The following is a 128,540-nucleotide window of genomic DNA, read 5'->3' as shown; positions in this document are numbered from 1 at the left end:
GGAACTGTCCCCAGCGAGAGATCACACCGTGGCCTAATTTGGTCTCCACTACTGATAGGTTTGGGTGAAGGTTGTGGCTGTAGCGGCGTGGTGAAGTGCGCCATCACGCCCTTACATTTGGCTCTAAATTACAAATACATGGCCGGATTTACTCCAAACTCTAAATGGTTGATCTTCGTCAACCTCCAATGCCCCTGGTAAGGTAAGGTAAGGTAAGGTGTAAGGTAAGGTAAGGTCAGGTCAGGTCAGGTCAGGTAAGGTAAGTTTATTTATAAAGCGCTTTTCAGTAACGAGACACTCAAAGCGCTGTACATACAATTACAATACAATCACAAAGAACACAGAAAAACAAATCAAATGCTAAGAAATCTAAAAATCTATGTATCCTTCTGAGAAATCTAAAAAAATCTCTGGTCAATATTACAATGATACAGATAACATTAATAATTCTTTGGGTTTTACTGGTAAGAGCTGGTTCTAAACCAATCTTTCTAAAGAGGTAATTATATCATTAAGTCCTCTATGTAGGGGAAAGCATCTTGTGCTCATCAAGTCTCATCATTCCACTGAATTCTAACTAGTGAAGCTGAGTCACTGGTACAAAACAGCTTTAATCCACATTTTCAGGTGCTAATAATATATTGCTTTTACTGGTGCTGAAGTTGAACTAAGTAATCTAATTGAGAAAGCTGGGTCATTGGTGTAAGCGCAGCTAAAGTCCAAGTTATTAATAATGTTTGGTTTTCACTGGTAAAATCTATGAAAAGTAATGAAATCACACATTTAGGTAAAGTGCTGGGGAAGAGCGTCGTGTTTATATAACATCCAGGAGATATTTTGTCGATAGCCAGTTAGCAGAAGTTGCCAAGGCCACATTGGGGAGCCAAATTTAGAAAAACAATAAATGTTGTGGTTCAGGCAGTTGTGAATTTCCAACCACCTTGAGAGTTTTACTGGTATGTCTCAATTGCGAATCCAAATAGCCAAATTTCTGGTATTTTCTGCAGATCTGGAGCGTACAACTTCTCCAAGATTATATCCTTTAACCTCTGAGTCCAACCGCTGCCAGGCTGTGATTCTGTTCAAGAATTGTGTCCAGCTTGCGATTCTGCTCTCTTAACATTTCAGTCTGAGTGTTGATCGCTCTACAGACTCCATCCAACATCTCATCGCAGATGAAGGTGGAGACCTCGACGACCAGATCTCCGGATGCTTAGGCTGGCTCTAGGGACGTGGAATGTGGCCTCGCTGGGGGGGAAGGAGCCTGAGCTTGTACGGGAGGTTGAGAGATATTGACTAGAAAGAGTCACTCACACTTCCACGTACAGCGTGGGCTCTGGAACCTAACTCCTTGAGAGAGGCTGGACTCTCTTCTACTCGGGACAGGCCTGCAGGGAGAGATGGCGGGCTGGGGTGGGTTTGCTTGTTTCCCCCCAGCTCAGCCGTCTCGTGTTGGGGTTCACCCGGTGGATGAGAGGGTCGCATCCTTGCGCCTTCGGGTTAGGGACAGGTCTTTGAATGTTGTTTCGGCCTACGGGCCAACCGGTAGTGCGGAGTACCCGGCCTTCTTGGCGTCCCTGTAGGGGGTTCTACATAGTGCCCCTCCCGGGGACTCCGTTATTCTGCTGGGGGACTTCAACGTCCACATGGGAAATGACAGTGACACCTAGAGAGGCGTGGTTGGGAGGAATGGCCTCTCCGATCTGAATCCGAGTGGTGTTTCATTATTGGATGTGTGTGCTAGTCACAGATTGTTCATAATGAACTTCATGTTTAAGTATAAGGGTGTTCATCAGTGCACTTGGCACCCGGACACCCTAGACAGGAGGTCGATGATCGACTTTATTGTCGTCTCTTCAGACTTTCGGCCGCATGTTTTGGACATTTGGATGAAAAGAGGGGCTGAGCTGTCCACTGATCACAACCTAGTGGTGAGCTGGATCCGCTGGAGGAGGAGAAAGCCGGACAGACTTGGCAGGCCTGAGTGTATAGTGAGGGTCTGCTGGGAATGTCTGGCAGAGCCCTCGGCCAGGGAAGTATTCAACTCCCACCTCTGGGAGAGTTTTGACCAGATTCTGGGGGAGGTTGGAGACATACAGTCAGAGTGGACTATGTTCTCTGCATCTATTGTCGATGCTGCTGCCCGTAGCTGTGGCTGTAAGGTCTGTGGTGGCAATCCCCGAACCCAGATGTGGACACCGGTAGTAAGATTGGCTTGTGGTTAACAAGGTACCGTGAGGCCAAGCATGCCGTGGCCTGGGCTGTTGCAGGGGCAAAAATCCAGGCCTAGGAGGAGTTTGGTGAGTCCATGTTGAAGGACTACTGGTTGGCCTGAAAGCGATTCTAAAAAAATATCTGGCGCCTCAGGAAGGTGAAGCAGTGCTTCGCCAACACTGTTTATAGTGGGGGTGGGGGGCTGCTGACCTCGACTGGGAACATTATCAGGGGGTGGAAGGAGTACTTCGAGGATCTCCTTAATCCTGCCGTCATGCATTCCCTGGTGAAGGTAGAGTGTGGGGACCCGGGGTTGGACTCTTTCATTATCCAGGCTAAAGTCACCAAGGTGGTTAAAAAGCTCCATGGTGGCAGGGCTTTGGGGGTGGATGAGATCCGCCCTGAGTACCTCAAGTCTCTGGATGTTGTGGGGCTGTCCTGGTTGACACTTCTCTTCAACATTGTGTGCTGGTCGGGGACAGTGCCTCTGGACTGGCAGACCGAGTCGGTGGTCCCCCTTCATAAGAAGGGTGACCATAGGGTGTGTTCCAACTATAGGGGGATCACATTCCTTAGCCTCTCTGGTTAGGCCTATGCCAGGGTATTGGAGAGGAGAGTCCGGCCAATAGTCGAACCTCGGCTTACCTTGGATTACCTTGGAATTTGGATCAGTGGTGCTCCAAAGGCTTTATCTCCCTCATACATCATCAGATCTACTTCAAATTTGGTTTGCATCATCATGGACAAACACTGAACATGTTGGCACAGTCAATTGATGACATCACTTTCACCACTAACAACCAAGTGAGTGCAGCTTTCATCAGGAAGGTCGTGTTTCGCACAAATTCTGAATACTTCTCGCTGGAGTGGAACTCACCATGACCAAAGATTATATGACTATTATATGATTATATGACTTGAGCCCAGGCTCATTGCTGCCGTGGAGGCGGCAATGCCTGCTCCCACAGTTGCTACACAGGCCAAGCGGCAGTGAGCTGCGAGGACCGCCCAATGCTGCTTGCAGCTTTATTTATTATTATTATTATTATTATTGTTAGTAGTAGTAGTAATAGTAGTTGTTGTTCATAGTAGTAATATGTATCTTTTTTCTTCAACTATTCAGTGTCTTCACTCTTCTACACCGTGTGCACAATTACTTGCCAAGGGAGTATTTTGACTATGTCTTAACTTTTAGGCTCCAAGTCTAAGCTGTTTAAACTTGAATAGAATTTAATAAGAATTTCAGATAATGTGTATTTGTTGATGGACCAGATGGATAGGCACGTGACAGGATCAAAGAGATCCACTTCGACTCACCTGCAAGGCAGAGGTGGGTTACTGGTATGGGCTTGTAGTCATAAAAATTTGCTAGTTGGAGCATTTTGGGCTGAGTTGACCGGAGTGATGAAATTGTTATGGTACACACTGTCACGTAGACCAGTTTGATTTCCTGCTGATGTTTGCTGGTTCTGTATTCCTGGAACTGCGATTGAGAATCAATGTTGTGAGTGCCAAAATGTGCGTAAGTGAAAGGGTACATCTGATTGGTCAAAAGGTCTCACATACAACACAATGATATGACTGTTATATATATATCTTGACTCATGAAAGGTATTTTGGTATTCTTTGGGATTTTGTATGAAGGTGTATTCAGAGATGTGTTCTGAATAAGGTCCCCCGTGTCGACTTTGAGAAGAAACCAGTTGTCTGTTGATCATCTTTGAATTAGGAAACTTTCTTCTCCCACAATAGTCACTGACCTCAGCCTAGCTTCCACTACTCTTTCCCATAACTTCATTGCCTATAAGCCCCTCATTGGCCTTAGCTACCTCTACCTTCAGTTTACGCTGTATCTCCCTGTGTTCCTCACAGTGTCCCACTTCTTCTTAGTTGATCTCTTTCTCCACAGTCACTCCTGTACTTCCTTATTCCACCACCAAGTCTCCTTATCAATTTTCCTTTCAGAAGGCATAGGCACACAAGTACTCTCCTACCTCTCTCCCACATGATATTAGCTGTTGATGTCCAGTCATCTGGATGCACCTTCTGACTACTCAGAGCCTGTCTCAACTGAAAGCCACACAACTGTCTTCCTTTTTCAGCTTCCACCACTGTGCCCATCACTTCCTCATTACCTCTGTTCCCTACACCAACATGTCCATTGAGATTTGCACCAATCACCACTCTGTCACCACCAGGAATATTTTGCATCACTTCATCTAATCATCTCATTTCTTCTCTGCTGACCAACAGTTGTTGACCAAGTTATTTCTGTGATCATTTTGGGTTTTTCTTTCATTACCCAAGGAGTACAAACAATTTTGTCTACGTGTGTATGTGTAGAAATAGGTGTTTTTGTTTTCAGATGGTGTGTGTGAGCATGGGTTTGAAACCTGGAAGTGTAAATTTATAAGTGTGGCGAGAATGGTAGATGGCCTGCAATCCATAGCAATTAAAAACAAAAAAGGGCAGGTAGACCCTGCTCCAGAAGGCAGCACCATTCCCAGGCAGCCAGACATAAAGCATCACCCCAGGTCAGAAATACACCCAGCACAGAAGTAGGCTGCCAGCAAGGCACAGGTGCAGCAGCCCCCAGGTCAAAGAGGCATAGAGCGAGATGCAAGGCACTGAGCCCCCCACACCAAACCACATTGCCACTCCCAGCCATGCAGGCCTAACCCGGGAGCCTGTCCTCCCAGCTGCCCAGGGGCTACACCAACCACCAGCAGCAAAACCTCCCAGCACCAAGCATGTGCGACACACACACACACACACAGTCCCAACATGTCAGGCAGGCACCAGCTCACCGCAGCAGTCAGAACCTGGAGGGACCATGTTAAGAGGGGCACATTGTTTTTCACTCTGGGGGGTCCCTAAGAGGTCTAGATGGAGGGATACCAACCAGAGCCTAGTACCATCCTGCCCTGTCTGTGGTATATTTATGATGCCCTTAAACTGGCATCACATCCCCGATAAACAGCACCAAGTTCTCCACCACAGTTGCAACATTTGAACTTAGCTGCATCATTACTTTTATCATATTCATAGTCTTCTGCACATTTTCCACATCCACGTCTTAACTGCCTCAACATACTTTTCCATATTTCAGACAACTGAAACAACTCATCATTAGAACATCATGAGGCCTGACTGTCAGGTGCTGGTTTGTTGTGTGGTGTGGGTGTTGTGCTTCTCTTTCTCCACCAGGGTGCAACAGGCAGGTGCAGCCGCACAGGTGTTTGTCTCACAAGTCAAAAAGGTCCTTCAGCGGTTGAAAGAAAACCGTCTCTACATCAAAGCAGAGAAATGTGAGTTTCATGCACTCACCATAACTTTTCTTGGTTTCATCCTAGATGGTGGACAGGTGGAGGCAGACCCCAGCAAGATCCAGGCAGTCATGGAGTGGCCTACTCCCAAAATCCGTGAGGAACTCCAATGATTTCTGGGCTTCGCCAAGCTTTATAGAAGGTTCATTAGAGACTTTAGTCATTTGGCCTTACCTCTGACAGCCCTCACATTAACCAAGACTGCGTTCTTCTGGACCCCTGAAGCTGACAAAGCAGTTCTGGCCCTTAAGGAGTGATTCTCTTCAGCTTCTATCGTGGTCCATCCTGATCCCCAAGCTCCAATTTGTTTTGGAGGTTGATGCCTCCAATACTGGAGCTGGAGCCGTCCTCTCTCAGAGGGCTGTCAAAGATAACAAGTTGCACCCCTGTTTCTTTTTCTCCAGATGCTTTATACCGCCTGAGAGAAATTATGATGTCGGAGACCAAGAACTTCTGGCCATTAAATTGGCTTTGGAGGAGTGGCATCATTGGTTGGAGGGTACTTCACTCCTTATAATAATTTGGACCGACCACAAAAACCTGACTTATCTTCGGTTGGCCAAACGCCTCAGCTCCCGTCAGGCCCGCTGGTCTTTGTTCTTTTCATGACCAAAGAAGATAACCCTGAACACGAATCCATCTTTCCACAATCCTGTGTTATCGGTTCTCTCACTTGGAGCATTGAGGGACGTGTTTGGCGAGCTCAGCAGGATGAACCAGACCCCGGAGGTGGACCCCCTGGTTGCCTCTATGTTCCCTTAGCAACCAGATCTCAGGTCAGTCACTGGGCTCATGCATCCCTCTTCTCTGGCCATCCTAGCACCAGCTGAACTATTGCGTTTGTACAGGTCCTTCTCAAAACATTAGCATATTGTGATAAAGTTCATTATTTTCCATAATGTATTGATGAAAATGTAACATTAATATATTTTAGATTCATTGCACACTAACTAAAATATTTCAGGTCTTTTATTGTCTTAATACAGATGATTGTGACATACAGCTCATGAAAACCCAAAATTCCTATTACACAAAATTAGCATATTTCATCCGACCAATAAAAGAAAAGTGTTTTTAATACAAAAAACGTCAACCTTCAAATAATCATGTACAGTTATGCACTCAATACTTGGTCGGGAATCCTTTGGCAGAAATGATTGTTTCAATGCGGCGTGGCATGGAGGCAATCAACCTGTGGCACTGCTGAGGTCTTATGGAGGCCCAGGATGCTTCGATAGCGGCCTTTAGCTCCTCCAGAGTGTTGGGTCTTGAGTCTCTCAACGTTCTCTTCACAATATCCCACAGATTCTCTATGGGGTTCAGGTCAGGAGAGTTGGCAGGCCAATTGAGCACAGTGATACCATGGTCAGTAAACCATTTACCAGTGGTTTTGGCACTGTGAACAGGTGCCAGGTCGTGCTGAAAAAGGAAATCTTCATCTCCATAAAGCTTTTCAGCAGATGGAAGCATGAAGTGCTCCAAAATCTCCTGATAGCTAGCTGCATTGACCCTGCCCTTGATAAAACACAGTGGACCAACACCAGCAGCTGACACGGCACCCCAGACCATCACTGACTGTGGGTACTTGACACTGGACTTCTGGCATTTTGGAATTTCCTTCTCCCCAGTCTTCCTCCAGACTCTGGCACCTTGATTTCCGAATGACATGCAGAATTTGCTTTCATCCGAAAAAAGTACTTTGGACCACTGAGCAACAGTCCAGTGCTGCTTCTCTGTAGCCCAGGTCAGGCGCTTCTGCCGCTGTTTCTGGTTCAAAAGTGGCTTGACCTGGGTAATGTGGCACCTGTAGCCCATTCCTGCACACGCCTGTGCACGGTGGCTCTGGATGTTTCTACTCCAGACTCAGTCCACTGCTTCCGCAGGTCCCCCAAGGTCTGGAATTGGCCCTTCTCCACAATCTTCCTCAGGGTCCGGTCACCTCTTCTCGTTGTGCAGCGTTTTCTGCCACACATTTTCCTTCCCACAGACTTCCCACTGAGGTGCCTTGATACAGCACTCTGGGAACAGCCTATTCGTTCAGAAATTTCTTTCTGTGTCTTACCCTCTTGCTTCAGGGTGTCAATAGTGGCCTTCTGGACAGCAGTCAGGTCGGCAGTCTTACCCATGATTGGGGTTTTGAGTGATGAACCAGGCTGGGAGTTTTAAAGGCCTCAGGAATCTTTTGCAGGTGTTTAGAGTTAACTCGTTGATTCAGATGATTAGGTTCATTGCTCGTTTAGAGACCCTTTTAATGATATGCTAATTTTGTGTGATAGGAATTTTGGGTTTTCATGAGCTGTATGCCAAAATCATCCGTATTAAGACAATAAAAGACCTGAAATATTTCAGTTAGTGTGCAATGAATCTAAAATATATGAATGTTAAATTTTCATCATTACATTATGGAAAATAATGAACTTTATGACAATATGCTAATATTTTGAGAAGGACCTGTATACGCAGATACTTCTGGTGGCCAACCTCAAATAAAGATGTGGTGGAATATATCAATGCTTGCTCCATATGCGCCCGCAATAAAAACTCCCACCAACCTCCAGCCAGTCTCCTCCAACCTCTGTTTATTCCCAGTTGACCCAGGTTCCACATCGCCCTGGATTTTGTAACAGGTTTGCCACCCTCACGTCACAAAACAGTCATTCTGTATGTAATAGCTCAATTCTCCATCTTGTTGCTCCCAATAAATTGCCAACTGTCACTGCCAAGAGCTTGATTGATCATGTTTTCAGGATTCACGGACTCCCAATGGAGATCATCTCTGACCGAGAACCCCAATTCATGTCCCAGGTATGGAAATATTTTTGCTCCATCCTTGGAGCCCAATCAAAGCTTTCTTCTGGTTTTCATCCTTGATTAACGGCCAACGTGAAAGACTAAATCAAGAGATGGAGAACACCCTGAGATGTCTCTGTACAAACAACCCTCGAACCTGGAGCGAAGCAGGTGTCTGTTGAGGGTGATGTCAGGCCATGGAGCTGAGTGCAGGTTTATTGTGTGGTGAGGGTGTTTTGCTTCTCTTTCTCCAACAGGGTGCGACAGGCAGGTGCAGCCGCATAGGTGTTCTGTATCTGGAGCAATCAAAGAGGAGCTTTAAATACTGCTGAGACCTTGGAGGAGGCATCAGATTGTTAACTCAATTCGAGTGGTAATCGGACCAGCTAACCCTGTCCTGCTTTTGTCTCTATCCTGACCTGTCAGCCAGCTAACCCTAGCTCTGTTTCCCTTTTAAGGTTTCTGTCAGCTGAGCCCTGTTCTGGATTACCTTCAAGGTTCTGTCTCGATTCCCACTGGCTCACTGCAAGCCCTCTTCCTGGATAACCTACCATGGTTCTGCCTGCTAACGAGTAGGTAAATACTTCAATTAATTGACTACAGCCCAAGGATCTCCGTGGATCCACTGGACCAGATCATAGATTAATTCCTCACTCTACATGCTCTGCCTGTCCACCCTCCAACGTCTTACGTCAACTAGAGAAACCTTCTCAGTCCACATGCCAACCTGCCAACCTCAGCCTCCATGGTTTGCTCACTCCTACCCAGCCTCAACATAATCACCAAAAAGTAAGCATTACTGCATTTTCACCATTCAAGATCATTTATGGGACATTAATCCTCCTCTCTCTCATAGTGAGCTGATTCCAGAAGTCTGAAGGCTTTGGAGTCCTGTTCCTGCCAGAAAACTCCATCGCAATGAACCTGTTAAAACCAATTCTGTTTCTGAGTTGTGCTGCACTAGAGTCTCCTGGTTCTGGGTTAAATATGACACTGACCTCATAACTCATTGACTACTTTGGATTGTAACTGACCTTCATCAAACTTAATCATAACAGACTGTCACACCTCTCTGTATTGTCTTTTTCTCAGGCGTCCCACATCTGACACATCCGCTCTCTTCAAGTTTCTTTGATTTGTTCAGCCGTCATAGCAGTAGGTAATCCTTTAATAACTCCCCTCACCATTTGTTTGTTCATAACAATCAAGGACGTAACTTTTCTTTGTGTATATTTTGATCAGTCTTATTGTTTTTCCCTGCTGAGTACTGTCTTTAAAGTGAACTAGTAATGATCACTGTTCTCAGTATTTTTGCCTTTGTCACATCACCTCACATCCTGTGCATAGTGTCTGTAAGTTGAATTGGATGCCATTGTCCAGATGGCAAACCTTAAGGAAATTTTATGATCACTTTAGATTTCTTTTTTCCATTATTAAATATTCTTGTTTAATATCTGTTTCTTCCTTATTTGATTAGTCCCCCTGTTGCTGTGTTTTTCTCCAACCTGTTTGATTTAAAGATATTGCAAACCTAGAATGCCCCCAGGTCTGAATGTATCCATACATGGCTATTTGTCTCTGTCTTGCTCTGATGTGGACTGTCAATCTGTCCAGGTTCTTCCCAACCACAAACCCCTGACTGAAGTAGATAGGTAACACCCCAACCAGCTGTACAACAACCAAAGGTACTGCTTATTTTTCGCAGCCATTTAAAATATCAGCTGATATAGTAACTAAATCAACTAAATTCAACAATTTTTACCTGCAGCTTAACTTTAATATTTTAGGAATATGGGTTTACAAACTATGCTGTCATCTTATACCTGACCAGACTTCCAAAAATATCATGGTGGTGTGTGTGTGTTAATGTTGGTGCTGTGCAGTGGCTGCACAATGATGTTGTTGGATGAGTCACCCTGTTTTCTCCACATGACATCATGACTCACTGCAGCTCTGTGTGGGCAAAGCTTCAAAAATGGTAACTGTATTGCTCTGTCATCTGGCGACTGTGGCTCAGTAGGAATAGTAGTTGTCTTGCAATCAGAAGGTTGTGGGTTCAATTCCAGCTTCCTCCTGCCAAATGTCGATGTGCCCTGGGGCAAGGCACTTAACCTAAAGTTGCCTACTGATGTGTATGATTGGGTGAATGTGACTCTAGTATAAAGTGCTTTGAGTGGTCTGCATGACTGGAAAAGCGCTAAATAAGTTCAATCCATTTATTTACCATTCATCTTGTTCTTTAATCATAAATAAAAAGGAACTTACCATTGGTGGTAGTGTTCTACACTAGTAGAACAAGGCATTCGACAAACGGTGGAACAGAGAATGAGGAGGCAGCTAAAGAAACCAGCAGTGAGTAAAGAAAACCAGAGAGCTTGCATTATCAGGTAAGAATCAGTTGAGAATGAGAAACTACTAAGGAGAGTGAAGGCAAGAGTATACTACCACATCCCTGTGAACATGTCAGGATCTTATCTTTCCTAATTTTCAATTAAACAATTCCACGTCTGGTCAATTCTATTGTACAGAGCCCAGCAAGTGTCAGCAGGTAAAAAAAAAAAACAAAGCCAGTGGAAAGCCATGCTCACGCTTTACAAAACTGTGCACTCAGTTTTGCGATCTGTGCGCACAGATTCCAAGACTGGGCTCTCAGTTTCTGCAATCCGTCTGCAAGGTTTAATAAACTGTGTGCGCCGTTTTACAATCTGTGCTCACAGATTACTCAGCGACATTTGTCGAAAGTTTGTAACCCACACCTGCGAGGTACGTTTAATGGATCTGTTGTCATTTAAAAACGTAAAGCACTGCCATGTTTTAATCACCACTCACCTCACAGGTGTGGGTCATGCATCCAAATATTTTTTTTTTACCTGCTGACACTTGCTGGGCTCCATACTAATGCCTGGCTCACACGGCAGGATTTCTATGCGGATTTTTGACCTGGTCTTCCCCTTGCGCCATGCTCCGATCATCGTGATGACTCTTAAGACAATCTTAAGAGATATTTCTGCTGTTTGTGGTGTGTTACAGTGATCGAGTCTGCTCGGAGGAACGTTAGGACCATGTTGGGGATATTCAACATTGTCTTGGACCAATATCCTATCGTTTGGAGCGTTCCCCGAGGACAAAGAAGCATGCTGCCTGTTGAATGGGACATGTAGCCAATTAGAAAGTGAGGTGCGGAAACACGGAGGGGTATTATGCTGCGTTCCATTAACCTCTGAAGAAAGAACTGGGAAGTCGGAGTTCCAGTTTTTGTTTGTTTTTGTTCGTGTTGCTAACAAGTGTAACAGCAGTCTTTAAACAATAACAAAGACAATAAACACTGTTCTATGTGGTATTTAGGCATATAAACAGCATTGAAACATCTCATCATCTTTGACTGACCACATGTTACATAGATAATATAGTCAAAGTAAAAACGTTTTACTACTATTGATGCGAGTAGCAACAATCTTGAATGTGGAACTCAGGTATGGTCGTGTTGATGCGGCTTTCCGACTCTTATGCTGCATTCCATTTGTACTCGGAAATCAAAATTTCTGACCTCTGAGTAAAATATTTCAACTGGAACGGCCGCAAAAGTTGGAATTACAAGTCATAAAGTCAAGGCAACACGACCATACCCAACTTCTGTATTCAAGATGGTTGCTACTCGCAACAATAGTAGTAAAATCAGAATCAGAATCAGAATCAGAAAAGTTTTATTGCCAAGTACGTTTTTCGACATACAAGGAATTTGTTTTGGCGTAGTCGGTGCAATACAATACAAATTAAAAAGTATAAACATATCTACAATATAATATAAATATATGTGCACAGTTTTAAGTGAGTGAGAGTAAGTATAGAGCAGTATAAGATGCAAGAGCAATACAACAGTGCAGATGATCATTGTGCAAGTATGGCAGTGCAAGTAAAATGTTTTTACTGTGACTGTTTTTAGCAATTCTTTATTATTTATGCAACATTTAGTCTGTGGCACTTTTATTAATTCTTGCAAGAATTGAGAACGGACAGAGGATACAACCAAACCAGTGTCATGGTCTGCCTGAGCTGGAAGAATAGATCTAGTCTGAACTGGACATTTCATAGACAACAAGCTGATTTAGGACACACATAGTAAAACAGATACAAAACATTTGAATTTTTCCTTTAACCTTTAACAAGGTAAGAATTGTACTTTTTTATTGAACTATTGGCCAGCACTACCTTCACAAGTTTTTTAATTTGTGGCTCCAGAGCCTCATGTGGCTCTTTGGGCCATTCTCAGCGGCCCCTGTAAAAACTTATATGTCTACTTATTTATATACATTTTTATTTTATGTATACTTATATGTATACATTTAATATAGAGCTATAATGAAACTAATTTTATCTGTACTGTTTTCCACAACAGAACCACACCACAAGTCATGGCTGCAAATGATATACATTACTTATTTTTTAAATTAATTTAATTATTTCTTCTCACTTCATTAGTATGGAAAAGACTCAAGTGGCCTCATTCTACTCAAAACATGTTTTGTTTTGTACTAAAACATAGAAATAATATTGTTCTTTAGTTTCACCAAAAAGATTTTTACACTTAATTTCATGAGCTACAGTATGTGTCTTCCAGAGGTCATTTAGGTTTTGTGGCTCTACACAAATTTCACCAGAGGTGCGAGCACAAAAATGGCTCTTTGGTTTGTATGCGTGGTTATGTCGAAAAGCAGCAGAGGCTGTTCATTGCTTTGTTCTGTTTGACGTCCAGATCAGATGACAGACCAGCATACAGTTAAAGCTCTATTACCTCTTTGTTAGTTCGGAGTATATTACTTTTCTACCAGATAGTTACTCTAGCTAAATACATTTAAAATGTTTCATTTTCCACTACATCATTTACCTGGAAGGTTGTTGGTAATGGACCTCAATTCTACCATAGTCTCTGGTGAAAATAACTACAGACCTCTTAGTGACAAAGGGTTAAGGTTTATAAAACCATGTTTACATAACCTAAAGAGTGGAGGTGCCTGAAAAGGGTACAGCCCACTTTAAAACATTTATTCCATTCTAAGTTGACTAAAAACCGGTTAAGATCTTTCAGAAGATCAATATAACCTTACGTCGTACCATCAATTTATATTTAAACAAACACCTTTGTTGACCTTTCAGTTTTGAACCAGACCCATCAGAGCTTAGTGTTTCAGGTTTTTTGTCTATTTGAACACTTCACTGCTGTACCTTTGATTTTGAATAATTCCAGACATCTGATCTGGGACTTGGCTGTCTTCTCCCAGATGTAAAAAAAAACTAAAAAACTTATGGGTCCACAAAGAAAAATCATTGTAACAAAATAATGGACTTTATTCATTTTTTCATGTGTAGCAAAAGTAGTCATGAACATGTGTATGTTTACATTCAGCAAATACACGTTTATTACGATGATTATAACAAGGTACAGTTAGAAAGTTTAACACTCCTGTACATATCTCATGGTTTTTTTTTCTTGTACTGAAGTTATTGTTTTTTTATTCTTTAGGATTTTTTTTTAACTTTTTTTAAATTGATGCACTTTTTAGATGCATTTATACAGAAACATGCAAACACTTTGCACTTTTTTGTAATGTGTGCAGTCTTAGCTCAGACCTTTTCACCAACATTCCCTATCTTACTTTCACAACAGACCAACAAATTATCAAAAATACATAAAACCTCTACGTTACTCTTCACAATTCTTCTAGCTTGGAAACAAATTCTCAGAATTATCACCAATAGCCACCAAGAACAAGGGAGATGTGCAGAGTTGTGGCAACTTCAGAGAAATAAGTTGATGAGTCATACAATGAAGTTATGGAAAAAGTAGTGGAAGCTAGACTGAGGTTAGAAGTGAGCATCTGTGAGCAGCAGTATGGTTTCATGCCAAGAAAAAAGTACTACAGATGCAATATTTGCTTTGAAGATGTACAGATTTACAGATGAAGTACAGAGAAGGTCAGAGGGAGATATGACAGGGTGCTGAGAGAGGAGCTGTGGTATTGAATGAGGAAGTCTGGACTAGCAGAGAAGTATGTTTAGAGTGGTGCAGGACATGTATGAGAGCTGTAAGTCAGTCATGAGGTGTGCTGTAGGTGTGAAAGAGTTCAAGGTGGAAGTGGGACCAGATCAAGGATTGGATCTGAGCCCCTTCTTGTTTGCTGTGATGAGGGACAGGTTAACAGATGAGGTTAGAGAGGAATCTCCATGGAGTAAGATGTTTGCAGATGGCATTGTGATCTGTGGTGAGAACAGGGAACAGGTGGAGGAAAATCTAGAGAGCAGAGGTTTGCCCTGGAAAGGAGAGGAATAAAGGTTAGCTGAACGAAGACAGAAAACGTGTGTGAATGAGAGGGACCCAAATGGAGCCATGAGGTTACAGGGTACAGAGGTAAAGAAAGTGGAGGATTTTAAAAGGAAAGGTGTACAAGACAGTGGTAAGACCAGCGATGTTGTATGGTTTAGAGACAGTGGCACTGAGGAAGAGACAGGAGGCAGAGCTGGAAGTAGCAGAAATGAAGATGTTGAGGTTCCCTTTGGGAGTGATAATGATGGATAGGGTCAGGAATTTGTACATCAGAGGGACAGCTCATGTTAGATGTGTTGTAAATAAAGGCGGGGAGGCCATGACAAGATTGTGTAGACATGTAAAGTGGAGGAGTAGTGAGTACATTGGTAGAAGGATGCTAAGATTGAAACTGCCAGGCAGGATACCTAGAAGAAGACCAAAGAGGAGATTTATGGATTGAGTAAAAGAGGACAGGAAGGTAGTCGGTTTGAGAGAAGAAGATGCAGAAGATTAGATGGAGACAGATGACTTGCTGTGTTAAGCCCTGAAAGGGAAGAATCAAAAGAAAAAGAAGAAGAAGACACCAACACCAACCAAACCAAACATCCATTTTAACCATACCTTCTTCAAAAATTGAGACTTACATTTAAATCATGTAAAAGATCAAATGTTTTTACTATTTGGTAATTTAGGTGACATTAATCACTCAATAAAAGCTTACTTTTACTTACTATAGCTTTTGCTATAAAAGATTCACATTTATGATGGTTTATCATAATGTCTTTTCCATGTACAGGGCCAAATACTCAAGAAATCCACAGATTTTGTGCAAGTCTGATGCCCCTGTAATGAGTCATTGAAAAGCAACTACTGGTTGTCTCTTGTGTAAAGTTAATTATGTGACTTATTTGACAATGACCACAATCCAGGCTGATACCAGCTACAGCTAAAGTATTCAAGCTGAAACCTCCTCTGAAGGCATCAGTTGTATAAGAATGTCACACAGACACATGCCAGGGTTTGACACCATAGCAACAATGTACTTTGACATATGTAAAAGGATGAGTCATCATGAGTACAAGCCATTTTGTGATGTTTGTTGGTCTCTGTATGAAATACTGTGTGCTCTGCAATGTTGTATACATATTTTGTTAATGAGAATATCATGAAAATGTCCTTTTCAGGTCAATTCATAAAGAAATAAAACAAAATGACAGTGTTTCAACGCGTCCATTTCAGAAGATAAGGTATAAGATGTTTTAGATTATATGGAAACAGTGTGTAGAATCTAACCAGTTAGTTATGCAATGGACATATCTCAGCAAGTTTGGCTCAAGTTATGGTTTGTTGGGTTGCCATGGTTAAGTCTCTTCTCTTTAAAAAATGATGCAGCATTGCTTAGGTTTTCAAATCTGCATTTGAACATTCAACAGCATTGTTCTTTAGTTTGAAACAGCCATAAGACATCTAAATCAAAAAAGAACAAGATAACTGGACAAAGAAAACTACAGATGGACATCCATACATTTAGAGAGAACATCGAACATATTAAACATCTTGTATCAACTGTCAAGCACAGTAGGGAGATTGATAACTTTTTTTGTAGCAACCCAAGACAGAGGAATTGCTGTTTCTAAGTTGACCAATAACTCTTCTGTTTGCCATGCGGAGGCATTACTGGGGCCAAGGCACACACATGTCAATGAACTCACACAGAAAGGGAGTGCTAAAACTCCTTCCCAACAATGATATATCAACTCCTCAGGTCACACAGATGATAGTTACCACAAATTACTGCTGCTAAAAGTAACACTACAACATCTTAAGCAAAAGCTAAAGTTTTTGGCCTTTGTTTAGGTTTTTATCAACAACAACAACAAAAAAACATTTTCAGTTATTTTTGTCCTTTAGAAGTTGTTTTACCTTATTTAAAGCCATGGTCATATCTTGTAATCTTCACACAATAAATCTGGGGTTTAGGTGAAACCATGTTTTTCTGAAGTAAATGCTTGATAAATGCAGCAATAGTCTAGTGTTTTCCTATAGGTTTATGGTTTGTAACAAAACAAAAAGCCAGTTCCATTAGACAACTTATTAGTTTTGAAAGAAGAGTCTTAGATTGAGAGGTCACAGCTTCAACATCAGCCTTTTAATGTGGTTAAGATGGTCACCACACAAGGCTCCACTACAATTTGAAAGGTTGAGCATCCTCCTTTAATGGCACAAATGCCAATATTAAGAAAGTTGTCAATCTGGATTTGTAGTGTGATCACAATATTCATTATGCTCCAATCAGCACCATCCAGAACATGGCAAGATCCTTACATCTTGACCAATTGAAACAGGAAAAAAATATAAATGGTAAAAATATTAAACAAACACTAAACAACGTCGTAAAGAAATATAGTTTTCTGGCTGTATGTTCAAATTAGCCATACTTCAGACTTATACTCTCAACTATTTGTTACATTTCAGTCTAACCTCTGTGTTCTGTTCATGAGAATCTGCTGAATGTATTTCCCCACATTGTCATGGATACTGCGGTCTGGCTGCTTTGCACTCTTATGACAATTATTGTTGTTTTTCGCTGGAGGTTCCGGAGCAGAGAATAAAAACTGCTTTTTCTGAGGAGCAATTTGAGGAGGGGAACAGGCTTGGGAAGTGGGTAATCGCTGAAATGGCTGGGAGTAAAGACGTGGATAGTATCTGGAGTACAAAGACTTATGTTGAAGGCTTAGAGGTGATTTCCTCAGCTGAGGCTGGAACCAGCTTTGATAATGCCTTTTTGGTGGGAAAATGTATGGATCTGCCATAGAATTACCAAAATAGTTGTTCAGTGTGAGAGCAGGTTTAGACATGTAGTAATGGGGTTTAGACCTTGGGATAGGAGGAAAATAGAAAGGATAGTAATCCAAGATGGGTTTCCTCTGGTGGTAGGAAAGGTATGAGTAGGGATACAAGGAGTAGCCAGTCCAAACAGACTTAGGTAATTTGGACCAGTGCTCTGGCTTCACTGAAAAAAGCTTCTCAGGCTTTGGTGAAAGATATGGTAGCAAAGGTTTAGAAAGTTGCTTTTGGGAAACATCTGGTTTTGGTGTATTTTGTTCTTGAAACCATGTTTTAAGGATCTTTACGGCTGGAGATAGTTGCTTAGAGACTGGAAGGCTATTTTGATTTGTTGAAACTTGCCAACCGGAATGAAGAGAAGTAGGCAGTGGAGATGAAGTATACTGCCAAAGTGATGCCATCTCAGATGGCAAATCTTTCTTCTTCTTCTTCTCAACATCAGTGATTATGTCCACAACATCATCCGCAGGGAGGTGTAACTTGCTGGAGATCTCAATCAACTTGTCAATGGTCTCAGGATCGATGTCGTCTTCCTCTGTCATCTCATGTTCCTCATCAGATCTCTTATCCTCTGCAGCATTCGACAGAGAAAAACTGTGCTTTTTGTCACCTTTATTTTGTTTAACCATGTAGCTCAGCAACATGTCTGAGGCAATATCAGCCAGTTTTTCCTCTTCCATCTTGGCTTTTTGTGCCTCTGCTGCTTGCCTCATCATCTCCTCCTGCTCCACTTTGGCTTGAGCTTCCTCCTCCTCTGGGCTGAGTATTTCATTTTCCTCCTCTGTGTCATCACCTTGCACCTCCTCGTGTTCAGTTGGAGATGGGGGCTGTGTTGTTTTGCTAATATAGTTGCTGTTCTCGAATTCTTCTACAGAATTGTCTGTGGTAAAAGTTGGAAAGTATATTGCTTTCTGTGTTTCTTCCTGCCATTTTAATTTTTTCTTGGTCAAGGCAAGGTTACTTCCTTTATGTACTGGAATGATGTCATTGTAGCTGCTATAACCTCTTGTGTTTCTCTGCTTGTGCTCTGAAACACCATCTCTTTTAATGTTAAGGCGTGGAAACTCTTTCATCATGGTCTCAAGACTCTTGAGCTCCTCTGGATTGAGCTGCTCCTCTTCTTCATAGCTGCTTTGCTCAGGGTTGGATGATACCTGCTGGCTAGCAGCACCACTCTTTGTTGTTCCATCAGAACTGCTGGGTTGCTGCTTTGTTTTAATTTGGATCTTCTGACTTGTGGTATGGCTTGTCACCTTCTCAGTTATCCTTTCCTCCTCTTCCAAAGTTTTTTTCTTCTCCTCTTCCCTCTCCTTTTCCTGTGAAGCAACATATAGCTCCAACTCGTTTTGCCCATCTCTTTCTCTGGCCACTCTCTCACTGTATATCTCTTCATTTTTATCTCTCTCAGCCTGTATCTTATCTTTCATGTTGTTGTACTTCTCTTTATCCCTCTCTCTTTCCACATATGTGTGATTCAGTGCCTCCAATAAAACAGTTGCTAATCTTTTAGGATCAACATCTTTAAAGAGATCCCCCTCTTCCTCATTTTGGTCTTTCGAGGCTAATTGCCCTCTCCTCTGCATTCCGTCCATATTTTTAGAAACTGGGAGCCTGGGAAGAACCTCCCTGGGTTGGTTGACATAGTCTTCGATAGTGGAAACCGGGTTGGATGTAGAAAGTTGAAGGAAGGACAAAGATGTAAAGAGGACCATGATCGTAAGAACATACGAGACATGGCAGTTTCTTGTCATGACTTGACAGAACAGGTCCTGAACTGGGCTTAGAGAGTGACCTTAAGCACCTAAAGGGAAAATAAGAACATGAAATCACATTTAACTATTTTCTGACAGCAGAAAACCATGCCAGGCACCAGGGGGCATAAAAGGTGGCATTTGGCATCACTAAGTTATAGACTACTGGTATATGAAGTATACTGCCACCCAGAAAAAATCATTTTTACATACACTTGCATATTTTGTGCAGACACATTGTATTGCTACCAAGACTTTTAAAAAGGCCTTTATCATGACACTAAAATTAGTGATCATCTGCCCAAGACTCAGAAAGTCAAATGTTTATTATCTATTGTGACAAAGTGTTCATTTAGTTACACAGTAAAGTATTTCTTTGAGTGAATGACCTTTTTCTGCTAGTTGAAGACTTGGTAAACTTGGTAAGGCAGATTATGTTTTCTCTGCTAAGCATGTTTCAGTGTATGTCTGAGACTTTGGCTTTTGCCTCCAATCAGTGATATCTTTATTTTAAAACTCTGTCCCTCTGAGAAATGAATAAAGGGTGGACAAAAACAGAAACATTGATTTTGCTAAACATTTCTCTCATGTAAATTCTTCTGGTGGTGTTGTGTGCTATGTGTGCTATGTAATGCTCTGTAAGATTAAAGATCCAGAGAGTCACAGTGGTTTGTAAAAGTATTCATACCCCGTAAATGTTTCCACATATTGTCACATCACAACCACAAACATACATATATTTCATTGGAATTTTATGTGAAAGACCAAAAAAAAGTGTTATATAATTGTGAAGTGGACAGAGAATTATACATGATTTAAAACATTTTATACAAATAAAAAACTGAAAAGTGTGGTGTGCAATAGTATTCAGTCCCCTTTTATTCTGAGTGCCACCAATTGCCTTCAGAAGTTGCCTGATGATTGCTAATGACTAAATAGAGTCCACCTGTGTGTAATCTAATCTCAGTACAAATACAGCTGCTCTGTAACGGCCTCAGAGGGTAGAACACACCAGACAGAACAGGGATAAAGTTGTAGAGAAGTTTAAAGCAGGCTTGGGCTATAAAAAAAAATTCCCAAGTTTTGAACATCTCAGGGAGCTCTGTTCAATCCATCATCTGGAAATGGAAAGAGTATGGCACAACTGTAAACCTACCAAGACAAGGCCGTCCACATAAACTTACAGGCCGAACAAGGAGAGCACTGATCAGAGATGCAGCCAAGAGGCCCATGGTGACTCTAGAAGAACTGCAGAGATCCACAGCTCAGGTGGGGGAATCTGCCCACAGGACAACTATTAGTTGTGCACTGCACAAATGTGGTTTTTATGGAAGAGTGGCAAGAAGAAAGCCATTGTTAAAGAAAACTATAAGAAGTCCCATTTGCAGTTTGCCAGAAGCCATGGTGGGAACACAGCAAACATGTGGAAGAAGGTGCTTTGGTCAGACGAGACAAAAACTGAACTTTTTGGCCAAAATGCAAACCGCCATGTGTGGTGGAGAACTAACACTGCACATCACTCTGAACACACCATCCCCACTGTCACATATGGTGGTGGCAGCATCATGCTCTGAGGGTGCTCGTCGGACAGGGAAGGTGGTCAGAGTTGATGGGAAGATGGATGGAGCCACATACAGGGCAATCCTGGAAGAAAACCGGTTGGAGTCTGCAAAAGACTTGAGACTGGGGGGAGGTTCATCTTCCAGCAGGACAACGGCCCTAAACATAAACCAGGGCTACATTGGAATGATTTGAAACAAAACATATTCGTGTGTTAGAATGGCCCAGTCAAAGTCCAGACCTAAACCGATTCAAGAATCTGTGGCAAGATCTGAAAACTGCTGTTCACAAACACTCTCCATCTAATCTGACTAAGCTGGAGCTGTTTTACAAAGAAGAATGGGCAAAAATCTCAGTCACTAGATGTGCAAAGCTGGTAGAGACATACCCTAAAAGACTTGCAGCTGTAATTGGAGCAAAAGGTGGTTCCACAAAGTACTGACTCAAGGGGGCTGAATACATTTGCACAACGCCATTTTCAGTTTTTTTGTTTGTAAAAAAAAGAAAAGAAATTATGTTTACAAAACTCTCCAGTATGAGAGTGTGTAAATGACACCATGTATTCATTAATTCCAACATCACTGTCATCACTCTGACATCTGTGCACCTCATAAATTAGATAACTGAACGAGAAGCCCAGCTGATCTTAATGCATGTCCACAATGTGACCAATTTAAACAGCATGTAGTCTGTGTCAGCACAGGCACATTGAATATGTCTGGGCTGACCTAAAGCAGTGTGACTGACTGTTGATATGACCTAAACCCTTTTGTGGCTGTTCTAGAAATGACTGCTCATTGTAAGTCAAATTATTTACATAGTCTGCATGTTTATTCTTTCTTCGTGCTTAACATTGTGCTTAATAGCTCTAAATGGCCAGGCTCCTAACTTTTGTGTCAGTTTTTAAAGACAACCACCCAGCCTCATGCAGACCCAGAATGTGATACTATCTAGTGTGGGGAAATTTGTATTACACATGTATTTTGTTTATCTGATAACATTCACTCAGTGTCTTTCGTGATTCCCAGTGTAGAGATTGATGATGTGTCCCTGAAGCTTACAAACAAAGTACAGGGTTCAGCAATTGAAGAAAATGGATAAGCCTCAAACATAGTGGGCCACTCTGTTTACATATTTACTAATCGAATCAATCTCATTAATGTGGAACACTTTATTTTTCCAAGCACTCCTAAAAATGATTTCTTTTCTTTTACTGAGGTGAGTTCTATTTCGAACATTGTAGAAAGGAATAAATGGAAATTAAATAAATATTTTGGATCCAGTCACTGGGAAAATCAGTAACTACTGTGTGCGTAATTAAGTACTGTTTATTTCAAACATGACAAAAACAATTAAATTAACATATCTTGTAAATTGGCACTATATAAATAAAACTGAACTGAACTGAACATGAAGTCTAACTGCTTACAGGGATATTCTGAAGTAAGTGAAAATAAATGCTCAGATTTTCTCTCTCTTTTCATCTGGCACAGACAATGGATTTCCATAATTCCTCTGTTTTGTTCTCAGAACCAAATCAGTAACCAAGCAAAGATGTAATCTTGCAATATAATCTGGGATCTGGTACATACTGCACGGGCGACAAATCAAAACATGCAAAGCTGTCTGGAAGACTAGATGATGAACAATAACAAAAGGTTGCAGTGGATAAAAAAGATCTCAGTGAAAGTTTAACCAAGTTTATCCAGATTTGACAATTTGATTGGGTATTCATACTGCTTGAACTTTTTCATGTATTGTCACATTACAACCACAAATTATTATGTTATTGACACAATATGAACAATTCATCATTATACTGTAACTGTAAATTACCATCCAACATATTGTTGGATGGTAATTTACAGAGAGTAACAAAATAAATTATTGTTTCACCCTCAAAACAGAATTGTTAAAATAAAGTTTCTCTTCACATTATACATAAAAATTAGACACACACAATTTCACCTCAACATAAGTGTTCTTAATGCCTTAGCAGCTAATATCACTGCAGCAAAATGAAAAAAAGGATCCAACGACCTACACCCACCCGCAGACTGCTGACAACCTTAGTGAATCCTCTAACTGCCCACCAGACCCTACAGCACAACGCCAAGAAAACCTGCAGATAAACTTGACTGAGTACTCAGATTGGAGCTATCATCTCTGGGTCCATTTGTTGCTAACATCACTAGTATTCCATTCATAACAAAGAACCATGGAGCAATGATAAAGATAAAGAGGAGGAGGAGCAGCAGGCGAAGGAGGAGGAAAGAGGGGGTGGTTAGAAGGATTTGATGGAGAAGGAGAGAAGAACAAGGCGAAGCACCCAACCGATAAGACCAGTACAGTGAGGGTCCAACGATGTGCAGTTAGTGCTGGGACTGCACACTAGTGATTGAATTCCAGCGATTACTGTCAAATTTCCCGGAGAAAAACTAACACTGATAGAGCTGCATGTGAGGGGCCAGAGGGAGCAAACCCTTCCCTGCTTTGACTGCGAAACTTCTGGTCCAACGCAGCAAGACAACCTGCTCTCTGCTTGGTATTTGTTGCTGCTGAAGCACACCTGAGCGCAGCTCCAACTCATTCTTAGACCCTTGTTTATGAATGGCCAGAATGCTGAGACCCTTTTCCCTTCGGGTGACAGGAGATAAACAAGGCGGATTTTTGATTTGTTGCCACTTACTTGCAGGTGAAAGGGAGCTTGGGGGATTCAAGATCCCGTTTTCTCTTCAGGCCTGGTGCTGCAAGCCCTGCGGTCATGCACACACCCAGCTTCAGACGACTTGTTTATATATGTCGCTACTGTTTTGTTGATGCATCCTTTCGAGGATCCTCTCCTGGAATGTCTGTTTTCAGAACTATGGACAGAGGATTTAGCTCTCTTAGCTCTCTCCGCCTTCCCGGCCCACGTGATGCATGCGTCAAGCGGTCCTTTTGACGTCATCAACTTGCATTTCATTCATAGTTTTTCGGCAGCAGCCGAAGACAAGACGTTTTGTGATCTTCACTAACATTTCTGGGTTAGATTAGTACACCTTCTCCCTTTAACTTTATTGTGCGGTAAGGAATACAAGATAATTATGTTGTATGTCACACTGATACACACTTCTAGTAATCAAACATATATCTTGCACATTATTTATAATGTAAGGTGATGCAATGCGAATTTTTGTTTTCTATACATAAACTTCTGCCTCGTATTTATGGAAGAATTCAATAACTGAAATGTTACAGAAACATTTATATTATCGTATCTTTAATCTTATTTTTTCATCAAATTTTTACCAGTTTATTTGTTGGTTTTAAACTCTTAGTGCAGTACCGATGGCAAGTTCTGAATTGCTAATTATAACGATTAAAACATCTAACTAAACATCTAATCAAAACTAGACTTTGTCATCATCTATAGTTTTAGTGGTACATTTTAGTGCATTACAAAAACTAATACACTAAAAGGAATCTGTATGCATTTTTCCAATGCACTAAATGAAATGCAGATAAATTCTTCTTATTCTGCATTCTGAACAAGCACTCGAGGACTGTGAAGAGGAAAGAGAGTTATTTGGCTTGGTTTTTTTTACTACCTGCCTTCCACATGTGGTTTACTTCTTATTTTGTGATTCTTTGCTCCATCCCTGTTCTTTTCTTCGTGTGTTGGTTTATGATCTGATTCTAACAATAACTAACCTCTGTAGTTAGAGTCCTTTTGTGTCCTGTTAGATCACTCCGTGTTTCTTTCTGTGTTAATCATCTGCTTAACTTCTTACCCAGCTATACTGCCTTCTCCCGCTTAATCTCCCCTTCAGTACTCAAAAGCCAATCATTTTTCATTTCCACCTATATTTTCTATTGACTGTAATGCCAGTCTCTTCTGTGCTACCATTCAACAATGGGTTTGTTGCTCTCATTGGACTATCTCCTTTTCCTCTTGTGCATGTTCCTCATAATAATACCCCTATTAATAATAATAACAAATGCAGATTTTTACGCTGTTTTGGAATGGAATAACCGCATGGATTTTATTACAACAAAATGACACTAAAAGTATCTGTAATATCTTTTTAAATTCATTTCCTTGTCATTTGGTTGGAAACTAACTACTTTTTTCTTTACATAATTTTCCACAAACTTACAACATCCCATAGAAGAAAATGTATTCATTCTGTTTTTGCTAAAGTTTTATGTTTGTCTTTATATTAAAACCTAAAAATAGAAATAAAATGCTGGTTCTTTAAAAATGACCACACATTTTCTATAGTTGTTTTTAAAAAACAATTCTAAACTGCTTTGGGCCAGAGGTACACACTTGACAAACAACCATGCTTACACATAAATATGTGCACCCGAGCGCACGCACACACACACACACCTGTGTTTTAATATCTTTATGAGGACTTTTTGGTTACTTCCATTGACTTCCATTCATTTTCCTTGATTTTTAGTGCCTAACGCTAACCCTAACCCTAACCAGTTAATACCTAACCCTAACCCTAACAATAACTCAATTCATACCCTAGTCCTAAACCTAACCCCTGTCCCAAGAACGGAATTTGAAAAAGTGAGGACCAGGAAAATGTCCTCACTTTGCGATAAAAATACGAAAAATGGTTCTCACTCAGCAACAAGTACAAGAACACACACACACACGTAATGTTCTCTTATCCTTACAGGGACTTTGCTTTGACTTCCATTCATTACTATAGCCTAACCCTTACCAGTATAAACCTTACCCTAAACCAGATTTAAACTCAATTCATACCTTTGTCCTAAACCTAACCATTAACTCACATAACCTATTTCCCCTTGTTGTGGACCAGGCAAAATGCCCACACAATGTTGGTATTGTCGAGGTAGGAAAACTTTTCTGGCCGTCCGTTAACTCTTACATTACTCCTCACCTCTCATCGACTCTTTATATTTGGCACCCCAAAGGACAATCCTCAGTCAGAGATCAGTTATACGTTTCCACAAGTTTATTAAAACCAATCTGAATTCAGAGGGGGAGACATCCCACTTACACTGGTACCTGGAAACGTCTGTGTGTTGTCTCACTGGGGGCTGTGTTACATTACATTTTATACCCCACGCTGCTATGCAGTACACATACACAATCATTCTGTCTGTGGATGTCTCCCCAGCAACAGTATCAGAGAAACAAATACATTTCATCATTTAATGAAAGAATTGTTTCCCACAGGAATCTTCAGGGAGAGGAGTACCATGCCTCCCCAATACACTGCCGGCTTCTCACGATACAGACAGAAAACACCTGCAAGCTTTAACCTTGAATAATAAACACTCATTGTGTAAAAACTGGACTCTATAATACTAGAGGCTACTGTTATGTTTTTTCTAACTATCATAACTAAAAAACTCCTAATAATAATCAATCTATAAGAAGCAAAGTCCCAAATATATCTTAGTCTTAGCTACTAATAATAATGCATTCATATTTCCACACTACTAATTATCAGGCATTTATATTTCCACAGTATCCAGTCAGAATGTTTTTATACATGCACACACATCCACACAATCCTCCCTTTCCATCTTCTGCTCTGCAAGTCCAAAGTTACTTGCATCCCTTTTGTAACATGAGTTGTAAACCTTGCAGGCTTCACTTCTACATGCATCATCCTCCCTTTGGAACCTTAGGATCTGTGTAGCTATATGGCTATCAGCTTTATTTATTAGAAAACAAGTGCACTTTTAACATCTTGGGAATCATAATCTACAGGTGCAATGCTATAGGATCAGGGTTTTAATTGGAAAATTCTAGATCTAACATATTCTTATATTTGTAATATTCCCCACAAAAGGTTATGCCAGTCAACCATCTGCACAAAAGTTATCTGAGAAGTTTCAACCAGGAAACAACTGAAGTAATAATGACATACTTTTTCCTTTTGGCCACAGAGTATTTTCCTCTTATGTTGGGTTTGGTCATGTGTCCCGATGGATTTTAGTTTGTTTGCTAAAAAAATGCCTTCCCCACAGATTGCAGTTCTAGTGCTTTCTGTGCTGCAATTATAGTCTTGTTTCCATTAGACCATAAATTGTGGCAGAATAACTGACATTACAGAAGGTAGCAACTAGAGCTCTAAAGGGAACAAGATCAAATATCAAATGCTATTTGAATTAGCCTATTATCAATTTCATAATCTACTTTAGTTTTGTGAAAAAAAAAAAAAACTTTTTCACTCTCCTGGGATATAAAGCTGTTTTGATATCTACCCCTAAATCACCTTCTCTCCCAGACCGCAGTTTTATCTGTGGGCTTTATAGACCCAACTTCCAGCCAATGTTTAGGTAGAATATAACCTTTTGTTTAGGCTGAGAAATTTACTTGTAAGGCTAAAGGATTATCTAGTTTTCCAGTTCTTTACTTCCTGGCAGAAGTGAAAAGAAACCTCATGGACAATTACAGAATCACCTTTATTGGCCATGTTTGTACACACAAACGTGGAATTTGACTTTACTTTCCATTGCTCACATCGTATTATCAACATCAGTTCAAACAATAAGCACATTGTGTAAAAACAAATAAATAAGGAAAAAGAACAGTATGTACAAATGTGTGCTCTTTTATGTATATAAAAGATGGAAGGCAGGTTCTGAGAGTGCTAATATGCTTATTTGTTTCCAGAGGAGTAGCTGACTGCTCAGGATGTGAGGTGTTCATTGTGTTCAACAGAGCTTGTTGGAAGAAACTTTCTCTGTGGCAGCTAATTTTTTGCCATTAGCGTACTGTAGTGCCGGCCTCAAGGTAAAAGGCTACACAGTTTGTGTCCAGCAGTTGTGGGGTCTGCAGAGATGTTAATGTAGAACATTGTACTTCTTGAGTTGCTGTAGAAAGTACAGTCTCAGCTGGGCCTTCTTCCAAACAGTTTCTATGTGGGAGGACTACCTCGGTTCTCAAGGAATGGTGGTTCCTAGGAACTGGAAGTTATCCACAGTAGACAGTGTTGTTGAGGAAGGTGAGGTAAGGCAATGTAGGAAGTGTTCTCCAGTAGTCCATTGTTATATCCACTTTCTTTAGCGGTTCTAGCTGCATGTGATTCTGAGAGCACCAGTGGACCAGTCGATCCCCCTCCTATCTGTATGAAATCTCGTTGCTGTCGTTGATCAGACCAATAACAGTGGTGTCATGTCAAGACAGGTCCACTGACGTGTAGTCATTTGACAGAATAGAAGTGGGGAGAGAACACACCCCTGGGGGCCACCTGAGCCCATGGTTCTTGAGTTGGAGAAGATGCTCCCTAGCCTCACCTGGTGCTGCCAGGCAGTCAGAAAGCTGATGATCCACTGACAGGTGGAGGCCGACACTGGGAGCTTGAAAAGCTTCTGCTGGAGGAGACACCCAGATGTCCCTCTCCCCAGACACCTCCTCCAGCTCCTCCGGGGGGAGCCCAAGGTGTTCCCAGGCCAGCCGAGAGACTTAGTCCCTCCAATGTGTCCTGGGCCGTCCCCTGGGCCTCCTCCCGGTGGGACATGCCTGGAACACCTCCCGAGGAAGGCGTCCAGGAGGCATCGGGTATAGATGCTCGAGCCATCTCAACGGCTCCTCTCGATGTGGAGGAGCAGCGGCTCTACTCCGAGCCCCTCGCGGAGCTTCTCACCCTATATCTAACGGAGTCCCCGGCCACTGTACGGAGGAAGCTCCTTTCAGCCGTTTGTATCCGGGACCTCGTTCTTTCAGTCATGACCCAAAGTTCATGGTCATAGGTGAGGGTAGGAACGTAGACCGACTGGTAAATCGAGAGCTTCGCTTTTCGGCTCAGCTCTCTCTTCACCACAACAGACCGGCACAGCGCCCTCATTACTGCGGCAGCCGCACCGATCCGTCTGTCGATCTCCCGCTCCATTCTTCCCTCACTCGTGAACAAGACCCCAAGATACTTGAACTCCTCCACTTGAGGCAGGAACTCCCCTCCAACCAGAAGAGGACAAGCCACCCTTTTCTAGTCAAGTACCATGGCCTCTGACTTGGAGGAGCTGATCTTCATCCCAGCCACTTCACACTCAGCTAGAGGGGGCCAGGAGGACCACGTCATCTGCAAAAAGAAGAGACAAAATCCACTGGTCCTCAAACCAGACCCCTTCCGGCCCTTGGCTGAGCCCAGAAATCCTGTCCATAAAATTTATGAACAGGACCGGTGACAAAGGGCAGCCCTGCCGGAGTCCAACATGCACCAGGAACAGGTCCGACTTAGTGCCGGCAATGCGGACCAAACTCCTGCTCCGCTTGTACAGGGACCGGATGGCCCCTAATAAAGGGCCCCCAATTCCATACTCCTGGAACACCCCCCACAGGGCCTCACGAGGGACACAGTCGAATGCTTTCTCCAGGTCCACAAAACACATGTGGACCGGTTGGGCAAACTCCCATGAACCCTCAAGCACCCCGTAGAGGGTATAGAGCTGGTCCAGTGTTCCACAGCCAGGACAAAAACCACACTGCTCCTCCTAAAGCCGAGGTTCGACTATCGGCCGGACTCTCCTCTCCAATACTCTGGCGTAGGCCTTACCAGGGAGGCTGAGGAGTGTGATCCCCCTGTAGTTGGAACACACCCTCCGGTCACCCTTCTTATGAAGGGGGACCACCACCCCAGTCTGCCAGTCCAGAGGCACTGTCCCCGATCGCCATGCAGTGTTGAAGAGGCGTGTCAACCCTGACAGCCCCACAATATCCAGAGATTTGAGGTACTCAGGGCGGATCTCATCCACCCCCGAAGCCCTGCCAATGCATAGCTTTTTAACCACCTCGATGACTTCAGCATGGGTGATGAAAGAGTCCAACCCCGAGTCCCCAGCCTCTGGTTCCACCAGGGAATGCGTGAAGGCAGGATTGAGGAGACCCTTGAATTACTCCTCCCACCGCCCGATAACATCCTCAGTCAAGGTCAGCAGCCTCCCACCCCCACTATAAACAGTGTTGGTGAAGCACTGCTTCCCCCTCCTGAGGCGCCGGACAGTTTACCAGAATCACTTCGAGCCCAACCGGTAGTCCTTCTCCATGGCCTCAACAAACTCCTCCCAGGCCCGTGTTTTTGCCACTACCACAACCCAGGCCGCGGTGCACTTGGCCTCACGGTACCCGTCAGTCGCCTCAGGAGTCCCACAAGCCAACCACAGCCCATAGGACTCCTTCAGCTTGACAGCCTCCCTCACTGCCGGTCAAGTTAAGTTAGTCTTGGAACTAACTTAGGCAATAATTGGTATACCTTCAAACAACCATTCACAATGAAAGATCAGATAAAACATTTTAATAAAATAACATTTTAAAGAAAGATTTGCAAAAAAAAAAAAAAAACCTTCTGACTGACTAATTCTCGACGGTGTTTAATTAGCTGTCTTTATTTTTTTTAAATAATATTTAAAAGGTAATATTATGGAAATGTTAAAATAATATTTGGAAAAAATATTTTGAATGAGGATCAAAATCTAGCTGAGTTTCTCAACACAAACAAAAACAAACATCATTAAATGAACATTATTTAGATTATTTAACTCTAATCTTCTCTGCCCAAACATTACTTCTTACGTGAACCATCCTGAGAAGTTGTCAAAACAAAATCTCTTTCCAACCATGAATAACACCTGGTTATAATGCAAAGATAAAATCTACTTTATTGTTTATTATGGCAAATTGATTTATGGATCATGCAGAACACATGAGATCCTACATAATCCCATCAGGCAGACATAGCATGTTTAAGTCATGAAAAGCATGCTAAAACAAATTCCAAAGGCAGAAATTACAACAAACGTTTTACAAAAGTTTATTCTAAAATAGAGAAAAAGTTGGTAAATCTGGTCACTTGCTGTTTGGCTAAATAAACACCCTGCACTCAAGTTTGGACTTTAACTGTTGCATTTTCATATGCCACACCTGTAAACCCCAATGACCCACATTCTAAAACTGCCTTATGAAACATATGTTTTGCCATAATTATACTGCTGAATGAAACACCTAAAAAGCTAATATTTGATGTAGCCCTGCTTAAAGATATTCAACATGCAAATGATTCTGAACTGAAATATAATTAAAGCTGCAAGCAGCATTGAAGGCCCTAACACCTCAGCGCAACTCCGCCTGTGGCAACATGTTCAGCATTGAATCCTGATGATGTATACAACATTTCAAGTGGATCCGATGATGTATGAGGGAGACAGAGCACTTGAAATGTCTTAGGGGGCGCTGTTGATCCAAATTCCAATGTAATGTAATAGAGCTGTTTAGGAGCTGACAAAGCTCAAGCATATTCAGTTTGGAGCCAATCGGACCATGCATATGTAATTTAGAGGCAAAATTATGGCCATGGCGTGACATCAGACTTCGCCACGGTGCCACGGCCACACCCTCTAGCCAAACCTGTCAGTACTGGAGACCAAGTTATACCATCATGTTATCTGTCATTGGAGACAGTTTCATGTTGATTAGGTGAAGGAGATGAAATATGCCCCACACTAAGTGAAACATTATACTTCCTATTGTCAGGGAGTGGGGCCTCAATGATGTCAGCAGTTGACCATTGAATATTGTTCCAGTCATCATATGGATCAATCCCAGAAGGTTTCATGTGTCTGTGACTTTCCTTGTAGAAACTATAAGTTTCGTATTTCATGGCGAGAAGTCAGATTTTGAGGCTTAGCCACGCCCACATACTTTCATGTAGCAAAAAGATTTTGGTAACTTTTAATCCCCAATGCCTTAAGATTGTACTCATTGATTTTGAAGTCTGTAAGTCAAAAGCTGTAGGAGGAGTTCGCTCAGATACGTGGGCTGGAAACAGCAAAAATGGGGTCAAAATTGCAACTTCTATCCAAAATGGGGTTAGATAGATAGATCTCTTTATTTATATATACGTCAAGCTTCAAACAGTTTTCTTTATTTCCATGACTTTGAATATTGTAGCTTCACACTGAAGGCATCAAAACTATGAATTAACACATGTGGAATTATATACTGAACAAAAAAGCGTGAAACAACTGAAAATATGTCTTATATTCTTGGTTCTTCAAAGTAGCCACCTTTTGCTTTGATTACTGCTCTACACACTCTTGGCATTCTGTTGATGAGCTTCAAGAGGTAGTCCCCTGAAATGGTTTTCCAACAGTCTTGAAGGAGTTCCAAGAGATGCTTAGCACTTGTTGGCCCTTTTGCCTTCACTCTGCGGTCCAGCTCACCCCAAACCATCTCGATTGGGTTCAGGTCCGGTGACTCCATCTAGCTGCTTTTTTCTTGCCATAATACAAATTCTAACAGTCTATTCAGTAGGACTATCAGCTGTGTACTGTATCCACCTCCTGCACAACACAACTGATGGTCCCAACCCCATTTATAAAGCTTGAAATCCCACTTATTAAACCTGACAGGGCACACCTGTGAAGTGAAAACTATTTCAGGTGACTACCTCTTGAAGCTCATCAACAGAATGCCAAGAGTGTGTGGAGCAGTAATCAAAGCAAATGGTGGCTACTTTGAAGAACCTAGAATATAAGATATTTTCAGTTGTTTCACACTTTTTTGTTCAGTATATAATTCCACATGTGTTAATTCATAGTTTTGATGCCTTTAGTGTGAAGCTACAATATTCATAGTCATGAAAATAAAGAAAACTGTTTGAAGTTTGACATATATATAAATAAAGAGATCTATCTATCTATCCATCTAGAGAGAGCGAGAGAGATATCTATATGTGCACACTTCACCTGCTCGCCATTGAGAACTTATGTTATAAATATATTTGGAAGTCCACAAGAGCAGGAATGATGTAGAAAAATGCTATAGAGTAATTTTCATTGTGTTAAAACCAAGAATACATTAAGCAAAAAATAAATTCAGAAAGTTATTTCAAATCACACGATATGAAAGCTGGAGAGGCATGATAAAATAAGACTTTGGTCCCACGGGTTAATAAAATAACATGACAAATCCGCAACCAGAAACAATGTCAGAAAATTGCCTTTTATTTGCTTATTTTATGCTTTTATTGCACTGACTCCCATTCAAATTGTATTAACTCTTTTCCCCCCAAAAGGGGGCATGAACGATGTGCAATGGGTGTTCAGATGTGTTCAACCTGTATATTCCAAATGTTCCAGTGAAAGTGCTAGAATAAAGTACTTATGAGAAGTCAGTAATATTACTCACCTTAGTAAAGCATGCTCGCAGTATTGAAATCAGGAAGGATTCCAACAGCGCTCGGTAACTGCTCTTCATAATCATACATACATCTAGTATCAGCTCTAGCTACAAATGTTTTGGTAGTTTAAGCTTATTCCATAGTGTGTAATCTTACAATGTATGTTAACTTTTTTTCAAAAACTATTTCTTAGCTGTAAAATTCTTCGTGTGGCAACATGGTTCAGTTCATGTAACTGATGCATAATACAGGTCCTTCTCAAAATATTAGCATATTGTGTTAAAGTTAATTATTTTCCATAATGTCATGATGAAAATTTAACATTCATATATTTTAGATTCATTGCACACTAACTGAAATATTTCAGGTCTTTTATTGTCTTAATACGGATGATTTTGGCATACAGCTCATGAAAACCCAAAATTCCTATCTCACAAAATTAGCATATCATTAAAAGGGTCTCTATACGAGCTATGAACCTAATCATCTGAATCAACGAGTTAACTCTAAACACCTGCAAAAGATTCCTGAGGCCTTTAAAACTCCCAGCCTGGTTCATCACTCAAAACCCCAATCATGGGTAAGACTGCCGACCTGACTGCTGTCCAGAAGGCCACTATTGACACCCTCAAGCAAGAGGGTGAGACACAGAAAGAAATTTCTGAACGAATAGGCTGTTCCCAGAGTGCTGTATCAAGGCACCTCAGTGGGAAGTCTGTGGGAAGGAAAAAGTGTGGCAGAAAACGCTGCACAACGAGAAGATGTGACCGGACCCTGAGGAAGATTGTGGAGAAGGGCCGATTCCAGACCTTGGGGGACCTGCGGAAGCAGTGGACTGAGTCTGGAGTAGAAACATCCAGAGCCACCGTGCACAGGCGTGTGCAGGAAATGGGCTACAGGTGCCGCATTCCCCAGGTCAAGCCACTTTTGAACCAGAAACAGCGGCAGAAGCACCTGACCTGGGCTACAGAGAAGCAGCACTGGACTGTTGCTCAGTGGTCCAAAGTACTTTTTTCGGATGAAAGCAAATTCTGCATGTCATTCGGAAATCAAGGTGCCAGAGTCTGGAGGAAGACTGGGGAGAAGGAAATGCCAAAATGCCAGAAGTCCAGTGTCAAGTACCCACAGTCAGTGATGGTCTGGGGTGCCGTGTCAGCTGCTGGTGTTGGTCCACTGTGTTTTATCAAGGGCAGGGTCAATGCAGCTAGCTATCAGGAGATTTTGGAGCACTTCATGCTTCCATCTGCTGAAAAGCTTTATGAAGATGAAGATTTCATTTTTCAGCACTGACCTGCTCACAGTGCCAACCACTGGTAAATGGTTTACTGACCATGGTATCACTGTGCTCAATTGGCCTGCCAACTCTCCTGACCTGAACCCCATAGAGAATCTGTGGGATATTGTGAAGAGAACGTTGAGAGACTCAAGACCCAACACTCTGGATGAGCTAAAGGCCGCTATCGAAGCATCCTGGGCCTCCATAAGACCTCAGCAGTGCCACAGGCTGATTGCCTCCATGCCACGCCGCATTGAAGCAGTCATTTCTGCAAAAGGATTCCCAACCAAGTATTGAGTGCATAACTGTACATGATTATTTGAAGGTTGACGTTTTTTGTATTAAAAACACTTTTCTTTTATTGGTCGGATGAAATATGCTAATTTTGTGAGATAGGAATTTTGGGTTTTCATGAGCTGTATGTCAAAATCATCCGTATTAAGACAATAAAAGACCTGAAATATTTCAGTTAGTGTGCAATGAATCTAAAATATATGAATGTAAAATTTTCATCATGACATTATGGAAAATAATTAACTTTATCACAATATGGTAATATTTTGAGAAGGACCTGTACATCCTGTTCTCTCTTCATGGTCCTGGTCTGAGCAGAGGCTACCTTGGTCCATACAGGAATCCCTGGAGTGTCCAACTGGGAGAACACCCACTGCGGTCAACAGCAGGTAAAAATGAAAGCTCATTAGTACTTTACACAGCCAATATTAGAGGAGGGTTCCATCTGTTGTTTCTCTTGTGTGGACAAAGCACCCAACATTGATTGCATTTAAGATTATGATTGCGATATTTTAACTAACTATGCTTTCCAAAAAAAATCAGGAAAAGAATTTAGCAGTCTAAATAATCTTGTCGCTCAGATGTCAAATAATATGTGATCTAAATCAAACAAAATATTAATTTTCCTTTACAAGTGCTCAAGAAATGGTCAATCCATCAAGTAACGTTTTTATTAAAAATAGGAATAAACAAGGGAACTTTAAAGTTGCACCCACCGCAATCCAGTTTGAATATTAAATAATCTAAAAACTCACAACTGCATTGCAGGCAGATTACTGGATTTATAACCCAGTTATTTTCCTTTAATAGCTTGCATCAATTTAGTAGCTGATGCTTCTTTGATATTTACTGGCATTTTCACTCAGTTCCACATTCAAAAGTCAAGTTCCACTTTCAGCAGCCAATGAGAAGGGACATAGCAACATGTTCACACCAAGTTACAGAGTCTGCTGCATCCCCAAAATGTCTCTTATCGTATTGCAAGTAAACCTGTACCGAAACCTCCACATGTGGAATATGTCTCCAGCTCACAGGTGAAGAGAAGAAAATGGATAATTGGGTCACTATAGCAGTTGTAACCAGACATACACGGCTTCTTGGATTATTGTGGGGGGAGTGCATCTGATGGTTTATGTTTAGATTGATGAAAGACTGTTGCAGCAAGTGGCATGCTTTGCCTGCAGCTGAGACAGTTTTAGTGAGCAGATCTAACTCAAGCCAGAAGACAACAGTGATGGACTGGAGTTGCTCTTCGGGGGTGGTGAGAGGAGCAGCAAACCTGATTAACTCAATTTAAAAACAGATAATACAGAGATTTTCTTCTTTGAAATTCTATTAATTTCCATATTCTGGCTTGAATATCGTTGTTCAATACTTCTGCTCCATAAAACCCAGAACCCATATCTAACAAAGATATGTGCCTCTGTTAAATTGCACATCTCTATTTCATTAGGCGCTGCAGTCAACTTAGAATATACACAAATGGCAACCTATGCTGCATGCCTTCCCCCTTTCCTGTCAGCTTACTGTCGGAAAAAGGAGACAAGATTTTGTGGCCACTAGTGCCACAAAAACATAAAAAAGTCTGGAGTTATTTAGCAATTCTAGATGGAGGAACAATTTGAATGAAGACAGAAAATTAGACAAAACAAAAAAGTCTACCCTCAATCCTGAGCTGATTTTGTGCATGTTTGATGTTATTAATCACTGGTAATAGCTGGAGGCAACATGGCTTTAACTCCAATACACGAAGAGTACTCAATCTTTACAATCAGCAAAACATTTGGATCACAATTTAGAATGATGATTTGTTATTAACTGCATTGCATGGATTAAAGCTAGTTCTAAACAAACTTGGAGAACCTGTGAGCTTTAGCAGTCGTATAGTATTCGGAGTTAGGGCCAAAGTTTCTGACCCAGTCATCCTTCACATTTAGTTGTGACAAACATTTTTGGCAGGCTTTGTTTATTTGACAAGCTCTTTAAATCAACCTGCAAACCTGCTTCAGTATGACGGAAAATTACAGCAAAGCTTCAAACCATGTCACGTCTGTAACAATCTGAACACACACTGCTCTTCAGGCACATAAAAGTTAAATATAGCCCATTACCATTATCCCACACTTAGATAAGGCAGACACACACACACGCACGCACAAACAAACAAACCAAAGGGCCAGTCCAATGCAAGCATCCATTGAGTCTTGTTCTGATAGAAAATGGTGCAATAGGATCCCAGAGAGAACGCTCTCAGTCCGAGCAGCTCTCATTCCAAACTGTCCTGCCACCTCCTGCCTTTAGCATCTCACATTTTCACTGTGGACTATGCCAAGCCCATCTCCTCCAATACACTCCTGGGAGACTCATCCTCCTGCAAACACAAAAACTCATTAAAACAGAACACTATCCCATTATCAACATAAGATACTCACAGATATAGATGCAAACATTTATTTAAATTTTTTTTTAGCCACAAGCATAAAAATAAGAATTAGAACAAGCAAACTCATTTTTGGTAAATCAGCTGTTGGGATGTTGTTTATATTGGAAAATTTTTGTAAAACTTAAAATAAACATCGTCAACCTTTATCAATACCCATAAAAAGGTTGATGCTACTAATGCAGCAGTAGCATCAACATTCGCCTCTTAGCCTGCTCAGACGCTTTTCTTCCCCGCTCCATGCTTGCTTGTATTCTTTTATTCTTAATTTTTTTTATTGCTTAGCCAAAATTACAGAAAGGTTGGACTAAAACTACTTCATACCAGTGACTCCTAACGACTATTATTATTTTTTCTAAAGGATTTCGAATCGAACCTGAAAGAAGGACAAGTCGACACCAGCTAACTGTGAAAAAAAAGACACCTTTTCAAGCAAGATGGTTTCTGCTTGAACAAGCCTGGAGCCAGACATTTCACATCTAATCTTTTCTATTCAATAAATAATTCGCCAGCAGCATCGCATGCAGCAGAGAACATGGAGTATCAACAACAATGATAAGGCTGCCACCAACATCTCCAGCAGAGATAGAGACAACCAGGAAATTGGCTGAGAGAGAGTTCATCACAAAAGGTCTCCCCACTGAATTCCACAGAAGTGGAGCCCTCCGTTTAAGTCCCCTCCCCCCAAACCCCGAACCAGACTGCACAAAACAGGAGCCCCACCACCTCCTAATCTATCACCTTCAAATCACTTCTCTTTGATACAGTCTGGGACCTGGTGGTAACAGTATCATAAATGATCATTTCCAGGAAGAACTTGGGCCCCTGATGGGAGATAGTTATAAAATCTCTGTGCTTATACGTGACAGAAAGAACAAAGTTAAAAGGATAAGAGACAGCAATAAACAATCAAACTTAAAAGCCATAAACTATCAGGTACAACCAGACGCAAAGTTAATATCAGCCACTAAGTCATATAAACTGGCTTTATTGAACATTAGATATGTCAGGAAAATTCTTTTTAATCAGTAGCTACGTTCAGATGCACAAAATTTTACGATCGGATTAAAATGTATTTGGATTAAAAAACAAAAAATCATCGGATTATACGGTTTATATGGACATAAGTAATGGGAATAAAACAGCTGATCGGACTAAAAATGTGTCATGTAAACATGTGATCTGAATATTCTGTTAGCATCTAGCCACTCAGAAATACATCACATTGACGCAGGTGCACATGCGCATTCAGGTCAGTTTGCCTCATTCAGAATAACTTGATCCAGTCAAGTGTCTACATACATGTCCATTGGATTGCAAATCGGCACGAACCACCCCTCTCAACCAGATTACAATTTCATTCCGATTGTGCTGAATCCGATCAGAATATTCTGACTGACATGTTTACATGACACATTTTTAGTCCAATCGGCCGTTTATTCAGATTACTTACAGTACAAACCAGAAGTCTGGACACACCTTCTCATTCAAAGAGTTGTCTTTATTTCCAGGCATCAAAACTATGAATTAACACATGTGGAATTATATACTGAACACAAAAGTGTGAAACAACTGAAAATATGTCTTATATTCTAGGTTCTTCAAAGTAGCCACCTTTTGCTTTGATTACTGCTCCGCACACTCTTGGCATTCTGTTGATGAGCTTCAAGAGGTAGTCACCTGAAATGGTTTTCACTTCACAGGTATGGCCTGTCAGGTAATAAGTGGGATTTCAAGCCTTATAAATGGGGTTGGGACCATCAGTTGTGTTGTGCAGGAGGTGGATACAGTACACAGCTGATAGCCCTACTGAATAGACTGTTAGAATTTGTATTATGGTAAGAAAAAAGCAGCTAAGTAAAGAAAAACGAGTGGCCATCATTACTTTAAGAAATGAAGGTCAGTCAGTCCAAACAATTGGGAAAACTTTGAAAGTGTCCCCAAGTGCAGGATTAAAGGACTAATGTCAATGCCTGACTCCTGGCACATCGATTTCAAACTGGGTTTCCCCAAAGAGTTGAAGTTAAACACACATATAATTCAGTCAGATATTTAACGGTTAATGTTTGGTCAATATTATATATTATTATTATCATTATTATTGACTATTAAGATAAGATTGACTTTATTGATGTCAAAATGGAGAAATAACTTGTTACAGCAGCTCTTAGTAACACACAGGTAGGGTGCAGACAGTTATGAAAAAAGTTCTAAGCAAAGTAAATGTGCAAAAACAGGTATCAACAATAGAATGAGACAAAAACCACAACCAATAAAGTATTATTATGCTCTACAAAAAAATGTATTTAAACTTTGTTCAGAATGTTAAAATTTTAGTGTTTAAGTTGTTAAAATTTTACCAATAAATTTAATTAAAACAGTATCCGTTATTATCAATATACTTTATTTACAGTGTTTTGTTTTTTATATATATTAACATAAAAAATATTTTTAACACTTTAAATGGCTGATTTTTAAACGAGAATAAAACGAAAATATAATAAAACAAGAACATTTTAAGAAAAACAAGCTTATAAGCCATCGGTAATATGTAAAAGGGGTAAATAAAGACCATGTGCAGTTATTTACAGTGGAGACAGAGGGTTTAACCCTCGGGATCTGTTTTTGCGGCTTCACAGCTCTGTGCGAATTATAATATTAATTATAATATATATATATACGGTGGCGCAGTTGGTAGCACTGTTGCCTTGCAGCAAGAAGGTCCTGGGTTCGATTCCTGACCGGGGGTCTTTCTGCATGGAGTTTGCATGTTCTCCCCGTGCATGCGTGGGTTCTCACCGGGTACTCTGGCTTCCTCCCACAGTCCAAAGACATGCCTGTTAGGTTAATTGGTCACTCTAAATTGCCCTTAGGTGTATGAATGAGTGTGTGCATGGTTGTTTGTGTGTTTGCCCTGCGATGGACTGGTGACCTGTCCAGGGTGTACATCTGCCTCCTGACCATAGACTGCTGGAGATAGGCACCAGCTCCCCCGCAACCCACTATGGAATAAGCGGTAGAAAATGACTGACTGACTATATATATATATATATAAACTAACATACATTTTAATATCATTATTAAAACGTAAAACTATAAGATGTAAATGTATTATTTATTTAGGGTTAGGACACAACATCCTTCCGTTCCTACTGAAATAATTAGAAGACATTTCATTAGTGTGTATAAGAGCATTTAGGTAGTGCTTATAAAAGTATTTCAGTAGTGAGTGTGTAAAACCATGTAACATTTCAGTAAGTGTGAGAGTAAATTCAGAGTAACTTCCCTAACGCCCCCTCATAAAAATACGTTACAGACTTGTCAATGTATCAACCACCCAGACCTGTCAGGTCTTCTGGCTCAAATCTACTATGCATACCCAGAACCAGAACCAAACATGGAGAAGCAGCTTTTAATCCTTATGCTCCACTAATTTGGAATAAACTCCCAGAAAACTGTAAAAGTGCTGAAACCCTAAGTTGCATTAAATCAAGATTGAAAAGTTACTTGTTTAGAGTGGCCTTTGACTGGGCCATCTAAGCATAATTAGTTAAGTTTTAAATCCCACTTTCCTTTAATTTTCTTACCAATCATTTTATCATTAATTTTTCATTTTGATCTTTTTTATTATCATCTTATTTTAATTGTTCATTTTTATTCTCTTTAATTATTTCTGTTCATTAATTATTTAAATACCTTTACGCCACTGTAATGTACGTTTTCTAGTATTTTTCTCTCTTTTTTATGTACAGCACTTGTCTTGAATTGTCTTGCTACTGAAATGTGCTACATAAATAAACTTGCCTTGTCTTAATTTGGGTCAGTTGTGCATTCACTCATGTTTTTGAATGAACATATTAGAGACATCCAAAAGCTTTAATACAGAAGATTACACAGACGGAAATTAAATGATACAGCAACTCTTTCATAAACCTACAAAGATTAGCATTATCTGATCATAAGTGCTACTGAAGATATGCCCCTTTTCCACTGGATCGATTTGGCCAGCGCGGAACAGCTCCGCACGGCTCTGCATGTTGTGTGTTGCATTTCCACAGACCCGCTTTTGCTCCGCAGAAGGGAACACCTCCTGGAGGCGTGGTTTAAAGCATCATGAGTTGTGCTGCATAACCACGAATGAAGCACTGCTGCGATGTGCGGTGAAAACCTTGGCTGGCCATTGATCGGCTACATCAGCAAACACCTTTTCATTTCTTGTCACCCCATCCAGCTGCCTTATTACAGTCTGCTACGATCGCCAGAAAAGCTTGCACCTGGTCGTTGCTCCAAGGGGTGACTTTTACGGCTAACTGTCCGGACTCAATCACATGTTTCTCTCACTCGGTTGAATGCATGTTTGCGGTTGTTTTTTTACGCTGGCCGACTTACAGCTGGCCGCGCCCACGGCCAATCAGTGACCAGCCGTTTTTTCACGTCATGTACAGTACCGACTCGGCCTCGCTTAGCCCTGCTAAGAAGGAGGTACCAAAAAAGTAGGTTCCGGTACTGAAATGACAGTAATGGAAATGCTCACCAAGCGAGCCGAGTTGGGCCAAATTGAGCCAGTAGAAAAGGGGCAATAGTTGCTGGAAGTCCAGTAATCTGTTCTACCCTGGCACACTCAGCACGCCTCATCTAGCAAGTGGTGTCATACCATAAAATGATTTGCACTAGAGGTGGTTTCTGTGTTTTCTTCCTGATACTAGCTAGCCACAGAGTCTGCTGTAATTGCTACATAACACAGTAACTTGCTAGTCACTGATTCACTGGGTGAAAAATGTGGATTTCCAAACTATTTTACCTCCTGCAGCAGATCAGCTTGTTCAATGGCTTTGAGGACACTCTTCTTGGATGTGTCCTGAATCTCTCCTCCCATCAGGAATTCGTCTAAAATGAAGTAAGCCTTCTCAAAGTTAAATATTATGTCCAGCTCACAAACCTGCAGAAATATACATCAAATATTTTCAAAATCAACTCTTTTCATTATCTGTAATTGGAACATCAGTATTCAGAAATATAGAAAGCTCCAGTTGTATGACTTACACTGCCAAAGTATTTATCAAGGAGCTCTACAAAGCGGTGGATGACCTCCAGTGTAATCAGCTCATTGTCCTGCTCTTCAATAGCACAGCAAAAATATAGACTGGCATACCTGCACGAGGATAAACAGAGAAGAAGAAAGGCATCTGCATTTGGATCTGAAAGTTCATCAAACCAAAATAAATAAGTTAACCGTGGCTTGCTTAAAAATCCTGACTTTAAAGAAATATTAGGGGAAGCTAAGCTCTTTGTAGCTCAGTTCGGGAAGCTCATTTGTTCCAATGAAATCACCAGCCTTGAATCCATCTTTCCATTTGAAAGCACAGCAACCTCTAACCCCTGAGATAAGCGGAAGACAACAAGGGGATAAAGAGTCCTCAGTGAATGACATATTTAGGAATTAATTTGGTAAATACATCTGCAGTTTTTACAAGAAGGGAACAAGAAATAGTGTGCAAGTAAAACTCTCTCAGTGACAGAGATGGCTAGTGTCCATTTAAAATGTGCAGTAAAGAAATTCCATGCAGTTCAATTTAAAAATACTTTATTATTCCCAAAGGGAAATTCAATGTTACAGTTACTCAAAATATCCAAGTTACTTCAAATAGTCATTATAGCCGGTGATTGCTGTGGGCAGGAAGGATCTTCTCTAGTCGTCTGTATTACTGAGGATCCAAACAGTGTCTGCCTAAATACTGTTGTTGAATTAGTCATGTAAAGTAGGATGCTCAGGGTTGTTTGTAATGTTCTTCATTTTATGAGGCACCCATCATTGCAAAAACATGTACAGAGACTGCAGATTGTAAATTATCCTTTAGATTGTGAAACCTAAATGATAAAAACAGCACATACAGTTAGTGGCAGCAATAACTCCTTCAGTGACTTTGTCTAGGAGAGAGACGGGTTTAAACTTGGAAAGGCAGAGCCACGTGTCTCATCTATAGAAAGAGAACATGAAGTCATTGGCAACAGCAGATCAGCTGATGCCACCCTCCATGAAGGTGTCACAGCTAAACATAATGCCAGGCCAGATGTAGTTTCTATAAAAGAGGACAAAAATAACAAAGAGGGAACATAAAGTTAATGAAACAGAAGAAAATTAATAATTAGCAGGCATAAAGAAAATGTAACAGGGTGAGATAAGTGGTCATTATGTCCTCCAGCAGCCTAAGCCTATAGCAGCATAACTACAGAGATAGCTCAGGATAACCTGAGCCACTCTAACTATAAGTTTTATCAAAAAGGAAAGTTTTAAGCCTAGCCTTAAAAGTAGACAGGGTGTCTGCCTCACGGACTGAAACTGGGAGCTGGTTCCACAGGAGAGGAGCCTGATAACTAAAGGATCTGCCTCCCATTCAAGAACCTTTAAGAACCACCAGTAAACCTGCAGTCTGAGAGTTAGTGGTTCTATTAGAAACATATGGAACAATCAGATCTCTGGTATATAATGGATCTTGACTTTTAAGGAAATTTAAGAAGTTTATCATAAGCCTCATAGCATAAATTCCTAAGTCATATGACTGATTTAACAGACAGCCAATAGATAAAATAGGAAAGAATTTCCTAAAATCTCTTTAATTTTCATCAGACCTCTTGCTGCAGCATCAGAGGCAGAACTATAAATTTATACAAGGAGTAGCCAGAGGGTGGGGAAGGCTTTAACTCTTAAGCCCGACGGGCTTGCTAGGCCACACCCCTTTTTGGCAGTTTATAAAACTAGGCAAAACTCCGCCATTCTTTTTTTCTTAAATATATTGCAAGAGGTGACTTTAATCTTTACAAAACAATTCCCCAAATGAGTTTTGCACCTTTTAGTTTTACAGCAACTTAAACACAGGAGATGACAATTTAATGTCCCTCAGACATTGCCAACTCTGTAAACAAAATGGTACAAAGAGCACCTTTCTCTTTGCAGCACCCCCACGTCTCATAACAAACTAGAGACACTCACCTTTCTAACAAGGCATAACTTGTCTTTCTAGCACCTTCTCTGGTGATGTAATTTGCTTCCACATTACAGTCTGCTGGTTGCTGTCGGCCGGCTGCTAGTTTGCGTGCTACTCTGATAGCTTCCAGTTATGTCTGCAACCGTACATTTTGATGATACACAGGGTAAATGTCATAATCAAAGGAGTGAACGTTTTTGGCACCCTGTGCCTACCTGCCATTTCTGCCTGGCACATTGCCCTCTAAAACCTTTGTGGAACATATATGCTTCAACTTATTCAGCTCACATTTGCTGCAGTTATAGTGAAGATGTGGATGAATGCAACCTGGGGGTTCTCCTATGAATTCCAAAGGATTTCCATAGTGTTTTGTAGTGTTTATTTAGGAAAAACGTTTGGCGAGGCTCAAAAATGTTTTTGTTCTTTGTTTAATCACAAATAAATCAGACATAGTAACAGTCACAATAGTGGTTGCACTGGCAAAATATTACCAGCATGTAGGCCTTATAACTGTGGATCTATACTTGATTTATTTAATGTAAGTAATTTCAGGCAGTAATTGCTTTAAAACCCCTTAGGGCTTAACAGGTACTATACTAATAAAAATAAAATATTCTGTTCAAATTAATGCAGCATGTTTCCATTGACTTCCTATACAAATAATGGTAAGACTGTGGCTCAGTAGGAAGAGTAGTCGTCTTGCAATCAGAAGGTTGTGGGTTCAATTCCAGCTTCCTCCTGCCATATGTCAATGTGCCCCTGGGCAAGGCACTTAACCTCAAGTTGCCTACCGATCTGCGTATCGGCGTATGAATGTGTGAGCGTTAGTGAGTGCGATTGGGTGAATGTGGTGCTAGTGTAAAGCGCTTTGAGCGTCTGTATGACTAGAAAAGTGCTATATAAGTTCAGTCCATTTACCATTTAAGATCATACATGATTTCCAGTTTTAATAATGAAAACAAAATCAATCAAAATGAAAAACAAATTTTAAATAATCAAACTTGACCTTAAATAAAACGTTATTTTGTTTTTCTTGCTATCATATTGCTGAACAGTATGGAGTTGATAAAAAAAAATAAAATAAAAGATTTTAAATTAATTAAATATTTCAATTAAGGTCAAAATTGAAATATAAGCCTCTACTTTGGGTTCATATGTTTGTACATCGACTCCAAAGGAGCCTGTGCCTCACCAGTTATGAACCCCATTACACATCTGTGGCTCCTATTGGACAGATTTGACAGGGTCGGGAGAGAGCACAGACCCGGAAACGGAAAAAAACAACTGTGGAAGTCTTTTAAGCAGCCCCTTAGTTCTGCATTATTTGTGCCGTTATCACAGCTACAATATCACAATGAGGGTCAGGAGCAGCTCATTGAAGACATATTTTGCGACATCCTATTTATAATTTTGGAACCCTGTATGAATGCGTACTGCAGGCTGAAGGAGATGCTGTGCTCTGCACCGAACTAAAACACGCAGGCAACAGCATTGCTAAGCAATGAGCGCAGTTCAGGTGATATTTCAGTATAACATTCACTGCTAAGATGGCTTGTTAAGTCCATAGACACATACCTTTTCTGTAGTCGGGTCGGATCGAGGCCTGTTTGTATTCACACCAAAAGTGAACAGTACCAGAGTTCCTTTGAAAGACAACCTCAAAAAGTGGGTCTCGTGCCAGTTGTTTGGTACGCACTTAAGTTTGCTTGAGTGTATTCACACCTGCACAAAAGGTCCAGACCAAGAGAGGAAACAAACTGTGGTCCGTTTAAAGCGGACCAAACGTGGCAGGTGAGAATACACCCTATATAAACAATCCACGCTGTTTGTGTAGCTCACTCTGGTATCTGCCTCGCTGAAACTGCCAGATGCCCTCTCCTTTCATTTTCTGAGGCAGTAACAGCAGTGCAGAGACACATAGACACTGCCAATTGGCCAAAAAGGAAAGGAGGAGCAGAGAGGGAGGGGATAATATATATATATATATATATATATTGAAACACCTGGTTTTAGACCACAATAATTTATTAGTATGGTGTAGGGCCTCCTTTTGCGGCCAATACAGCATCAATTCGTCTTGGGAATGACATATACAAGTCCTGCACAGTGGTCAGAGGGATTTTAAGCCATTCTTCTTGCAGGATAGTGGATAGGTCACTACGTGATACTGGTGGAGGAAAACGTTTCCTGACTCGCTCCTCCAAAACACCCCAAAGTGGCTCAATAATATTTAGATCTGGTGACTGTGCAGGCCATGGGTGATGTTCAACTTCACTTTCATCTTCATCAAACCAATCTTTCACCAGTCTTGCTGTGTGTATTGGTGCATTGTCATTCTGATACACGGCACCGCCTTCAGGATACAATGTTTGAACCATTGGATGCACATGGTCCTCAAGAATAGTTTGGTAGTCCTTGGCAGTGACGCGCCCATCTAGCACAAGTATTGGGCCAAGGGAATGCCATGATATGGCAGCCCAAACCATCACTGATCCACCTCCATGCTTCACTCTGGGCATGCAACAGTCTGGGTGGTACGCTTCTTTGGGGCTTCTCCACACCGTAACTCTCCCGGATGTGGGGAAAACAGTAAAGGTGGACTCATCAGAGAACAATACATGTTTCACATTGTCCACAGCCCAAGATTTGCTCTCCTTGCACTACTGAAACCGACGTTTGGCACTGACATGAGTGACCAAAGGTTTGGCTATAGCAGCCCGGCCGTGTATATTGACCCTGTGGAGCTCCCGACGGACAGTTCTGATGGAAACAGGAGAGTTGAGGTGCACATTTAATTCTGACGTGATTTGGGCAGCTGTGGTTTTATGTTTTTTGGATACAATCCGGGTTAGCACCCGAACATCCCTTTCAGACAGCTTCCTCTTGCGTCCACAGATAATCCTGTTGGATGTGGTTCGTCCTTCTTGGTGGTATGCTGACATTACCCTGGATACCGTGGCTCACAAAGACTTGCTGTCTTGGTCACAGATGCGCCAGCAAGACGTGCACCAACAATTTGTTCTCTTTTGAACTCTGGTATGTCACCCATAATGTTGTGTGCATTTCAATATTTTGAGCAAAACTGTGCTCTTACCCTGCTAATTCAACCTTCACACTCAGCTCTTACTGGTGCAATGTGCAATCAATGAAGACTGGCTACCAGGCTGGTCCAATTTAGCCATGAAACCTCCCACACTAAAATGACAGCTGTTTCAGTTTCATTGTCCAACCCCTGTATGTTTGTGGTTGTAATGTGACAAGATGTGGAAAAGTTCATGGGGTATGAATACTTTTATAAGCCACTGCACTTTCCATGTTAGCAGAGTTTTAAACTTCTAGCAGCAGCTCACTGATTTATTCTTAGCCATGACTGTTCAGGTGAATTGTTGCAAGATAGGGAGGGAATTTTGTCTGCGTAAACCGGTCAGTTTATATCAATGACCCAAATTAGAATCTTTAATATTGCATTTTTTTAATAGTAATCATATCTAAATATTAATTACTTTGAGATCCCTAAAGGTGTAGTGACCTGCCACCTTGGGTGGCATTTAGGCGTCTACCGTATTTTCCCCAACTATAAGGCGCTACTTTTTCCCCATGCTTTGAACCATGCGGCTTATGGTGAGGTGCGGCTTTACTGTGTATTTTTCTTCACCCGCCAGGGGACGCTTTAGCAGAAAGTGAAAAAAACGAAACAGTTGGTAAGTCAAAATTGGAAATCAAAGAAGAAGCAAGCGCTAATTTCCATGGAGAGCAACACTGATATCGACACAGAAAAGGTATGTGACGAAGCTCTTCTAAAGCTGTTCAACTCCCGACACTGAAGATGACTTCAGTGGTTTCAGTGCTGTTGGGGCCATCCATTTTGGTCACACATTTTGACACACGCAGCTCAACAGACGTCGCAGCTCTGACATCATTGGTAGTATAAACCGGCTGAGATACAGAGTCTCATTGCCATTTCCCGCCTGTCTCACAGGACAGCGCAACGGAGGTGCATATCTGGAGAGACAAAAGCTCGCAGGTGAACTTTTGCTCCACAACGCCATTCCCAGAAGAGCTTGAAAGCTGGAAATCTGTCTGATATGAGAAGATCAGGAGATTTATTTACCGATCGAAGACCACGCCGACACCCAGCGCAGGTGCAAACCCACAGAGGTTCTATGTCCAAGGAGATGAGTTTTCCTCCTTGTGTAATGCAGTCGACTAACGGTTCATCTTTTCCCCTCCTGGACGGATGAGAAATTACCGTTTTTTTCTTTAATTTGATCACGGATGCATGATCCCCCCCCTCCATTTTTCTTCAGACCTAATCCCTCCTCGACCGGTGGAAAGCAGAAATCGACTTCAAAGTAATTTCGTTCTTTTCATATTAAACCTATTAAAAAATAGGTGCATTTAGAAGTCTGGGCAGGATAAGGCAGTTAAGGTGATGTAGGATCACCAGTAGTTAATCTCAGGTATTAACTTGTTGCATGCAAAACTGATTGAATTATGTTATGCTGAGCTGTGTTTTGATTTGATTTGGTGCGCAAGCGCTGCTGAATTGTGCGTGGTTAATGTTTTGTCCGGCTGATCTCAAATCAGCCAGGAGTTAGAAGTTGGACTATTAAAAGAGCATGATCATTCAAAGCAACTGCGGTCTGGGCCTCGCCCGACCACTCTTTGTTCCAGTTTTATTTCTGGAGGCTTTCCAATGAGTTCCCGTCTCAGAGTTTTATGACCCTTTGTCAAGATTTGGAGCGTTTTATCAGCTAATCGCTGCAATGGAGACATCAGCACCAGGAGGACTTCTTTCCATTTAACCCAAATTACACATTTTGTCCATAAAACTACTGGTTTGATCTTCATAGACACTCAATGCGTATATGTTTTTCTTTTATTATTATTGTTAGGTAGTAATTGTTATTCCCTTTGTGTAGAATGGTGCTTGTTAGTTAGGTGAAGGTTTATGGACCAGTATCAGGATTATTCGGCTTCAATAAATCTTCATATTTATAATTAAGAGAAGCGTTTGTGTTTATTTCGTGCAAGAGTGATTTATCTGTCAAAACAAGGTCGAAGTTCCCCCACCTTTGGTGAAGTGGTTGAATAAACAGTGACAGTTTGGGGTTTGGTTAATAATTTGTAATTATTAAAGAACTTTGAGACCATAATCACAACACCAGAGGACATCTCTGATTACTATTCGTAAGTAATGATTTTTGGTTAAGAAATGAATTTTTTTTCAAATTATGATTTTAAATTATAATTCTTAATGAATATTAATTAATCAATAATCATAATCCTTACAGTGCGCAGGAGGACGATGAATAAACCAATGAATAACATTTCTGATTTGTTTGATCAGCACTTTCACTTTTATGCTACAGGCACCATTCGGAAACTAATCAGTTCAGTCATGTTCAGTTAAACTATAATCAGTTCAGTCGATATCAGTGGCTATTAGCCCGGTGCGGCTTACATTTCCATTATTTTTCTTTTTAACTTTGTGGGTGCGGCTTATATTGAGGTCCGCTCTATAGTCGGGAAAATACGGTAGTCAGGTTTCAGGGGTTGCCTGGCCACTCCCCTTGCTTCACCCCGTGTAGCGCTTTGGGTAAACTGACGCCTTTTAACTGCATTTATTAGACTTCCTGATACAAAATAAGAAGAGTTCAGCCTTTATACTGCAATTGCCTGAACTAGTTTTTCTGTATTACTCTTGCACAGAATATTTCTAACTTTGGCAATATTGCAGAGGGTAAAAAAGGAAGCCGTAGAAATCTGTTTGTTATAAAAATTTGTTCGTTATAAAAATGACATTGTTACAATGGTTTTATTCCAATTTACTTCAAAAACAAGTAAAATAAACAGTTCCTAGAAACATGTTTTATACAACACGCTACACAGGAAAAGTAATCAGCAGCTTGTGTTTTGAAGGAAGGCAGCTCCAAAGAAAACCAGTTCTTTTGTCTGAATGAAGGAGGGAATGGATTTAATTTACGTAGCACTTTTTTAGTACTATGGACGACTCAAAGTGTTTTACACTACAACCACATTCATGACATTGTACACACACATTCATTGACCAATATGCGGATTGGAAGGCAAGTTGACTTGAAGTGCCTTGCTCCTGTCACATCGACATGTGACAGGAGGAATCTAACCCACAACATTCAGATTGCAGACAATTACTTGGCTCTACCTACTGAGCCACATTTGCCTGCAAAGAGAAGGGAATGAAGCAGAGGAATTTTCAAGTCAAGGAAATGTTTATTGACTGGCTAAGTTTGTTGAGTTACACCACAGGTGTCAAACTCCAGTTCTTGACGGCGACGTCCTGCAATTTTTAGATGAGTCTGTCAACACACCTGAAACACATAATTAGGTCATTAGCAGGACTCTGTGGAACTTGAGTTCATGATTAGGTAATTTAGTCCTTTGATTCCATTCTATTGGACTTGGGACACATAAATAAAATTACAGAACACCGGTTCTTTAGGACTGGAGTTTGGCATATCTAGGTTATTGGTTAAATATTGATAAAGAGGAAATAGACCCTAATCAACTTTTATTTTTTACAGATAAACTGTATAAACTGGACCTTAAGAGTGCTATCTTTATGTTACTGTAAATGTTTTTGAATTATCACGTAAACTTGTTTAGTCCTGCAATATTTACATAACATAACAAAAACAAGATGGCGCCGACAATGGCAGCCTCGGAGCTTCGCTCTCTCTTTGTTTTTGTATTTTGTGTGTTTTTATGTTTTTCGGGCCACAGTTCTGTGGTGTTGGGCCACAATCCTGTGGTCTCATTCAGTAGAGAGGAACTTCTCAACATCAGAGAGTCCTCTCTTGGGTTTTTTTCACCATCTTTCATTGATCCGAGGTTCACTGAGCTCCTGGCAAGCGGAGCTGTGGCTCTATATGGGATACTGCGCTGAAAGCGGCGGAGGGGAAAGCGTGCTGGCGCGCTGGTAAAGCTCCACAAAAGAGGACTTCGCACACCACTGCCTTCAATCCACCTGGCAAATGTCCGCTCTCTCAACAACAAGATGGACGAGCTGCTTCTTCTCACCGGTAAAAACACGGACCTCCGCGGTTCAGCGGTTTTCTGCTTCACCGAGACATGGCTGAGTGAAAACATCCCGGACCGCGCACTGCTGATGCTGAAGCGGATCGCAGCGCGGAGCTATCGGGGAAGAGGCGAGGAGGCGGAATCTGCTTTTATATAAATGAAGGTTGGTGCAGAGACGTAAAAGTGCTGGGAAAAACATGTAGCCCGGATCTGGAGTCATTTTCCATAATCTGTAAGCCGTTTTATTCACCGAGAGAATTTTCCTCGTTTATAATAATCGGCTCATATTTTCCACCGCATGGCTGCACTTCTGCCGCGGAAAAACATCTTGCTGAGCTGATTACAGACCTGGAGAAAAAAATACACGGACTCTTTCATCATAATACTGGGAGATTTTAACAGCGCAAACCTCTCAAATGAACTCTCCAAATACAGACAGCATATTAAGTGTCCCACCAGAGACAAAACCACACTGGACCATTGTTACACAGCTTTAAAGGACTCATATCATGCTGTTACCAGGGCTGCTCTGGGTTTTTCGGATCATTATCTAATCCACCTCATCCCAACCTACAGACAGAGACTAAGAGCTTCCAAACCCAAGGTTCACACTGTTAGGAAGTGGACTGAGGAATCAAAGCAGATGCTACAGGCCTGCTTTGAATGCACAGACTGGACTGTTTTTGAAACTTCAGCCACTGACTTAAACCAACTAACTGATGTGGTGACATCATACATCAGTTTCTGTGAGGACATGTGTGTGCAGACCAAGACCTTCTGCACCTTTGGGAACAACAAGCCATGGTTTACTCCACACCTCAGGAATTTGCGCAGGGAAAACGAAGAAGCTCACAGCAGTGGAGATTGGGCGCGGTACAGGCAGGCCAGGAACAAACTAACAAGAGAGATCAAAGCAGCCAAGAGAAGCTACAGTGAGAAGCTTAAGAACAGCCTTTCTACTGGTGACACTTCAGTTGTATGGACTGGTCTGAGAAACCTGACTGCCTACAAGAGCCCCTCCACCCATCCTGAACAGAGTCGTCTCCTGGCCAACCGTCTGAATGGCTTCTACTGCAGACATGACAAGAAGCCAGTCACACCTCAAATCATCTTCTCCACATCCCATTCAGGAACAAATTCCTCCCATAAAGCAACCAACCCCCCACCATCAGATCCTCTGCCTGCACAAAAGATCTCCGAGGAAGAGGTAAACAGGTTCTTTCAGTGCATGAAAACAAAGAAAGCTGGAGGACCTGATAACGTCTCCCCATCATGCCTGAAAGCCTGTGCACATCAACTCGCTCCGATCTTCACAAGGATCTTCAACAAGTCACTGGAGAAATGTGAGGTCCCCTCCTGCCTCAGATCCACCATCATCCCGGTGCCCAAGAAACCCACCATCGTAGGATTAAATGACAACAGGCCTGTAGCCCTGATGTCTGTGATCATGAAGTCCTTTGAGCGGGTGGTGTTGAAGCACCTAAAAGACATCACAGGCCCCCTGCTGGACCCCCTGCAATCTGCTTACCGAGCAAACAGGTCGGCAGATGATGCTGTCAACTTAGGTCTACACTTTATCCTGCAACACCTCGACCACCCAAGGACGTACGCCAGGATCCTGTTTGTAGACTTCAGCTCGGCCTTCAACACTATCATACCAGACATCCTCCACCAGAAGCTCACACAGCTCAACGTCCCAGCCTCCACCTGTCAGTGGATCAACAGCTTCCTGACAGACCGACAGCAGCAGGTGAGACTGGGGAGCATCTTCTCCCCATCCAGATCAATAAGTGCTGGTGCCCCCCAGGGGTGTGTTCTATCCCCACTCCTCTTCTCTCTGTACACAAATGACTGCACCTCATCGGACTCGTCCGTGAAACTCCTTAAGTTTTCAGACGACACCACTGTCATTGGACTGATCCAGGACGGTGATGAGTCTGCATACAGACAGCAGGTGGATCGGCTGGTACACTGGTGCGGTCAGAACTACCTTGAACTGAACCCACTCAAGACTGTGGAAATGGTGGTGGACGTTCGGAGAACACCACCCCCATACACCCCCCTCACCATCCTCAACAACACTGTATCGACCGTGGACCACTTCAGGTTCTTAGGAACCACCATCTCTGAGGACCTGAGATGGTCTTCACACATAGACACTGTTCGAAAGAAGGCCCAGCAGAGACTGTACTTCCTGAGGCAACTCAAGAAGTTCAACCTTCCACAGGAGCTGCTGGTCATCTTCTACACTGCCATCATTCAGTCTGTCCTGTCTTCATCCATCTCAGTGTGGTTTGGCTCATCCACAAAACAGGACAGGTCCAGACTGCAACAAATAATCAGGACTGCAGAGAGAATAATCAGAGCTGACCTTCCCCCCATCCAGGACTTATACAGGTCTAGGGTCAAGAAAAGAGCTGCCAAAATCTCTGCCGACCCCACACACCCTGCACATAGAGTTTTACCTTCAGGCCGCCGCTACAGAGCACTGTTTACTAAAACCAGCCGCCACAGAGACAGTTTCTTCCCCCAGGCTGTTTCTCTGATGAACATTCAATAGAGTACAGAACAGCAGCATACAGATGTTGCAAATGCACCTTTTTTATTAGATATGTGTATATTGTACATTGTAAATTGTAAATTTGTATATTCTGTAATGCAGAATATTGCATTGTACATTGTACATTGTAAATTGTAAATTTGTATATTCTGTAATGCAAAAACAGAACAAAAGAGCAAATTGTACCGGAGGCAAATTCCTTGTTTGTATGTACAAACTTGGTAATAAAGCTGATTCTGAATATTTGTCCTAGAACAGTCTTAGCACTGCCCTCTTTGGACTGAACGGCCGTTACTACAGTCTAATTTTTCTTTTGGTTCAAACGGTGCAGCTTGGTACACGTCTACCTTACAGCCCCCATGTTCGGGTATAAAACCATATCACTCAGACACACTCCCCTGTAGCGAGTCAGGAGTTGGAATTAGTCCTGCACTCCCTCGGCATCGCTGGCTTCGGGCAAGTAAGGCTCAGGCCCACTGGGCTTCATAAAGCTTCTCTGAACCTCAGGTGACGAAGGAGTGAAAAATCCTCCACCTCAAGCTATCTATCCATAGCGAAACTACCAGCATCACTCTGCTCACTCTCTGTTTCAATAAATCAGATTAAGCTAGCTGCCACATTCCCTCATCCACCTGACCCCCTCCGCTCATCCTCACACTTGGCTATGCTCCTCATTGTCTCTTGGCACTGCACATTTTGGTGGCATTTTTCAAAATTTCTCTAGGGACAGAGTTATGCTTTTTATCAGATTTAGTTCAACTTTAAGTATCATCAGCATGCCAAATTAATTAAGTGGAAGAATACATAAGGAGAATTAGCCCAAGCACAGCAACCTGTGGTACGCCACAAGTAACCCTGGAGTTTAAAGAAAATGTATCATTAACATGAGCAAACTGGAATGTGACACACAAATGTGATCTAAACCAGCCTAATGCTGTTCCTCTGATTCCTACAGTATGTTTGAGCCTTTGTAAGACAATACTGAGATCGACTGTATCAAATGCAGCACTGAGATCTAACAGAACAATTACAGACGTGCCTGTCCGTTATCTAAGGCTATGAAAATATAATAAATGACTTTCGACCCTAACTTTATGTTCTGGAATTGTACACAACTGCTAGATCTAGCCAGACTGAGTTAAATGATGTAAATAACTAACGTAATCAATGAGGGGTGGGGTTTTGGCACAATGATCTGAAAGGAGCCAATAGGTGTGTCTAAATTTCTGAATACAAATAACACACTTTTTAATCTTGAATTGCTCAAATATAGCTTACTTGAAACAGGAAAAAAAAAATGTTTTTGTACCTTTTATAGACAATCTTGAGGTCCCTCCATTCAAGAAAACTGCACATCTTGGGTTTGCGGGCAAGGACAATCTGCATCAACTCCCTGACCATCTTCTTCTTGTCTCGTTCCGCTGTAGCTGTGTACCACTTCTGCAACCGCAGCTTCCCCTGCCGACTGAACAGGAGCATAAAACGCATCTAGAGAGAAACAGAAATAATGTTATTCATGTAAGAACTAAATGCACTCAATTTTTAAGCTTATGTGAAATGCTTTATTTCTCATCTGTTTTTGCACTTTAGAAAAAGAACAAGATTTTTTCACATTTCAGACTTCAAACTAAAAGGTGATGTTTGGATATTATTGCATTTTAAGCAATACAATGTTATTTAAAAAAAATCGATTTTTTACTTGCATTTTCTCTTTCATATATTTTACTATCTTAAGTTGCTACAGCAAAACTGAATGTTTATTCAATTACTCGATGAATCATCAGAATAATTAATAGATTACTCGATTACTAAAGACTGTGTTCTATCGAGCAATTATGGCCATTTTCTCCAACCTGATACCTTGAAAACAGGAAGTGAGACTCCACCAAATCACTGGTTGAACATACTACAACAAAGCTGCTCTGTTTTGTCATTTTATCAAATTCAACTCTATATGTCATGGAACATCCTGGATTAGGAAATAATTGTGCCCTTTTTAAAATCTCACAGTTGAGGTAACACTGTACCTATTCTACAAGGAATACAAACTTAGTAATTCTAGCTTTCAATGTGAACTCTAATCATTTGTGAAAACCTGTAATAGCATAACTATTTAACACCAACTTCTCTCACACATGATAGGCAACCTTTTCTAATCAGGACAGAAACGCTACTTAAAGCTAGTTATCGAGTGAGTGAATAAATTTTGTTGTAAAGTATAAAGTTACTAGCTCATTTACACAAGGCATAGCAAGTCTTTGCGCCAATGATGATTAGGTTTAATGGTTCTCAGAGAAACATTTTTCTTTAGAAGAGGTAAAACGACCACAATACTTATTAAAAATGCATCTCCTTACGAATGTTTATTAGTAGTGAACTCCAACAAGTCAAGAACACCACTAATATACATCAAAAAGGCTTATAATGCAAAATTTTAACTAGTTACCCATGTTTTGACTAGCTACCTAGCAACCTATATCTTGACAGAAGATATGGAACCAACCTTAACTCTTAAAAGAAATTAGATAACGACTGCTACCTTCAGCAGTTCAGTCTTCCTTGCCAAACCCCTCTTTAAAGCCAGTGGAGCCACATTTTCTTTAAACTATTCCTATCACATATGAGTGCAGACTTACTAAAACTTTTAGATTTTTTTGTTATGGTACAGTCTTAGTACAAATGGATTAAATAAATTCTTTAGCCCAAAACTCAAACAACGCCCCATATTGACATTAAAACTTTTATTTTTTTTTTGTTTTTCACAAATGTATTAAAAATCAATGAAATAATATATGTAGATAAGTATTCAAAGCCTTTGCTTTAAAATTAAGCGAGGTGCGTCCTATTTCCACTGATGATCATTTAGATGTTTCTATTGCTTAATCGCTTAGTCTAATTGTGATTAAATTAGTTGGTTACAGCTTGACAGCATCCCTTACTGCCGGTGTCCACCACTGGGTTCTGGGATTGCCGCCGCGACCTTACGGCCGCAGCTACAGGCAGCAGCATCGACAATAGATGCGGAGAACATAGTCCACTCGGACTCTATGTCTCCAACATCCCCCGGGATCTGGTCAAAGCTCTCCCGGAGGTGGGAGTTGAATACATCCCTGGCCAAGGGCTCCGCCAGGCGTTCCCAGCAGACCCTCACTATGCGCTTGGGCCTGCCAAGTCTGTCCGGCTTTCTCCTCCTCCAGCGGATCCAACTCATCACCAGGTGGTGATCAGTGGACAGCTCAGCCCCTCTCTTCACCTGAGTGTCCAAAACATGCGGCCGAAGGTCTGATGATACGACAACAAAGTCGATCATCGACCTCCTGCCTAGGGTGTCCAGGTGCCAAGTGCACTGATGGACACCCTTATGTTTGAACATGGTGTTCATTATGGACAATCCGTGACTAGCACAGAAGTCCAATAACAAAACATCACTTGGATTCAGATCGGGGAGGCCATTCCTCCCGATCACACCTCTCCAGGTGTCACTGTCATTTCCCACGTGGGCGTTGAAGTCCCCCAGCAGAATAATGGAGTCCCCGGGAGGCACTATCCAGTACCCCAGGGACACTAGGAAGGCCGGGTACGCCGCACTACCGCTCGGCCCATAGGCCGAGACGACAGTCAAGAGACCTATCCCCAACCCGAAGGCGCAGGGATACGACCCTTTCGTCCACTGGGGTAAACCCCAACACGAGACGGCTGAGCTGGGGGGCAACAAGCAAACACACACACTTTGCACCGGACCCTCACGGTTCCCCCTGCAGATGGTGGGCCCACTGGGGGATGGCCTCGCGTCTCTCGTTCGGGCTTGGCCTGGCCGGGTCCCGCGAGGAGCGACCCGGCCACCAGGCGCTGTCCAGCGAGTCCTGACCCCAAGCCTGGCTCCAGGGTGGGACCCCGGCTCCGTCGTACCGGGCGACGTGCCTCAATATTTTTGTCCTCATGAGGGATTCTTGAACCGCTCTTTGTCTGACCCATCACCTAGAGCCTGTTTGCCATGGGAGACCCTACCAGGGGCATTTAGGCCCCAGACAACATAGCCTCTAGGATCATTTGAGCACTCAAACCCCTCCACCACGTTATGGTGGCAGTTCAAGGAGGGATGCTGTCAAGCTGAAGAAGGAGTCCTATCGGCTGTGGTTAGCTTGTGGGACTCCTGAGGCGGCTGATGGGTACCGTGAGGCCAAGCGTGCTGCGGCCCGGGCTGTGGCAGAGGCAAAAACCCGGGCCTGGGAGGAGTTCAGTGAGGCCATGGAGAAGGACTACCGGTTGGCCTTGAAGCGATTCTGGCAAACCATCCGGCGCCTTAGGAGGGGAAGCAGTGCTTCGCCAACACTGTTTATAGTGGGGGTGGGAGGCTGCTGACCTCAACCGAGGACATTATCGGGTGGTGGAAGGAGTACTTCAAGGATCTCCTCAATCCTGCCATCAAGCATTCCGTGGTGGAAACAGATGCTGGGGACTCGGGACTGGACTCTTTCATCACCCAGGCTGAAGTCACCAAGGTGGTTAAAAATCTCCACGGTGGCAAGGCTTCGGGGGTGGATGAGATTTGCCCTGATTACCTCAAGTCTCTGGATGTTGTTGGGCTGTCATGGTTGACACGCCTCTTCAACATTGCGTGGCGTACGGGGACAGTGCCTCTGGACTGGCAGACTGGGGTGGTGGTCCCCCTTCATTCGACTGTGTCCCTCGTGATGCCCTGTGGGGGGTTCTCCAGGAGTATGGAATCGGGGGCCCTTTATTAGGGGCCATCCGGTCCCTGTACGAGCGGAGCAGGAGTTTGGTCCGCATTGCCGGCACTAAGTCGGACCTGTTCCCGGTGCATGTTGGACTCCGGCAGGGCTGCCCTTTGTCACCGCAGCCAAGGGCCGGAGGGGGTCTGGTTTGGGGACCAGTGGATTTAGTCTCTTCTTTTTGCAGATGACGTGGTCCTGCTGGCCCTCTCTAGCCAAGACCTACAGCATGCGCTGGGGCGGTTCGCAGCCAAGTGTGAAGCGGCTGGGATGAAGATCAGCTCCTCCAAGTCCGAGGCCATGGTACTCGACTGGAAAAGGGTGGCTTGTCCTCTTCAGGTTGGAGGGGAGTTCCTGCCTCAAGTGGAGGAGTTTAAGTATCTCGGGGTCTTGTTCAGGAGTGGGGGAAAAATGGAGCGGGAGATCGACAGACGGATTGGTGCGGCTGCCGCAGTAATGGGGGCACTGTGCCGGTCCGTTGTGGTGAAGAGAGAGCTGAGCCGAAAAGCAAAGCTCTCAATTTACCGGTTGGTCTACGATCCTACCCTCACCTATGGCCATGAATTTTGGGTCATGACCGAAAGAACGAGATCCCGGTTACAAGCGGCTGAAATGAGCTTCCTCCGTAGGGTGGCCGAGCACTCCCTTAGAGATAGAGTGAGGAGCTCGGCCATCCGGGAGGGGCTCGGAGTAGAGCCGCTGCTCCTCCACATCGAGAGGAACCAGTTGAGGTGGCTCGGGCATCTATACCGGATGCCTCCTGGACGCCTTCCTCGGGAGGTGTTCCAGGCACGTCCCACCGGGAGGAGGCCCAGGGGACGGCCCAGGACACGCTGGACGGACTATGTCTCTTGGCTGGCCTGGGAACGCTTTGGGCTCCACCCGGAGGAGCTGGAGGAGGTGTCTGGGGAGAGGGACGTCAGGGGCGTCTCTGCTGAGTCTGCTGCCCCCGCGATCCGGTCCCAGATAAGCGGAAGATGACAAGTACGAGTACTTGGTTACACGTGATTGGAAAAAGTCACATCACAAACATGTCTATATGATTTCTCACAGCTGACAGTGCATGTCAGAGCACAAACTAATCATGAAGTCAAAAAGAGTTTCCTGTGGAACTTTAAGACAGGATTGTCTACAGGCACAAATCTGGGGCAGGGTTGCTATGAAGGTCCAAGTGAGCACAGTGGCCTCCCTCATTCATAAATAGATGTTTGAATCACCAACACTATTTCTAAAACTGACAACCCATTGAAATTGAGTAATCAGGGAGAAAGGCCTTAGTCAGAGTGTTAAATAAGAACTTCGTGGAGAGAGCAGAGGATTCCAGAAGGACAACCATCTTCACGATTCACAATTTAGGCCAGTATAGTAGAATGGCCAGACAGAAGCCACTCCTCAGTAAAAGAAACAAGGCAGTCCACCTGGTGTTTGCCAAAAGCACACAAAGGAGTCTCAGCCCATAACAAATACGATTCTCTGGTCTGATGAGACAAAGATTGAACTCTTTAGCAAGTATGCCTTTGGCAGCAACCCAAGTAATCCCTATATACAAAAAAATATAATAATTATTATTATCTATAAAAATTTAACAATCAAAGCAAAAAGACCTCCATAAAAAAAGTCATACATTTGCAAAACATACTAATAGCAATTGTTACTGTTTTATTTCTAAACGTCTGAATGTTCCAGTGAACTCTGTTGGAGCTATAATCTGGAAGTAGAAAAAACATCCTTTCACCATAACCAGCAACAGCCAGGTTCCCCTTGTAAAAGATTTCTGACAAACAATAAGCATTGCAGTCAACCTCAATGGACTCTATGCACATTCACTGTGCAGACATTGCTGGTGCATGTACAATTTATCTCAAAATTAAGAATACTGTGGAGAAGTTAAATTCTGTCAGTAGTTCAAATCGTAATTTGAACACTTAAGTACACAGTGACATTTTTACTTCTTTTTGTGGTTGTGATGATTTTGATGATTGTATTATGCAAGATGCTGATTATCTGAGAACATTGTTTTTATCATCTGTAATTCATGCTCACTGATGAATTAGGTCATATTTTAGACATCTCTATTGTGTGTACTGAATTTATATTGTATATTGGAGGCACTTGTATGTGTGTGGCTTGAGGTTATCCAAATGCCTCACAGTTTGATGTAAAAGAATTAAACATAATTTTCGGTATATGTTTAGCCTTTAATGCCAATATTAGTTAATATACAGTACAGACCAAAAGTTTGGACACACATTCTCATTCAAAGTTGTCTTTATTTTCATGACTATGAATATTGTAGCTTCACACTGAAGGCATCAAAACTATGACTTAACACGTGGAATTATACACTGAACAAAAAAGTGTGAAACAACTGAAAATATGTCTTATATTCTAGGTTCTTCAAAGTAGCCACCTTTTGCTTTGATTACTGCTACGCACACTCTTGGCATTCTGTTGATGAGCTTCAAGAGGTAGTCACCTGAAATGGTTTTCCAACAGTCTTGAAGGAGTTCCCAGAGATGCTTAGCACTTGTTGGTCCTTTTGCCTTCACTCAGCGGTCCAGCTCACCCCAAACCATCTCAATTGGGTTCAGGTCCGGTGACTGTGGAGGCCAGGTCATCTGGCGCAGCAACCCATCACTCTCCTTCTTGGTCAAATAGCCCTTACACAGCCGGGAGGTGTGTTTGGGGTCATTGTCCTGTTGAAAAATAAATGATGGTCCAACTAAACGCAAACCGGATAGAATAGCATGCCGCTGCAAGATGCTGTGGTAGCCATGCTGGTTCAGTATGGCCTTCAATTTTAAATAAATTCCCAACAATGTCACCCGCAAAGCACCCCCGCACCATCACACCTCCTCCTCCATGCTTCACGTTGGGAACCCGCATGTAGCGTCCATCCGTTCACCTCTTCTGTGCCACACAGACACGGTGGTTTGAACCAAAGATCTCAAACTTGGACTCATCAGACCAAAGCACAGATTTCCTAATGTCTAATGTCCATTCCTTGTGTTCTTTAGCCCAAACAAGTCTCTTCTGCTTGTTGCCTATCCTCAGCAGTGGTTTCCTAGCAGCTATTTTACCATGAAGGCCTGATGGCCACTTGTTTTTCTTTACTTAGCTGCTTTTTTCTTGCCATACTACAAATTCTAACAGTCTATTCAGTAGGACTATCAGCTGTGTACTGTATCCACCTCCTGCACAACACAACTAATGGTCCCAACCCCATTTATAAGGCTTGAAATCCAACTTATTAAACCTGACAGGGCACACCTGTGAAGTGAAAACCATTTCAGGTGACTACCTTTTGAAGCTCATCAACAGAATGCCAGGAGTGTGGCTACTTTGAAGAATCTAGAATATAAGACATATTTTCAGTTGTTTCACACTTTTGTTCAGTGTATAATTCCACATGTGTTAATTCATAGTTTTGATGCCTTCAGTGTGAAGCTAATAAAATAAAGACAACTCTTTGAATGAGAAGGTGTGTCCAAACGTTTGGTCTGTACTGTATGTAACTGTTGTTTTTTTGCAGTGACCTGACTGCAACTGCTAGCAAAAGATAGGCTGAGGCTGGGACATCTTCATCAAAACAAAAGCAACTGAAACATATGGACACAAAACAAATATCTCAACAAGTCATTGACAATGCCATTCTTAATCTTGTGGTCCAATGACTCCACCCATGTCACTGTGTGATTGCGGTCGTCTTGTGGGACCATAGGTGCGGAATGGCAGCCATGCTTCCACTACTAAATGTAGCTGAGGAGTGAATGAATAATGCATGAAATTGTAAACAGTCCTTGAGCATCTAGAAAAGCCCTATATAAGAATAACACATTATTAGGTCAGAGCAGCAAAGAGCTGCGAAGGACTATTGTAATTCGGATGTTTATTTTCATTAAGGGTTGCACGGTGGCACAGTTGGTAGCACTGTTGCCTTGCAGCAAGAAGGTCCTGCTTTCTGCATGGAGTTTGCATGTTTTCCCCCGTGCATGCATGGGTTCTCCGCAGCTACTCTGGCTTCCTCCCACAGTCCAAAAATATGACTGTTGGGTTAACTGGTTTCTCTACATTGCCCATGGTGTGAATGGGTGTGTGCATGGTTGTTTGCCCTGTCTGTCTTGCCCTGCAATGGACTGGCGACCTGTCCAGGGGGTACCCCGCCTCCCATCCACAGACTGCTGGAGATAGGCACCAGCATAGGAAACTATAAACGCTATATCTCCCTTATACATCATCAGATCCACTTCAAATTTGGCAAGCATCATCATGGACACTTGCTGAACATGTTGGCACAGTAAATTGATGACATCAGTTCAGCACCGCCTACTAACAACCAAGTGAGTGCAGCTTCCATTAGGAAGGTCGGATTTCGCCCAAATTTTGAATATTTGTCACCCGAAAACTCAGCATGACCCAAGATTGTATGAAACGTTGCTAACAGTGCCACCTACTGGCAACATGTAGACTGGAGCTGCCGGCTTGTGCCTGGTGTGGACAAGGCAATGACAGGCTCCTGGGGTTGCTACACAGGCCGAGCAGCGCTGAGCTGCGAGGGCTGCCCAATGCTGCTTGCAGCTTTAATTGTAATTATTAAATGTCAGCATTATTGTTGTCATTATTATTCTTATATATTTGGAGTTATTGATCGGTCTAATTTGCACAAGATTTTCCCAATTATTCTTGACTACACTCATTACAAATGCATTGTTAAAAAGCTTTTCAGATTTTAAAGTACTTTTAACACTTAAAGTATTTTTGGATGCACATACTCCAGTGCTTTAAGTAGAGTAATATTTTGACATAGCTACTTTCATTTACTTTCATTGGAGTAATATTTGATCAGTAGGATCTGGACTTCAACTCAAGTAATGAAATTGAGTACTTTGTTCACCACCAGGCTTTCCACAAAGTATGCAAAACAATAATATATATACAAAGTGTTTTCAATATTTATTACTTCTGTCATTCAAACATTTTACTTATTTTACATAATAATTCACAGTGACCTCTTTGTATGTGTGAATTACGTGGGCTGTTGCCAATATCTGGAGGGAATTCTATGCCAATGATTGGGATGGGTACTGAATTCAGTACTTTTAATTCAATAAAATGACTATTATTATTAATATTATGCAATAAAATTATTCAATTCAAGTTTTTATAGGTACCGACCGAATTCTGTTGGTACTACCGAGTACCTATTCCCGTAAAATTAAACTGTACCATGTTTCAGTACCTAAATGCAATATTAACACGAGGGAGTGGGCAATGTGGGCAATTTTCGATGCCTGAACACAGCATCGCACACACAAGACCTTGATGACATTAGTAGCTGCTGGTACTGTCAACAAAGCATGGCTGATAGAAAGTGCTCGAATCAGTGCACCTTCGTTGTCTGAAAAGTCCAAGAACGTGCAGCACATCTACTGGAGCTCTTCAGCAGTACTCGGCTCAGCGCATCTCCTCTTGCAGTGGTGGCAGAAGAGGGATCAGATGCCTATTCTGGCCAGCTTGGCCAAACAATATCCGTTTATTCAGTTATTTTCCACTCTTTCAGGGCGAGTTTTCTAATTAGCACGGGACACAGTCAGTGTGGAGCACAATCAGTGGCTCTTGCCCGAAAAAGGTGACATGTTAGTGTTCTTGAAAAGCACTGCACAGGGAACGAAGATAAACAGTAAATGTAGTTCACAGCAGAGAAGTTTGCTTCACTTTCATTAGAAGTTGGTGATACTTCAATTTGTAAAATAGTATACATATATTTGTTTTTACTCCTCTTTTGCTAATTTCTTTTAAACCTATTTGCCCTCCAGGGATCCCCATCACACACTTTTTCCAGAGGGGAAAGGACAGAAATACGAATACGTGTGCATTATTAGCAAAAAAAAAAACCCTGTGTATTTAGTTAAGGGTTTTCATGTTGAAGAATGTTGTGAAACAACTGAAATAATCCAATACAAACAGCTGGATGTTGTTATGATACATTCGTTAAAGTTAATATATTTAGAAACAAATATGTTAAATTGAAAAATTAAGATTTCAAATTTAGAATTGAGATTTTATTATTAAACAAATTAACATTTATTACCACATAAACACACACAAAAGTACAGAAAATTGGTAACATTGAGTACCGAAAGTGTTTAAATGTGAAAGGTACCCATCTTTAGCCAATGACCCCATTAGAAATATTTTAACTGAGAAAGACTTTGACGTATCCAATACTTATTTACACGCTGTATAATTGGTAAGTAAAATATGAATTATTATTGGTTAAAATGTAATGGTTAACCAAAAACAGTTTCTGTGGCTTATAAACCAACAGCGTTCATTTCTATCCATTAGATAGTGTATCTGAACACTTGTGCAGAAAATATTTTTCAGGGTTGCTGTCTAAGTGACTGACCTCCCGGGTTGAAACCAGTACCAAACTCTACCTTAACAGATGAATATTAACGGTACCGTTAATATCCGGTGGTGTACTAAACAGTAACCATGGCTGGACTGTTTTTCACCCTGCCTAATGCTGCAGGCCTGTTAGCCGACTACAGCCAGGTAAACTTAGGGCAGGTGGACACTTCCTGGAACCATATCTCTTGCTAGCATTAGCACGGTTTAGCTTCTTTCTTATTCAACTAAATAAGACAGTAACTTACCATTCTGTGAGGTTGTCGAACGTCTCTCTAACGTTACAAAATCTTACTTCCGCGTCCGATGTACCGTTTGCACAGCGGCTACTGCTGAAAGTCCATTACTGTCCAGTGTTCCTAAAAATTTAAATGCAAATAGTCCTACCGTGAAACATACACTAAGTAGTTCCGCCTCCACTGAGCATGCGCACTTCAAAACCCCCACATTGACGTAATAACTTTCAAATCACAAACATCTATTTTTATTATTAACATTACTATTATTACTACATAGTTTAGAGCAATATAGCACTAAATGTAATTTTGATTCCAATTTTAAGATCTTTAAAAAAACAAAATAAAATATACATTGTTTAAAAGGTTAAACGTTTACCACAAACACATACACACACACACCCGTTTTACTGTCTTTGTGAGGAGTTTGCATTGACCTCCATTGACTTTCAGTCATTTCTATGGCCTAACCCTGACACTACCCCTAACCCTTTGACCATCTTCATAAAGAACAACTACAGGGGTTGGATAATGAAACTGAAACAGCTGTCATTTTAGTGTGGGAGGTTTCATGGCTAAATTGGACCAGCCTGGTAGCCAGTCTTCATTGATTGCACATTGCACCAGTAAGAGCAGAGTGTGAAGGTTCAATTAGCAGGGTAAGAGCACAGTTTTGCTCAAAATATTGAAATGCACACAACATTATGGGTGACATACCAGAGTTCAAAAGAGGACAAATTGTTGGTGCATGTCTTGCTGGCGCATCTGTGACCAAGACAGCAAGTCTTTGTGATGTATCAAGAGCAACGGTATCCAGGGTAATGTCAGCATACCACCAAGAAGGACGAATCACATCCAACAGGATTAACTGTGGACGCAAGAGGAAGCTGTCTGAAAGGGATGTTCGGGTGCTAACCTGGATTGTATCCAAAAAACATATAACCACGGCTGCCCAAATCACAGCAGAATTAAATGTGCACATCAACTCTTCTGTTTCCACCAGAACTGTCCGTCAGGAGCTCCATAGGGTCAATATACACGGCCGGGCTGCTATAGCCAAACCTTTGGTCACTCATGCCAATGCCAAACGTCGGTTTCAATGGTGCAAGGAGCGCAAATCTTGGGCTGTGGACAATGTGAAACATGTATTGTTCTCTGATGAGTCCACCTTTACTGTTTTCCCCACATCCGGGAGAGTTACGGTGTGGAGAAGCCCCAAAGAAGCGTACCACCCAGACTGTTGCATGCCCAGAGTGAAGCATGGGGGTGGATCAGTGATGGTTTGGGCTGCCATTTCATGGCATTCCGTTGGCCCAATACTTGTGCTAGACGGGCGCATCACTGCCAAGGACTACCGAACCATTCTTGAGGACCATGTGCATCCAATGGTTCAAACATTGTATCCTGAAGGCGGTGCCGTGTATCAAGATGACAATGCACCAATACACACAGCAAGACTGGTGAAAGATTGGTTTGATGAACATGAAAGTGAAGTTGAACATCTCCCATGGCCTGCACAGTCACCAGTGACTAAATATTATTGAGCCACTTTGGGGTGTTTTGGAGGAGCGAGTCAGGAAATATTTTCCTCCACCAGTATCACGTAGTGACCTGGCCACTATCCTGCAAGAAGAATGGCTTAAAATCCCTCTGACCACTGTGCAGGACTTGTATATGTCATTCCCAAGACGAATTGACGCTGTATTGGCCACAAAAGGAGGCTCTACATCATACTAATAAATTATTGTGGTCTAAAACCAGGTGTTTCAGTTTCATTGTCCAACCCCTGTACATGGTGGCCATTTTGTGTTGAGTACTTAAACAGCATGTTCAGCTGTTCCAACAGCTAGATAACGTATAAGGCCTTTGACACAATTGAACACCAATTCATTTTTCAATCTTTGAAAAAATTTGGTTTTGGTCCTTTCTTTTGTAACGCTGTCAAAACATTATACTCCAGTAGCAATAGTTCTATTAAAATGCCAAACGGCTCCACCTCTAGATTTGACCTAAAACGTGGTATTAACCAATATTATATCATATCCGTATTTATTCTGACTTTTGTCGAAGCTGTTTCTGCTTCCCCGGGTCCGTTGATTTGGGCACAGGTTTCAAAAGAGTGAAATAAACACAAAGTACAATCAGCTTATGTTTGCCTCTGCGCAGAGTGAGAGAAAGATGCTCCAGCCAAAACCTGCAAGCAACAACTCTGCCCTCTCTCGGCTTCCAGCTCGTTTTATTCAGTCTTCAAGGGTGTGTTCAACATATACATATATCATGTCACTCATGTATAACATAACAGTTCCTTAGGTCCAAATAAGGAGTGCTTCTGGTTATTTTCTCCTAGCAAGCTTGTCTTGTCTTGTCTCCAGCCTTCCCTGTCCTCCATCCATTTACGACCTTGCCCTCTCTCTATCCTTTCCTCCCTTGTCATTCACCAATTTATGACCTTGCACTTTCTATGCTTCACTCCCTAAGGACCTTGCACATTCCAGTTACACACATAGATAGTTTATATTCTACAATCCCCCTTTTGAACTCTCATAAAAGAGTTCACAATCAAAAATGTCCTTCTAAGAATAAGTAGAAATAAGTAAAAAAATATTACTGTACCACCTGTAAAACAAGAAAATCATTAAGAAAACATGCATCCATCTTATCATGCGTCCATGAAGTCACACTCTGAGTCCTCATCCTGGTTATGGTCAATTTACAATAGTTGCATCATTATCTTTGGATCCCTCTGCTCAATTGCGGAGGTGATGAGGCGCACCATCAGAGAATGAATGCATGGCACACAACAACATCCACAGGTCACCATTATAGCTACAAAAACTGCAATAGAAATCATCAAAATGTAATATAAAATATAAAATGTTCACCGAACGATGCCTTCTGGAGTGGGAAGGAAACTCTACCACTCCTAGTGAGAGGGAAACTTATGGGGTAAAAACGCTGTCAAAAACAATGTGTATGTAAAGACGGAAATGTATGCATATTAGTCAATAGTTGTGCATAAGTAAAATCCAAAAGAGGCATTGTATATTTTCTCTGTAAGAAGAATGTTACAGCTTCAAGAAATTACAAACACAAAGTTCAAGTTTACAGTTGTGGTTTATTCTTTATGAATACAATATGCTACCACAGTTTGTGAATACGATTTCTTTTCTTTGAGAATACGAATTTACATCAGTGACTTGGTGTCACGTGATCTCAAGCTGGTTAGTGGAGCACTGTTCTTTTGGCGCTAGTGATGCTGCTTCTTCTTCTCTTCTTCTGCTGGCGGTTCGCAACAAATTCAGAGGTGCATACTGCCACCTATTGTACATCATTGTATAACTCCACCCACTATATTCTATGTTTTAGTTTTGTATTTCATAAAAATAAGAACAATGCTTTATTTATAATACTCTTGATTTCCCCCTATCTCCCCTCTGTTCCTAATATTCCTTTTAGACTGAATTACCTCCCATTCTGGCACTACGTTTACTGGCGGTGAGGAGTGTGACAGCACATGCGCAACGCGAATCGACTAACTCTGTGTTCCACTAACCAGCCTGAGATCACGTGACACCAAGTCGCTGATGTAAATTCGTACTCTCATAGAAAAGAAATCGTATTCACAAACTGTTATAGCATATTGTATTCATAAAGAATAAACCAAATGTGTAAACTTGAACTTTGTGTTTGTAATTTCTTGAAGCTGTAACATTTTATTTTGTATTCTTACAGAGAAAATATACAATACCTCTTTTGGATTTTACTTATGCACAACTATTGACTAATATGCACACATTTCTGTCTTTACATACATATTGTTTTTGACAGCGTTCTTACCCCATAGCAACTCAATCACTTCTGCCTCTTCTTCCGTTTTCAGCTCTTAGGGCAGACTGACCCGGGGCTAATTTCTCTCACCCAGGGATTATTCTGCCCCTTCTTGGGTGAGAGAAGTGAGATTGTCTTTTCCTGTGTTTTCGCTCGGATCTTCCTGGACCTGAGAGAAGGATCATTGAAGTGGTTCTGCTCCTGCACACTGGCTCCAGTGGTACCAAGTAGCACCTTTGCCCTTCAGCCTGACTGCATGGGTTGTCCTCTCTGTGACCTGAAATGGACCGGTCCTCCTTGGCTCCGACCACTTTCTTTTGATGACTTTCAGGAGGACCCACTCGGCATCCGAGGTGGTGGTTCCAACCCTGGTCTCTGGTTCTGCTGGGATCTGTTTGGAGAAAGCTGTAACAAGACTGTGGAGAGATCTGTAATAATCACGATGAGACATAGATTGTTCACACTCAGTGAGAAACGGTATACTTGTTTGGGGGCCTGGAAATGGCCTCCCTGTTTGCAGCACATGTGGAGTTAAACCATGTTTCTGATTTATAGTACTCCGTACAGACATCAGAGCTAATGGCAAAGCCGTAACCCAATTCATTTTGGACTGTGCACAGATCTTAGCCAATTTGGTTTTAAGGGTTTGATTAATTCTTTCAAACTTCCCCTCTGACTGTGGATGATACACAGTGCCAAATGAGTGTTTTAGTCCCAGAAATCTTTCCACTTCCTGGAGTTCCTCATTTTTGAAATGTGTTCTGTTGTCAGACCTTATTTTAGCTGGAAAACCGTGTCTAGGGATATAATGATTTATCAAACACTTTACCACAGATTTGCTGTCTTCCTTTTTTGTAGTAAATGCATCCACACACACCAACAGATATCTGAACCCATTTACTCTTTCAGTCATGTCTGTATAATCAATGATAACCTCTTTTCCTGCTATTGGGTCTTCTGGGAACTTTCCCGGTGCTGGCTTCAAGGTTGGTCTAACATTGAACTGCCTGCACATCTCACATGAATTAATCCAATGCACTGCCATTGGTTTCAAAAAAGGGTGCCACCAGTGTTCAAGATTTTTCAACATTTGCATTGTTCCCACATGTCCTACTCCGTGTGCTTCTTCTAGGGCTACTTTAGTAAGACCTGGTGGCAAGATTGGACGTCCGTCTGGGCTTCTGCAGAGACCACTCTGATCCTCTGATCCCCCTCGGGCCTTCCAAACTGATTTTTCCTCAGGAGAGGCCCCCTTTTGTAATTTCATTACTTCTTCCAGGGTGGGTTCTGGTGTCCACCCTGCTTCTGAACACAGCATTATGTGCCTGGGCTGATATCCTGTACACTGTTTAGCTGTCTGGTCAGCTGCCTGATTCCCTTGTGCTACTCTGGTGTTACTGCTGTCATGTCCTCTGCATTTAATGACGGCTACTTCTTGAGGGAGCAACATAGCTTCAGCCAACTTTCTCATTTCCTGTTCATGTTTAATGGGTTTCTGTCCTGCAGTTCTGAATCCTGTCCTCAACCATTGTTTGAGTTCTACATGTACTGCTCCTGTAGCGCATGCGGAGTCTGTGTAAATGTTAACCTTCTGTCCTGCTCCTAGTTCCAGAGCAGCTAATACTGCCAAAACTTCTGCTCTCTGTGCTGATTGTGCGTCTGTCAGTTCCTCTAGCTGTACTGTGACAAAATCTGTCCCTGTGTCTTCCAGCACCGCGTATGCTGCCTTAAGTCCTTCTGTGTTATGTCTGAAGCAGCACCCATCTGTGTACAGGTTTCGGGCATCTGTTAGGGATGTACTTTGTAAATCTGGTCTGATTTTTTCATTGAACTCCACTTTTTCTGCGCAGACATGTGGTGTACCGGTAATTATTCTATCTGCCATGTTTATTCCTTCATGTGTGTATGTGATGTTTGGGGCCTCCAGCACCTTACTCAGCCTCTGTTGTCTCAATGGTGAGAGTGTGAAAGCCTGAGAGTTCACAAAGGTCACCACACCATGTGATGTCAATATGTTAAGAGGATGTCCCATCACTACATGAGCTCTTTTTTGGATTATTTTAGCCATCCCTGCTGCGTGTCGGGTGTACTCGTGATGTCTTTGTTCCATGTTGTCCAGCATTACACTTATGTACATGAGGAGTGTCCTAACCCCCCCTTTTTTCTGGAACAGCACACCATTTGTTGTGTGTGCTGTGACAGAAACATCCAGCTGAAATGGCAACATGTAATCTGGGTGTGCCAAATGTGCAGCTTGCGAGAGGCTGGTTTTTAAGTTAATGAATGCTTCTTCAGCTTCTCTGGTCCATTCAAGCGGGGCAGTGAGGTTTCTCATGCCCTGTTTTTTGACAAGATCTCTAAGGGGTGCAGCGAGGTCAGTGTAGCCGGGCACAAAAGATCTGCTATACCCTGTGAGTCCTAGGAAAGACAACATGTCCTTAACCAGGAGTGGTTTTGGGTGGGACAAAACTGCAGATTGGTGAGCTGGGGACATCCCCGTGCCAGGTTGGGAAACTACTCTGCCCAGAAAGTCAACCTGGCGTCTGCAGATCTGGAGTTTGGCTTTGCTAACCTTGTAGCCTTTTTTAGCCAAATGTGACAGGACAATTGCTGTTGCCTCAAGGCATTCAGCCACAGTGGGTGTTGCGAGGAGAATGTCATCCACGTACTGAATCAGAGTGGTGTTTGGTGGTAATAGGCAATCTTGGAGAGAGTCTTTTAGAACCTGATTGAAGATTCTTGGAGAAAGCGCAAATCCCTGCGGCAAACGAGTGTATCTATACCTATGAGATTTATAGGTAAATGCGAAAATGTCCCTGCATTTCCCAGCTAAAGGAAGGCAGAAAAATGCGTTGGCCAGATCAATGCAGGTAAACCAGCAATGGTCAGGGTTAAGATTTGTCAGAGCAACATAGGGATTGGGCACGGGAACGGTAGGGGTGGCCAAAGCTGCATTTATGGCCCATAAATCATGTGCCATGCGCCATTTACCTGTCCCTTTTTTCTCCACTGGCAAAATGGGTTTGTTCCATGAAGAGGAATGTGCAGACTCTAAAACACCTGAGTTCCAGAGGCCTTCCACTGTATCTTTAATGCCTGATTCTGCTGCTGGTTTGTGAGGGTATTGGGGCTTCCATATTGGTTGGTCGGTGGTTAACTGAAAGGTAATGGGGGAACATTGAATCAGGCCTACATCTGTGGGCCCCTCTGCCCAGAGGGTGGAAGGCATTTTTTCCACAATAGCAGATGCCAGCGGATGGTCTGTTTTTTCCCTACCATGGTGTCTGTCTAACTGAACATGCTCCAGTGTGCCCACATCCATAGAGTGGTTGAATATGCGATAAGTGTTACCTGAGGGCGAGTAAAAAAGGTTGGGGTTTGCCAAAGGCTGCCAATCCTGTAGGTTCAGAGAGCTTTTTAACACACCTCCAAGTTCACGTGCTTCATGACCTGGGTGCAGAGCCAAAGAGACATGAGGCATGCCATCAGACCACATCCTAAACCACACTTCCTGCTCTTCAGTCAAGTGAACCTCGGCCACCACTCCTGGTGCCACATAAATGTCTGTGGTGACAATGTCCCAGTGTGTACCCTCTAACTCGTCAGCAAAGCTTTCCTGGTAACATTCACAATTATTTCTATCATAAAACAAGGTGACATGAGGAGGAGGTACATAGGGCGCCAGAGTGGAGACCCAGGATTTCCGCCGAGAGAATGCTTCTGTGCGCGGTGGTTTCAGGTTGCAGCAAAACCCAGTATATGTCAGCCATTGAGTCCTGCAGTGGCTGGAGGAGGTACTGTCCATGTGAAAAAGAAGTGTTATTGCCACAAAATAACTGGATGCCATTGGGCAGGTAAACCTGCAGTCCATCAGTCCTGCATAAAATGGTTGCTCCCAGTTTTATTAACATGTCTCTACCCAGTACATTTACTGGTGTGTCAGTGGAGACTAGATAACTGTGTCTGTCCACCAATTTCAGTCTTTAAAGGCTTGGTATATGGCAGGACCTGTTTTGCCCCCGAGTACCCCATGACAGTTGTAGTCCTGGTGGAGAGTGTGTTTGGAGGAGCCTGTTTGATGGTTGAACATGTGGCCCCAGTGTCCACCAGAAAATAAAGGCTATTTCCGGACACAGTCACAGACAGCAGGGGGTCTGCAGTCCCGCTGTCTTCTGGGGTTGGTGGGGACCTTCAGTGGTGCTCAGGCAAGAGACTAGGCTCGTCCCAGGCCGGTAATTGGAGTTGTGGTCCGTGTGCGCCGCGTACTGGGCCACCTTTGCCTCTGTATGGGCGGGCTGGAGGAGCCATGGCGGAACCATAACACCCATATCCTCCGGGTGGACCATTCTTATGGGGGCAATCTCGGGCCCAGTGTCCAGGCTCATTGCAGTAATAACACACATCAGCATTACCCAGTCTCCTCTGTGGTCCTCTCTGGAATCCCCTTGCTCTTGGCCCTGCCCGTCCCCCAAAACAACCAGCATGTCCCTGATATGGGACCGGGGCCTGATGCCACTGTCCTGCTGTTTCTCTATTTCCAGGAAATGGAGGAGCCTGAGGGGGCTGAGACACTGCACCTTCATACATAATGTTAGATGTTTTACCCTCCTTTTTCTTTTCCCCAACATTCTGTTTAGCTTCTGCTAATTGCATTTCAGGAGCTGAGTTTGTAACATTTTTAATTCAGTCTCCTCATTTTGTTTTACCTCTTTAAGTTTAGATAAATGATGCATCAGATGGCAATCCCATACGCCAGTCTCTGATCCAGGGAGGTCGGGATTATCCTCCATACTAGTTTTAACCTGCAACGGTAACCCTCTTAAAACAGCATCCCGGAACCAGTCCCTTTGGGGACCAGCTCTGTCTGGATTAGTTCCTGACTGCATTTGCCACATGGATTTGCACTGATCTAAATATTCTCTAGGATTTGTGTTTGCGTTCCAGTCAAATTTTGGAATGGTACCTCCTCTGGTTACTGGATACATTTCTCTAAGAGCTATGCCTATAAGAGTGGAATAAAAAGTAAATGGGCCCCCTTCTGGTGCTGTTGTTGTACCTGCAACAAGCTCTATGTCCCTACAGCTGTGTGGCTTCATGCATCATCCAGCAATGGCCCTGTAATCACCTAGAGCTAAGTGGTGCCTGCTGTCAGGGAGTCCAGTGTCTGTAACCATACAGATGCACCTTCTGTGATCGGGGGCAATTTATCACACAAAGTGGTGAGATCTCCCAGTGTGAATGGCTTGTATCTGTTTCCTCCAAATTGTTGTTGGAACAGTGGACCCATATAAGAAGGTTTGAGCTGGTTTCGGGGTCTCATGTTATAGCCATGTCCAGCAGGGGGAGGAATAGCCTCAGGTACTAGTGGCATTGGGTTTGAGGGAGATGACATAACTTCCTCATTTTCAATTGGTGACTGATTCTGTACTGTAATAGGTGGTGCCTGCATAGCAGCGTCATAATAAGTTACTACAGTCAGTGGTTCTTGTTTTACCCATTTTTCTGACACTGACATATTAACTGAGCCCTCAGTTACATCTGATTTCAGAGGTGTGACCAATTCCATATCACTAGGTGAATGGGAAATACACGGGGTGGAACACTTTATTAGGCCAGAAGCTGGCTGCAATTTGTCCCGTAATACCCGGTCAGCAAATGGGTCAGTTAGTGGAACCTGTGAAATGAATGAGCCTCCAGAGGACAGCTCAGACGCAGCCCTGTTAATTTTGCCATCATGGTGCAACTTAGAATCCAAAGATTTGATAAAACTGGAAAAAAACAGACAAGTTTTTAAAAAAGAAAAAAAAAGAAAAATTAATAAAACAAAGGAACCCATTATTTTTTTAATATGTCCTCTAGTTTTGACTTCCAGCAAAAGAAATAAAAATTATTTGTACCATAAGAATAACCTGAGCTTCTTTTTAGCATAAGACATTTACTGTCAAAGATTTACGCACGCAAAAAAAGTTTTAATCAAGGGAAAACTGTAGCGTTTAAAATCTAAGATTCTTTATAGGACTTATTGCTGTAATACATTTGAGCAACTTCCTGTTTAGTCTCTTTATAGTTTTATGGATGTTTAAAAACAAAATTTAGGTGATGCTTAAAAAAGTTGGAAAAACATTTGAGCTCCAAGCACCAAAAGAATAAAAAAATCATACTAGTATTGGCCGTTTTTCTTTTTTAATCGACTTGGTTTAAATACTAGTTGAACATTTTTAGTTGTTGTTTGTGTGTTGCCCTGCGATGGACTGGCGACGTGTCCAGGGTGTACCTCGCCTCTCGCCCATAGACTGCTGGAGATAGGCACCAGCTCCCCCGCGACCCACTATGGAATAAGCGGTAGAAAATGACTGACTGACTGACTATTTATATATATTATATATATATATTCCTTACAGAGCACTTCGTTCTCAGACTGCAGGTTTACTGGTAGTTCTTAGAGTCTCTAGAAGTAAAATGGGAGGCAGATCATTTAGTTATCAGGCTCCTCTCCTGTGGAACCAGCTCCCAGTTTTAGCCCATGAGACAGACACCCTGTCTACTTTTAAGGCTAGGCTTAAAACTTTCCTTTTTGATAAAGCTTATAGTTAGAGTGGCTTAGGTTATCCTGAGCTATCTCTGTAGTTATGCTGCCATAGGCTTAGGCTGCTGGAAGCTGCTTTATCTGTGTCTGCTCTGTTCTCTCAAACCCCCAGTCGGTCGTGGCAGATGGCCGCTCACACTGAGCCTGGTCCTGCTGGAGGTTTCTTCCTGTTAAAAGGGAGTTTTTCCTCTCCACTGTCGCTAAATGCATGCTCAGTATGAGGGATTGCTGCAAAGTCAAGCGTACATAAAGCACTTCTGAGTCTACAGGAAATAACCAAAATAAAATCACCTGAACATGTAAACAACCCTCCCCCATCATTGAGCTCTGGCATACGTGACCCTATCACCAGTTCATACGTTTTCCTTGGACCATGTTTGGTTGATCCTGCATTGTTGAGATGAATTGGCAACAACCATGTGTCAGACAGTAATTGGCTTTAAAAGGAAGTGGCTCTTACCGAGAAGGGTTTAAAAGCAGGATGTAGATGGGAGGTCTGACAGTGTGGAGAAAGGTCTGTGGGGCGTGTTGTTTGCACAAACGTTGATTGGTACATTGATTTGTCCTGTTTAATACTTATTTTTTTCCCTCCATCTTTTTCAGTCTCGCTCCCTAAGGGATGGGTTAAAGGCAGAGTACAATTTCTCCATTGTGAGATCAATAAAGTCTAAATAGTAATTATTATTAATTATTACTTTAAGAGCATCATGCTCAGGTTGTTCATGATGTGAAGCGCTGCTTTCTTTACATTTAAGAAAAGTGTCTGTTGAATTATATATTTTTTGTTTACTTTTCAGAATTTCACCCAGTCAAATGCAGGACATTGTTTCAATTTGTGGGACACCGGGACAGAAATGAAAAATGCGGCAGGAACGCCCACTCAGCTGCTGCAGTTATCTTATTGCTCTGACCTGGTCATCGCTCAGACATCGTTTCTACATGTCGCGAGCTCTGGTATCAGCCAGGCCTCATCTTAAGAACCTTATGTCCTACTTGTTCTGTTTCTCTGTCTTCCCCGTTGATATCAGGACCTTTTTACAACACTACCCAAGATCACGTTTAACGCTTTGGGTGTTACTATATCAAATTGCATGCTTCCATCTACCCACCGCTAATGTCTAGGGTTCCCCAGCATGCTACACACCAACACCAATTTCAGTATCCGTGCGTTAGTCTTTTCCCTGACACAATGGGGAGTTGCAGTTGTTGAGATAATATTTAGTCAAGACTTCATCTTAACCTGGCACTAGTCTAAGTCAACAAAACTGTTATCTATTTTTCCCTCCAAACACTTACATTTGGGAATGTTCACTCATCACAGAAAAGTGTGCTTCATTATTTATGAATTCATAAATCTTTAATTAAAACATTCCAAAAATATACAAATGTTTGTATTGAGACACAAATATCACACATTATAGTTTGCAGAATATTTAAATAGATAAAAATACATAATTGTTTGGTACAAATGCAGAGAAGTCTCTGCAATAAAATCTCTTTCTAAAAGGTGCAATACTGTCATTGGCATTAGTAACCTGTTAACTTTGCTTCAATTTTCTTTCCATCCTGTCAACCAAAAACATGTAAAAAATAAATAATAAATAGCCAAGATATACATTTGTCAAAGTCAAAGCAGTCCCGGTATCGTTGTCCTCAGTCACTATAAATAAAGGTGTCAGTGAATTTAACCCATCCAGAATCATGTAGAGTCACTGGGTGTCACAGGTCTTCTGATCAGATTTATGGTCATCATGAGGGTTTAAAAACAGTTGTAGCCACACACTGTGGGATAAAAGGTGTGTTGAATGTTATTGTGGAGGGTGGCTGAACTGACCCATGAAGAAAACAGCACCTGAAAACAGACAAGATAACAATGAATACCCACCCTCTCTACTGGTGTTGTTTGATGGGGTTAAATAAAAATGTTTAGTAATAATTACCAGTGTGCTTGTGCTGAATAAGGAAGAGGAAAGGTCGGTCCAGTGTGATCTCCTGAACCGCCATACGAGAGAACATGACAGCAGCTAAGAAAGTCAAAATGAGAAAAAAAGTACTTGAACAGTTTGTATGCAATCTTCACAGAAATAGCCTGTCCCCGACTTTAATTCCCCAAAACCAGTTTAAAATCTAATTTTAGGTTAAAGTGCTTATTTTAAACAGTAAAGATTCCTGCTAATTCACATAACAGACAGAGTTCCAAAGTTAGTTCCTTTGTGTTAGATTAGATCAATACCTTCTGCTACAGATCTGACCTGTTCCAGTGGAAATGCATCAAAGACTCATACAAATATGTGCCACATGCTCAACATAATAAATTGTTAAACTTAGTTATCACAGGAATCAGTCAGTAAAGTAAAGAAAACATTTAACTTCAACATATTAAATAGTGGCTTTCTAGCTTTTATACAGTCCTCAAGCCATAGTAGTGACTTGACTGTATACATGGTCCAACTGTCTGCAATAACTCTACAGTAATGAGAAGAGTCAATGGGAGAAGGCCATTCACACAAAGGACAAGTTGCACAAGGTATCTGTAAATCTGTATTTGTCACAACTGTATTTTAGTTTTTTTATTAAGACGCGATACATTTTTGACAGCATTAAAATGTATCAAGTCTGACTGTTTATTTGCTTGAAGGATTATTCTTGCTTTCAAAAGACCATTAGAGTTGAAAAGACTGCCAATAGTCATTGATTTAGAGATTTGTCCTGGATCCTTCTGGCCTCCTAACACACTAGGTGTGTTTGGGCAAGTCTTTGAACTCAAACTTTTGCAGCTCAACTAAAAATGTCACAGTTGTGTGTGTGAGTAGGTGAATGAGGACCACTGTAAAGAGCTGCACCATTTACAGTGGGGAGAACAAGTATTTGATACACTGCTGATTTTGCAGGTTTTCCCACTTGCAAAGCATTTATAAGTTTTTATTTATATATATTTATATCATACGTGCTCTTTAACTGTGAGCGACAAAATTTAAAACAAAAATCCAAAATCGCATAGTGTGATTTTTAAGTAATTAATTTGCATTTTATTGCATGACATCAGTATTTGATCACCTAACAACCAGTAAGAATCCCGGCTCTCACAGGCCTGTTAGTTCCTCTTTAAGAAGCCCTCCTGTCCTCCACTCATTACCTGTATTAACTGCACCTGTTTGAACTCGTTATCTGTATAAAAGACACCTGTCCACACACTCAATCAAACAAACTCCAACCTCTCCTCAATGGCCAAGACCAGAGAGCTGTGTAAGAACATCAGGGATAAAATAGTAGACCTGCACAAGGCTGGGATGGGCTACAGGAAAATAGCCAAGACGTTTGGTGAGAAGACAACAACTGTTGGAGCAATTCTAAGAAATTGGAAGAAGTTCAAGATCTTGGTTAATCTCCCTCAGTCTGGGGCTCCATGCAAGATCTCACCTAGTGGGGCATCACTGATCATGAGGAAGGTGAGGAATCAGCCCAGAACTACACGACAGGACCTAGTCAATGACCTGAAGAGAGCTGGGACCACAGTCTCAAAGAAGACCATTAGTAACACACTACACTGTCATGGATTCATATCCTGCAGCGCCTTGCTTAAACCAGCACATGTCCTGGCCCGTCTGAAGTTTGCCAGTGATCATCTGGATGATCCCCAAAACCTGAAGGATCTAGAGAAGATCTGTATGGAGGAGTGGTCCTAAATCTCTGCTGCAATCCCTGCTTGTGTGCAAACCTCGTCAAGAACTACAGAAACGTCTGATATCTGTAACTGCAAACAAAGGTTTCTGTACCAAATATTGGGTTCTGTTTTTCTGATGTATCAAATACTTATTTCATGCCATAAAATGCAAATGAATGACTTAAAAATCACCCAATATGACCTTCTGGATTTTTATTTTAGATTCCGCCACCCACAGTTAAAGAGTACCTATGATAAAAATTCAAGACTTCTACATGCTTTGCAAGTGGGAAAACCTGCAAAATCGACAGTGTATCCAATATTTGTTCTCCTCACTGTATGTGTTTTTGGTAGAAATATTCAGTAAGAATTCTACCTGTTGCTGAAGCTCCCTTGGTTCCACGCTCATCCACCTCAATCTTCACCCTCTGCAGAACTTTCGATACGCAAAGCCTCTCATCAGCTGCCATACAAAAACAGAGATTAGAAGCAAAGTTTATGATATCGTTTTTCTTTTTTATTTCCTTTTTTTCTATATGGAAGTTGCACAAAGCAAAGAAATTCCACATAGATATGGTTAATGCAAAACTTGTAACAAAGCACAATGTGTGAAGAAGAGGCGTTGCAGTCCTGTCAACGATGGAAAGTACTGTATGTTAAGGAGTTTTTCATTTTTGTGGATTAAGAGAATCCAACAAAGTTTAAAAATGTTTTTTAGGAACATCAACTTACATGTTATCTGTGTAAAGTCAGCAGAAGCCAGGTTGAACATGCCTCCAAGTCCGATTTTAAGTAGAGCACTTTTTAAATTTACTTCAGAGTTCAGAGAAAACCTAAAAAAAACATAAAAATTCTCTAGTTTTGATTTGCAACATATGACAAACAAAACAAACTAATCTTATCTGACCACTGTTCTATAGCCACAGCCCTTCTTCTTCACCTTGGCATGGCCAGCTCTCTCCTGACATTCCTTAGCTCTGACTTCCAGTGCTGAATCTTCTGGCTGCTCAGATCTGCATTGAGAGCACTCAGTGGAATTTCAGGCTCAAAGGGTGATACTAGGAGCATACTCAATGAGCTGCCCTCATAAGGCACCTCTATTACATAGTAATCCACCCCATCAGCAGTCACAAATTCCGCTGTGGATTTTGAAGAAAGGAAAAAGTACAAATTTGGGTAAGGGAGAAACAAATTTGTATTTTCTAGAACCTAAAATTTGTATAACTTGCTCAGCATACCATAGCTGAAGTGGTTGATGAGTCTCATCATGTGCACAGGTACAGTGCTGCCATTGGCACAGTGGAACATTCGCTCCTGTGTTAGTTTGGGGTCAAAGGGAACTTTCCATAGGCGCTGAAAATGGAGCGCGTTGAGGAAGACCAGGCGAGTCTCATAATCAAGGGATCCAGCTGCTAAGAACTCAGGGATGGCACCTGCAGGAAAAAAAATACATTCCACTAAGTTATATGCTATAAAATGCCTCACTAAGTATATGATATTTCAGGGACCCATGTCTAGTAAGTTGAGATAGGCTGCCTGTCATCTACTGATGGTTCGGATAGGCTCCATCCCCCATTGATTGTGCACAGAATTTATTTGGAACAGTGAGTAGGAGTGAGTTTCCATTTAACTGTCCGTAAACTTGTGCCTACAAATTCTCTACCTGTTTGTTTCAGTGTGATCCTTTTTTTTTTACCATGTGGATCTTTGTTGTATTATTGAGTCTCTCATTTATGTGGAATTTCAGGCTTTTTAGATCATTCTATTACCTCTCTAAAGCTGCGAGGAAAACTGTGAATGTTAAACTTTGGATATAAGAGTTTCATCCACATGTGCCCTAAATCTTGGTCCTCTGTCTTTAACTATTACTCCAAGAGTTCTGCCTCTCTAACAAGAGAGAAGATGGGTTTTATTTGTTATAACATGCAGACGTTATTACCTGCAGTGTGATCTGAGACCCATGCATTGATTATGCTGACAGCCTGTTCTGGTTTGGTGAAATCCATCTGATGGGGATGAGTCTGGAAGGTCTTGGCCAGTGCCCGGCGGAATCTCTTCTCCAGACTTATCTTCCTCTCCACCATCACCCCGCTGGCTATCTCCACCCCATCCTCACTGGCTAAATCGTGCTGCAGAAGCCGCTGCTGTCGAAGCATTCCTCGCTCTGCAAAAGAAGCACAGGAAGGTTTAATTTTATTGATTTATCGTCACAATGCAATAATCTGCCATGAACATGCTCAGAAAAAATACATAAGGGGAGGCAGCAAATTTCTGACTTCTATCTCAGAGTACAACATATCTCAAAATACAAGTGCTTGTGGATAGTTTCTTGCTTTGTATGAATGAGGCTGTGTATTTTATGCATGTTAAATATTTATGTTCATGTTGGGGCAGATCTAACAGTCAAGCAGGCAGAAAAAAATAAAATAAAGCATCCAGTAGCTACTCCTTTCTGATGGGATTTTTACTCAGCTGCTGCCAGTCTTTAATGTAGAGATGCAAAGTGGCAAAGGTGAAAATTAAAAAGGCCAATTCTATGGCACCATCTGTAAAGTTTCTTATGCTTGGTTTTGACTGCAAACAAAAAACTGGACCAGGGAAGAGAGATGCTGATAGCTTCAGTGTCCAGTTCCTTTGAAGAAGAAACCTGGTGTGGGCCTTTCTCTGTGTCACACACTTGAAGATATTTATGTATTTATTTATTTACTATCAAAACATCTCATTTTGTTGTTCTGTGTTGCTTGGGGTCTTCTGTACTTAATTTATAAGCCGCTTACCTTGCATAGAAAAGCCCATAGCTGCAGTCAAGGCCCATCGTGTGCTTCCATTTGAACCAAGCTGAGCCATGGCCATAATGTTTGCTATGCCATAGGGAGAGAAAGCCAGGTTTGTGTCCACGACATCTGCTACAAGCTGAGAGAAAACTTTCAGGCCAAAGTCTGTCTGCTTAGCTTGGAGAGAGCCCAGTGCCCCTCTGCTTAGGACTAGCAACAAGAATGTATACACACAAATCATGCTGGGGAGACAAAATCAGAAAACTGCAGTTGGTTCTGGTACATAAAAGCTAAATGTTTGCATAAAGTCTTCTGCTCCTGAACTGTCTGCATAATGAACTGTTTAAACTTATTTATACTGTTTAAGCTTATTTCTGTTGTCAAGGATTTTTGCAATTAAAATTCAAACAAAGGCGCACACTATTTATGGAGTTAAATCCCCCCTATTTCTACGTGCGTACACAAAGAAATGTGGAAAAATCTTTACAAACATACAGTAAATTAGCATACAAAAAGGTGAAGCACTAAAGACATTTCTGAAAAAGGTTAACTCATTTTTCTCTCTGAAATATAAGTTTGTACATACCACCAACCAAACCTCTGACAACCATCGAGCCACAGATATCTAATTAAACAGCGAACCATGGTTCTTACCTTTGGCTTGGTTTCAGACAAGGAGGTCCCTGCTGCTGCTGAAGAACTGAACGCATTTCTCTTTTTGTACTGTGGGCCTGCACTGGCACATTCCCCGCCTCCATTCTTCACACACACACACACACACACACACACACACAGAGAGAAAGTCATTATAGACGCTGATGTCATCTGATGCTGTCTGGAGAGACTTCCGTTTCATTTCCACATGCAGTTACTCTTTCAAATGTCTCTACTGACTAAAGCATGACAGAGCATATGGAAAGTCTGTTAGCTGTTTTTCAGCTTGAACATGTCTTGCACTCAACACCGTGTCCATGTGAGTCATGCAGGAGGAATGGACTGCAAATTCATGGACTTTTTTTATTCGTCCCTGAATGTCTGAAAGAGATAAAAGTTGTTGATCTGATGATTTAACTAGCTGACAGCCTGTTGCTGCGTCATTACATTCTCTTTTCTTTTTAAGGAAAAACACAGGACCATGCCTTGAATCTTTTTTTTCCTCCTTCATTTATTATTTCATGATGTAGTTATTTGTTTGCAGTGTCGGGAACAACACCATCATTTGTGATCTTTTAAGTTTCAGAAAGAAAAATAAACTACATTAAAATAAAATTTGACTCATTTGGCCCTCTTTCTAAGCGAATACATTTTTTACCTTCTGGAGGAGACTTTTTTTTTTTAAGGTCAATATTAACCTTTTAAATGACATTTCAAGCCACCAATTTGAATTTACCGGTGATGAAACCCTCCAAAATATTTTTAAACCCCTGCTTAACATTTGCCGATACAAACATACAACCTTAGGTGAAAAGTAAAAAAGAAACATGTTCATTTAGTTCTTTCATTTTGTAGAAAAACCAGAGATATGCAGAACAAATTAAACACCACTGTTATAATTGGTGTAACATCTTCTCCTCTGGTTTTTCTGAGCTGAATTCGTCAAGGCAAAAACTTCCGTAATGAAAAACATGTCAGGTATCTTATTTTGAAAGTCTTAGTATAAATCTTTAGGTGGATTGATATCTGGACTGTTTACTGGACATGACTTGTAGAAAGGTTGCCCAGTGGATGGTACATTATAACCCTGATAAAGGACTCATCATCAATAAACCTGTTTTGGATTGGTGGACTACCTGTGCACTTCCTGAAGAAACAGCCAATTGTCCCACTCTTTAAACTGACACACATCTCAGTATGACTGCTGAATGTCATCTTTGGATTGCACCAAACCAACATCCAAGTATCATCTCCTTGGTCAACACAGATTCATGATTCAGTAATGAATCCCAATTTTATCCAACTATCCACAATTCATGACTGCCTCTAGGAACTTTAGGAACCTTGTTTCCGATTTATTTAGCTGTTACTGATAATTCTAGATTGGCTCACTGCAAGTAATACTAATTCGTAGACTTTTATGTCTCTTTCGGTGCATTTTCTAATTTCAAGATATATGTCTTGAATCTCAAATATTTTAAAGGTAAAGTGAAATATTGTAGTAAGTATTCTGTTCTGATGCGGTCCTTTGCCTGACAGAATCCTTCCTTTTATAATTTTTTACATTTTATTTGGATTAATTACTAAATGTTACACTCAGCTGACTGGGAACAAGCACCATATTTTGCCATACATAGTTGATTTGGCTTTTTTGAGGCATTTTCTAATCTTTTCCCTTGTTCAATCTGAAATCCATCTTGTTTTGGCCATGTTTCCTGTCAATGCAATATCAATGCAACAACTCACTGCAGCCTGCTGCTCTTTCATGTAACCAGAGAACTCTTTCCATTATTACACTGGAGGAGATTTTTTTTTTGGTAGAAATAAAATTTATAGTGCAATTTCATAATGTTATAGTCATCTTTCAGTGATTTTAATATTTTTTATATTCTCATAAAATAATTGTGTTGACAAGAATGTTATTTAATTTTAAATATGTGTTTTACATCACCAGGAATGTTTCACCGTTAAATTATTTTGCCATATACTGAACGTGATAAACTATTCACAAACAACTGACTGAACATGCCCCAAAAAGTGATTTTATGTATATTTTTTCCAGGGTTTGTAATTACAAAATTGTATTTTTAAGGGATCCCTGTTTAAAAATTCCTATAAACAGGACAACCATTGTCCCATGTTTTAGGATATCCACATATATTATAAAATTAAATGGCTGACTGACTAAAAGTGTACAATAAAATCATAATTTAATGTTTTACATTTCTTTTCAACATCCTTTACCTCTTACATTGCTATAGTATCTTTTGAGAGATCCTTGTCTTATTTCCTACCTAAAATAAACTTCTTGTTTAAATGAAAATATTTTCAAATAGAAATCTGCCAGGGATGTGAACACATTTGGATTTAATTGTAAACAGCAGAACACCACAGATAGCACAACATGTGTGATCCATGGCACAATGATGAATTGGTGTGAGTAATTATATTTTCCTAAAAAAGTTCCTGAAGTTCCTGTTATTTGTGGGGATTAACAATACTTTATCTGTGTTACAGCCGTCCTGTATGTTGTCACTTTGAGTTGTGACACAAAGTTTGCTTGCTTTTAATTTGGTTCACTGATGTGCTAGCAGACAGGGGGAGAACAGAAACTGACATGCAGCATTTAAAAATTACCTGGAAAGGGGCATCACCATCCTCAGAGGAGCTCAAACAAACCAAACAAACATTCTGGTGTGATCCACCCCTGCAAAACTCACTGCTCTCTTTCACAAAACATTTCCATCATAAACCCACTAAGACCAAATAAGCTAGCTTTGATCCACCTGAAAATCTGGGTCTAAGTTTGCTCACAGTAGGAATGCAACTGAACTACTGTGAAAATTAAAGAAAGGAAGGGATGTGTCTTACACTAATGATTTACAAACATAAGTATGATCTGAAAACTTTTAAAACATTACCTTGTTTTGTATTTGTGTAATCACAACAGCATATCACACTAGTCTCAACATCTCCACTGTGTTATTCTGTGGTGCTGCATTCCTCTGATGTTTACAGAGCAACAGGCAGGATGGCTCACTGACGTGCCTGCTGTTCATACTTGTCAGTTTCTTGTGATAATGGATAACACTGTCCAAGCAATCTGATCCACTTTCAAAAGTGTACTGTGAAAGCGATTCAAACTAAATGGGTGTAAAATTCAGCATTTCTCACTCAATCCAATGAATTATTCTGATGTTTAAATTCTGTATCATTCCATCAGTATTTAAGAAAGTTACTATGCTCAAACTGTTCAAATTCCTCAAAACGTACAGAGCTCCTAACTACAATCTCCTTTTCCTCAAAAGATTCCCTGGGAAGTTGGCTGTGCACATGTGCTTTACGGATTCTCCATGCTATTTTTCCAAAATTACAATAAAATAACTTTATCCTATTTTTATTGTAATTGTAATGGTTTGAGAAGAAGAACCCAAGCACAAATAGAAATTGTTTGAGGCTGCCAACATGGAAAACGACAGCTTCATGATGAAGACAGCATTTGACTGTATCTGATGGAGAACATGTTCAGTAGGATCTGAAGAATAAACAGACTGAAACAACACAGCAAGTGGAGCACAGGGAACCTGGCATGAATGAAATTGATAATGAACCACAGAGAAGGAAGAATCTGGCAATGAGGTTTGGAAAGTAAATGAGTGACATAAGAACCAGATGGGAACAATTTGTAGGAGGCTAATCACAAGTACAACCACAAAAAGTCAAATGTCATGAAAAAGTTCAATATTTTTGTTACTCCTTTCAGAAATTGAAGCTCATATATTATATATATCCATTACACAGAGTGAAATAGTTCCAAACCTTTATTTCCTGTAAGTTTGAAGATTATGGCTTACAGATAATAGAAATCCAAAATTCAGGATCTCAGAAAATTCAAATATTGCATAAGGTCAATAATAAAGTTTATTCTAAACAGAAATGTCAGGCTTCTAAAGAGTAGTTTAATTTTATATACTTCATTTTGCCTCCTTTTACATTAATTGCTGTATCAATGTGAGGTGGCTTGGAGGCAATCAGACTGTGACTGGCACTGCTTAAGTGTATTTGAAGCCCAGGTTGCTTTGGTTGTGTCTAGTTCTCCCTGTCTGTAAGTCTGCTGTTCAGCAACATTAACATCGGTCCAGCTTCACCTTCACACATCATGACAATTGCATGCTGAAAAAACTGATAACGTTAATTTTCCATAGTAAAATGTACTCCCTTTTTTATTTCTTATTTTTGTCTTTGAACACAACACTTTAAGCACATATTAAGATATCTAAAACAAATGCAAAATGTTATGTTGCCCACAGGCTGTTTTAAAGCTGTTTTAAGTCACTGAACACAGCTGTGTACAGTCCTCCGTCTTGTGATTCACTGCCCCTTTAATCTCAGAAAACTTTCTTCTGCTGTTTCTCAAGCTTTTCCTGCCAACAAAAAGATAACATTTTCAGACCTGTCAGCACAATTCAGAAATTAGTCAGTTTCCTCCACTACTATGTACAGTTGGCCTCAGTAAACATTACTGCTTTTGTAGTTGTTTCTCCTAAATAGAGGACAAAATAGAATTGCTGAAATATGCTGCTGGTTGTAAGGTATGTGTTAACCTAGCCCAACACACAAAGAAACAGATTACTCAACTTTCCATGCTCCTTGCCTGTCAAGGAAAAGCTATTTACACTAATACAGTGGCTTGCTAAAGTAAAATAAAACACTGAAAAGGGCAGTGTGCAATTGTATTCAGTCCACTTTTACTCCAAGTGCAACCAATTGCCCTGAGAAGTTGCCTGATGATTGCTAATGACTAAATAGAGTCCACCTGTGTGTAATCTAATCTCAGTACAAATACAGCTGCTCTATGAAGTTCAAGGAACACACCAGACAGATCGGGGATGAAGTTGTGGAGAAGTTTAAAGCAGGCTTAGGCTATAAAAATATTTCCCAAGCTTAGAAACTGCTTTGGGATCATTTCAATTGCAATGGACATGGAGACGGAAACGAATAGGGAAAAGAGGATAGAGGAAAAAAAAAAAAAGCAACAAAGAGAGGGGTAAGGCAAAAAGGAAAAAGGGAAAAATGAAAAGAATAGATGAGAGAAAGAATGATGAAGAGAATGCAAGATACTAGAAGACTGCTTCTACACATGCTGAAAAGAATATAACAGCAATGTTACTAAAAAGTGCACGGTACTAATGAATGCAAGATGTGTATGGTGGTAACTGCAGCTCAATATAGAACATCTGTGTATCTGTTAACACCTGAATCCAAACATCTATGGGTGTAAGTGTGAGCACGCTTGTGTATGTAAGGTGTCTCCATAAAAATATGCAATGATAAGTGTGAGGAGCCACAGACCTGCCCCATGGACCTGGGACAGATAAGGAGGAGATCTGACCCACAGACATCCAAAGGCCTGCCAGAACATGAGAACCCCAGGAGGACCACCACCGGGACTACCGCAACCCCTCCAGAGAAGAGCGGGGGACAGTCCCAGGGGAACCACCCAGCAGCCACAGTGCAGAAGCCCCAGGGAGCTGCAGCGACAAGCCCACAGGCCCCGCCGGCAGCCGTCTACGCCCGAGCAGATCCATCCATGGACCCAGAGACCAGAGACCCTGGGACATATCACTCCCCAAGCAGAGGCCCAACAGAGCCCAGGGGTCCAGGCCCCGGCAAGCAGCCACCGGGTGTGAGCCAGCACACACTAAAGCCCCAAGCCCCGGATACCGAGAACCACAAGTACACCAGTGGTCAGAGACACCAACCACCGACAGGTGGTGGGTAGGGAATAGGCCCCACATTTGATAGAAGGAAAACGGGTGGGGAAGAGGGTCTGAAAATGTTATAAATTAGTGTCTAAGTTGTAGGGGCACAGGCTGCCATGGGACCGCAGAGATGGAAAACCCTTGCGTCACTCCAATGATACACCTGCACCCCAAGGCCCTACATGAGTGGTAGTGTGATGGAGTGGGTGGAGGGAGGTGTCCAGGAAAGAGAGGGAAGGACTGGGGGGCAAAATGCTCTCCCAGGGAACCAGTTCACTGACTGACCCCAATACACACCCCTGTTCGCCGAGTTCCAACAAAGGATGGAGACATAGGTACATCCATCGGGCAAAAGCCTAAATGCTAATGTTAGCTTAAATGCTAACATTAGTAACTCCATTCAAAATGTTCATTTAGGCCTAAAAGTGAAAACTAACACTAGCATGTTGTCTATCAATAATGTAGTCCATCTATAATGCTTACAACAGCCTATATACAAAAGTCTATGAAATAGCCATTTAAGATTAATCACTGTTATCTAGTGGTTGGAACAGCAGTACATGCTGTTTAAGTACTCAACACAAAATGGCCGCCATGTACAGGGGTTGGACAATGAAACTGAAACACCTTTCATTTTAGTGTGGGAGGTTTCAAGGCTAAATTGGACCAGCCGGTAGCCAGTCTTCATTGATTGCACATTGCACCAGTAAGAGCAGAGTGTGAACGTTCAATTAGCGGGGTAAGAGCACAGTTTTGCTCAAAATATTGAAATGCACACAACATTATGGGTGACATACCAGAGTTCAAAAGAGGACAAATTGTTGGTGAACGTCTTGCTGGCGCATCTGTGACCAAGACAGCAAGTCTTTGTGATGTATCAAGAGCCACAGTATCCAGGGTAATGTCAGCATACCACCAAGAAGGACGAACCACATCCAACAGGATTAACTGTGGACACAAGAGGAAGCTGTCTGAAAAGGATGTTCGGGTGCTAACACGGATGTATCCAAAAAAACATAAAACCACGGCTGCGCAAATCACGGCAGAATTAAATGTGCACCTCAACTCTCCTGTTTCCACCAGAACTGTCCGTCTGGAGCTCCACAGGGTCAATATACACGGCCGGGCTGCTACAGCCAAACCTTTGGTCACTCATGCCAATGCCAAACGTCTGTTTCAATGGTGCAAGGAGCGCAAATCTTGGGCTGTGGACAATGTGAAACATGTATTGTTCTCTGATGAGTCCACCTTTACTGTTTTCCCCACATCCGGGAGATTTATGGTGTGGAGAAGCCCCAAAGAAGCGTACCACCTAGACTGTTGCATGCCCAGAGTGAAGCATGGGGGTGGATCAGTGATGGTTTGGGCTGCCATATCATGGCATTCCGTTGGCCCAAAACTTGTGCTAAATGGGCGTGTCACTGCCAAGGACTACCGAACCATTCTTGAAGACCATGTGCATCCAATGATTCAAACATTGTATCCTGAAGGCAGTGCACCAATACACACAGCAAGACTGGTGAAAGATTGGTTTGATGAACATGAAAGTGAAGTTGAACATCTCCCATGGCCTGCACAGTCACCAGATCTAAATATTATTGAGCCACTTTGGGGTGTTTTGGAGGAGCAAGTCAGGAAACGTTTTCCTCCACCAGTATCACATGGTGACCTGGCCACTATCCTGCAAGAAGAATGGCTTAAAATCCCTCTGACCATTGTGCAGGACTTGTATATGTCATTCCCAAGACTTTGACGCTGTATTGGCCGCAAAAGGAGGCCCTAAACCATACTAATAAATTATTGTGGTCTAAAACCAGGTGTTTCAGTTTCATTGTCCAACCCCTGTAGTTGCTCTCTATGAAGATGGTCAAAGGGTTAGGGGGTTATATACAGGAGGAGATACACATGTAAAGACATATAAATAGAACAGCAAAGACTGTTTGGCTGGAATTTTTCAATTTAAAGCGTTTTTGGGAAGGACAGATTTGGTACTCCTAAACAAACCTTTTTTATTACAAAATGATAAAAGGTATCAAAATATTTCTTGAATTGTGAGCGCCAGCAAGGTCTGAAGATAAATCTGCTGACAAGGCTTGTGTCTCTACTTCGAACGGTTTACGAGAGGCGGCAATTCGAAAACATATGAGTTAAAAGACTTTTTGCTCTGATTTTTTGTGATACGGGCAGCCCATTCAATGTGTGTTGACTTTGCGTTGCTTTGGGGCATGTTGCCAAAAAAAAACTGTTAGTCCCACGTCAATGAGGGTGACATTTTCCTAATTGTGAAACAGAATCCTACGCTTTGATGTGTAATTGGTATAGGTAGAGTAAAAATTGAGCGAGTGAGGAGAGTTTCTTCATCCTTTTTCAGGTTATTCAAAAAGTTAGAGTGCACACTCTAGCAACACGAACATCCCATCATTGAATTACATTATAAAACTGAAAATCTGAAAAATTGTAATAATGTTTCTATCAAAATTGTAGAAAAACTGTGAAAGATATCAAAAAGTTGAATTATACAATAATAGTAGAATGTTGTGAAAGCATTCTAAAAGTTGAATGGTGTTTCTAGCTGAAAGTATGCGGAAATAATTAAATGGCAAAAACATTGAAGTTTTAGCGGAATGTTTGACGTTTTCCATTCATTTCAATGGGGCAAAAATCGGCAGAAATAGCGGAATATTTTAAAAAGTAGCAAGAGTCACAGCTAGAAAAAAGCAGTGTGAGCAGAACATTGTTAAATTTGAATGAATATGAATATTTGTGTAAATTCTTTACAGCATTCACACAAAGAGGCAGAAAGTTTAACCCCCTCAAAGGTAGATCCAAAGTATTGCCCTTGCCTTGTATACAATAAAACATTTTGCTACCAGTTCAGACTCTTGCATTTGGGTCAAAACAAGCTCCACAATTATGGCCTCTAGGAGTTTTTTTTTTTTTTTTTACTAGTTATTAAAGAAACTTAAATAATTAAAATGATTAATATTTTTCAGTCTGCAAACAACTTTGTCTCTAGTACAATAATGAATAGTTAGTTTAAAGACTGTTTTGTGAATACTTCTGTTTCTGTTACATAATCATTTTAAATATGAACATGTTTTATTTAGAAAAGACAAACTTCCACTGTAAAATGCTGTGGGGATATTTTCAAAGGAGTAAAGAAAGCTTGTTTAAGGTCATGATATGATATTATTCTGCTTGTGTTGTCGTGACAACGCAGAGGACATGGTATTTATTCGAAATGATGACTGCTGTACTAACAGTTTAAGTATGTGGATAGAGGAAAAAAAGCCAAAAGAAGCCTGGTGTTTTGGATAAGAAACAGGAAGTTACTCATGGCAGAAATGACCATTACACACGAAAAATGTTTGTGCTTCTATTTTCAGAACAATGATGAACGGAAAGTTGAAAAGTTTCTGTATTGTGAGCCCTAAGGGAGAAAAAGAACCTTTCCCACCACAAATGAATCACAGATCTATTCATCTTAAAAATGTTTTCTCAATTACATATTTTTCAGTGTTTCCCATTTCAGGATTGGGCCTTTGGAGGTTGGAAGGCCGATTTTGCGCAAAAAAAAAAAAAAGTGACTTTAAAACAGTGGCCTGCAAAGAGTTTTTTGTTGCTGCTAAGTTACACAATTTAATTTTCAAATCTATACTCTAATACATACAATGTATTTAAGTTCTTACAAATAAATAGTTTCAATTTTAGAAGTCTTTGTTTAATCACTGTTTACTTCAAAAACCTCAATGAATAAATAAAAAGGTTCTTCAAAGACTTAACAAAACATTTAACATGTTCAGATATAAACAACACATCTTACCAGAACATAAGCTAAAGCCAAAGCTTTCTTATGCTCATGTTTCACCAGTTTAAAAACCCACACAGAACATCCACAAGGCAGAAGGTGCATGGCACAATTAATTATTTTACAATTTACAATAAATACTTTATAATTTGCAATGCAATAAGTACCTTACATTTTAATCCAATTTCTAAGAACATTGATCTATTGTTATTAAACTATTAGAAAGAGAATCTAAATTGACTAGCCTCGCTCATAAAATATAGCATTCTTGAAATATAGCAATCTTGAACATAACCAGAAAGGTTACTGGTTAAATTGCAGTACGTCAATACAGGATAAGGTTGCCAATATGATAAACTTTCCAGATTGGAGGAGTAAAGGAATTGAATACCTGGAACATATATTTGAAGGAATTCAGTTCATCCCATTTAACAGATTAAATGGAATACACATTTTTTTATCTTCCACCTCAGCCCTAGACCCTTCTGCTTCTACATGTTTGCCTTCAACCATATCAGAAGATGCTGATACTTCCTTTGCTTCCCCCTTCCACCTGTGTGTCTCAAGAAGTCAGGTGAAGAGACAACTGGAGAGACTGAATAGGAATAAGGCTGCAGGTCCAGATCATGTCAGCCCTAGAGTCCTGAAGGCCTGTGCAGAGCAGCTCTGTGGGATTCTGCAGCACCTCTTCAACCTTAGCCTGGCCCAGAAGAAGGTTCCAGTGTTGTGGAAGACCTCCTGCCTTGTTCTGGTACCAAAGAAAATTCACCCATCAGTCCTCAATGACTATAGACCTGTTGCCCTGACATCTCACATCATGAAGGTCCTAGAGAGACTCCTGTTGGCCCACCTGAGTAAGCAAACAGTAAACCATCAGGACCCCCTTCAGTTTGCTTATCGCTGTGGAGTTGGAGTGGAAGATGCCATCATACACCTGCTTCAACAAACCCACTGTCATCTGGACAAAGCCAGCAGCACTGTGAGGATCATGTTCTTTGATTTCTCCAGTGCATTTAATACAATCCAACCTGATTTGCTTTGTCAGAATCTCCAGAAGACTCAGGTGGAGGCCTCAACAATCTCCTGGATCAAAGACTACCTGACAAACAGACCACAGTTTGTGAGACTGAAGGGTTGTGAGTCTAACCAGGTAGTCAGCAGCACAGGAGCACCACAGGGGAATGTACTCTCACCATTCCTTTTCACTCTGTACACCTCAGACTTCCAGTACAAGACAGACTCCTGTCATCTGCAGAAATACTCGGATGATTCCGCAGTCGTGGGTGACTCCAGCAGGCCACAAATGTGCATGTGTCTGCACAAACGGTTAGAAACCGACTCCATGAGGATGGTATGAGGGCCCGACGTCCACAAATGGGGGTTTTGCTCACAGCCCAACAACATGCAGGACGCTTGGCATTGACCTTTTCAAAAGAGATTGCATATATGTTTCTCCCTAGTCTTAAAGAGTCATAAAAAGTCTTAAGATTTTGTTATCTATATAGGCTGTACATTTTTACATCATATCTCTTACATGTAATTTAGTTACAGTACAGACCAAAGGTTTGGACACACCTTATCATTCAAAGAGTTGTCTTTATTTTCATGACTATGAATATTGTAGCTTCACCCTGAAGGCATCAAAACTATGAATTAACACATGTGGAATTATGTACTGAACAAAAAAGTGTGAAAGAACTGAAAATATGTCTTATATTCTAGGTTCTTCAAAGTAGCCACCTTTTGCTTTGATTACTGTTCCGCACATTCTTGGCATTCATAGTCATGAAGATAAAGACAACTCTTTGAATGAGAAGGTGTGTCCAAACTTTTGGTCTGTACACTGGTATGATTCTGGCTTGTCTGCTCTACCCTGTCTCCCTGGCTGCAATCAGCAGATTAGATGCACCTGGTGGCTGCTGCAGTGTAGTGCAATCTGTGGAATGCCAAGCACCTGTGTCTTCCCTGATATATACTGACTCTGACAAGCAGACGGTGCCAGATTTTTGAAAGCCATTGTGTGAGTAGATATCCAGCGTTCCTTCGTGTCTGATCATTGTTTTGACCTTGCCTTGCCTTTTGGATTTATGTCTCTGCCTGCCCCTTGCCTGATGCCTATTGTTCCGATCGTTGACCCTGTTTCTGTCCTTGGATTATTGAGCCACCCTAGCCCTCGGATTATTCAGCCTGGAGTCACTTCTTACCTGTGCTGTGGAAATCACCGCCTGCCACCCACTGAGGTTTCCCCTCTGGGTTTCAAGTTCCACTCAAGACAAAAGCAGGTTAGTGGCTTTTCTGATCCCTGCAAAATCTGGAGAGACTACAAGTCACTAATCCCTCTTTCTGCCTCAGTGATTCCTGGAAGCTGTGAGGAGTGTTACCTGTGTGACGTTTTCCTGTGGCTGAATAAACTTTTTAAACTTTGAATACTGTGTCTGGCTGAATCTTGGGTCCGCCTTTTTCTGATTCATAGCATACACTGCTCAAAAAAATAAAGGGAACACTCAAATAACACATCCTAGATCTGAACAAATGAAATTTTCTCATTGAATGCTTTGTTCTGTACAAAGTTGAATGTGCTGAAAACAAAATCACACAATAATGTTTTTTGGCAGAAGGACCACCTTAGTCTTAAAGAAGTATGAAAGCATGTAGACTGGTCAAACTGAATTCTTCTAGATGAATTTGGTTTTATTTCTTTTTTGTTAAATTATAAACTAAAGTTTATTTATTAATGTGTTTTGCATAGTTTGTGCATGGAGTAGCTGGGTGCTTGGTTGTATGTGGGGTTATAACCATCACTACATGCCATAACCACACCAAAGAGTGATTTAATGTTTCAGAGGTCCTGTACTGGTTTGTACCGCATGGCCCATTTATTTGGAGGGCCATGCAGCCCTCCAAAGAAATGCCACCCCCCACCATTACTGACCCACTGCCAAACCAGTCATGCTAAAGGATGTTGCAGGTAGCAGATCGCTCTCCACGGTGTCTCCAGACTCTGTCACATCTGTCACATGTGCTCAGTGTGTCAGAGGCAAATTTGCCAATCCTGGTGTTCTATGGCAAATGCCAAGCGTCCTGCACGGTGTTGGACTGTGAGCACAACCCCCATTTGTGGACGTCGGGCCCTCATACCATCCTCATGGAGTCGGTTTCTAACCGTTTGTACAGACACATGCACATTTGTGGCCTGCTGGAGGTCATTTTGCAGGGCTCTAGCAGTGTTCCTCCTGTTCCTCCTTGCACAAAGGCGGAGGTAGCGGTCCTGCTGCTAGGTTGTTGCCCTCCTAGGGCCTCCTCCGCGTCTCCTGGTGTACTGGCCTGTCTCCTGGTAGCGCCTCCAGGCTCTGGACACTACGCTGACAGACACAGCAAATCTTCTTGCCACAGCTCGCATTGATGAGCCATCCTGGATGAGCTGCACCACCTGAGCCACTTGTGTGGGTTGTAGAGTCCGTCTCATGCTACCACGAGTGTGAAAGCACCACCAACATTCAAAAGTGACCAAAATATCAGCTGGAGAACCACTCCTTTATTGAGTGTGTCTTGCTAATCGCCAAAGATTTCCCCCTGTTGTCTATTTCATTTGCACAACATCATGTGAAATTGATTGTCAATCAGTGTTGCTTCCTAAGTGGACAGTTTGATTTCACAGAAGTTTGATTTACTTGGAGTTATATTGTGTTGTTCCCTTTATTTTTTTCAGCAATGTATATATATATATATATATAGACCAGAACATGACTACTGTATGCAGGCAAATATAATATTATAGATGTGATTAATGTTTGAGGGGTATAACTAATTGTCATATTTTGTGAGCACCATCTTCTAATTCTGCATATTTCTGATTACATCTTAGTGATGTGGTCCAGCCAACCCTTTAAACTTGATGGATGAAAGAGGCATCACAGACATCTGCAGACCACCTGTGTGATGCTTTGCTCACCATCCAGAAAGACAAACCACAGGTCTCAGTTGCAGCATCCCATCCAAGTCTCTGACCTTGCGAAAGATTTAGCCACATCGCCAGAGACTTTCTGTTCAGAAAGACATCTGCCTCTTTGTTCTGTTAAAGAGGTGTTCCAGGAACCGGTCACTCAGGTTTATCCTGCTGTCGCCATTGTAAATATTTGTACATAGTTTTATTTTATGCCTTTTGTCTTGTAATCTTGATCTGTTTGAATGTTGTTTTTTTCCACATTCTGTTTAAAATGCTATTGTCCCACTTTGTTTTGGCCTGCAAGGGGGTGACCTTCCCCTGTTGGCCCGTCTTCTCCAGAATTGTCCTAAACAAGCAAAAGGAAAGAGGGAAAACCAAAAGAAACATCATCACTGGATGGATATTTATGAAAGTTAGAAAGATAGGAGTTTTTGAAACTGGACAGAAACTGACTGCAAAGAATGTTGTTATTGTACCTCCAAGCCACGGTGGCTGAGTTTTTAGCTCCAGTAAAAAGGTGCTCATTCTCACCCCTGAGCTTAATAAACTGGCCCGTCTGCTCCTTTGTCCCTAAACAACAACAACAAAAAACCATCTTGCTTAATATCAGTGTAAAAAAAAGTCTTTTTTAAGTTGACATTTGTCTTAATTTGCAGAACATATTAAAATATTTCTATGCAAATGCCTAAAACAAGCTCTTTCAAACTTTTCACTTCTTTACTGAGATTTGCTTGCATTTGAAAGTGTATTTCTCTTCAGCTGTACCTGGAATCACGAATTATAATGCTAGCTGAATTATAAATATACTTTTAAAAACACATATAGCACATTTCTTCATCAAAAACGAATATTTAAAAGCTTATTTATTCTCAATCACACTCTCCAGCGATACGGTAACATTACATAAAATTGTCTATTTATTGAGGCTAACTTTAATATCGCCTGTAATGTCAAATCGACTTACATGAACAAATGTCACAATACATTAAAATAATACTAACATAAACTGTTAGAAATCACTTGTGTTTAACGTTCACTGTGTTGACTGGCAGCAGAAGCTCAGTGCCGATAGTCCGGTCAGATCTCTAACGTGTTAGCTCGCCCCACCGCCGGTAGGGCTGGCGAGGCAAGCCGGGAGTTACTACGGTGGGATTGGAAAACTCCGAACACGTCGGAGCACGTTTGAAACTAAGCGATGTTTTGATGAATCAAGCAGATTTTTCACGTCTACACAGTTATATTACCCCACTAAAAACATTGTAAAAGTTCATTTCTGTCACAGAAAGTGTAATTTTTCACAGTTTACTCACAGCTTTTGCCACTGTGGTCCGCCATGGCTGCCCCTGTTTGACCAAACCGCTTTGACCCGCAATGAATCATGGGAAAAGATGGACCGCGAAGGATACTCACAACTCATCCTTCAAATCAGGCAAAAGAAGGACACTTTTGTCAGCAGCATCTGACAGACCTTACGCGCCGCGCTGTGACGTAATCAGCCCTGCACATGGATCCTCCTCCTTCCTGTATATTGACCAATAGTAGAGGAGCTGGAGAGAAGAAGGCAGCCCTCCTCATTTGCATAATGAAGCAGAAATGCATACAGTAAAGGAAAAAGAGAGACGAGTAAATGTAAAAAGAACAAAGGCATGTGTAAGGAAAAGGAAAAACAGAATATATACATTTCTTGATGAAAATGCATGTCTAAGGAAAAGGAAAAACAATATACATATATATATCTGCTTTTATTTTTAATTTATTCAGGATCGGTCCTCCATAAACTAGGCAGTCTACCTTAGTTGTTGAAGAAAGAAGACCAACAGACACCAGCACACAAGATGTCACCTGTATAAGGGACCAACGAACAGTGAGACTGCACCACCCAGAGGACGAAAGGACAAGAGAAGACAAGAAAAAATTAAATAAAATTTTAAATTTATGCTTTTTACTTAACAAAAGATATATTTTATATGTTATTGCATTTTACTCTTTTATTATAGTCATCTATTATTGTGCTTACTGTTCAGGGGCCATAAGGATTGTAGTGATTGAACCCAGTAATTATTTGTTTTTAATTAAGAAACGCAAATTAATTTATAGTACTGAGAAGACATTCTCCACTTAGACGGGGTCAAGACATCCCTGCTGAGGACCAGAAGGTTTTAAGCACCTTGAGACTACAGAAGCAGGAAATGCACTAGTCCTCAGGCAAAGGTAAGGCAGAGGCAGCAGGGCCTAAAGCATAGTTAATGTAAAAGAATCCTTCTGTCCCCTCTGGAGTAAGAGGTGTATATTGATATTGCTTTAATTCATTTTTATCTTCTCTCTGAAAGGATTAATTAAAGTTCACAGGATGATTAAATTTCAGCGAGTTCCATTGCATTGTCGGTTCCAGGCATGCTTAATTACAGTACTAGCGGCCGCACTAATAACCAAAATGGAAGGCAGCGGTGGGAGCACCGAAACTAAACAGCCCCCTTCTATAGTAATGTGCAGCCCGTCTGACCCTTATGGCGCCAAATTGACCATTCATGCTAATACTAAAGGAATCACGGTAGCACAACTTGACTTATGTAACATTATTATTGTGGAACCAATTAGCTGGGTTTGTGTGGTTATGACGTCTATATGTGTGTGTTGAGAGGCCACCCCAGTGAATTGTCTTGGAATCCGTGTGGAGGTTGGGATCAGGTATTGTGGAACACTGGACCAGGCAGTTACACTCATCATTATGACCGCAGGTACAACTTAGGACAGCTGCAAAAGAATATATCCTTGATTAGAGCCACACCGACACCTGGTGGACCTGCGAACCCCCTCATATTCACCACTCGATATCTGACATATGTCCAACTCACCCCACGATCTCTAAAGACAAGTAATGGGTATTATTTTGTCATAGGTGTTGACAAATCAGGAAAAGACCCTAAAGGCATTATTAAGGTACAACTAGCGAAACCTTCTGCCTCCCCTCAGGAAACAGTATTTAAGGACACGGCATCACCTACTCCCGGTCCTTCGACCTCACGCAGAACTCTCCCACCTATATTGATGCAATTGGAGTGCCTAGAGGAGTGCCAGATGAGTATAAATTAGCGAATCAACTAGCAGCCAGCTTTGAAAATATCCCCATAATCTCAGCGTTTATTCCAATAACTCCTAACAAGAATGTAGACCGCATTAATTATATTCATTACAATGTACTATGACTGGCCAACTTAACCCGGGATGCTGTTGAAGGTCTCTCAGAACAACTAGCCCCCACTTCTCTCATGGCCATACAGAACAGAATGACGTTGGATATGTTGCTAGCTGAAAAAGGAGGTGTCTGTGCCATGTTTGGAGATATGTGTTGTACTTTTATCCCCAATAACACCGCTCCGGACGGATCTGTCACCCGAGCCGTAGAAGGACTGAGAACTCTGAGTAAAACTATGCACGAGCATTCAGGGATTGACAATGCATTGGAGCAATGGTTCACTGATATGTTTGGAAAATGGAAAGGTTTAGTCATTTCATTAATGATTTCTATTGCTATTTTTATTGCCATAATGGTTACCTGTGGTTGTTGTTGTGTACCATGCATCAGGGCTCTGATGGTTCGCTTCATCACTGCCACAATTGAGAAGGGGAGTGCTTATCAGATGTGTGCTTTGACGGACGGACTTCAGGGGCTGGAGCTGGTTGCACCCTATGTGGAGTGATCTCCTTGTGGAGATCAAAATGGGGAATTGTGAAAATATAAATGCCTTATTATTAGTAGCTAAGACTAAGATATATTTGAGACATTGCTGCTTATAGATTGATTTTATTAGGAGTTTTAGTTATGCTTTTGATTGTTAGAAAAAACCTTAACAGTAGCCTCTAGTTATAACACAATGAGTGTTCATTATTCAAGGTTAAGGCTTGCAGGTGTTTTCTGTCTGTATCGTGAAAAGACGGCAGTGTATTGGGGAGGCATGGTACTCCTCTCCCTGAAGATTCCTGAAGACGTGTGGGAAACAATTCTTTATTAAATGATTAAATGTATCTCTGTTTCTTTTTGATACTGTTGCTGGGGAGACATCCACAGACAGAATGATTGTGTATGTGTACTGCATAGCAGGGTGGGGTATAAAATGTAATGTAACGCAGCCCCCAGTGAGACAACACACAGACGTTTCCAGGTACCCGTGTAAGTGTGATGTCTCCCTCTCTGAATTCAGATTGGTTTTAATAAACTTGTGGAAACGTACAACTGATCTCTGACTGAGGATTGTCCTTTGGGGTGCCAAATAAAAAGAGTCGATGAGAGGTGAGGAGTAATGTAAGAGTTAACGGACAGCCAGTAAAGTTTTCCTACCTCGACACCTGCCAGTGCTTTTCAACCACGTCTGTTGGGTTGCCCTACAATGTCAATTCTTGTCTTAGTCAAGCACTAGGTTGGATGAAAAGTTAATTGAGAAATGGCGTTGTTGCATCACAGTTGATGCCATGTTTAGTGTCCAAAGTTACAGGACGTATCAATAGTTAATCCATTCATATGCTAATTACATCGTTAACACGTGAATAGTGTAATGATATGCTAATACACTTCAACAAGCTAGCGGGATGCATGGGCTAGATCTATTTCCTGGTGATAAACATGTATTAAAAAAACAATCTCTAAAGGAGCTTATAAAACTTATAAAGGTCATTTATTCTTATTGCTTTAGCTATCAAACACATGAAACTTAAGACACAAGTGTGAGATCTCTGCTGGCTGGTTCTGGCACTTCATTGTTCTCAGCTGCAACTCATCCAGCTAATGAGCTCATGGCTTTTTAAGACAGCTGCTGACACAGTCTGTTGCTGGAACATAGTCTCTGTTATGTGGACTTCTGTCAGCCTGCCTGATCGCTTGTTGTCCTGCCTTCCTGTCGATCTGCCCATCTGTCTGCCTGCCTGTCGCCATATGGAACTCTTCTTCAGGAAATCTGCACTGTAAATATTTCCACCGCCAGAACACTCTCTCTCTGCTCGGATCCTTGGGGCTTCCTCATCCTCTGGCTTCTAACAACTCTAATCAAGGTCTACCTAAGTTGGAACAATAAAACCTCATTTCAATCTAATTCTGTACATCGAATCTGTGTCATCTTCTGATTTGGTTATATTTCGACAACCTGAGTAAATTAATGATAGTATGTTCCAGCCAGCAGACATGTCGAAAAACAAATCAGATGAAGATGAACAGACCTCCTGGAGGGAACGCCTCCAATCCACTGAGACCATGCTTCAACAGTTGCTACAACAACAAAGGACGACAGATGCCCATCTCACGGAACTTGGTGGTATGGTACATGCCTTAAGTGAAATATTAACCAAACTCTCACCCGCTCCTTCCAATCCTCCAGTTCGTTCTGAGAATCCTCAGCCACCCACAACCCACTCATCCGGAATCCGAGAACCTGATTTCCGTCCGTCTGAACTTTTTGATGGCAACCCTAATAATTTTGGTGGGTTTTCTCTCCAATGTGAGTTGGCTTTTAGTCGTTCCCCCTCTCTGTTTCCGACTGCTGCTTCCAAGATCACTTTTATTGTTACCTCCCTAAAAGGATCTGCTTTACGCTGGGCACACGCTTTTCTCACAACTAACCCTATTGAGTCTCTGAGTTATGCTGTTTTTTTCAGTCACTTCAAGGAAGTCTTTGATCAACCACTCCAACAGGAGACAGCTGCTAAGAAGTTACTTACCCTCAAACAGGGAAAGAGGGCATTGGCGGAGTTCGCCATCGACTTCCGGGTGGCAGCACAGGAGGTGGGTTGGGATGAAGCGGCACTCAAGGGTATTTTTGTGAATTCCCTTACAGATCAGATAAAGGACCAGTTGGTTTTAAGAGATCAACCTGCGAGACTGGATGATTTAATCAAACTGTCAATCCGTATTGACAACCGCCTAAGAGAGAGACAAGCAGAGAGGAATCATAAGTCAGAGTGGCAGCACTTTATGGCACCTCGGACCGCTTACCTTGATACACCCACTTCCTCTTCGGAGGGATCTGTGGAACCTGAGCCTATGCAGGTTGGTCACACTCGTCTCTCTCCTGAAGAGCGACAACGTCGTTTTGGGGCTGGTCTTTGTTTGTATTGTGGACAAGGTGGACATTATGTTGCAAGATGCCCTAAGAAGGGAAAAGAGGGGGCTCGTCAATAGGTCAGGGGACTTTGATGAGCATGTCCCATTTTTCCCCTATATCTCGTCTGTGTTTTCCAGTCACTATTATTATTGGCCAAGAAAAGTGTCCAGTGGATGCTTTTATTGATTCTGGTGCAGAACAGAATCTTATTTCCTTGGATCTAGTTGACAAACTTAAGATACCTTCTCAGTCTCTCAACCACCCCCTTTCTGTTTCGGGCATTACTGGTCAAACCATATCTCAGGTGAAGTTTAAAGTGCCCCACCTTCACATCATTACCTCAGGTAACCACCATGAATGGGGTGAGTTCTTTGTTGTCTCCTCTATCTCCCCACAATTGGTTCTAGGATTTCCGTGGTTGCAGAGACATAATCCCGCAATTAATTGGGTGGAGGGCAGAGTAGAGAAGTGGAGTGATTACTGTCTCCAGAATTGTCTAAAGACTGCTGTCTCTCACTCTAGCAAACAAATTGAACCACCTGAGCCTGTTGATCTGTCTAAGATTCCTCCTGAATACCACAATCTTGCATCTGTTTTTAGTAAACAGGGGGCTCTTTCTTTACCCATGCATCGCCCCTATGACTGTGCTATTGATCTCCTTCCAGGTGCTCCGTTACCATCCAGCAGACTATACAATCTCTCTGGACCGGAGAGAAGAGTCATGAAGGAGTACATTGAGGATTCCTTAGCATCCGGGATCATTCGGCCATCTACCTCCCCCGTTGGCGCCGGCTTCTTCTTTGTGGGGAAGAAAGATGGCACGTTAAGACCCTGCATTGATTATAGGGGGTTGAATCAAATCACAATCAAAATAAGTACCCCTTACCACTCATTGATTCTATACATGACCAATTACACACTGCCAAGATTTTTACCAAGCTCGACCTGCGCAATGCGTATCATCTGGTTCGGATCCGAGAGGGTGACGAGTGGAAGACAGCTTTCAAGACTCCCCTGGGACATTTTGAATATTTGATGATGCCTTTTGGATTGACTAACGCACCCGCTGTTTTTCAGGCTCTTATAAATGATATTCTCCGTGATTTCCTCAACCTCTTTGTGTTTGTTTATCTGGATGATATTTTGATTTTCTCTCAGAACATTGATCAGCATCACCAGCATGTCAGGACCATACTCCAGAGGCTTTATGAAAACCAACTCTTTGTAAAAGCCGAAAAATGTGAATTCGGTGTTTCTTCTGTGACCTTCTTGGGTTTTATTTTTGAAGCAGGCAGGTACAGAACGGATCCTGAGAAGACCAAGGCAGTGGCAGAGTGGCCTACTCCAACGGATCGCAGGCAACTCCAAAGGTTCTTAGGTTTTGCAAATTTTTATAGAAGGTTCATAAAGAACTACAGTCAGGTCACTGTGCCTCTCACTCAACTTACCTCCTCTCTGAAGACATTCCATTGGTCCCCTGAGGCAGAGAAAGCTTTTTGCAAATTGAAAACTTTATTTTCTTCTGCACCCATTCTGACTCATCCTGATCCTAGTGCGCAATTCGTTGTGGAGGTTGATGCTTCTGACATTGGAGTAGGGGCCATCTTGTCTCAACGTTCTCCTATAGACAACAAGGTGCATCCTTGTGCTTATTTTTCTCGTCGTTTGTCGTCAGCAGAGCAGAATTACGATGTGGGAAATCGAGAGCTTCTGGCTATCAAGTTGGCGCTTGAGGAGTGGCGGCATTGGTTAGAGGGGGCGGAAGTCCCTTTTCTCATTTGGACTGACCATAAAAACCTCTCTTACATCCAAAATGCCAAGAGACTTAACTCCAGACAAGCCCGTTGGTCCCTGTTTTTTGCTCGTTTTAATTTTTCTATCTCTTACAGACCCGGCTCCAAGAACATCAAGCCCGACGCTCTCTCTCGCCAATTTTCTCATTCTGAGCAATCCAAGACTGAAGCTTCCATCTTACCGGAATCCTGCATTGTGGGCGCCCTCACCTGGGCCATTGAAAAGGACATCAGGGAGGCACAACAATCTGAACCAGACCCAGGTACTGGTCCTGTAGGCAAACTGTTCGTTCCGAACTCTGTCATCAATAAAGTTCTGGATTGGGTTCATAATAATAAACTTACCTGTCATCCGGGGATTAATCGTATGATCACTTTTACCAAGAGGTATTTCTGGTGGCCCACTATGAATCCCGACATTAGAGAGTTTGTCGCAGCTTGTTCCACATGTGCCCGTAACAAGAACTCAAATCAACCTCCTGCCGGTCTTCTTCAACCTCTGTCTACCCCTAGTCGCCCATGGTCCCACATCTCTATTGACTTCGTCACTGGTCTCCCGCCATCTGACGGAAACACAGTCATCTTTACCGTTGTTGATAGATTCTCTAAGACTGTTCATTTTATTCCCTTAACTAAGCTTCCGTCTGCATTGGAGACTGCTCAACTTCTGGTTCTTCATGTCTTCCGTATTCATGGCATGCCCTTGGATATTGTCTCTGACCGAGGCCCGCAGTTCATTTCACAAGTCTGGAAGGAGTTCTGTAGGGCTATTGGTGCTACCGTAAGCCTTTCATCTGGTTACCACCCTCAGTCTAATGGGCAGACTGAGAGATGCAATCAGGAACTGGAAGTAGCATTGAGATGTGTGATTAATGACAACCCTTCTTCCTGGTGTAGACATCTCACTTGGATAGAATATGCCCATAATATTCATACTTCCTCTGCTACTGGTTTATCTCCCTTTGAGATTTCTCTGGGCTATCTACCTCCATTATTCCCCAGTATTGAATCTGACACTGTTGTCCCCTCTGTTCAGCATTATATCTCCAGGTGTCGTAAGATCTGGCGTCAGACCAGGAGGACACTTCTACGCACTTTGGAACAGAATAAAAGGTTTGCTGACCGTCACCGTTCCACCGCACCGGTCTACTGCATTGATCAGAAGGTCTGGCTCTCCACCAAGAATATTAAATTAAAGGATACTACTCGAAAGTTGGCCCCCCGTTTCATCGGTCCTTTTGTCATAGAAAGGATCATCAACCCTTCTGCGGTGAGACTCAAGTTGCCAGCTTCTATGCACATTCATCCTACCTTTCATGTTTCACAGATCAAGCCAGTCTCGGAAAGTCCCCTGAATCCACCCACCAAGCTCCCTCCCCCTGTTCGTCTCATTGATGACCATCCAGCTTACACGGTCAATCGTATCCTGGATGTTCGACGTAGGGGGCGTGGTTTTCAGTACCTTGTGGATTGGGCTGGATATGGACCTGAAGAAAGAACCTGGGTACCTCGTTCTCTTATCCTGGACCCTGATCTCATTACATCTTTTTACAGACGTCATCCGGAGAAACGTTCGGGATTGCCTGGAGGCAATCGTTGAGGGGAGGGTACTGTGAGATCTCTGCTGGCTGGTTCTGGCACTTCATTGTTCTCAGCTGCAACTCATCCAGCTAATGAGCTCATGGCTTTTTAAGACAGCTGCTGACACAGTCTGTTGCTGGAACATAGTCTCTGTTATGTGGACTTCTGTCAGCCTGCCTGATCGCTTGTTGTCCTGCCTTCCTGTCGATCTGCCCATCTGTCTGCCTGCCTGTCGCCATATGGAACTCTTCTTCAGGAAATCTGCACTGTAAATATTTCCACCGCCAGAACACTCTCTCTCTGCTCGGATCCTTGGGGCTTCCTCATCCTCTGGCTTCTAACAACTCTAATCAAGGTCTACCTAAGTTGGAACAATAAAACCTCATTTCAATCTAATTCTGTACATCGAATCTGTGTCATCTTCTGATTTGGTTATATTTCGACAACCTGAGTAAATTAATGATAACAAGAGCAACTTGGACATGACAGGCTTGCTGATAACACGTTCTCTAGAGGCGGAGCTTCTGCTACCCACAATGCATTGAAACCATGAACTATGCCTTACAAAATACACAGATAAACCAATACTGGCTGAATAGTTGTTTTCCCGCTCATTCTTTTAACATGAATGCAACCAATGGATTATGAAATCTTTATCACAAAATTATTATGAATCTTTTTATCAAATATACAGAGGACAGAACACTCCTTGCCTGGCATTAATAATGTCCATACCACTTTCTAATCAGTCCTCTTTTGATTATTTTCTAAGAGCACAATAATATCTGAGACGGGATGCAGATAAGTCTTTGAGACACCTTGAGATGATGTCCTCACTTCGACTTTCCTGACGTTCCTATCACTACTTGGAAAGGTAGACGTGTTTATGGACATTGCCCATTCATTCCTGGGTGTCTGACTTTGTTTCAGCAGCACAATTTCACCTGGTTGAAGGTTGTGTCGTGTTTTGTGCCACTTGTGCCTTGACTGAAGGCTGTTGAGATATTCGTTCCTCCAGCGGCTTCAGAATTCATTTGCAAGTGCCTGCACCATGCTTTCACTGGTTCTTTAGAAGATCTTTGGCACTGAGGTCTCCTGGTGGAGGAGGCATGTGTTGCTTTTGGGTCAGCAGGATTATGAGGCAAAGCAGGAATGGTGGTGAAGGATCTGTTGAGATGGGAACTAACGGTCTAGCATTAATTATGGAGGACACCTCAGCCATTAAGGTACAAAGTACTTTGTGTATCAGATGGGTATGTTTGTTCTGCAAGAGCATAGAGTCCAATATTTTGCGGGTCACCCCAACTAGGTTGCGCCATACCTAGGTCCACGCTGGCTGCGATGAAGTTTGGGCCTCTATCAGATCGGAGTTGCTTTGCTGGCTATCTAATTGCAAAGAATCTACACAAAGCATTTATGCGGCTATTAGCATCCATAGACTCAATGACTTCAATGTGCGCAGCTCTAGTAGTCATACAGGTGAAAAGAATGGCACACCATTTGCTTTCAGCTGGACCGCCTTATGTGCTTTGCGTAACTACTGTCCCGAATACGTCCAGCCCAACGTTGGAAAAAGGTGGGGATTGGTCGAGTCTCTCGGGGGGGAAGATTTGCCATTTTTTGAGTCTCTAATTTCCTCATGAGTTTTCGGCATGTCACACAGTGGAAGATAATAGATGAGACTAGTCGTTTCCAGCTACAACCCAAAGTTCAGCTTGCCTAACGGCACCCTCTGTGAACTGCATTCCTTAATGCATTACCTTTGTTTGGTAGTGTTTCACTGGCATCTTAGTTACATGGTGATTATTTTAGAGAATGACAGGGTTTTTTTTTATCTCTGTCTCCTGCAAGGCGTGTGTGAGACAGCCCTTAACTCTGATGAGGCCTTGACTCATGTAGGGATCTAGAGTTAAGATGATACTTGAACTAGGGAAACCTTGCTTGACTTAGAGAGCAGCGTACGCCTGAGGGTAAGCATTCCTTTGAACAGACTGGAGAATGAGATTTTCAGTTGCCTGCAGTTCTTCAGGTGTGTTTTGATTTGCTTTGCAAGCGCTGCTGAATCGTGAGTGTTCATGTTCATGTTCTGATCCCAAATCCGCCAGGAGTTAGAAGTTGCACTTTTAAAAGTTTTTAATTCAAAGCAACTGTGGTCTGGGCCTCGCCCGACCACTCCTTTGTTCCAGTTTTATTACTGGAGTTTTTCCATTGAGTTCCCGCCTCAGAGTTTTATGATTCTTTGTTCAAGATTTGGGGCAATCAGCTGCTAAAGGCTAAAGGGGCGTGGCCCCACCGTTTACCAGCTGATCGCTGCAATCGAGACATCAGCACACCAGGAGGACTTCTCTTTCCATTTAACCCAAATTACACATTTTGTCCATAAAACTGCTGGTTTGATCTTCATAGACACGCATTGCGCATACATTTTTTTTTTATTATTATTATTAGGTAGTCATTTTTTTTCCCTTTGTGTAGAATAATGTTAGTTAGGTGAAGGTTTTTGGACCAGAATAATGGTATATCAGGATTATTTGGCTTCAGTAAATCTTCATATATATAATTAAGAGAAGCGTTTGTGTTTATTTCGTGCAAGAGTGATTTATCCGTCAAAACGAAGTTCCCCCACCTTCGGTGACGTGGTTGAAAAAACAGTGACATATTGTGGTTTTGGTTAATAATTTATCAATTATTAATGATGAATAGCTAATTGTAATTATTAAAGAGCTTTGAGCCCAGGATCACAACACCAGAGGACATCTCTGATTTCTATTCGTAATGATTTTTGGTTAAGAAATTAATTATTTTCAAATTATAATTTTAAATTATAATTCTTGATATTAATTAATCAATAATCATAATTCTTACAGTGGTGACGAAAGCTGCTAATTTGAATAACTTTGAATAGCCCACCTCCCCCAACTGTTTGTCAACAGAAGCTCCAACTGACTGCAACAGACTTGTCACTGAACTTATAGTAGTATTTTTCTATGTAAAGATAATTTACAGCACTGCATTAAAATTTATTATTGACGTCTGCAAATTGCATCATGACTGCAACCTAATGTCTCCATCCTGGTGATTGGTTTGGTTTCCTCGTTTTTAGATAAGTCTCACATAAAGTTCTAATCTATTAAATGTTCTGCCTCAGGCCGAGTTTGAAATCCTATCTCACAGCAATTAGCAAAATATCAAGGTAATATGGATGTGTTATTCTTAATATGTAATTTGAAATGTCCAAGGATTATTGTAGCATGCAGAAATATTGTTTATCAGTCTTCATTTTTTGTGTGCAGGTATGAATAGAGCAATGGGCTAATGGCTTACACCTTTTGAATACATGTTAATCTAGAAGAGGCTGGTGCTGCAGTTACTTACACTGTACCCATCAAATTTTATGTCTGCAAACCTCTTGACTTTAATGGACCCAGGAAGAGAAATGGGCAATAATTTGACTTTGACTATGTCACAAATGTGATTTTTATTTACAACTCTATACACATTACACATTGCCAAAACGCCAATGTCACAGTGTCACCGCATCATCCTCCTCTGTGTGCTACTCTGTGTTTGTGGTGCTGGTCATGTAATGTCCTTCGCTTCATCGGAACAGAAAGGCCTAATCTTTGAATAAAGATAAGTCTGTCTGTCCGTGGCCAGTCCAGGTGCAGGCAAGGCAGGAACACAGACGACAGGGGGTAGAACTTCCGGGTCACACAGCGCTGAAAGCTAACAGGCTCTGCGTCGCTGTGAGTCCTAGCTATGACCACACCAGGTCTGTTGGTATGAAAGCTGTTAATAAAAGCACACAAAAGACAATTAAAATATTGCATGTCTCTTTGTAATTGACAAATACAGATTGTAGAAGTCTGCATAATAGATACCTGAAGTACTGATAACTCTTGATCTGTGGGAGCTTTCGGAAGTAGGGACTCAGGTGTGCCTGCCAGTCAAACGTGTTGACTAACATCTTCCAGTCCGACCAGCTGTGGGATGTTGAGGTGACTTTCAGGAGAGCTGTTTTCACTACCTGTACACACCAGGACCATAATAGAAATAAGCATGTTAGTTTTCATGCATATGACTGACTTTCTTCTTCGATTTTCTATCAGATGGAGTAGACTTACTTTGGCGATGTCTGCCAATGTGCTGACCCTGATCCTCTTGTATGCTTGTTTGATAAGCCCAAAGCCGCAGTCCGAGCCAAATTTGGTGTGGCCAGCAATCGGGAAGTGGGTGTTTAGTGTGAAGTGAAGCTTGTGTGCGACCCGCCATGCGCCATACCACAGCATAAAATTGTTTTTGTTTTGCCCAGTGCAGTTGTCATAATGAAGATCCACATCGGTTTCTCCAACTCCAAAATGAGTGAAGAAGTGGTTCATGTAGCTGATGACTTCATTGCTCCCCTTCCCTGATGACATGCCTTTATCAATCAGGAAATTCACCTGTTTCTGCAGGCCTTCACAAGAGACACCAAAAAGTCCACATTTCCGTGGTGTCAGGAAGTACATTGGGCCAGGCTGCAGTGGGTTCGAGGGGAAGTGCATCTGATGAAAACAGAGGACAAAAAAACAGGGATTAGATCAAACAAAAGCTGTGTATTGTAAAAGCAGTCTTATGTTTATACTTTATAAGAAAAAAAGTGCAATGTGGAAAATATACCTGCTGTGCAAAGTCAAAGCTGTAGTGCATCCTGATCTTGTTACTTGAAGGTGGGGAGGGGCCGATGGACCATTGATAGTTGTTGCAGGTCTTTTTGCAGGCAGCAGGCAGCTCGTTGTAGACGGCCCTCTCTTTTTGAACAAGCTGAAGATCATCCTGTTGCTTCTTGATTGCTGCAGTCTTCCTCTCCTCTGGAAGGTTTGCACTTCTTATAAGCTGGTCATTATTCTGTTGGCACTGCCAGCAGAGATCGGTTCAGGGCCTACAGCTTCTTATGTGTGGGAGTAGCTGGGTCCAAAGCGCCCTGAAGCTTGATTTGCAAATTGCACACTCACCTGAAAGAAAAATATCACAGGGTTATTCATTTTTGATGAAGTTTTACATCCCTGGTCATTATAAGAATTTCACTGTTCTATAAAAATGTATTTTTATACATACCAAGCTCCTTAGCAGACTTTATATAGAGATGCCACACTGAGGCCTTTGACACATGTGTTGGCAGTAGCTTCACATGCCAATCCCTGTGGCCAGGATGTCGACCATGATGGCCTGATCCTCAGTGTAGTTTTTTATGAACTCCAAAACTCTGCAGAGTTGCTCACTGCTGATAAAATCGGGATCCTGTGGCCGCTGGCTCTTTTCCCACAAGCGGGGTCTTGCACCGTTCTCATCAAAGTGTCTGATGATGTCAGTCAGTCAACGTGGCTTTACAAATTCTGAGCAGGGAAACAAAGGAAATATTCAGCTTATGATTTACATGACGAGTGTTGACAAAATTGGTATGACAATACACGACGTTTTTTCTGCATATAGGTGTGTTTATAGAAATAAACATCTAACACAAAACATAAAAATAGTTATTTGTTTTTTATTTTTTATCAAACTTAGATTAAAAATATAACCCCCCCACTCAAATCGATTGTCACATTGTGAATGGGATACAGTGGTTGAAAACCTCGTGTAGCAATGCTAGACAAAAAAAAACTCTTGTTGTGACCACTGATTACCCAGCGCAGGGGAAAGAAAAAAAAAACACAACCTCAAGCTTACATTAAAAATACAAACACAAACCCCACTCAAATCAGTCAAAGTTTCGTATCTTCTCCATTTCACTGTCTCTGTTTTTCTCAAATGTTGTGATAGCAATAGCTTCTGATATCTTACGTTCTAGCTCCTCAGCCGCCAGTCCAAAGCTTTCTTCGTCATCCTCGTCTTGGGTTGAAGACAGTTGCAAACTAGGAATGTTCTCCAAAGTAATGCAGTCGCTATCATCTTCCGCTTCATCTCCTTCTGATTCAGAATCTGAAGAGAGTCTGGCGGCGGTACTGCTGAACATGTTCTCCCACAGCGAAGCGCTGTAACAGCCGTGATTCAGTTCGTTTGCAACACGATGAGCTTAGTCCATCGTGAAGAAACACATTATTTTTCATAGGAGCTGTTAAGTAACCACGAGGTTTCTTGAAGCACCCTGGTTATTGGTCGACAAGCAGAACAAAAGCAAGCACGGAGCCAAACAAAGCCGTTACAGAAATGAGCTGAGGCTTTCCCCCTCCCCAAAATGTAAATAGGAGCTGGCTGAGTTTTAGGCTAAAAACAAGCAGAGTTCAAACATAAAATTTACCATTTTAAAACCTCCGAAACTGTCATTTAAAGAACTGAGTGGATAATTTCAACTTGCACATTTTGCAATAAAACGAAAATCACTATTTTCTCAGAAATTGACGGTTTTTCCTAATTTTCTCCGTTTGTGCTCTGCCGACTTGTTCCTAGTTTTCCCGTGGCGCGTCACATTTTCCATGATTCCCAGGGGTACATTTTGTCCTCGGGGAGGGGAGCATCCCAATCTTGGACTTCGTTTTCAAGTTCACGTAGCAGCAGTCTGCCTTTTTTTTGTTACTGGCGCTGCTAGTCCCAATGGTCAAATATACAATTCACCACTAAGAGCACGCCACAATGGGTGTAGGGTCAGTCATTAATAGCTACCTTGAATGTAAAAGTGTCAGTATTTATGTCCCAGCATAGACCTAGGCTTCTTTGTGCTGGTAGAGCGTCATTGTCTAGGCTTGGGTCTTTGATACCTGTGGCTAGATCATTGTGCTCAAAGGCTTGCATGACTGAAACACCGTTCGAGTTAATTTTGTGAAGCTTGACATTAGACTCAGCTAGAGACGCACACATGCGCATGAGCAGATTGACTGCTGTGGACTCTGTGGGAAGCGAAATCAACCCGTCATCCACACAGAAATGTCTCTCGACAAAGTGAGACAAAGTGTCAGTTCTAAATTTTGGTTCACCTTTCTGGATAGCTCGCCGTAGGCAATAAATAGCTATTGCTGGCGATGGGCTGTTTCCAAAAAATGTGTACACGCGTGCGGTATTTCTGCACCTCTATTGATAAGTCATTGTCCTTGTGCCATAAGAACCTGAGATAGTCTCTGTTGTCCAGTCTGACGAGAAATCCATAAAACATTTGCTGGATATCAGCAGTGACTGCAATAGGTTCTTTCCTAAATCTGATGAGAACACCGAGCAAGGTGTCATTGAGGTCTGGGCCTGTTAACAGCACTGAGTTGAGGGACATACCGAACTGCTCAGCACTCAAGTCAAAGACTACCCGAATCTGTCCAAGCCTATGCTCCCTGCCATAGCATGGTTTCTCTGATGTTGACGCTATTGTGGCAAGGAGTGAAGAGAGATGGACAACCATTGGGAAGTATGTGAGTTTTGTACACATTAATGGTTGGCTTATGCACACTGAGACACACTTCGCCCACAATTACCCACCCTAAGTCTAACCGCTGCTCAAAAGGGGGCGTTGTGGGGTCCGTTGACTTGTCACCACACTTTATGGACTCGCATAATGTCTCTGCCCAGCAGGACTACTATCTGGGCATCTGGAACATGTTTGGGAATGTGAGGAGTGAAATGTTTTAAGTGTAGTTAGACCTGGATGTTTTCTGAATAACCCCAGACTTCTTGATAGAAGAAATTTAGAAGTATTAAAAAGATGCAGCCAAAATATGGTACTGGACTTCACATTTTTATTAAAAAACAATCAAATTTTTTCAATTGTATTCCATATAATCACCTCCAGCTCCACCTAACCTGACAATGAGTTAAAAGGAGAAGACAAAAATAGCGTACTCTATTTGCGTACTCGCAGCACCACGAATGCGCAACTACGTGCACACCTAGAGACGGACACCATTCTGGAGAACTCCAGAGCAGCAGTTTACTCCAGGTCGACTTGCCTCCTTCATTACCTGAAACGTTACACTGAGCGCCTCAAACAGGGCTCATTTCAGAGCAACCGCAGAAGTAACCGGAGAGAGGGAGCCTGGTGCGTGTGTGTTCAGGAACAGGTGGACGCAGAGCGGTATAACTCAGACGAAGATAGTGGTAAAACCTGAATGCTGAACTGCACTAGTGTCTCACATGCTCAGTGCCGAACAAAATACTATTATTTTTTGCAGGCCAAATTTCTTCAGAAGTGGAATGAAGGGCTGAAAAGATGGCGATAAAAGAGAACAGGTTCATAAAAGAAGGAACAATGTTAATAAATGTTTCAAAAGCTCTTGGCATAATAAAATAAATGTGTTTTAGGATTTTACCATTTGACTAAGATTTAGGAAAATCAACTTTATACCACTTTCCTTTTTTGAAATATAAGAATAAAGACAATGGAGCCTCAGGAGTGGAACACTGATGAGAATGTAAAGTTTAAAAAAGGTAATTTATGTAGATAACAAAAGAAGCACATTTATCTGGCCCAAAATAAACATCTGAGTTTAAGAAAAACATTTGTCAGCAAAAATTCAGATTAAGTTCTTTTCTAAATACCTCAAAATGTGTCAATATTTGCTTCATCAAAATGGTTTCTCATCAGGCCTAAACTCTGTTTCTCCTTGTCCTTCATTCAGCTTCTAACAAAAATAAAAAGTAAAATTATTGCAAACCTTTTTTTTTAATTTACAATAATTTACATTCAGTCTAATTCAGCCGAGACAGAGAACTGGTGCAATATGTGCTGTGTTATTTTAACCTTAAATTACTTATAAATTGTCTTATTGAAATCTAAATTTTTTGGATTTGGGCTAAAGCCCCTAATGTTTTGAGACCCAAAAAACGCCCCTGACATGTGCAAGGGCAACTTCGAGAGTTGGTATTTCGTCTCTGTTAAACATTATTTCATTACATTAAATGAGAGGAAGGTCTAAACATAAACCTCCATTGACTGGTTCAATTTGAAACCCTACTGCCATTCTGCCAAGCATTTCTGTTAGACCAGTACATGTTCTCATATTGTACGTTAATAGGCTGCCTTCTCTTCCAAAGAGCTCAAAGAATTCTGGACGTGCAAGTGACCAATTACTCTGATCATCAAGGATCCCATACATCTTGATAGATCGTTCAGGTTGGCCTGCGGGGAATACTTTGACTAGGCAAACCTTAGAGCGAGAATGTGGAGTGCTGTGGAGTGCTGTCTTTGCCGCAGATCTCAGTGCACCATGATGTTTGGGGTTCTGCCTCTGGCTCAGGTTTGGTTAGTGACTGAGGTTGTTGGGTTATGTCTGGATGCATAGCACAGCAGTGTTTCTCGCTTTGACATTCATTACATTTGAGTGTTGTTTGACAGTTTCTTACTGTGTTATTAGGAGAGCAACATTTGAAGCAGCGTTTGTGTTCTTTGAGTATGTTACGTCTTTCTTGTAGTGATGTCATCTGAAAGGCTCTGCATTTGGCTAACGGATGCATTTTGTTGTGAACAGGGAAGTAACGTGTTTGATCTTGATCTTTATTTGTGGCGGTCGCCTTGTTAATGTTCATCTTGTGGACAGAAATGGGAGTTTCTTTGCAACTATTTAGTTTGAATTGGGCTCTCTCACCTTTGTTGTAGGGTTGGCTGTTGTGTGTTAGGGTGAAACTTGGATTGTTTCTGGCTTTGGCCTGCTCTTGAACAAATGTCACGGAGAAGGGAGGAAATGTCACTTTGTAATTATACTTGTATTTTGAGCCTGAATGGACCCACTTGTCTTGTAGGCTTGGAGGCAGTTTTTCAACTATAGGCCTAATACCACGTGGGGTGTCAAGATAAACCAGACCCGGAAGATAATCTTAATTTTTAGCAACTAGCAGTTCCATAAGCAAATCACTAAGCTCCCTCAGTTTCACATTATCTCTGTTTGTAAGGCAAGGGAATGTGTCTAGCTTTCTGAAGAGGGCATTTTCAATTACTTCAGGTGTCGCATAACATTCTTGGAGTATGTCCCATGACAGTTCTAAGGCAGCTTTAGGATTGGTAGCATAGACAGCTTTAATTCTTTTAACATGGTCAGAAGACTCTTTACCACTTGACAAGAAGGTCAAGTGGTAAAATACATCTTCAGTTGCATTTAGAAAGGATGACTGCCATGCTCTGAAGTTCTCAGGGGTGTCATCAAACTTAAAAAGCACTGTTCTAATTAACTCTCTGCATGCAAGAAACTTAGCGAAGTCTAGGTGTGTTGCTACAATGATGAGGAAGAGGGTGGGAACTGTGGGGACTTTCTTTGTCTCTTTGTTTGCTTAACCCTCCCGCGGTCCCAACTCAGCGCTTGTACAAAGTGAGGCAGATATAACGGGAGGCGTGAAACAGTTCCCCGAAACCAAGACATAAAGACAAAAATAAATAAATAAATAAAAATTCAAATAATAAATTATTAAATAAATAAAACATAGCTGGGGTCCACCCGACCCCTCTGGGACGGGGGGGAGAACTAAAAATAAATAAATAAATAAAATGAAAAGCATAGCCGGGGTCCACACGATCCCTCGTGGGACAGCGGAGAGGGGTCAGAAACATAAAATAAGATGAAAAGCACAACGGTTTCTTAGAAGGGTCGAGTGGACCCCTCTGTGAAACCGCGGGGAGAAGTAAAAATAAATAACTAAATATCTACTAAAATAATATAAATAAATATCTATACCACCTAAACTTTAGATTACACCTTTTCAATATCTGTTCTTTTCTCATCTCTTTTTCTTACAGACACTGCTTAAGCAATGACAAGAGCAACTCGGAGGATATACGTTTATTCACTCAGTCACAAGATAGCATACATGAGAAGGTTCACTCACTTTAAAAATAAGTCTGTCCCATAGAGTACAGTTCTCTTATACGATAAACTTCATGATTGTTTTCATACATCTCTAGAATTACTGCATGAATTCTATATGAAGATTTCAGTTCATACAAGACTGTCTCCAATATTGTTTTCACACTCTGATCCTCTGCTTTTAGGCTTTGTTGTGTCAGCAGATTCTGGATAGCAAGAATCAGCTGTGCAGTTTGGAATAGACACATGATGGGGTCCTAGTGGAGTTGATAATAATCCTCATCCACAGCATCCAGGCTGTGGTGCTTTATGTAAAGCAACACAGACATTCACCAGTATAGACACATCTCCACCATGAGAATATCTGCATCATTGTATCCTGAATTCCATGAAAGTTTTGAGTCACCTTCTGAGGGCTGACCATCATAATGGAAGACTACAAATTGACATTGATAATGTAAATTATAATTATAATGTCAAACTGGCACATGTGTAGACTTTACCTTTTTACTGTCTCTCTATGTCTAATATTTGTTTAACCTGTTGAGAGGTCTATTAGTGCAATGACACCTAAGCTACAAAAAAATTGCCTTTGGACAGAATTGCTATACAATTTCTTCTTGGTGTTCAGATAAAAACACAATATTTTTAACCAGATATAGTTGTTGGTCATCATGAAAATAAATAAATCCAAGTTTAACCAGTGTCATTTCAGCTCTGACATAAACCATTCATGTCGTCAAGCCAGCCTCCACAATGGCCAGACGTTGCTAGTTTATCAGTACAATCAATTAACACCTTTAAGGAGTAACTTGTGTACAGGTGCCATCAAAGGATAAAAGGTATGACAGAAATATGTAGTTATTAGCATTAGCCCATTTTCCATAGCTTGTGGAAAACCCACGGTTTTTGAAAGCCCAGGGTGTGTTTTGATACAAATTTACTGGGGTAATTTACTTTCACGGGTTAAAGGTTCTGCTTTTAGGTGGTTAAAGAGGCGTGGTTGTGTGCAGCAAGGCATGGCAGCAGCTCTGGTAACGGTACAAGTAAGTGTACAAATGTATTGTTTTCATACCATCAATTTGTCACTAAAAGTATTTTTAAGCTGTTTCGAAGTGAGAAAGTAAACCTCAAAGCTTCATCTGTGCAGTCAGTTCATCAAGAATCACTCTACTTTAAATGTTCTTTCTGAGTTTTCAGAGCAGCAGCGCTCCACATACAGGCTGGTCTGGCTGCTAAGCTGCGTAGGACTGGGTTTGTTTATGGTGGCTGAAAGTGAACATCAAATGTTTAGTAGGTATGTGGTGAATAACTACAAGTACCAGAATATAAAACTAAATGTTTTTTGCCAGAAATGTTTCACATTTTAATTTATTGTTGGCATTTATAATAATCTGTTTCACCACAGTTATGTAAGAATATTTTAATGCAGTACTGATGAGCTGAGCACTTTGAATTGTACTTGTAGATAAAAAATACACATATCGCTAAGATTGACTTCTCATTATGCCTAACTCATTGGAGTGCGAACTATTATTTTTCATTTTTCATAGTTGAGGAGAGACAGTTCAAGGTTTGGGTGCTTTAATGCACTATTATGATGCTTTAATAATGCATTACACTGCTGTTGCAAAGTAACAACTCTGGCCAGATGCAGGTTGGTAAAAAACTATATGTAAAATAATGATACAAACTTTTCCTGCTTATGGATCCAGTTCAATTTAAAGAATAATGGGAGGAATTAATCAACTGTAAAACTCTAAAGCTGCTCATCATCAATCAGTTTTTATTAGCTGATAGTCTTTTAAACGGCGTAAAGGAGTAATGCCATCTGCTGGAATAGAGGTATAGGGCAGTTTTCTTAACAACTTCCCCAAACGCCATCAGACTGGGTCCGTGGCCTTTCTGAGCAATGGAAACAGAAGGCACATGATTCCTTGTACCCCAATCCAGGGCTTTAAATCCTATGGCTTTCGGTGGGAAAGCGGTTATTGAAGCAGAAAAAAATACGTGGGCTGCATCATTCGGGAGCCCCTTCCACTCTGTAAGTAAATCAAACTCTGCTAGTATGTAAACAGTAGATGGTGTGCGTCGTTATAAACGGTACTGTGGTCATGTGATGGCAGTGGCGCCGTGGCTTAGTTGGTTAAAGCGCCTGTCTAGTAAACAGGAGATCCTGGGTTCAAATCCCAGCGGTGCCTTTTCAGTTTCAAAGTCAACTCTATTTATTTATGTCCATAAAATGTATTTCATTTAATATTATTTTGTGTCTGTCCCTTATTTTTATTTTGTTCCTGGCCGTTACTTCCGTTTTGTTTTTTATTTTTCCCAAATTAATACTTGTTTGATTGTTGCCGCTTATTATTTGTTTTATGTATGTTTTTGCGTTAGGGTTTGGTGTATTACTTATGAACAGCATATAATTATGTACTATTTTGATATGTGTACAATATGCTGTTGAAAAAGATAAATAAAGTTGTAAAAACAAAGTCAGAGCTGTTCCTTAAGGCTAAACTCATTAAATCAGGTTGATACTTATTAGATTGATTTTCTTTCAAATGGTTGCTATACTAATGCTACACCCACAGTATGACTGACTATAGGCTCAACACCTTCCAGCAAGACAGGAAAAGCATTTTGATTTTAATATTAACAGTTCATGAATGTGTTTCATGTGCCATGCGTTTCATGAATCTGAAAAAAAAAAACATAAAAAACTCAGAATACTTTTTATTATGTGTTGTGTGTAAGTGTAACAACAGTATTCTCTATGTGTCTGGACTAGAGTATGGTTGCTACATAGAAGTGTTTTCTTCAAAAGAAAACATCCAGGCCTATCTAAGACTCCCAAAACCTTGGGTAAGAATGTGTAATAAATGTATACAACAAAAGACCAGAATTATATTTTAGTTTTTGAACAGCCTTTGCAGAGTTCCCGTGGGCGTAGAAGTCCCCCAGCAGAATAATGGTGTCCCCAAGGGGGGCACTATCCAGCATCCCTGACAGAGACGCCAAGAAGGCCGGGCAATCCGCACTACTGCTCGGCCCGTAGGCCGAAACGACAGTCAGAGACCAGTCCCCAACCTGAAGGCGCAGGGATGCGACCCTCTCATCCACTGGTGTAAACCCAAACACAAGACAGCAGAGCTGGCGGTCAACAAGCAAACCCACCCCAGCCAACCGCCTCTCCCTGTAGGCCACTCCAGAGTAGAAGAGAGTCCAGCCCCTCTCGAGGAGATTGTGTTCCAGAGCCCACACTATGCGTGGAGGTGAGCCCGCCTATTTCTAGTCGATATCTCTCGACCTCCCGCACACGTTTAGGCTCCTTCCCCCCAAGCGAGGTGACATTCCATGTCCATAGAGCCAGCCTAAGCATCCAGGGATCGGGCCGCCGAGGTCTCCACCTTTGTCTGCCGCCCAATCCTCTTTGCACCGGTTCCTCACGGCTCCCCCTGCAGGTGGTGAGCCCACTGGAGGATGGTCTCGCGTCTCTTGTTCGGGGTTCTGCGAGGAGCTATCCAGCCACCAGGCGCTCTCCGATGAGTCCCGACGGCATGCCCGGCTCCAGGGTGGGACCCCGGCTCCGCCGTACCGGGCGACATCACGTGTTTTTGTCCTCATGAGGGTGTCTTGAACCGCTCTTTGTCTGACCTGTCACCTAGAGCCTGTTTGCCATGGGAGACCCTACCAGGGGCATTTAAGCCCCAGACAGCATAGCCTCTAGGGTCATTCGAGCACTCAAACCCCTCCACCATGTTAAAGTGGCGGTTCAAGGAGGGGCAATTCTGATTATATGTATATATAAATATGTTTAACCTCCTAGGACCTGGCATCCACAAATGTTGACATCACATTTTGGGTTGTCTAGATCACAGTACTAAAGTTTGCTCTACAAGGGCCTGTTGTCCACATGCAAGGCCATTATACTGTCATCTAGTGGTGGCAGATGAGCATAACACAATACAGGTTAGATTCAAGATGGCTGACAACACATGCAGAAGTTCAGATGGCAACTCCCGATCCAAACGTCGACCAGGTAAAAAATTTGTTCAAATTTCATGGCTGATTCTTGTTCAAATATGCATAAAAGGGCACAATGTTTCTTATGAAAATAACATTTTGCACAAGTTAGTAACTGTAAAGATTTACAATGGCACAAAACATAAAGTACACATATGTGGACAGAGGGACTTGGTTTTGATAGTTTTGTTGATAATGTCCACAAAAGTGGACAGAGGGAGATAGTTTTGTACAAAATGTTTTTATGTTACTGTTAGGTATTATTTAGTCAACTCAGAGGTAAGAACGATACAGTCAGAGTTACTTGCAGCAAGGGTAGCCCACTTTGCAGTGAAACTACAAAGTTTTTGACACCCTATCTCTTTATTTATATGCACAGTTCAACAGACAGTTCAGACAGGGTGTGTGTGTGTGAGAAAGAAAGGAGGCTGGTTCTCACGAAGATAACAATGATCTCACACACACAGGGAGGAAGGCATAGTGCAGGTGCCTTGCAACACAAAGTTTTTACATGAGTGATAACAAGTTTTTGCACCCATCCAACAGTTACCATAAATGCTAGCCATAAAATGCGAAGATGAAATTGTATTTTGGGATAGTTTTATTGGAAAACAATAGTTTACATACAATACATATATCTATAAATATATCTATATCCAGAGCGTTATTCGATGGAAAAAGTGATGGAGTTATACTGGGGTTAATTGATGGAGACAACTCAGAGGGGGAACATTTGTCAACATTTCAATGATCCCGTCGGGGATCTGAATTTCAGCTCCCATAACAGGAGCCAAGCAGTTGTCATCAGGACAGTGGTGGGTGTGAGGACCCCATTCAACAGCCCTCTAAGCCAATCAGGGGGCGTAAACGTCTCTGTAATGATTATGAAGGATATTGTTCAGATCGTGACAGGGCCATATTATGCTCTCCCAGACATTGCTCTCGGACACAGCAGGATGAGGCTTATGTATCAAATAATGTCCCTGAAGATGTCAGGGTTGTTGTAGTCGGACCAGGGTGCAGAGAGACACTAGGCAACCAAACTGTAGCAGGGATCATGGTTTAATGAAGAATGAGGATAACTTACAGGAGATGGGAACTTAGCATGAAACACCGGAATGAGCTGGAGTAATACTTACTGGAAAGCAGATACATTGCAGGAGATACACTGACTGAGAATCGGGAACATAGCAGGACGTGGCGACAGGGAACAAAGGGAACAGATGAGTATAAATACAGGGGAAGTGAATGATGACAACAATGGATAAAAGAGAGAGATAATCAGAGTGAGTGATTGCAGGTGCGCAGGCCAGGTGAAGGGAACTGAGGGGATTAGGTTGCTATGGATACTGACAGGGCTGGAAGCTGGGAACACAGACATGGGAATACACTAAACTAAAAACGAACCTATAACTGAAACAACTCTACAAGTAATAAATCAAGGAAGCTAGGAAGGATAATAAACAAAACCTAAAATAGAAAGAAACTCAAAGGGAAAACTAAACCTAGAGGCCATGGGGAGAACTAGACTCAGGGAAAAAACCACCTGGGTAACAATAACAAAAGGGGGTCTAAGGCCAGAGGGGAAAAGGAAAAAATAAACTAGAAGAATGCAGCAAGAACAAATAACCTAACAGTAAACAAGCACAGAAACACTAAGTAAGGACCTAAACTAGAAAACCCAAAGAAGCAAAGAGAACTGTGCTAATAATAATTATAACCAGAGGAGAAAACCATTCTAAGTAATAAATAATTGAGAAAGCAACCACCAAGGGAACTATGGGCGAGGGGAGAAACTAGTAGGGAGGAGAGAGAGAAAAAAAACTATCAGGAAAACAGAAGGGATAAACAAACATAACTACTAAACCCAAAGAAATAGAAACACCTACTGAAAAGTAAACAAACATAAAACCAAAACAAATTCCAAAATGGCAGATGTTGACAGAAGAGACAACACCAGGACCAAGCAATCAAGAACAGTCCAAGAAAGTACATGGGATTCGATGGAGGGCTTCTCAGCTAACACCAAATGAAGCCCAGTTTGAGCATGAGGAGGAAACTGTCCAGGATAGAGAGGGCTGGACCTCACTGGACTATATAGAACAGTATCTTAATAAAGATTTAATGAAAATGATTGCAGACTGCTCTAACGCTACGTCACTGGCTAGAAGTGGGTGCACACTCAACACATCAACTGACAAAATGTATCATTTTTTTGGTGCCTGTATTTTGATATCTTACGTAGCGTAACCTGCAATCAGGATGTACTGGTCCAAAGCCTTGAGATTCCCTGCCATCACTGAAAAGTTCACACGTGACAGATTTTTCAGACTGAGACAATCACTCAAGGTGCTCATTGATGATGATGTTCCAGAAGATCTCAGAGAGAGTGATAAATTCTGGAAAGTTAGGCCTTTTCTGAACCACATTCTGAGAGGCTGCAGATCTCAAGTTTGACCAGAATGCGTTTCTATTGATCAGTAGATGATTCCATTCCAAGGAGCTTGGAAAATCGACAATATCTGCCTATGAAACTAAACCCAGTTGGCATTAAAAACTTTGTTTGTGCAACAGCAGATGGTATGGTGCTCTACTATGACATTTTTCAAGGTGCAGATACACTCCTTGAGCAGGTTGAAGAACCAGTGGACATGGGTTTGGGAGGTTTGGTGACAGACCTTCTCTTAGACCCTGCATTCTAATACAAATATTTACTGTTTACGGTTCTTTACATCCATCCAAGTTGTGCAACGCATGATGAAAAAGCTGATTTATGTAACCGGTCATAAAGAATCGGGTGGTTGCAGCAGTGCAGAAGCTACCAACTGACAAAATAATGGAAAGGGATGGAAGAGGCACCTCAGCACAGATTACCACTGAGGACGGAAAGATTTGCATGGTTAAGTAGTATGACAACAAACTGGTATTGATGATGTCTGCTGTTTGTGTTAGAGAGCCAGAAGACACCTGCCAGAGATAGAACAAAAAACTGAAACGATATGTGACCATCACGCGACCAAGTATTGTCCGTGAATGTTCAAGATGGGCAGAGTTGACCGTGTCGATAGAATGATGAGTTACTATTGCATGAGTGGCCATACAAAGAAATGGACACTGCGGGTCCTAATGTACATTATATATATCCATCAAGAAAGGATTCCAGAAGGTCTGTGGTGACAATTGTCTTGAATTCTGCCTTAATCTGAGGAGTACACAAAATATTATTGAACATATTTCCTACTGGGACACAGTACACTGAGATATAACGTATGTAACGTATTAATCCTAGGGATGCACCGAACCACAATTTTTATTTCTATTCAGTTCAATTCAATTCAGTTCAGTTTATTTATATAGCGCCAATTCACAACACATATTGTCTCAAGGCACTTCACAAAGGTCAGGTACATACATTCCAATTAATCCTAACCAGTTATTTATTCAAATTGGATAAAAAGTAAGGTAAGGCAAGGCAAGGTAAGGTAAGGTAAGGTAAGTTTATTTATATAGCGCTTTTCAGCAGCGAGAGGTAACAACAGAGGTAATTTAAAAATAAAATAAAATAAAACAAAGAGAATAGAATGATGGACAAGAAAATGAAAGGAAAATTGGACTGAAAACGTAACTAATTATGCTTAGATGGCACAGTCAAAGGCCACTCTAAACAAATAAGTTTTTAATCTTGATTTAAAGCAACTTAGGGTTTCGGCGCTTTTACAGTTTTCTGGGAGTCTATTCCAAATTAGTGGAGCATAAGAACTAAAAGCTGCTTCTCCATGTTTGGTTCTGGTTCTGGGTATGCAGAATAGATTTGAGCCAGAAGACCTGAGAGGTCTGGGTGGTTGATACACTGACAACAAGTCTGTAATGTATTTTGGTGCTAAGCCATTCAGTGATTTATAGACTAACAGAAGTATTTTAAAGTCTATTCTCTGAGCTACAGGGAGCCAGTGTAGGGACTTTAGAACCGGGGTGATGTGCTCCAATTTCTTAGTTCTAGTGAGGACGCGGGCAACAGCGTTCTGGATCAACTGCAGCTGTCTGATCGACTTTTTAGGGAGAACTGTGAAGACACCATTGCTGTAATCAATTCTACTAAAGATGAACGCATGAATTCGTTTTTCAAGGTCCTGCTGAGACATTAGTCCTTTAATCCTGGAGATGTTCTTTAGGTGATAGAAGGCCGACCTTGTTACTGTCTTTATGTACCTCTGAAGGTTCAGGTCTGAGTCCATCACTACACCCAGGTTTCGAGCCTGACTGGTGGTTTCTAGCTGTATTAACTAAAGTTGTGTGCTAACTTTTAAACGCTCTTCTTTTGGTCCAAAGGTTATTACTTCAGTTTTGTTTTGATTCAGCTGAAGAAAATGTTGGCCTATCCATGCACTGATTTCTTCTAAGCATTTACCCAGCACTTGAATGGGTTCATAGTCACCTGGTGACATCGTAACGTATAGCTGTGTGTCATCTGCATAGTTATGATAACTTACGTTGTTGTTTATTCAAATCTGAGTTAGGGGGAGCATGTAGATATTGAATTGGAGGGGCCCTAAGATGGACCCTTGGGGAACACCACATGTGATTTTTGTGGTCTCTGATGTAAAGTTACCTCCTGACACAAAAAAGTCCCTGTCCTTCAAACCAATGGAGTGTTGTACCAGAAAGGCTGACCCAGTTTTCCAGGCGCTGTAATAAAATAGAGTGATCAACAATGTCAAATGCTGCACTAAGGTCCAATAATACCAGCACTGTGGTTCTTCCACAATCTGCATTTATACGGATGTTATTGAACACCTTGACAGGAGCAGTCTCTGTACTTTGGTGAGCACGGAAGCCTGACTGGAAGACATCGAAGCGGTTGGTCGTTGTTAGGAAGTTGTTTAACTGCTGAAACACAGCTTTTTCAATAATAAAACGTTTTTCTATGTAAGGAAACCTAGCAGATTGCATCAAGTCAAAGACTTGTAGCAGTCACTCCTCCTAGATGAGCATGTAGAGACAGTGGACAGTCACTGGTGTTGACTTTGCAGCAATCTCTCATACTGAGCATGCATGATGTTCAGTCTGATTCAAATCTGGACTCTGGCTTGGCCACTCTAGGACATTCACAGGGTGGCTCTGAAGCCAACACTTTGAGATCTTGGCTGTGTGCTTTGGGTAACTGTCCTGCTAATAAAAAAACCGTTGCCCCAGTCTGAGGTCAAGAGCACTCCAGAGCAGGTTTTCATTCAGGATTCGCTGTACATTCCTGCATTAACATATCCCTCTATCTTGACTTGTCTGCCAGTTCCTGCTGCTGAAAAGCATCCCTATAGCATAATGCTGTCCAAATCCAGATGCTAGCAGAGAGAAAGTGAGATGGGTTACAAGTTTTGTGAGAGTTGAGATTTATATTTGTTGGGACCCCAAGCCATGGTTACAAAATGAACCATGGCTGGTTCCAGAAAAGTTCTTACTTTTCTGGAACTTTCAAAATAAATCGCATTAACCTACTTCCAGCACAGCCAGAAACGGGGTAACAGCGGACTTCCCGTGACGTCACTGTCCGAATAAAAACCCCGCTTTTGCAACAAACTGACCTCTTCCACGCAGGTCCCCAGAGGAACTGGACGGAGGGACACAGCGCGCTAATGTCTCTTTGCAGGCAAAAAGACATAACTTTTCAAACTGGATCCAAGAGTGTCATACGATCATGCGATCATATGCACTAAGTTAAGTAGGAATGAATTACTGTTTGTGTATCCGGTATTCATTCATGAACGGGGGTAATTAAGGTACAAACATTGCTTGACTCTCTCTCTGAGGTCTACAGAAGCAAACTGTTTTCCAGAGAGTTCCCAGCAGAGACCCTGTCTCTACGACGCCAAGTGGAGCAGTTTTCCCGATCTTAAGGAAGGACAACGGGACCGCATCACCGTGGTTACAGCAGTAACGTGCAGTTTGGCCGCCCAACAGAACGAGCCGCCCCACCCCACAGCTACGGAGGTTAGCTGCAGTTAACCCTTTGTTCACTGTGAATGCTTTCTCCAACTTTGTTGCCTGGAAAACATTTCCTCAGCACGGTTCACGTAAGAGGTTGTGTTTTGGGCAGAAAGTAGTTTAGAGTGAAATAATCTCAACATTTTTTTTGTTTTAACTCAGCTATCTTAGTGCTAACTAATTATCTGCTCATGACATGTGCTCAGTTTATGTGTTCTGTGTTTTGTTTTTTTTTTAAGTTAAGACAAACTTTATTTAAAAGGTGATTTTAAACACAGAAGATCGGCCATAATGCGCCGTCCACACTTATGCATTTTAACCCTTTTATTAAAGGTATTTTAAAGGTATGTGTTTGATTCTGATGATAAGCTATAAACTTCTTTTGTTAGCTCCAACCGCTAACAGCTAAGAACACATGCTTGCCTGCTAAAGATCATTTACCCAAAAAGGTTGTTAGTTTTCAATCTAGTAAAATAATATTTCCCTTAATATTATTTTACTGAACTTGATAACTATCACAATTAAGCCCATTTCTCAAAGATTTGGTTCTTATTCAAAATAACATTTCTTTAAATATTATTTTAATAAATAAAGGCAGCTAATTAAACACCGTTGGAAATTGGTCATCCAGAAGGTTGGTTTTATTCAGCAAATCAGTCTTTAAAATATTATTTTATTAAAATAATATTTTATCTGATCTTGCATTGTGAATGGTTGTCTAAAGGTATACCAATTATTGCATAAGTTGGTTCCAAGTCTAACTTAGCTTCACTTCCAGATTCTTCAAGATAATCCTTGGTTCTCAAACATAAACAACATTGCATGGTAATGTTGCATCCCTCTTTTGGTCATGGTTTTCAAACATCTTTAATCAACTTGTTTATATTGTGCATAGCCTATTAGTCTTCCTTCTTCTTTCATTCTGCTTGGTAGTTTTGTTGGATTGTTTTAGCATAGCAAAGAGTTTGTTGATTGAAATGTTTGACTTTGAGTTGACTTATTTTTTGTTAAATTCTTGTATTTTAAGAAATTGTGTGAATTCATTCCGTGTGTGCACAGTTTTGTTGTTCAATAATGTCAGAGCTTGGCTCATCCCTTTCAATTTTGTTCTAATGGACGGTGGCTGGGGGGTGCAAACCAACATTACAACCAATAACATATTATCTTATCATTGATTCAGAACTGTTATTATCACATGGAAAACTCACACATAAAGACATAGCAGAATGCATGAGATATACCTTTAATCTTGGACTTTTTCCCTGCCACGTTGCTGTCATTGCAAATGAATCAATAAAAGCAGCCTGACCTGTATTCTGGATGTTGTAATCCTTCACGATTATAGCAATGAATGCATTAATAGACTGCAAATGTATTAAAAGACCAAAGATTAGCAAAATACTGTAACAACTTTGAAATTTAAAAACAATATAACTGAACTTTTCTTCCAAAGTATCTCGGGCAAAGAACAAATGTTTCCAAATTCACAGGAGTTGTTGTCCATGATGAGAGGAATAAACCCAGTGAAGGACTTGTTGAAAAAATAATTTGTTCCTATGTTATAGAGGGGGAACTGATTATTTCAGCTGTCTGAAATATTCTGTTCCCCCTTGTAATTCTGGCAAATAAAGAGTAAATGTGTCCACATTCACAAGAATAGTTGTGTATGATGTGAGGAATGACCCACCCAAAATATATGGTGATTGGTTAATCCCTGTCCCATGGGGCAACAAAATATTACGAGGTGTGAGCGTCAGGCTCTATGATGTTCCTATAAACATTTTTTCCCTCTTTTTAAAAGAGAGGAAATATGTTCTCATACATGACAGGGACAGAATGTTTAATATAGGAATATGTAAAGTACTTAAATAATACTAGAGTGGATTATTTTAAACAAAACAACATCAGACAGTACCATTATCAAAGCAGTAAAATGTATTTTATAAATCCAGTATTTTGTCATATTTTACATTAAAACGCGATTTATCAGAAAAATAAGCTACACTCTCATCTATTCAGGAAGCCAACAGAGTGAGCATCATTTGTTTTATATCAGTAATAAAAAAGTAGAAATAAACACGACGTTTTGGAAAACAGTGTTTGGTGGCTGACTGATGTCCGTCAGGTTAAAGTGAACATGACACAAATTGGAAAAGACATGGATTCTTTCGGCGAAACAACACGAAGCTGTGCAAAAAAAACCTCACAAGACCAGGTTCATTTTGTATTTATTTATTTTTTCTAGGAGCTGTTGATTAAAAATTAAGTAACAACATTGACATGAATACGTTTCGTCGTTTTACCGACAAATCGATCAGAAAAGCTGTGAAGACGGTCGGATCCGCCTCTCTGGC

The 128,540-nt window shown here is 41.6% G+C and overlaps 4 protein-coding genes and 1 non-coding gene across 6 annotated transcripts; 1 reads left to right on the top strand and 4 right to left on the bottom strand.

Moving 5' to 3' along the window:
- Window positions 1-13,652: 13,652 nt before the first annotated feature.
- On the bottom strand, window positions 13,653-24,896 carry vgf (VGF nerve growth factor inducible). The gene is made up of 2 exons (XM_047384945.1): window positions 23,482-24,896; window positions 13,653-19,282 (listed from the first exon to the last, which is right to left on the bottom strand). The coding sequence occupies exon 2, from the start codon at window positions 19,230-19,232 to the stop codon at window positions 17,106-17,108; it is 2,127 nt and encodes a 708-aa protein (XP_047240901.1). The 5' UTR covers window positions 19,233-19,282; window positions 23,482-24,896; the 3' UTR covers window positions 13,653-17,105.
- A 10,278-nt stretch (window positions 24,897-35,174) lies between these two features.
- Window positions 35,175-65,473, bottom strand: ap1s1 (adaptor related protein complex 1 subunit sigma 1). 2 transcript variants are annotated; one of them, XM_047386811.1, is made up of 6 exons: window positions 65,348-65,473; window positions 64,958-65,068; window positions 54,875-55,053; window positions 42,001-42,109; window positions 41,759-41,896; window positions 35,175-36,888 (listed from the first exon to the last, which is right to left on the bottom strand). In XM_047386811.1, exons 2-6 carry the CDS (start codon window positions 64,958-64,960, stop codon window positions 36,841-36,843), a joined length of 477 nt encoding a protein of 158 aa, XP_047242767.1. In that variant the 5' UTR covers window positions 64,961-65,068; window positions 65,348-65,473; the 3' UTR covers window positions 35,175-36,840. The 2 variants fall into 2 exon arrangements, with proteins under 2 accessions (XP_047242767.1, XP_047242766.1); XM_047386810.1 differs by lacking the exon at window positions 65,348-65,473 and having other exon boundaries at window positions 64,958-65,136.
- Window positions 65,474-76,697: 11,224 nt separating this feature from the next.
- Window positions 76,698-82,636, bottom strand: serpine1 (serpin peptidase inhibitor, clade E (nexin, plasminogen activator inhibitor type 1), member 1). Its single transcript, XM_047385183.1, has 9 exons — window positions 82,452-82,636; window positions 81,801-82,039; window positions 80,963-81,187; window positions 80,262-80,456; window positions 79,964-80,162; window positions 79,756-79,856; window positions 79,400-79,486; window positions 77,300-77,383; window positions 76,698-77,211 (listed from the first exon to the last, which is right to left on the bottom strand). The coding sequence occupies exons 1-9, from the start codon at window positions 82,553-82,555 to the stop codon at window positions 77,168-77,170; spliced, it is 1,278 nt and encodes a 425-aa protein (XP_047241139.1). The 5' UTR covers window positions 82,556-82,636; the 3' UTR covers window positions 76,698-77,167.
- A 26,256-nt stretch (window positions 82,637-108,892) lies between these two features.
- On the bottom strand, window positions 108,893-111,646 carry LOC124881001. Its single transcript, XM_047386479.1, has 6 exons — window positions 111,257-111,646; window positions 110,531-110,808; window positions 110,093-110,427; window positions 109,558-109,977; window positions 109,315-109,460; window positions 108,893-109,222 (listed from the first exon to the last, which is right to left on the bottom strand). The coding sequence occupies exons 3-6, from the start codon at window positions 110,120-110,122 to the stop codon at window positions 108,973-108,975; spliced, it is 846 nt and encodes a 281-aa protein (XP_047242435.1). The 5' UTR covers window positions 110,123-110,427; window positions 110,531-110,808; window positions 111,257-111,646; the 3' UTR covers window positions 108,893-108,972.
- A 6,668-nt stretch (window positions 111,647-118,314) lies between these two features.
- trnat-agu lies at window positions 118,315-118,388 on the top strand. The gene has a single exon. It is a non-coding gene; the product is annotated as a tRNA-Thr (tRNA).
- The last annotated feature ends 10,152 nt before the right edge of the window (window positions 118,389-128,540 follow it).

The sequence above is a fragment of the Girardinichthys multiradiatus genome, chromosome 14 (genome assembly GCF_021462225.1).
Source record: "Girardinichthys multiradiatus isolate DD_20200921_A chromosome 14, DD_fGirMul_XY1, whole genome shotgun sequence".
Classification (NCBI taxonomy): domain Eukaryota; kingdom Metazoa; phylum Chordata; class Actinopteri; order Cyprinodontiformes; family Goodeidae; genus Girardinichthys; species Girardinichthys multiradiatus.
This window is presented reverse-complemented; position numbering and strand designations above follow the sequence as displayed.

Excerpts from the sequence above, each read along its gene's own strand:
- vgf (XM_047384945.1), bottom strand. The coding sequence starts at position 19,232 with ATGACAAGAAACTGCCATGTCTCGTATGTTCTTACGATCATGGTCCTC.
- ap1s1 (XM_047386811.1), bottom strand. Across the intron at positions 42,110-54,874 it reads CTCAAGATTGTCTATAAAAG|GTATGCCAGTCTATATTTTT; the intron begins GTACAAAAACAT and ends ATCCTCGTGCAG. Across the intron at positions 41,897-42,000 it reads TTGATAAATACTTTGGCAGT|GTTTGTGAGCTGGACATAAT; the intron begins GTAAGTCATACA and ends ATATTTCTGCAG.
- serpine1 (XM_047385183.1), bottom strand. The coding sequence starts at position 82,555 with ATGGAGGCGGGGAATGTGCCAGTGCAGGCCCACAGTACAAAAAGAGAA. Across the intron at positions 80,457-80,962 it reads GGTCTCAGATCACACTGCAG|GTGCCATCCCTGAGTTCTTA; the intron begins GTAATAACGTCT and ends TTTTTCCTGCAG. Across the intron at positions 77,212-77,299 it reads TATTCAGCACAAGCACACTG|GTGCTGTTTTCTTCATGGGT; the intron begins GTAATTATTACT and ends GTCTGTTTTCAG.
- LOC124881001 (XM_047386479.1), bottom strand. The coding sequence starts at position 110,122 with ATGCACTACAGCTTTGACTTTGCACAGCAG. Across the intron at positions 109,978-110,092 it reads GCTTTGACTTTGCACAGCAG|ATGCACTTCCCCTCGAACCC; the intron begins GTATATTTTCCA and ends TGTTTTCATCAG. Across the intron at positions 109,461-109,557 it reads CATTGGCAGACATCGCCAAA|GTAGTGAAAACAGCTCTCCT; the intron begins GTAAGTCTACTC and ends TGGTGTGTACAG.